General features: G+C 41.2%; 3 protein-coding genes across 9 annotated transcripts; 1 reads left to right on the forward strand and 2 right to left on the reverse strand.

The window, feature by feature from the left end:
* Nucleotides 1–2,416: 2,416 nt before the first annotated feature.
* Nucleotides 2,417–35,273, reverse strand: march5 (membrane-associated ring finger (C3HC4) 5). Of its 2 annotated transcripts, none has more exons than XM_042502455.1 (6): nt 34,857–35,273; nt 21,767–21,969; nt 8,767–8,897; nt 7,422–7,605; nt 6,734–6,885; nt 2,417–4,986 (listed from the first exon to the last, which is right to left on the reverse strand). In XM_042502455.1, the coding sequence occupies exons 1-6, from the start codon at nt 34,898–34,900 to the stop codon at nt 4,870–4,872; spliced, it is 831 nt and encodes a 276-aa protein (XP_042358389.1). In that variant the 5' UTR covers nt 34,901–35,273; the 3' UTR covers nt 2,417–4,869. The 2 variants fall into 2 exon arrangements, with proteins under 2 accessions (XP_042358389.1, XP_042358388.1); XM_042502454.1 differs by having other exon boundaries at nt 6,734–6,900.
* Nucleotides 35,274–35,937: 664 nt separating this feature from the next.
* cpeb3 (cytoplasmic polyadenylation element binding protein 3) lies at nt 35,938–84,565 on the forward strand. 6 transcript variants are annotated; one of them, XM_042501580.1, is made up of 11 exons: nt 35,938–36,052; nt 37,685–38,598; nt 47,324–47,477; nt 57,816–57,872; nt 62,682–62,705; nt 64,512–64,679; nt 66,224–66,313; nt 75,086–75,204; nt 76,516–76,630; nt 77,158–77,339; nt 80,179–84,565. In XM_042501580.1, the coding sequence occupies exons 2-11, from the start codon at nt 37,696–37,698 to the stop codon at nt 80,404–80,406; spliced, it is 2,040 nt and encodes a 679-aa protein (XP_042357514.1). In that variant the 5' UTR covers nt 35,938–36,052; nt 37,685–37,695; the 3' UTR covers nt 80,407–84,565. The 6 variants fall into 6 exon arrangements, with proteins under 6 accessions (XP_042357514.1, XP_042357508.1, XP_042357512.1 ...); XM_042501574.1 differs by lacking the exon at nt 35,938–36,052 and adding an exon at nt 37,280–37,441; XM_042501578.1 differs by lacking the exon at nt 35,938–36,052 and adding an exon at nt 37,280–37,441 and having other exon boundaries at nt 47,324–47,408.
* Nucleotides 84,566–88,009: 3,444 nt separating this feature from the next.
* btaf1 (BTAF1 RNA polymerase II, B-TFIID transcription factor-associated) lies at nt 88,010–112,172 on the reverse strand. Its single transcript, XM_042501939.1, has 38 exons — nt 111,773–112,172; nt 110,551–110,674; nt 110,090–110,204; nt 108,748–108,891; nt 107,731–107,930; nt 106,679–106,812; nt 106,238–106,367; nt 106,040–106,108; nt 105,807–105,896; nt 105,628–105,723; nt 104,140–104,316; nt 103,793–103,933; nt 102,997–103,121; nt 101,803–101,923; nt 101,516–101,620; nt 101,204–101,353; nt 99,938–100,080; nt 99,623–99,797; nt 99,296–99,499; nt 98,681–99,101; nt 98,271–98,455; nt 98,014–98,170; nt 97,512–97,621; nt 96,827–97,028; nt 96,476–96,624; nt 96,189–96,341; nt 95,560–95,681; nt 94,288–94,455; nt 94,041–94,118; nt 93,808–93,937; nt 93,585–93,726; nt 93,170–93,300; nt 92,714–92,836; nt 92,175–92,327; nt 91,625–91,836; nt 91,377–91,536; nt 90,884–91,054; nt 88,010–89,232 (listed from the first exon to the last, which is right to left on the reverse strand). Exons 1-38 carry the CDS (start codon nt 111,784–111,786, stop codon nt 89,083–89,085), a joined length of 5,574 nt encoding a protein of 1,857 aa, XP_042357873.1. The 5' UTR covers nt 111,787–112,172; the 3' UTR covers nt 88,010–89,082.
* Between the last annotated feature and the right edge of the window lie 7,639 nt (nt 112,173–119,811).

A 119,811-nucleotide genomic window follows, 5' to 3' on the forward strand; every position in this document is an offset into this window, starting at 1 on the left:
TCAGCAGAAACCTACACCAGGATCCCGTTTGTGGATTTCAGCTCTGCTTTTAATACAATAATTCCGGCTCTGCTACAGGACAAGCTCTCCAAGCTGCATGTGCCTGACTCCACCTGCAGGTGTATCAGACTTCCTGTCTGACAGGAAGCAGCAGGTGAAGCTGGGGAAGCATGTTTCTGACAGCAGAACCATCAGCACCGGCTCCCCTCAAGGCTGCGCTCTTTCTCCTCTCCTCCTCTCCCTGAACACAAACAGCTGCACCTCAAGTCATCAGTCCGCCAAGCCTCTCAAGTTCGCAGACAACACCACCCTCATTGGACTCATCTCTGGTGGGATGAGTCCGCCTACAAGTGGGAGGTTGACCATCTGGTGACCTGGTGCAGCGAGAACAACTTAGAGCTCAATGCTCTGAAGACAGTGGAGATGGTAGTGGATTTCACAAGGATCGCTGCTGCCCCCATCACCCACTGTGGAGTCTTTCTGCCTCCTGGGGACCATCATCACCCAGGACCTCAAGTGGGAGCTGAACATCAGCTCCCTCATCAAGAAAGCCCAGCAGAGGATGTACTTCCTGCGACAGCTGTAGAAATTCAACCCGCCAAAGACAATGATGGTGCACTTGTACACCGCCATCATTGAGTCCATCCTCACCTCCTCCATCACAGTCTGGCACGCTGCAGCCACGGCGAGGGACAAGAACAGGCTGCAGCGTATCATCCGCACTGCAGAGAGGGTGACTGGCTGCCACCTGGCATCTCTCCATGACCTGTGCACCTCCAGGGCCCTGAGGCGTGCAGGTAAAATTGTGGCCGACCCCTCTCACCCCGGAGTCGGACTTTTCGAGACCCTCCCCTCAGTTTTCATGCGTTACATTAACGCACACTGGACTGGGTCTGAGTGTCCTTTAGGTGCTTTAGGTGGGTTTTCATGTGTCTTGTAGTGAGGAGAAGCTTCTGTCTGGCCACTTGACCTCTCGAGGCCCTTCTCCCCTGATTGCTCGGTTTGGCCAGATGGCCAGCTCTAGGAAGAGTCCAGGTTTTTCCAAACTTCTTCCACTGAAGTATTATGGAGGCCGCAGTGCTCTTCGGGACCTTCAGTGCAGCAGAATGTTTTTTGTAGCCTTCCCCAGATCTGTGCTTCGACACAATCCCGTCTCTGAGCTCTGCAGACAGGTCCTTGGCTTGGCCTCCTGGCTTGCTTTGCTCTGATGTGCATCGTCAGCTGTGAGACCTCATATAAACATGTGGGACAATCAATCAGAGTTACCACAGGTGGACTCAAATCAAGGTGGGAAACATCTCAAAGATGATCAAGAGAAATGGGAGGCACCTGAGCTAAATTTCAGGTGTCATAGCAAAGGGTCTGAATACTTATGTCAATGTGATATTTCAGTTTTTTCCTCTTTAACCCTTTAAAAACCTGGAGTGACATAACTTTTCTACTGCTGCTTTCAGAGGTCTATTACAAGCATTTAAACCTTTGAATTCCGAGCCAAATAGAGTAATTTCTTTCCAAAATATTGGAAAAAAAGGCAATGAGCAACTTGGTAACAAATGTTTCATAAATTTCAAGGAATTAGTAGTATGAAAACTATTTTTTTTTAAAAGCTATGGAAAAATTTCTATGAAAAAAAAGGAAAAAGCTAGGGGGAACACTATATCATTTGAAATTAGGTAACAGAATTATTATATATTTTTTAAAAGTCTTTCCCCAGGTAATTTCCTTGTTTGTTTTTCGATTTTTTTTATTTGTTTTTTTGTTATTTTATTTTATTTAATTATTTATACATTTTCAGGTAATTTTCTTGTACTTTTTCCTAATTCATTGCAATTTTTTGGGTCACTTCCTCTGTCGTTGCACATTGCTTTATTCCCATGTTCCAAGCCAGTTTGCCCAAGTTTTAAAGGGTTAATAAATTTGCAAAAATTTCCAAAATTCAAATTCAGAGAATGGCATGTCATTGGATAAAATCATTGAAACGTTTCAGTATGTCATTCAAAAAACAATTACATGTGACAGTATAGTATGTTGTCCAAAAAATCATGAAAACGTCAGCGTATAGTTTGATGTCCAATAAAAATAATATAATGCATTGTCCAAAAAATCATAAAAATGCCATATCATCTTATGTTGTTTAAAAAGGCATTAATTAGACAACAAGCAGCAGGAGCATACTTCAATTATTCTCTAGAATAAAAAGATTCTCTACAGTTCAAGTCCCTGGTTTACATTTAGAAAACCATAAACTTATTTCAACTTCAGGATGTCTTGGGTAACTCTAGAGACGGATTGGCCGTTGACACTTTGTTCTTTTTATTGACTCCTGTGTGTTTGTCATTAATTAACTCCTTAATGGAAAAAATATCTGGCTTTTAGTATAATACTTCCCCTCGCAACAAGCTCAACAAATGCACTTCAACATTGGAAAAATACATTTATTCACAGAACTGATACCATAGAACTCTTAAACTCAACGTCCGTACAACACAGACTTGAATGTCTCTTTTGGCAGAGTGGAGACTGGACAGTGGATGTAGTGGGTGGGAAAGCTGTGGTTTGCAGGTTGTAGGAGGACACCTGTAACGCAGACACAGTTTATATGTGCAGGTTAAATATTGCGAGTGTTTGTCCTGTACGTCACGCCTTTTTACAGACATACTGATATTTCTTGGCGTCTTTGAAAAGCAGAAACTTAGTTCTTCTCTAACTGCCACAAAAAGTAAAATCACATCATACTCCCAATGATTCAAAACAAACCTGTTCACCTTCATGTAGTGCTATACTCACTGAATTTTAGAAAGCCACATTTTTACACATACAACTCATGCAGATAGTTTTATTTGTCCAGGTTTTTCAGATTTCCACTGATACCCTTAAATATTGATGCGTAGAACTGGCAAACAGGAAAAGACACGTATTAGTATCCGGTAATAACATGAAGAGTTTCTTGATATAAGATATTTTTCACATTATTATCAGATATTTTTATATTATAGTGAGACACTTTTATGTTATAGCAAGACACTTTTCTTGTAAAAGAGAAAGAAGCAAAACTTTTATTACAATAAGTTTTTTGTCATAACATGGAAGCATCTTATTACGTGAAAATATCTTTTAACAAGGAACTTAACATCTTGTTATAACATAAATTTTTTTTTGCAAAAAAATGTCTCATGGCAAGAAGCTTTTTTGTTTTAGTAAGAAAGCGTGAAAAAATCATGTTACATCACAAAAATAAGAACACGACAATCATTTTGTTATAACAAACATGTTATTACCTGATATTGATCAGTTTTTTTAGGACATTTCATGTTTTCTTGTTAAAACAAGAAAAGCTTCTTGCTTGTTTTTTTTTTTTTTGGCCTGACAGTTGATGTTTCTGTACTTATATGCTCTTATTTTGTAGGAGCAGCATTTAGATGATCTTAATGAACAATGGCTCTTTTGAGAAATGTTTCCCCTCATTTCCTTTTGATGTCCCAAAGACATTGCTGTGAAAGGGTTATCTTCCTACTCAGTAAATGGAAGCAAATTACACATAATAAAAAAAAAAAAATATATTTTTTGTAAAGGCAATTGAGTTGTAGGCAGGAATCAGAAAATCCTGGGAAAATACATCCAAAACCATCTGCATAGCTAGATACTGTTAGTGGTGAGTGAGAAAATGTGGCTTGTCATTCAGTTGAACTGCCCCTTTAATTTTCCTATGCTTTCTGCCAAAATGTCAACCACCCCGGTGACTCATTTTTAATTACCGGTGTCCAAGTTTCACTTGTTTCTGCGTGGTAATTACCTCCGAGCCACAGTCTGACCCCAGCTACAGTTCACACTCAGGAAACACAACGATCCCATCGTCACATGTGGGGGTGGGGGAGGTGGAATTGCAGCTTATATAAAAGTCCAAACAAATGTCAGTCAGCAAAGTTTCTCCAGCCCAACATCCCATCACTGCAAAAAGCTCTGCGAGAACCAGACGCTCATCCACTCACGGTCTCATAGCAACAGGCTCGACCAAACCCGGGGCACTGCGATGTGCGATGAAGCCTTGAAACACGTCACATACGAGTGTTCTGTAAAATGGAGCTACAGCGACAAACAATCAAGGTAAACACTGCGAAGGCATGTGAATAAAAAAAAAAAAAAAAAAAAACAGCCCTCAAAGAACGCAGGGTGTGAGTGTTCCTGTGTGGTCAGTGTGTGAGCTTCTCTTCAGAGTGCCTTTCATTCATCTCTCTTCATGTTTCCTGGTTCTTAATGTACTGCATATGGATTCACAACACATTTTATTGTTTTATAATTAATACATTCTACACAGTGATTTTTACTCCTCGCTCAAAATTAACCCCTAACATTGGCGGAGGGGGGGGGGGGGGGGGCCAAGTCTGCAAAATAAACATTATAAAACAATCATTTATTATTATTATTATTATAAAACTTTCTAATTACACATGCCCCGCATCTTTTAGCTTTAAAATACAGTTAAGTTTACAATAAGTATTAGTAATGTGATTGTTGAAGCACATCCTCCCGACAGTCACACCGTCCTGTGTGTTAATGTGTGTAACTGCAAACATGCTCCAGTCTGTGTCCACATCCGTCTTCACCTTAACAAAGCGTCAAAAGTTTAAAAACAAAGTGTGGTGGCGGCGGCGGCGGTGGGGGATCCTTGCGTGAATGTCAGCGACGGTGCGATAAATCACTCCAGACGGGGTGAGGAGTAGGGAGGAAAAGGTGGTTAGAGTGACACTGATCCTAAGTCTGTTTCACCGGCACTTCCTGCTCTCAGTCTGACAGTTCATATATCCTCACCCCCTCTGGCAGAGGTGTGCTGCTCGTCCGGCTGTCCACCCTCCGGACTGCGGGGCCTCCTCAGGCTTCCTCCTGCTCGGGGAAGTTGAGGATCTTACGGTGGGCTTGCCTCAGGTACTGCTGCTGTTTGAAGTACACCTTAAACGCCCCCTTGATGGCCACGAAGGCAATACCTCCCTGTAGGGGGGAAAACACGCAGCGTGTTTAAAGAGGGCTCAGAGGTTGATTCGGCTCTGTCTTCAGTTCAGAGCGGCTTCAGTGTGAATGTGAGGAAAATCCCTTCAAATCTTAAACCTGCTCGCCTGATGTGTGGCAGCAGACATGAGCGAAAAGCTCGCCTGTAAAAAAAAAAACTCTGAACATGCTTATGCTTTTTACTCCAAGAGTTACATGAGAAGATTGATAACAGCTGCTCTATCTGGACGGTAAATGTGAAGCTCAGGTAAGCAGCTGTTTAGCTTGGCTTAAAGACTAGAAACAGCTAGCCTGGCTCTGTCCAAAGTCAACACTCCACCTCAAGTACCAGCAACTCTTAAGATCACTAATTACCATGTTGTATCTCTCGATTCTACTCTATATTTACAAATGGTTCAATCGTAACATTTTTTGGAGGGAGGCTTATTTCTGTTTATATTCCCCTGTTATCAACACCAATAATTAAAATGAACTGAAAACAACTGAGATCCAAAACAGGGATTTTCTTCTTTGTTTGGAGCTTAACTTCTGTGGATCAGAACATATCGGGTGTGGAATTAATCTGCAGACGCTTAAAATGACACCAAACTTTTTTAGTTTTTGAGCCTGAGACAGACGGTAAGGCTTGTTGATTGTAACTGAGCCGAATTCCAGAAAACTTGTGCTGGCCAGTTAAGAAGATTGAGCCATCGATGATGGTATAAAACCGTTAATAGAACAGGTTTTTCAATAATTGCTAACCACACAATCTACAAGATACAGTCATAAATGTGCACACAAAAAATTAGGCTGACTGGACCATTACTTTACAAAATTAGCTCTGAGCAGACGCACGCACGCACGCACGCACGCACGCACGCACGCACGCACGCACGTCACATAATCCCTTTAAGGTTTATACCTGGCACAGATAATAATCCTGAATTTAAATATAAAGCCTAAATACCAAAGGAGGTCAAGAAAAAAGAAAATGTGATGCCAAAGTAACCAAATCATTAAATATTGACGCAATAGCACTTCTAAAAATGTGAAAACTTCTCCCATTAGTGTTTGGTGTTTTCAGGTACAAACCTTGTACGGTACAATCATTTTTGGTTATTCTACGTTAGAAAGTGTTTTGAGTTCTGTTTGAATGTGTTTGCTTAACTGGCTCTAAGCAAGCTTCTTCCTCCTTCCTGTGAATCAGCGTTGGAATACAGCTTTCAGCCATTCAGCAGCCTGTCTCTCTGTCTGTCTCTCTGTCTGTCTGTCTCTCTCTCTGTCTGTCTGTCTGTCTGTCTGTCTGTCTGTCTGTCTGTCTGTCTGTCTCTCTCTCTGTCTGTCAGTCACAGAGCTCAGCAGATGGGGACAGAGTGTCACCAGAGGTAACCAGAGTGGCATCACATGAGCCACTCTGGTTACCTCTCTGTCCTCAGCAGTAGGTGAGTGACGAGGCAGGGCGTTCTTACGTACAAATGGATCGTATTTTTTCAGCTGTGAACACCAGCTGAACTGGAGTCATTTAAAAACTAGCATTGCTGCTGTGTTCCCTCTGATTCAGAAGAGACAAAACAAGGGGAGAACGCAGAAAGTAGCATTTAACTAACATGAACTCCTACAGAGTTCATTATTATGATGAATTATAATGAATCTTCTAAACAGCACCAGGTAACACTGGATTCTTTAATGTAACACTGTGACTTATTTATTTCCTGTACTGGATGCATGAGGACGATCCTGTTGTACCCACCAGGATGGTCCTCTGCAGGTTGGAGTTGACGCTGCTGAACATGAGCTTCCCCACGATGGTGGCGATGGTGGGGAAGACCAGAGCGCCGCACAGGATCCGTGTGGCCGATACGTGGTCTGCCAGGGGGCTGGCCTCTGCCGGGATACGAGGAACTGGGCAGCCAATCCCTGCAGAGACGCACGGAGAGGCAGCAGGGAGCCAGTTGAAACATACATGATTGTATTCGTGTCTGAGAGTACAGCTGGTCTGACAGGCCGAGTCTTATTCACAGCTCTGACGAAATGAGCATAAACCAGTGGCAGTGAGGGGTCCTGTGACGGATGAACAGGCGGCAGCGTCCACAAACTCACTGTGTGACATCTCAAAATGAATAAAACACACCTAATAAACTGACACCAGCACTGCTTCGTAAATGTATTTATGATACTGTGAGTGTCTCCTGTACTGTGAGGACATATTTATTTGTGCATCTGAATTTCCAGCTTATGAATTTACCATTTTCTCCAGCAGCAGAAGCTGTGCTCTAGCTGCAGTAACACAATGCTGCTGAATATATTATAGCTCTTATCCACATCAACTCCCAATGAGAGCAGCATTTGATTAGGGTCAAAGCTCTAGATTTCTGACAGTAAAAGCAAAAAAAATGAATTTATACATTTCTGAGTGATTCACCAGTGTGTGTCCTGACCTGGGAAGATGCTGTTGAGGATCTGCAGTTTGTTAGAGTACTTCCTCCACAGGCGTAGGACATAGTCCTCCCAGCGGATCATCTTGCCGAGGATGAGCATGACAGGGATGGTGGGCAGGCCGATGAGCAGGAACAGAGGGTCGGCCCGCTCCATAACGTCCAGGCCCTCCTTATGGCCAACCACCTGGAGAGCAGAGGGGACGGTCAGAGTGGAAAACTACTGCAGAGGTGTCAAACTGGCTGACTTTTACTTATTAATGAGAAAGAAAGAATCACAGAACGGAGCAGTGGAGGCAAGGCTTTAACTTAAGGGTGTCCCTTTGTCTCAGGGACGGGAAAAAAAATCATTGGGGATGATAAAAAGTACATTTTTGGACAGTCAAGGGACAGAAGCATGAAAAAATACAACTGCAATTAAAAAATAAAATTATTTTTTTAAAATTGTCCATATGTACACACACACACACACACACACACACACACACACACACACACACACACACAAACAAAAACACACACAGCAACAAGATGAACAACCGCAGTCACAACTGAAAGCCGCAATTATAACTGCGTCACAAAGCAGTGTTGGGATTTTAAGCTTTCTGGTGTGACCAGCAGCCTAAACAGCAAAACATACCGCAGAGGAGACAAAAACACAGACCGGGACAAAGTCCAATCATGCTCTCTCTCTGTCTGTCACATTCTGTCTCTCTCAATGGAGCACAAGAGACAGGTGGTCTTCTCACGAGAGCACACATGCAGTTGAACGTTCACAGTGTTTACAAATGAAATAAAGACTGGTATCATAAAGTCTGCAGATTTAACTGAAAAACTGACTGACTGAAAAACTGTTGATTTATGAACGGAAAGCACGCAATACAAAGAAATCATGAATATGTGTACACAGCATTTTTTAAATAAAATGTAAGCTTATGTACAATTAAATCATTTCCAAAATTATGAAGCCACACATCACTTGTAATACAGAAATAATGTTATTGTAGAAAAATTCATTTTAGAATGGGAGAGCCAGCATTTTTGGGACAATTTAAATTGTATTCTAGGAAACTTTGGGACAAAAAAAAAAAAAAAGTCAAAGCCCTGACAGGAGAAGCACAAAAAGCTGTTGTGACTTGACAAGTACTATACCTATCCACATGCACATTATGAGCAGTTCTGTAAAATGGACAATGTCCACATATAAATACCTGCATACTTGCAAAACGGCTTCTGAGTAAACTATGATTGAACCTGTTTGTGGCAAATTAAATCAAAGTCAGGACCTGAACTTGACTGAGCAGACTCATTATAAACTAAACCTCACCGAAGGGATCATCGGTCTCACCTGCATGACAGTGACAGCTCCGTAGGTGACCGCGGTCCAGTAGATGGAGCCCACCATGATGCCAGCGGCAGCGAAGGGGCCGGCCTTAGAGATGAGCCGGTCAGCCAGGTCTAGCACGTACACCACAGGACCTGATGGGGACAAACAGCTGAGTCTGAGACCACATTAACACACAAAACTCTTATTCTGAAGTTCTTACTAATTCTTACCATGATCTGGAGTGTAGAATGGTTGATACTGTATGTTTTTTGTCTTATATTGATATTTGGGAATTTTTTAGAAATTCTGGTAATATATCAGCTGATAGTAATTTTGGAAACACATAACATAAACCGACAACGACATAAACCAACAATATTGATACACATACTTGTGCAATAGTATAACATTTCACAGCACAACTGTTTCACGAAGTCTTGTCGTGTTACAGTATGAAGGTATTACAGCATTGTTCTTTGAGTTTTTTGAGGGGGTTAACAAATGTTTTATAATTATAACTGAAACTTAAAACATTTTCTTTTAATGGAAGTATTTGTAAAAAAAAATAAAAAAATCTCCCTTTAAAAATAACTCAAATAAAGGCGAGATATTCCATTCAGTTGCAGTTTTCTTAATACCGCAGATGAGCAAATGTATATGGTGTGTATCACTGCAGCCCCATATGCCACCAGACACTTCTGTATTTCATTAGAAATATTATGAAAATATCTGATGGACTATTTTTATTCACTTTTTAGTATTTAATCCTAGTGAATCAGTGCAAAGAGTTATACACACATGCTCACTCTGTCACTGGTAAACATTCATACAACTTTGTGTTACAGTGCCAATGAACAAGTGTGTGAGTGTACAGCAGGGGTCATGAGACTCCAGCAGGTGAAACAAACATTGGAACCAGAAAAGCAAACTCCACACATATATATGTCTCATACATATACAAACAGAGGCACCAGCCATCAGCTTGCACATCCTGCTCTTGTGTTAGAGTTACTTTTCTGCCTGCAGGCTGAATTGGCTGCATTATAATAACAGAAAAAGCACTAAAGACACGAGGAAGCTCACACTGAATAAACATCATGTGCTCAGGCAGCCTCACAGTGAAACAACAAGAAAAAATGACAATAATGCAGGCGTGAAAGTAAGAGAAAGCTTAAGGCAGCTCAGGTATGGTGCACACTGACTACACTGTACTGACTGACAGACAAGGAGGAGCTTCTCAGCCAGCTTGATTAAAAATAACTAAGCGGAAACTCAAACATGTATTACGGATTAATCTGAAGTCCAAACTTGACTTTAGAGCACCCAAGTCCCTGTCTGACATCAGGAGCAAAACTTAGGGAAAAAAACTTAAAAATTCTCTTCTGCATCCTCCTCTCTGGCATTCCAGGCTGACTCGAGGGAAATCATGCAATATTTACAGGAAGGCAACCTGATTTCCTCACTCAGACAGACCCATCCACATCCTATTAATAACTAGCCCAGGAGTCAGTGGGAGGAGAGAGGGGTGGGGACGCTGCCAGAGAGACCAAGCACCAAACACGCTACCGGTTTATGTGTGATGCAGTGCAACTCTGTAAACAAACATCAAGAGCCACAGCACATCTGATGTAAAGACCCTGAAAAAACTATTTTATAAACCACCTTCTTACTATAATCAGTGTTGTCCTAAATAAAAACATTTTCTGCCAAAGTAGGAACAGTTTGGGGAACTTCATTTGACAGATTTCTGTTTAATAACTTACTGTTTATAGACATGCAAAGCTTGTGCAAATATGCAGTTTACAATGACAGTGGCTGCGCATTTACCCACTTAATGACTTGTTATTTTTGGAACAGTGAGTCCTTGATTTGAGACAGCGACAGATAAAAACAGTTGATTTATCATTGTTTTATTTTACTATGTTTTCTTACTTAGCCTACATACTTTTTTATTTTCAAACAGTATGTTTGACTTTTAACGTTACAGAAAAGCGGCTTTAAAGATGAGAACTGACTAGTGCGTTCGACAAACAAAAAGTTGTCTGGGATAACAAGTTCGGCTGGGGTTACTCGAGTGTATACTCAAATGTAAGGAAAAGGCCAGAAATGCTAACTTTAGCCTCTGATAGCATCCATGACCAGAAGCACACGGTGGGAAAACTACAGAGTAAATGCAATCAATTATCCCCTCTGTGACTCAAACTTCACAAACTACTGCTGAGGAAAAAAAACCTCACGAAGAGTTCCACCTGCACTGCGTTGAGGGCCCCGAAAAAAACTCTTAAAAAAAACTTTAGAGAGGGGGGACACAGAATGATAAAACAGGAAAAAAGAAAAGGGAAAGTCTGCTGCCCCTTTCTTCACAAGCCCCTTCCAGTAATAATTTTAAGAAAATACTGATTTATTTAACGCATTAAAAATAAAGATTCAAAAAATGAAATTTCTACAGCATTTCAGAGACATAATTGTTTCTTTTGGGGGTTTTTTTGTTAATAAATTATAAATGAATTAAAATCACATGACTATACAATAAAATGTCTACATTTTTGCTGTATTGAAAACATACCAAACGGTGACACTGCTGTCCCGTAGTGAATTGAATGGTGAATTTTACGAGCCATTAAACTCACATACAGTACATTAATACTGTGAGCGTTGATATAGTTTTTTTGGATACTGTAATATTGTTATTGTTTCCTGATTTTAAAGGCTGAATTACAGTAAATTGATTTATTCTCTGTACTTACCAGACTGTACTATTATCTGCCTTTACCTACTTAGTCAATATATTGACATTTTTTAGGATTATTTCCAAAAATTCTTACTGTGTAAATATTTTGTGAAAACACTAATAGTCAACCCTACAACACTGTCACCCACATCGCCCTGATGAAGGCCTCCGTGCTGAAAAGCATCTGCCTTTTTATCTGTTCTACTCTTCACTACTTATTTTTTCTCTCCAACACAAGAGTACCCGTGACTATTCCAAAAGACCACTCCTGCACGTGTAGGTAAGCTAGTTTTTAACCCACCACAGAGTACCTCGCTTTACTGCTATTAACTCGACACACTGAGCACACCTGTCTCCTTTTTTCCCCCCTACAACATTGTTGCAATATCAATATTGAGGTATCTGGTTAAAGATATGGTGAAATTAATTTTCTCCCCATCGTCCAGCCCAGAAACACATATAATCTGGTAGAATCAGTTTAGTTTTAGTTTAGCTGTTGAAACCTTTTCCACCCATTTGATGATGATTATTAGAAAACTAGAGATGTATCACCATTTTTCACATTTTCATAAGTGGTTGAAAGGTCACTTCTACAGGCGTTCGAAACATGCTTGTCTCTTGAGAAGGCTGACATTTATAACCTTATTTTTAAAACAGTGATCTTGGCACTTGTCTTGTCTAGTTGTGAAATAAAGCTGTGAAGTGGCATTAAAACAGTGCTGAGTCACTGCTCCTTGTGAAAGCAGGACTTGGTTCAAGAACACTTTCCCCTCTGGCCACGTCAGCAGCAGATTGATAAATATATCATCCTATTCGTTTGCGCTGCGAGGCTGATGTACAGCAAGTAAAATACAAATCGACCTTGTAGCACAAAGAGCTTCCGTCACATAAAGTTAAGGACGACTGTGCTGCAGCGGGTTACAGGCTTTTGGCAGGGGGATCACTGGCAGAGCTGCCCTCCTATCTCCGAGTCATCATTTAAAACGTGGACAGATTTAATGCAAACACCTGAGCGGATTTTCATGAGCCTGCAGAGGAAATCAAAGACCGAACTGGAACTACAACATTTACATTAGCCAATGAGTGTAAAAAGAGCAGCAGCTTTCTAAAATAACCCTCTCTGTGGTTATTTTGGGGTTATGGGTTTTTACAGTTGGGACATAAGACAGACTTTATTAAGCTGTTTGTACAGCCAGGCCACCGTGAGGCTGTTACCCATAAGTACTTGCCGCAAGTTGTCTACAATTCAGCCACTGTTAGTTGTACACCTATTTCTGCAGCTGAGTACATTCACTCTATTAAAGAGTCTGGAGCACAGGCTGGTGTAGCATTTTAAGCAGCCAAAGCTAAAGGTCTCTCTCTTTAGACAGCAGGGCTTCTGGCCACTTGTTGAGGAAAGATCCCAAAGCAAGCGAGCAGCATTTGGCACTTTTAAAGCTGCTTAACACGCGACAGAAATATCACACTTTTATTTCTAAAGTAGTTATAAACACAGAAGCTCTCTAGTCCACTGCCAGCCCTCTGATGCTTTCCAGAGCTCATTTTTACTGCACCTGTGTTTGCCGACCGGATTGATCTCACATCGCTCGAGTGCATTAATATGGCATATTTTGATGACAGTGTTGGAATCTCTTCCGTTTTCTCCCTGCCTAAGCATTACGCCATCGCGGCCGAAGGGAACTGGGTCGCCCTTAATGGCTGCTGGCAGGATGGAGAGCTTAGCAATTCATTTCAGCCACTGGCAGCAGATTCCATAATTAAGATAATTAAAAAGGAGGGGGTGGAGGGGGGTGAAGGAGAGAGGCAAAAAGTGCAACTGCAATTCCTCAGTAGTGGGCACGCATGCTGGCACACTGTTCCAGCTGGCTTGTTTACTCTCTCTAAAGGAGAAGAAGCAAGGACACGGCGTCCTCCGAGTTATATCGCTGGCCAAATTAGCATGATAGGCTGGCTTTGGCTCTGCGGCAGGTGCTGGTGGGAATGGGGCCAGAACAGCAGAAAGCTACTCTACTCTGTGTGGGCTGCAGTGTTGCTAGTTTCTGCATCTCCCTGTGCCACAAGTCAGAGAAAATAATCATAATCTAGGTTAATAGAAAAGGTGATCTATGGCTCCAAATCGACCCCCCCATCTGATCCGGCGGCAGGCAGGGGTCCCAACCTGGGAGCCGAGCTTGAGTAATGCCTGTCAAGCCTCTAGAAATGAGCTGGCCTCAGCAGCAACCCTGAGAAAATGACTACTGTGGCAACTTCCCAACAGTGCTCCCTGTCTCTACCTGTCCGCAGCTTTGCCTCATCACCCAAATTGAAAGCTGTCATCCCAGTGTTGTCACCAAGCTGTGAAATTGCTATTATTCTGAGGGCTAATTAAAGCTGCAGCAAATACCATGGCTTGTGAAGCCAAGCCACTAAAATGATATGCAAAAGGAAGAATATATGTCTGAGCTTTAAAGTTTTGACCTAAACAAGATACACAAGGAGCAACCGTTTGTCATAGATATAAGGTAGCAGTAAGTTTGTGAAACTATAATAAAGAATTTTAAAAAATGGGAGAGGAACACTGCAGCAATGATGCAGCAAAACAGACAACGCTGTACTCCTCCGGCTCACTTTGAAGTGCACTAATGCCCACAGTATCCTGCAGCTAGAGACAGGAACTCGGACGGTACAAAAAAAAATCGCAGCAGAGAGGTGGAGAGATTTACTCTGCTGCATTTAATAAAAACAGTCGTCTTATTTATTAAGCATGAAACAAGATGTAATAAAGCCCTTTAAGTTCCCATCTGCCTGCGTAACTACTGAAAGCAGAATACAGTGAATATGATGTAGACTGTTGTAGAATGTACATAAAAATCGCAAAGAATTACAGCAAAGTGATGTAAATTTAACTAAAAAAAGTCACACTGGCTTATTCATAATATAACAATATTCTGAATTTTATGTGGGTCATGTGAACAGCATATTCTGTATAAATATTCCACATTAAGCTGTTTTCTGAATTTAGCACTTTCTGATAAAGAAATGTGGGACATACCGGCATTATTTGGGTTTTAGGGGCATTGTTTGGACACATATACAGCCATTTCAGTATATGTGTCTCAATTGGGGTTTTAACTGCAGTTTGCGACACGCGGCCTCTTGTCTATTTATGGGCGGATCTATGTGTCTATGTGTCTATATGTTGTCAGCAAACTCACAGTTTGCAGATGCATGCAGGAAACCCCCCATTTCTTATCAAAAGAAGAAAAACACCTGCTTTTGAAGAATATGACAAACTTGGATGTCAAGGTTTTTGGATATCAGAATCAGAATCGGGTTTTATTGCCAAGTACATTTACATATAAAAGGAATTTGACTCTGTGTTTTGGTGCAAAATACTTAACATCTGTCCATTTAAAGCGAATAAGACACAAGATAATAAACATAAAAAAGCAATACAAAAATATAAAATAAAAAATAAATATATAGGATACAGAATGTATGCACAAAAGGTGCAACGGAGGGATTGAACAGCCAGAAGGATTTCCTTCTAGCTGTTCTCACACATGCATGCAAAAATATCGCAGCGCTGAACCTTCAAGAAGGTGGTTGAAAGAATGAAAGAATTAGGATGATCCAAAAAGTCCAACACCAGTAAGGGAGTAGAGCGCAGTGCAAAAAATCCATTTTGATGAAAAGAAAGAAAATGACAATTGGCTCTGGCAATTCTACTTTTCCATATTTTGGCGTAATGTTAGGGCACGTTAATCAGAGTGCATGCGGCTGCATGTAAAGGGGAGTGTAAATAGAATATTCATTTTCATTCATAAGCCATATAAACAGCTTATTAGGAATATTGTCCTTTTCAGGAAACAGGCAAAAACTGGACTATTTTGTGCATGTAAACATACTCAATGTGGTAAACCCACCAACTTGATCATCCAAGTAACGGACTTCAGTCCTGTGCAAATGCAGCTTGACCCAAAGCTGACATGCAAATCAGCATGCAACTTTTGCATGTGGTGCTCTGCTGGAAAGGATCCAGTCTGAGGCACATCCTGTACTTCACAATCTCCAAACATCACCATCACACACCTGAGTTCTAATGATGTGTGACATGATGTTTAAGTCACAGGGAAACACTGGAGGACAGCTGTGATTTTGAGGATTCATCAGCAGAGCGGCAGCGTTACTCCACTCATCTCCTCTCTGCTCCACCGGCCTTTGATGAGCTGCTCCGTCAGCTCCCCCCGTGACCCAATTTCACTCTCACTCCCCTCTCCCAGACACATCTAGTATCCCCACATGGCTCCCTCGCCGTCTGACACTAGCTAATGGGATTAGGAAAAAGACACTTTTCCCTGTGGATGAAGAGCCTCTCAGGTAAACTCAACAGGCGCTGTGCATAAAACCAACCGGTGCTCGACTTCCTGTCCTGACACTCAGTTAATAGATGGCAAAGTTGCCTTTTTAGTGTTCAGAACATAGTGGCTAGAAATCATGTGACTTCAATGGTTATGGTCTTAGCAGTTAAATAAAAATGAAACATCCATCCTTACAAAACACAGAAAAGAGGAAATATATTGCCCCAGGGAAGACATTTTTCTGTAGGCCAACCTGGAAGTTAGCGTGTCCCTGGTTTCCTCGTCAAAAAGCCTATGGGATTTTTCCATTGGATTTGGGGTCAATGCAGAAAATAAGCTGTGCTGTAAACAAATGTTACAGTGATACTTGCAATTTTTGTTTGACAAGACAATCTTTATATAGGAATGCCACTTTCAGGATTTTTAATGCATAAATGTAAAATCACCAGAAGTAAAGGCTAATGTTAGGCTATAAAAAACTACACAACTTGGCTGGCAAGACATGTTCGGTGCAGCTCAGCTTGATGATGAACTGTAGTCTCATTAAGCTACTTGTTAGCAAGCGCCTTTATTAAGACACAAACAAACTTCAGAGTTTATGAATCGGGTTTTTACTAACGTATTTTAGTTGTATTGTCGTAGAACAAAACATGAAAGTCTTGTGTTAACCATAAACATTATTTAAGGCATCTAACCAAAAATCATTCAAAAAATCTGCTGACTTTAAGACGAGGGAACCGAAGGTGCTCGAAATGCTAATTTATTTGCAGCTTCTAGAACTCATTAATGGGGTACTCTATGGATAGAAAACAAGGTCAGCTGTCTGTATCTGAGGCTTATTCACAAAACGTTCTGAGGCTAACACTCCGAAAAATAAATAGTCCTACATTTTTGGTCTAACAGTTATAGGCAAAGCATTTTTGTGCTAAAACTTCAAAGTCTGAGTAAAGTCAGAGGCCATCCACAGGATTCCGAAGTCGCTTAGACTGAGTCATAATCAGTCAGCTGCTGTAGGTAATGTGCCTTGTCACATCAGTGTTTTCAATAAGGTAATGAGCAAGTTAACAGGGATCCAATCAGCTCACTAACAAATCTATGCAATCCAATGGTTTGCAAAAATCTGAAAAACTGACACTGGAATCATGCAGTTTGCAGCAACTCTGCCATCCATCAGAATTATTCATCAAACCAAAACTGCGCTCCTCAGACCCCATTTTGGTTTTAGGGTTAATTATTACCTTGTAAAAATCAAGCTTGGGTGGTGCGCAAATGATGATTCTCTCTGACCAATCAGTGGTCTGCAGTGTTTTACTGCACCCTCTATAACTGTCTAACCTCACTTGGAACCTCAACTGAGGTGATGAAAAAATACTAGGTACTATCCACAACTTTTGACATTGGACAATAAAAAAGGGAGCAAGTTGAACTGAGTAGAGCCTTGCTGTATCATGCAGTAGAAATGCAGCATTTAGAGTTCTCTCTGTCCCTTTGTAGAAGTTGCTCATAGTAGCATCAAGTACTTTGAGCACAATTTACTTACAACTGCTCATGGTATGGTGATATAATGCACAGCTCTACTACCCTCACACATGAAGCCTTACAAAACAAAAGTTTATTTAGATGCAATGCATATGTCTTTTTTCCCCAGTGGAAGCGCCTCAATCTTACTAGACACCTTATATCACTTAAAAACTGAGTTTTCTCTTAGTCAGCCAGTTAAACATGACGCCTCCTCCCACGCATCCACACAATCTGTCATCTAAACTGAAGAGAAACCAAAGAAAGTTACCCACATGGCTAAATCAAAGGTAACACAAGCCTCTGGATGCTTACACAAAGTCCTCAATAAAAGAGCTATGAAATGATGTTAGCAAGCCTGCTGCATCATTTCTGAGGGCACCATCAGTCAGCAGATCAGCCACTGTATAGAGGAAGCTCCCTTTCAAAATAAACCACAGGCCTATCCATCGTGATGCTCTATTGCTGCTGGCCAAACCGCTTGAGCATTTGAAAACATGACAAGGGAACACAAACTTAGGAGTGGGCGTCGGGAGCTGATGAGCTTGAGGGTAAACATTTTACCTTCTGGGCCACAAATCCTCACTGGCTGTTATAAAAAAAAGAGCTGGCTAACAATAACAACATAATTACTGTATCTGGCACACTGTGAGAAAACACTGATGCATTGTGTCTAAATCATGAGTTTAAAAGCTGCTGTGTGAAACAGAGACTCATTTTTTGTCTCTTTGAACTAGAACATGTGAGTGAGACTCTAGCATTAGGTAGCACACACATGTTTGTGTAGTCAGAGGAGTTCTCTCAGATGGGACTAAAATAGATTTACATTAAATGTATCTTGAGTTTGAATATTAACCTAGAGAATATGTACAAAAATAGAAGCTAAATTTGTTCAGTCCTCTAGAATAGTTATTGTTGATTTCTTCACAGTAATCTATTTTTTTAAAACTAGAATTACTGCTTTGTGGTTGCATGCCTCTGCGAAGCCCTCAACTTGCAGTTATAGTTTACAGTCAGTGAGGCTGACTTTTGAACATTTGGATTTAACAGTCATCACTTTATCATTTTATCCTATTAGAAATCTGTGTTAATTTTTCTTAATTAGAGTATAAATTCTTTAGTTATGGACAGAAACATCTTTTGTAAAGTCACTGCGACCTTTGACCTTCAACCACCAGATTCTAATCAGTTAACTCCTGAGTCCAAGCAGATGTTTGTGTCAAACTTGAGGAAATTCCCTCAAGGCCTACTTAGTATATCATATTCATAAAATGAGACAGAAACAAGGTCACAATGTCCTTTGACTGTTGATCACCAAAGTCTGATCAGTTCATGTCTGCCATGTTACGTTCACAAGAATTAGACAAATGCATGGTCACAGTCACCTTGACTTGCCAAATTTGACAGAACTTCCTTCAAGGCGTTCTTGAGATATCACATTCACAAGGATGAGACAGATAAGGTCACACTGACCTTGACCTTTGGCCTATGACCCCCAAAATCTCATCAGTTCATGCTTGAGTGCAAGGGAAAATTTGTGGTGGATGGACGGACAGCCTGAAAACATAATGCCTCCGACCACAGCTATCTCCAGCGTGGAGGCATAAAACCACACAAAGAGTAGGAGGAAAAGGTACATGAATATCCAGTGTATGCCTGACTGTGAGAGATTTGTTTTCATACAGCCTTAAGTACAGACTTCATTTTACCATGTTGCCTGGCAACCAGTCAGGCATGGCTTCACTTCAATTTCACTGAATCAATAGCCATTCTTGTGTTTTCTCTCCCTGCTATACATTGATGAATGCGTAAGCAACAGAGTTATTCTTCACCCACAACAAAAACACTGGGTGTGCAAAATAATGATCACCCTGAGTTGTTTAAACCACCAACCTCCTTACATAGAACACTGTAAATCTTATTACTGAAATGTAAATTGAAGTTAAGAGTTAAAAAAAATCTCCATACCTTAAGTTAGTAGTTTTGCAACATCTCTTTCAGACATGCTTTGATTTCTATCAGATTTTACAGCCAACCTTATTTTATTACTTGTCAACTGCCCCATATTACTGCATACAAATACACACAATGTTATTTTTTGTAATGTAATATTAAGCCATTTTTGAATTTGTGAGCCATTAAATGCGATATTTCTTTTAATTATTATTATAACACATTTAACTCATTAAATGTGTTATTGGAATGCACGACTGGCTGTTATTTTATTTCTGCATGTAAGGGTTGATACAGCACTAATTAACAGTGCTATTGGGACCTGTGTGCCAATTAACACAACCTTAAATACAAAAAGGAAAGGCCCTGACAGACACATTCGCAAACATGCAGCAAGCAGCCAAGTGCCAATAATCAGCTCTCAGAGGGAGATACAGACGTTATTTACTGAGGAGGAGGAAGTGTTTAAAGAAGCTGAGCTGAACCTTCTGCTTAAAGCACCAAAGTGACTGACAGCACAGCCTTGGACACTATAAATATACATGAACCTGTTTACCAGCCAGGCTGGGCCTCCTGCAGACTAGCATTGTCTTGGGGCCAGCTACTGTCTCAAATTGCAACTTCTCTCTCTTTGAGGTTCATCTGGCAGTGGCCCAGTGGCTGGTGGGTAACCCAGTAACAACTGGGCACTATTAACCTTGTATGTGTCCAGGTTCTGACATTTGGCTGTAAAACTCCAACAAAATGATAAAGCTATCCTTTTTGGTGTGACTACAATAATTTACTGTCACTGCAAAATGCTGTGTAACAAACAGCATGGGCGGTATGAAAGGATCTGAGTCAGAGAAACTGAAAAGTGAGGAGGTTTGGGATAAATAAGCATGGTGGTGTGTGGTGTATGTTCACTAAGTGAGTCATAGCTGGTGTTTGGGAGCAATTGATGCCCTTGTCACTCGATGCCCTCGTCACTCTGACGTGTCAGGATAATTGAAGCAGCCACTTCTCTAAACTGCTGCTGGTCAATCAGACAGAAGCTGGGCCATTTAACAAGTGAGCACCCTTCTGTTCCTCATCAGGCTGAAAGGAAATATTTACCCAGATCTCCACAGAACCTATGCTGGCTCCGGAGTAAATAAACATGCACTCAGGCAAGACAAACTGAATAGCTCTCAGAGCTCTGGGTACAGTTACAGGAGGCAGCACCCTCACAGTCGAGCTTCAGCAGCCTGTTTACATGGAAATCTGCTCTATATTGCTGCTTCATTGTTGACAACTGGTGGAAAGTGAGAGTTGTCATGACATTTTGACAGTACAACAAATCAAATTCAGAATTACAAGCTGGAAACTTTTTGGCAGTTTTTCAATCCATCTTGGTGCTATGCTGCAAACCAGAAGACAGGCAATCTTTTTGCACCATGTTGATAGTTAAACTGTCCATCGCACACTTAAAGGTGCAGTATGTAATTCTGGAGAAAGACAACTGACTGCTGAGTCTCATTCCCAGATTGTCAAATATTGACGCTTGGGCTTTGTGGTTCAGTCCAACTATCAACCCAAGGTTGTCTGTTTTTGACAACCTGGGAGTGAGAGTCAAATTATCTTTCTTCAGAATTACATGTTGAAACTTTAAAAGAGTACTCCACAGATTTAACATTGCACTCCTATGACATTGTCAGTCGCAAAAACACCATTTAAATGAAAAAAATATTAACACTGATGCAGCATAACCAGAGATATTGCCTTTTTTCCCTGATGTATGCTTGTTCCTTGTCAAAACCGCTTGCCTACATTACCAAAAATACATCCTGGCTGCCAAAGGTTTGGCCTGAGATTTGAGCGTGATGTGTTTGTAGCAGCTTATGAAGCCTCAGGGCCTCTAGCTTAAGCAAAGATGAGTGGTGGGCTCCAGAGGTTTGTTAACCTCACTTTTTTCAAACTCCACACCCCCATATATTTTTCATTTTTACACTTGTAGTCTTTAAACCCACACATCGCCTCCGGAGTGGCAAAAAGGCTTTAAACATTTTTTTCACATATGCAGTAGTATTCCCTGAGACCTGTAAACAGACTTTGATGTATTTGGTGGAGTTCCCTGTTAAGCTGTTTAGTGTCAGTATCCAACACAAATTACTGTACTTTTTTTTTTTACCTAATCCCAATTTTGAAAACTGCCTCTTACATAAACAAGATGGAGCCAAGAACATTTGACTTTATCTCATGAAGCTAGTCTGAAGCTATATGCAGCTACACTTGACCTTGGAAAATACAGCTTAAGGAATATTTACTCCCTTAGCATTTCTTAATCATTTCTGCAAGCACAGAAAGCTTGCTCTGACCACCTGTGCTGATCAGTATTAAAGCAGCTTGGCCCGAAAAGAAAACAAACCTCATCTCGTGCCGCCTCATGGTTGTCATGTCATTTTTAAGGCTCTATCTTAACTCCTCAGTCTTAGTTTTATTATTTTGTGATACAACCCACCTAATTTGGGAAAGACGATGAGGTATTCTGCGTTGCATTGTGGGCAGGCCACGCGTGCCGTGCTGTTGCCCCGCTGCTTCTCGTCCACCCAGCGCTGCAGGCAGGCCTGGTGAACCCACTTGGTGGAGCCGCGGCAGCGACACGGACGCACCCACTCTGCTGTGCGGTCGTCCTCATCTGTGGCGAAGCACACCCAACAGCTCCTGAAAACAAACACACACAACCACAGATGGGATGAAGACCAGGAAACACATGAACCCTGATGACTGGAAAAAAAATTGATTTCCTAAATGAGTCTGACATTTTAACATCACAACAGTTTTACACATATTCCCCTCAAATGTTAACAAACAATAACAGAGCAGTTGTGTTGCAGCATACGACAACTGATAATGTGATTTCAGACAACACAAAAACATTGGCTTCTGCAATTCCAGAGCCAATTGGTGTGATAATACCTTTGGATCTAGTGAGAGAAAACCCAAGCAGAGCTCCTGCCCACTGGCAAGTCAACCAGCCAAACTGGGAAGCCAGCTAAAATATGACACACCACAACACACGATCCCAAATTCCGTGTTTGAAAAACAACAACATTTCTAGTTAGCAGGTCCTCCAAAAATTGCTTAATAACCATTAAAATTATTTTTTTTCTGTATTGCATTAAATGTAAATCATTTACAAAATATCCAAAATCAAATTAGAACGTTATATCCTGTTCATTTCAAATGTATGTGCTCAGCTCTGCCCTTGTCAGTGCATATGACTGTATCTTCTGTCAATTGTGTGTGTAACATGATTGACTGAGACAGTGCAGGGTGGTTCTTATAGATCATGGTTCATTGGTTCCTCTCATGAGGTGTTCTGTATGCATATGCACAATTATTGTGTGTGGATTTGGTGTCAGATCAGCTACTCTCAAAAACCAGCTAACAGAGTGCGCACCTGCTGCATTCGGTTCAGCAGCCTCTCACTCATCATTTCTGCCAGGCTGCAGGGTTATAGCTCCACCTTTTAGTTCCGGATCTGTGTGCCAGGCACCCCAAGCAGTGTGGTTACCAAAAGTGGGAACGGTTCCAGAGGTACTAAAGGTACCATCCACAACTTTTCACGATGCAAACACAAAAACATGCATTCCGAACTGGACTGTACCAACCTGCTGGTGGAAACGCTTGAGGCACGTGTTTGTTTGGAGAGTGTGAAAAAAAGCAAGCAAGGCTAATTCAATCTGTCATATCTCCTTTGAAAAGCAGACAGTTGGCAACAAACAGTCAGTTAGATCAGGCTTATTTGGAGTTCTTTCTGAGAAAGCTGTTGGCAAGGCAATTTTTCACAATTACGGGAACAATGATAGAGGTCGTGATCAAACTCTCTCAAATAACTCCAGATTAAATGGTCTAGATGAAATATACACACACACACACACACACAAACAGCATCCCTCCAGGGGCAGTAATTCTGCATGAAATCAACCAAGATCAATACATAACCCTATAGGCAAACAAGCTGTTGCACTGACAGCTTGTCAAGCCTTTCCAACAGCATGGCAGGAACTGTTCAATACACACTCACTCACACTCACACACACACACACACACACACACACACACACACACTCCAATAAAAGGGCCCTTCATCCTGCCATCTGGATACAAGGCAAAGAATTTCCAGGGTATTATATTTTGGATCACAATGACAGATACCATTTCTAAAATCAATACCTTTTTGGTTCAGTATAACAAGGACAACCACCTTACTTGTGTACCATTTTTCTTGCTTTTTACTTAATATTAGCGGTGTAACGGTGCACAGACGACATGATTCGACAAGTCATATCCAGGTATAGGAGCCACAGTTACATGTGAGTTTAGTACAGCAGTGTAACTGACTTGCACGCAAATCTGCTTTTTTTGCCAACTTCAGCAAGTTGCTAACTGCATTCAGCTATTTACATTGCTATCACTGTTTGTTGTTTTACAGGATTCTGTCTCTTTTAAACTGTTATTCGATTGCTTATTGAATGTTTTAAATGTCTTGTTTTATGCTCAGCATCACTGGAAAATGAGGGTCTCCCTCAATGATTTCCCGAGTCTTAAATAAAGGTTTGAAACTACCAAATCGTATATATTTTCCAACAGCACATCCAATGACAGTCTGGCTCCAAAATTTAAAAAAAAAATCAATACGTAGCAACAGATGTTCTAATTGTGGCATGCTGCCACAAATAAATGAATGTGGGGGGAAACCCCTGGCTGCTTGTTTTGCCTTTAAGTGATTTGAGGTATATTCTTCTGACACTGTCTTCAGGATTATTCACATTGCTGCTGAAACCTAAATTTCACCAGGGCATCCCTGTGCAAGTGCACACAATATTCTGATCAACCACAGTTAGAATATGCAGCGAAAGCACAAGGGGGCTTTTCTGCAGACAAACTGAGGACACAGTCTCCCTTGTGTGTGACATCCAGACAAATGCCTTGTTCTGGCCTCAAGCCAAACCATATTTTAACACCCCCCCTCCTGCCCACAAGCATCCCAACACATCCTCCTTCCTCTTCTCCCACACACAGCGAAAGTCTTTCTGAGTAAACTGTTGGTCTGTTTAAAAAGAGGTATGAGGCAGGATGAGTGTGCCTCCTCAAACTTAGGCCTCCTCACTAACAGGAAAGGAGCCATTAGTGTTTGGCCTGTCCGCAACACTATCTTCCAATTAAATGGACTCCTTTTGTGAACAATACACCCCACTAACCCTCCTCCGCTCTGTGTCTGTCAAACATCTGGGGGAGGTAATTTGATATCCAAGTTCCCTGACCTTACCAAAGTACATCTCTGACTGTGACATTGTATTGCTTTTCCATAATTAATCAGCAGCATGCAACCGGCTGAAAGGTTCACTACCCTTGTGTGTCACTGCATGATGCTCAGTCCAAGAATCTAGACCAGTGACACCTATTTAAGTCACTATATACTAATGAAAATAGTCATAGGTGAGAACACTTTACCACAGCCACAGTCCTAAACTATGACCAGGGGCTCCCATTGAATCTGATAAAAAGCAGCAACAGTGTGATAATTGCTGAAATGAAAATAAAAATAACCAGCTAAAATGCAAAATGTCAAGATTTTCCGAAAAGCCGCATTCGCATTCAACTAGGCCTGGAATGAGCTTGTTGCTAGGAGATCAATTGGTTCAGGGGCCGACTGCTGCCTTCGACCCATTTACAGCCTGACGGTCCGCGTGACATTTATGTTCTCATTTTCATAATTACACCGAACCTTGAACAGTTGGCATTTCACTGGATGAATGAAACAATGATTACTCCACACACCTCAAATAAACCCCTGGCATCAATTCAATGAGGAGGCAGACTGTAATAGAGAGCTTTGGTCTTTTCTCACAGGCTGTGATTATGTACATTTTGGGTGTCGTTCGCTTCAGGACATTTATGTTAATAAATCTGGAAAAAAGTCTTGCAGATTGAAATTTGGAACATCATGCATACAACATCATCTCCATGAAAATACTTTGCAGAGAAATATTTAAACCGTGTTAGTTTCTTCTGCATTAAGACAAATTTAAACTGAGGTCTAAGTCTATCTATTCCATGACAATCACACAAGGTGGATCTAAAACTTGGCCCTGTGCAGCTTGAGAGGTACCAGAGACAGGGCAGTATCACTCCTCTGACAGGGTTTAGACAACTAGCTGCCTGTGTCTGACCTGATAAGATGTATCTAGAGTTTACTGTTCCATTTCCTGTCTTTAACAACAGCAATGCCTAGAATGGAGGAAACCTGCCGACTTTTCATTCTCACTAGGAAGTAGGAAATGTGTCTTACCACATCAGGAACATCAGAAATAATGATTGCTAAACACATTCCCAGAACGCAGAAAGTCCCATTACCCTTAAATCCATTTCTAAGTAAGGAAAAGGTCTGATAGGTTTACTGATGAGCCCGAAACCATAAATATCCTGCCAGCTTTCCCACATTGTCCCAGTACATTGGTGCATCAAATACCCATCTATTGGGGTACTCTGTAAGATGTGGACATGTCTGCATGTCTGTGATATCACCCAAAGGTTTCTCAGCAGATGGTTTAAATCCAGGGATCATAGGTCTAGTGTGTAGGATTTAGTGGTATCTTGCAGTGAAGTTGCATATTGTAACAAACTGAAACCTCTCCCGTGTGACAAGCTGTAGGAGAACTATAGCTGCCGATGTGAAAACCTGAAAGGCCCAATCTAAAGCCAGTGTTTGGTTTGTCCCTCCTGGACTACTGTAGAAACAACATGGCAGAGGACATGCTCCAAATGTATGTATCAACAACTCATTCTGACTTAACAAAGACACAAGTCTTAGTTCCTAGTTATTGTTCACTGGCATTCAATCCACCAATTTCTGTTTATACATGCTCCTAAATACTACACAGCGAACCTTTAAACTTTACTGCTTGATGCCTCGTTGGAAGTAGGCTTGGGTGGTATTTTTTTCACACCTTCTGTCAACTATTTTCCTTATTAAACAGAAAGAGAGAAAACCATACCACTTCTGAATTCATGTTTCTCTTTTTTTAACCAAAACTGTTAAGTTATAGCAGCCACACTGATAATAAGAGCAGCGCTGCTCAGGCACAGCTAGGCTGTTGCTCAGCTACAGAATATCTAGAGAAACGGAGTCTCGACTATTTTTTTCTGAGTGACGCACGCAATTTTCAGAAGAAAAAAAAGAAGTGAGAATGCTCTTTTGATAATTATTTTGACTCTATGCCCCTTTTTAAAACAGTTGTATCTGTCAAAGACATGAGGAAATACAAATGTATTTGTTTTACTCAACCATTCCCCTTCTGTTTCAAAATAAAAGCCCTGTGATGACGTTCTGTCGACAGAATCCCTTTAGTTGTTGTCACAAAGCATTTTGCAGCTCCCAATGTAAACACCCTGCTCATATATGCGGTGTGGCCCAGGCGTAACCTCCAAGGCACATGCATACAAAACACCCTTAATACAGCCGCTCCAGTACTAATTTAAAAGAAAGACGAGGGTCAATATTTTTGACAGTATTTAAAATCCCAGTGTCAAGATTTAACACTCTGGTATACCATGATACCATGATACCATGATACCGCTCGTGCTTAGCTGGAAGTTAATTTGAGTTGTTAGTGAACTTTCTAGTCACTTTACAGCAAAGTTTTCATGGTGGCCACCTCAAGCAGCACTTCAACATTTAGTCAGTATTAACTTATTGAATCCCCATTATACACACCATGTATATTTTAACCTCCCTGCTCCCACAGTTGAATAATGGATGCCAAATCTGTGGCCTTCCGTCATCATCATACTGAGGTCTAGGCATGCTCTGTTACTGGAGCCAATGGGGAGTATAGTTGGCTCCTCTACAAAAGACTGTGGACGGCCAACTTGGGTTTTTTGCTCATGTTGCTGCCTGCCTGCAGTGGATGATTTTCCAATACTCCCCTGGTGCTGAATAAAATATGACGATGCAGGAGAGGAGCTTTAGGGTCGAGGCGCTCAGGTGACATGGCCAGCTGAAGGGCCAGGACGGACACGTGGTGAATCTGAGTCTGACAGAAACATTAACCCTCCATTCACACTTCTGCCGACTGTCCTTATAGAGCTCACCGTGTAACTGGCCACCTCCTCTTTGCTTCTAACAGGTGAGTCTACATCATATTCTAAGATGTGTGACACTACATTATGTAATTATCACATTCTGTTGCACTGCAAACATGGAAAATGCTGATAAGACAATATGCATCCGGTGGCTATTTCCTACACAGGGGGGCTAATATCTAAAAAAAAAAAAAAAGGCAGAGATTTATACCAAGGCAGCTATAAAACATGAGGATGAGAAGCTGAGTCGGACAGTGGACAGATGTCTCCACAGGAGCACGACAGTGGGGAACAAAACCCAGCGCTCCCTTGGATTCAGTGGCTCTTATTCCTGTAACCCAGCCCCGCAGCACGACAGGACCTAATACAACAGCACTGAAATGCTATCCTCTGTGTGTGCGAAACCTTAATCTCCAGCTCGTTGTTGCCTCAACCCTGTTAACCAGAACACTTGGGCAGGTACGTCAGTGCTGCGCAAGTACAAAATGGTCTCCTGCATACAGAGAATTTAGGTACAATTTAATGTGAAAATTGCCTCGTAAACCTATAAATGGAAAACAAAAATCTAAAAGAGCAAGCGTTCATAACAATCTAACTCAGACTTAAATGATGACTTATCAGGCAAACATGTTTGCTAGTGATTATACAAGGTCTTCACAATGCATTCATAGGATTTTAACACAAGAAAAACGTAGACACTAGAACTGCAAAGATACACTGATTTGTTGTCAACTATTGAATTAATCATCAACTAATTAGGTGGTTGATTAATCGGTTTGAGTCATTTTTTTTTAAAGATTTTTTTTGGCTTTAATGCCTTTAATGGACAGGACAGTTTCGGGGGGGGGGGGCACATCATGCAGGAAAGAGTCGAGGGTGGAATCAAACCCGCGGCCACTGTGGCGAGGATACAACCTCTGTACACGGGGCACCACTCTATCCACTGAGTCACCAGGCACCCCGGTTTGAGTCTTTTTTTTTTAAAAAAGTGTCGATATTCTAATTCCTGCTTCTTAAATGTGAATATTACTCTTTTCTTTAATACTCCTTGACAGTAAACTGAATATTTTTAGGTTGTCAACAAAACAATAAGTTTTAAGATATCATCTTGGCTTTTGGGAAACACTGATCAAAATTTTTCACCATTGTCTGGACCAAACAACTAATGGATCAATCAAGAAAATAATCTACAGACTAAACAACAATGAAAGTAGTTGTTAGTTGCAGCCCTATCAGACACATAATGTTGACAGATGCTAACACACCTGACACACACACCCTCGGCTGCCTAACAAGCTGTGGAAGGTTTCCATGAAAACGTCCTTCAAGAACACGAGCTCTAATGATGGCGATTTGCCTGGACTACGCTGAAGCAAGGTCACCTCTCGTCTCAAACACTTATTTACATGTTAAACAGGCAAACTCAAGTGAGGCTTTGCTGTTTCCACAATGAGCTTTAATCCACCTAATGCTAACCGACTGCTTTGAAACTTCAAGGGCAGGCAAACAGCAGTGTTTATTATCCTTTTTATTTCACCAGTTATTTTGACAAACCTTCAAGCTGCCGAGATCAAAAGAATGTGCAGCAATGAAGGACTGTAGATCCTTCCAGGCAAGCTAGGCCAACATCATCTGTTCCACCTCTGCTGAGGATGTAATACTGACAAACTAAGAAAGCGCAGAACTATGTATATCATAAAGTTACACAAACACAGGGGTGGGGGCTCTAAAGTAACACAAGATGACAGTGTGATTGACACTGTGTGTACAAAGATGAGTGTGACAACATAGCTACTTTCTCATCGTCTCACAAGTCAGGCTCCTGTTCTTTAAGAGGCGCATAAGCCACCCCACAAAGGCCTCTTTCACTCAGCGGCGGTCACGTGACTGTGGGAAAACTGGAGGTTCCTCAGCACAAAGGCAGGGCACAGGAGCACCGGATTCTGTCCCACAAAGATCTTAAAGGAAGGTTCAGGTCTGAGGGGGGCTTTTCCATGTCTGACTGCTTCTACTCAATCACAAACTAGTCTCGCCCGTGTCAGTTTAACAAAAATCCAGGCTGTTTGCCACCCTGGAACAGTATAGTATCCAGCTACTCAGAGTCTAAGATTAGTACCTTTCACGTCAGCTTCTAGTTAAATGAGTCTTTGGCATTTGGTAAATTGATGAGTGTCAGCTGCCAAAATGACTCTGAAAACATGTGTTCATTTTCTCTATTTTCCATGAGGTGGACAAAATAACAGGGTGTCCTTACATTATTGTGCAATCGAAAAACATTATAAACTCCTGCTACTGAGCATGAGTTTGACCCACAAGCTTAACACCTTGTTGACAGTGTCAACAAAACATTTTTACTGTGTAGTTACTGCATGTATATTGTGTAACTGTATGTATACTGTATAATAATGCACTTCTGCTGGCTGCACAAGAATTTGCCCCTTGGGGGACAATAACGATCTCTTGAGCTTGAATAATAGTGTCTCTTTAAAAACAGCAATAACAAATTATGCTGTGTATAAGTCACTGACAAGTAACTAATGTTTGTTTACTGAGTCAACTAACACAGGAGCCTCCCACCTCTAATACACACCTCAGGCTACCCCGAGCTACTTGTGTACATCTCCAACTGACAGCACTGGGCACTGTGACCTTTGTATTATGTTAACATGTGAACAAGAGTCCAGGAAAAGGCGTTTGTTGACGCTTTGATTGGCCCACGAGTGGCTGGCTTCCAAAGTTAAGAACAACATGACCAGTTAGTGGTAGATTACAATTCATTAATCCAAAACGTCTTTCTACGGAAGTCTGATGTTTACATGTTTGTCTTGAATATTCTGGGAATTGTATTGTACCGTCTGTTAATTCTGACAGTACAACAAGCTATGAAGCACTGAAAAAAGGTCTATAATACATTTCAGCGTTTGAGGTGAAAAGTGTAAAGAGGATGGTCTTCAGCTTGTGATTTTAATAGCTCAAGCCTGCTAGCTGAACCACCTAGCTTGATACATGTCACTTGTTGTGACCTTGATCTGCATTGTAATCTTACAAAAATTGGCTTGCCTCTTTGCTAGATTAAATTATGATGAGGAAAAACATCTTTGTGTATATAAATAGTTTGATTGACTCTTTGTATGTATATCAAAATAACTTTGAGCTCTGATTTTTTTATTTTGTTTTAATGAATACTCCTTCTGAGGACTTAAGAGAGCCTGTAGACACTAGCCTTTCTTTTTTTCCACAGTCCTGTGATCAGTATGAGACCATATCAGTAAATATCCGCATTGTCTTTTCTTGGCTGCTTACAAACATCTACCTCGGCTCCATCTCTTGCATTCGCAATCAGACCTTTTATATAGAACAGTAAGATGGCATAATGGCACGATATTCTCGCCTTCAACAGGCAGTGTTAAAGGAGCCACTGACACCACCCCATACCAAAACTGAATCAAATCATGGCTATGGGATCAGTCATTATTATCCTATTCATACATACACATACAACACATATTTGTATACCCATTCAAACAGAGAGCAACAGGGTCAGCAATCTTGACAACAAAAACCAACCAGAAAAGAGTAAAACAAGAAGGTTGTGTGAGAGCCAATAAAAAGGTCAGGCTGGATTGAAATGTGTCCCCCACATCTATTTGTGAAACACTGCATTGCAGGGGCAGCTGGCTGCTTGTGGCAGGCCCAGATAAGAGCATGTGGAGCCTTATGTTTGTCAGTGATAGAGGCTGGGTACACAACAGTCTAGAAGCAAGGGGACATGACATATATCTTCCTGCTATCAGCTCCTCAAACACCGTCGGGGTTATTGCGTCTGCCACACACCCGCAGCAGCACACTGCTAAAGAACATTTCACAAAGCACACATGCCCTTCCTTTCTTTCTGTTACTGTACCGAGTGCTTGGGAAATGGTTTCAACGTCCAAAGTTCAATATTGACAGAAAGTGCTGCGTCAAATGCCTACAAATGCCTTTTAGTATGCACCGCACAAGATATCAAATGCCAGTGCCTATTTTGAGGGAAACGGCACACCGATGTTGGACCTAATGTTGCAGCATCTGCTCACCAACACTCTCACAGAAGATGGAACATTTTGGTCACACATAGCATGATAACACTTGTAGAGCAGCCACGTTTGAAGATATGTTTGTGTGACTTTAAAAAGTGAATCCATGAACTCTTGTTTTATTATAAAATGAAGATGGGTGGACATTAACCCAGCAGCTGTGAAAAATGTATGAGATTTATCTATGTTCAAGTTCAAAACAACCTTCTCACTTGGTGGATGACACTTAGATCTTATCACATCTAATCTTATTCCACAGTGCTTGTGTGGCACCAAACTTCAATCTTGTGTTTTGCCAGGCATATGATTGAAAACAATGAGATTACTATGTCAAAGTACTAAGTTTATTATGCATATCCTGCCAATTCAATTACTATGATTGTTTTATTGAATTCATTACATGGGCATCAATTACCCATCCTCGCAATTTTGAAGTGAGGTTTTGAACAACCCATAATTTTCTGAACAACACACATGCCGATAAAATAGAAGCAAGATGGTAACACTTTGCATTAAATGACTTTCCCATTCTAAGATACCATTATATAAAAAAGTACTGAAAATATATTACGCAAATATATTACACTTACTGCACAAATAACTTCATTAATTTAAGCAACTACTCCCATCCTGGCAGACCTCTATTGATCTAGCAGATCCATTTATCTAGTTTTACAACTGCATTATGATCAATCACAACTGCACATGATGAGTAATAAAAAAACCAAAAGCTTGTAAGTTTAAAAACTAAGCCTGGTTAAATATGAATGCTTGTTTGATTAAACAAAAAGGCCTAATGCGAAGTTTTTACACCACATAAATCTGGGGTGTTTTCACATAGATAACTGAACATACTGAAAACAGCATTTTGTGCTTTTCATTTGATCTTAGTGATAGAAAAGCCTTACAGACATTATTGTTTTTTCCTCATAAATTAAAAATCTTTAAACTTAAGAGAGTGGTTTCAATTTAGTGTTTTGAATTTTGGTTGTGTGGTAACCCTTTTGTTTACATTTGATCACAGACTTTAATATATTCAAAAACACTTGCCTTTGCACAATCATGTTTGTCACAAGCCTGTCCAGTGATCTTCAGCTTGACCTTGGCAGGTAAGAACTTTCTGTTCCCACTGTATGCACGATATAGCTTATTTTTTATGTGGCATATCAGACAGTAAGCATTGTTGTTGACATGTCTGATTAGCTCAAGTGTCCAAAAATGCTAACTGCTCACTCAATTAGCCTTGGTTGGTTAGACACAAAAATGAACTGCCCACTTTTTACTAAGATGTGCTCTATCAATTCAGGCCTGTATGATTTATCCTGATATGATCTTTAAACTGGGTAAACTGTATCCTGCTCATAAAGGGTGGCTTTCACTGTTTCTACATCAAGGACGATTTGACAGAGAAAGGCTGACCACATCTGACTAACAATGCTTCTTAATTTATTCAGTTTCATCATTGCATGAATACAACCACCTGATTTGGCTCTACTGGCTAAAACTACAACACAAAAAAACTTGAAATTCAATTCAACCCAAGCTACCTTTAGGCACATGAAACAGAGCCAACTATTGATATGCATTGAACACAAAAAACATGTAATAAAAATATCTAACTCTAATGCTGCATGTACATCTGATCAGTGTAATGTGATACTGCATGACATCTACATGACATACTGAAGCCCTTTATGATAGCTAACCTTTTTCTTCTCTACTTCCACAACTACTTTGTAGATATATATAAAAAACTGTACTGTTAGTGTGATGCAGACATTGTTAGACTTTTGCATTGTATGTGTAAGAGTCGTAAATGACACTGTGAAATGCCCCTGCACCACCATCTCACTGCAGAGCAGCGTGAACAAAAACCTGCATCACAAACCAACACTTGGTAATGTTCACAGCAGAAACTGATGCTCTAGCCAGCACAACCCAGGAAGCCATACACGGGCAGAATAATAATGTGCTAAATGCGATTTAAACTTGTTGCCTAGAGAGGCTGACTGTTTTCTATCAGAAATAATTAAAAGGGCCAGCCTTTCAGACACAATTTTAAGGCTACAGTGTCTGAATTTCATGTCAGGTATGACCGCCAAAGTAACGAACTACAGCTTTGCGCAGGGTTCAGGACATCATACTGCTCCATGAGGCCTGAGTTGCTGACTGTGTGCCTTGACATCCCTGATGAAAGGGTAGGATTGTATGTATTTATAGCTCAACTAACACGCCACCTCTCACAATGGATCTCCCCTCCAAGTGACCATGAAACTGTTCAACCTGAGGTGCTGCATTCTGCCTCGCAAGGCCTCTGTCTGTCCTGAGGGTTGTCAGACATGTCAATGTCAGAAGACATGTTTGAACTTCTTGAGTCAGCTGTAAAACTTGCCACTGCAACACTTTCCAAGGGCTTCAAACAGAATCCAGTGACTTGTGTGTACAGGCAGTTAGACAGTGTGACAAAACTAAACATGTTTGATTAAGAGTCAAAATAAAATGATGAGGGTTTAGCTTTCCTGCTGTCTAGGCAAAGTTGCTTCACGATGCTTTATCCACTCAAAACACTCACATTGCAGGAATTCCATTCTCCATATTCCTAGCTGTTGACATATGACACATGCTCATACTTCTTCTTTCATAAAACTTTTAAACAGTCTTTGGTCTCAGAATGTGTTAAAATTATTTACTCTCCTTTCAAAACCTTATTTGTGCGATATAAACTTTGTTCATGCACACAAATCAGAAAGCTTATCAAGGCAATTAAAATTTACTTAACTTTTAGTTATTGTATGCACTTGTGTTTGTTTACATATTACGTATCCTGGGAAATTAAAGTAAACTTGGCATGGAAATAGTGTCTATGTTACTACAGATAAGCAAAAGCTTTACTCATTCAATGCCATGATGATTGTTAACTATTAACGTGACTTATTAAGAAATCGGACCGGATGCAGCTCTACATAGGGGTCAATAGTTAACAGGTCAAATGTTTTGGAGACGCGGCAGCTGACATTATGACCTTTAGTTCATTTACAGGTGACAAGGTTAACGTTAAAGAATATATTTTGTGTTATGTCGGATAAGGTCAAAGTGATATGCTGATTGTTTATACACTTAGGGCAGTGAGAGTTATTAATGATATGACAGAAGTAACGTACCCTACCTGTTTCAACATTGCAAAAACTACTCTAACCGTTAGCTAACGTTGATGATATTCAACAGTTTAAAGGCAGTTGTCGGTATAAAATGACAAAACACATATCAAATCAAAGACAGACGGAACATTATGACAACAACGAAGCTCACTTTCCCACAATTCTGTCAACAGTAGTGACTTTACGTAAAGCTACGTAGCTGCTATTATCATGTTAGCTTACTCACCTGTCCAGATTCTGCTGCATGACAACTGCACCCTGTTCCGCCATTGTCGTAGAAAAGCAGGAAAATACTCAATACTGTATTATCTGCAGAGCACGCTAACTGTGTCACAGTTAAAACATTAAAATAGCACGCCTGGTAATTTGCTGCAGCTGTGGTCGGCGTTGTATGCTAGCTAGCTGAAAAACCAACGCTAACTAGCTACATAGGCCTTTGTGTTGATAGGCGCGTCAACTGCAAACGAGCCAATTGTTTAAAATAACGCTACTCCTTCGCGGTCATGGTAGTCGAGATAGTGTCTATCTGCGACCGGTGCACTATTTCAGGTAAAAATCCTCCTTACATCGGCTACGGTCTCGTTTGTCACTAATATTATCGCATTGGCGTGACCGCTTGACTCCATTAACTGGCCGTCTCTGAGGTAACAGCACTGCGGTGCGTGATTGCGTCATCAAAACAAGGACGGCGTCGCAAAGGGCACATTCCACATACATGGGAAATGTAGTTTCATAATGCATCCCTCCGTCGTATGAGCAAAAATATCAAATTTATGTTCTGAGTCCACTCCCGACAGAAGAGAGACCACGGTTTCTTGAAGATACAATCATCATGAAGATGCACATATGGCTACAGAACACTTTTAATGGCGGTAAGATAATTTGGCGACACTGAGTTGACAAAATACATCAATTTCTGATCTGCTTGAGAATTTAAGTTACACTTTTTATTGTGTTAAATCAAGCTTTTCTGCAAAGGTAGGCTACTTCCGACTGCCTAGCATACAAACCACGCGAGAGAGAGACAAGAGAGAGTAACTGTAAATCCGTTTTTTATTTATTTTTTTTTAAATAGATTTATTTGTTTTGTTTTTATTTTTGTTGCTTTAACGGACTGTCTTATTTCAGAACATTTGCCATGGGTCAGTCAATTTTTGAAAAACGTATTCATTGTATTATTATTGTTTATTTTATCACAGCAGTCAAGAAGGAACTTGAGCTATTTGTTGATCAGCCACTGCAGAGTAATAAACTACAACTCCCAATGTCCCCCTCGGCATCATCCATGCGCCGCAGTCAATCAGCTGTTGAGGCAACTGCTGACTATCTCGGCACAAGGGTAGCTCGTTTGTCATATCTAAACCCAGACGAGGCAAACAGAAATATCTTTATTTACAGAATCCCCAAAGGTGAACGATAAAGGTAATTCAAACTTCACGTTATAGGCAGAGGGGCGAACACGTTGTGTGTGCATGCTGTTTTGTCGTTTGTATAGAGAAGGGGGACACATATGGATTAAAGGGGGGGATTTCAAGGCAAGACAGCTTCATGAAATGTATCGGATGCCTCGATCGGTGCGACAAATAGGCGTTTGAATGGTCAGGGTTTTGACAGTTTGTGTGGTGAAGGGGGGCCGGTGAGGTGAGCCACTGGCTGCTGATTATGCTGCTTTGATGACCTTGGAAGCGCAGCTCTTGGAGGAGAAAACACGGATTAACTGGTGGGGTGTGTACAATGCAGGCTATTGCGGTTACCTCTAAAGTCCAACTTGTGTCACTGCTGAAATCATCCGATATGTCATACGGGGGGTTATTTAGAAAGTCTGCAGACTATTGCATTGGTGTTATTGAGAGGCCTCGGTGTGAGCTGCATGTTAGCTCTTCTGCAGTTCAGACACTTAAAGGGGTCTTATTAATGTTATGGGTGATGTGACACTGTGTCATAGCCTTTGGATATGCCTTGCATGTGCTCCAGCTGACAAAATAGACTATGCTCTATTGCTTAGTTGCAAATGTCTAGCATATTTACATTTTAGATTGTCCTGCTCAGTTAAATAATGTGGCAGCTGTGTAGTTTTGTGAATGCAAAATTGCAGTCATGATGATATTCGAAAGTGCTTTTTTATTGGTCTTCTGCAAGGCGTTGTCTCTGAAATGCAAATTTAAGGATAAATGCATGAAAGGCGCAGTGTCTAACTTTGAATAAAGGGCACCGAGTGGCGCTTTCAGCATGGTTAAGTTATTAAATGCAAGTTACATGAGTACATTATGTATTATGTTAGTGCCAACCCGAGGCTGTGTCAATGCGGACCTCGGGCAGAGTCCCTCTTTGCGCTATAATAAAATGTCTTATAATAAATCATGCCATTCCTGTAAGGGCCTCTATACTCATTTGGCAATTTATCCTATTAATTACATTATCTTCGTCTTATACATGGCTCTAAAATATTATACCACTGACACATTTTTGTAAAATGAAAGAAAGGTTTAGCCGGTCCGAGGGAGATCTGGTGAAAGCGGTCCAGGTGCGTCACTTTCTACTGCGTAAAAAAAGGGCGAAGTGTGCCTTTTGGTTCAAGTCGGTTTTAAAAACCTCTGTTGTGTGCCAAGGATCCTGTGTCAAGGTAGACCTGTCTTTTCGCCCAGTTGAAGGACAGCTGTATTTACTGACGTATGTAAATGAACATAGGGGAGGTCCTTGGGCAAAAAACACACACTGAATCAGTTTCACATTGCAGCTCCGGAGTTCCTGCGTGGAAGGAAAAACGAGACGTGGCGAAATCTGGTGAATATCTGCAGCCGTGCGCTCCGGGTATAATTTGTGGGATTTATGAATCATTCTGGTATAGTCTTTGGAAGTGTGTTTTCCTCTTTTTCTTTTTCGGCTAAATGGGTGATCACGCATTCGCTTTCCAGCTGCCTGGTCCCTCTAACATCCTATCCTTGTCGGAGTTGTCCCACTTCATCAGATACTACAGCCCGGCGAGCCCGGCGCGTGATCTCCTAAATTATAACAATAATAATAACTCATCGTCTCTGTTTCCCCCCGTTGCAGCTCAGCAAACCATGCAGGATGATTTACTGATGGACAAAAACAAAGCCCAGCCTCACCATCAGCAAGATCAAGTAGACCCTCCTCCCTCCACCCCGACCCCGTCATCGGAGCCCACTTCTTCTTCATCGGAGTCGGAGAGCCCGTCGACCGGGAGCAACCAAGCGACTTCAGCGCTGAGCAGCAGCAGCAGCAGCGGCAGCAGCAAGGACAAAGTGCCGATGGAGTCGCCGATCCTGCCCGGGTTGAGCTTCCACCACCAGCCGCAGGAGACCGGCGGCCCCCTTTCCTCCCCGTCCTCCTCTTTTGGGAGCACTTGGTCCACGGGAACCACCGTGGACGACAGCTTTTTCCAAGGAATACCCTCGGTGAACGGGACGATGCTTTTCCAGAACTTCCCCCACCACGTCAACCCGGTGTTCGGGGGGAATTTCTCCCCGCAGATCGGTCTGGCTCCACAGTCCCAACAGCATCAACAGCCAGCCCCGCAGCAGCAGCAGCAGCAGCAGCAGCCCCAGCAGAGGAGGTCCCCTGTCAGCCCCAGCCAGGGTCCCTTCCCCCAGAGAAACGCTTATCAGACCATCATGAATAACAGCAAAGGCTCGTCTTCGTCTTCTTCTGCCTCGTCGTCCGCGTGGAATAATCACCAAAACGCCGCATGGAGCACAGCCTCCAACCCCTGGAGCGGGCTGCAGGCGGGCAGGGACCCGCGCAGAGCGGTGGGCGTCGGGGTAGGGGTCGGAGTCGGCGTCGGGGTGCCGTCACCGCTGAACCCCATCTCCCCTATGAAAAAGCCCTATACCAGCAATGTAATAGCACCCCCCAAGTTCCCGAGACCTGGACCCCTCACACCCAAGCCCTGGATGGAGGACAGCGCCTTCAGGACTGACAACAGCAACAACATACTGCCTTTCCAGGTAAATCAGAGCCGGCCTAGGCCTTTATTCTACTGTTTCAACCTGTGTTTAAAAATGTTGATCACTTGAGCATGTTGTCAGGTTTACTCTGGTGGTTTCAAACATAAATTAGTGTTTTTGGTGCATTTTATTCAAATATTCAAAGAACACCATCAGTGCTTGAGATAAAAACAGGCCTAACAAAGTAAGTTGGATAAGGTCTCCCTGAACTCATCAGTAGCACTGATTCATTATAATAGTGATTGATGGGCTATTGACAGAGGCGTAAATACAGACAGTGCAGGCAGTGCAGTTGCGTGGGGGCCCATGACTTGGTTGATGGGGTGGAGGGGGACGCCTGTGAGAGATTTAGATCCTCAGAAATACACCTGTTTAAAAAAGAATTTATATTAATTAAAAAATGTCGGCATTTGCCTTATGTCATCAAAAAGGCAAGCTCCACCACAATTTTCCTTTCTTAGATACATCTGTAGCAGTTGCTTAAAAAAAGATAGGCTTATTCTACATAAACTTAAAAAATAAATATTTTTTTCTTATTTTCTTTGGTATTTTTGTCATATACATATATATATAGACATGCAATAATGATTGCTGGGTAGTATGTATGTTGAAATTGTCCAGTGTCAAGTATTTATTTGATCATGAGACAATATGACAAATGGTAGGTGCCAAATCTGTCAGTAGGGCCTGCATAATATCGTGCATTCAGGCCCATCATAACTACCTTAAGCCACTGACTGACATTTTTTATAGCCTTTGTCATACAGTGTTTTTCACACAGTTATTATGGGTAACCATTAAAATGTAACCTCACAGGCAATTATTTATTTTTAATTCAGATCATTCAGCATTACAGACCTTTCTTTTAAATGTGCCGTACACCGGAGCTGTGATTAATGTGGCCCAGATGAATTGACAAATGACCATCGGGTTTTGTCAGCGGCATTTAACATTTTCATCCGGCTTGTGTGCTGTCAGATTGTGCGCTGGAGGTCAGAGAAATGACACAGTGAGTCCTTGAAGTATTCTCATCGATCACTGCTATTTTTATGCATTCAAAGACAAACACACTGAAGTCAGTCCCTAGAAATAGTCACCCTGCACCGATTATTGCATAAAATGGTTAAATTCCCTCTGCCAGCTCACTCTGTGGGGTTTAAAGGACACATGACACGTTCGGGTGCTGCTTGTATCTTTCTCAATTCAGGCTGACAGAACCAGTATGTACAGACTTGATTACCAACTCACCATAATGATGAGAAAGGATGTTTTCAATTATGTATTTTATAAAACACAGCACAGTAAGCTGCAGAGAGAATATGCTGCACAGTAAATAGGAGAAGTCATTTCACACGCTTCTTAATTTATGCCCTCGAATAAGAGACTGTTAGTTATTTATGAGATGGTGCTGCAAAATGGGGGAGGCACTTTAGATCATTTTTTAAGCACTGGGGAGGGAGTTCTATTTTTTGATTTGTCTTAGACATTCAACTTTAAACAATAGTGTTTTGTATTTATTTATTTAAAAAAAAAACCCACTTGGGCATGTTTTCTTTAAATCACCAAAATCACACCATTTATCAGAGCCAGAAGCTGTAAAATATGCTTATTTAACGTGAAAGGAGGGTCATGCATTTTCCCCCACTCAGGGAGGCTTGAGGAAAAATAGATCTTGGGAGGTTAATGACATATAAAAGGAAACAAAACAAAAACAACAACAACAAAGGCACACCCCAGCCACCACCTATTCCAATAAATAAAGTACAATCCATCAAAGTCCATAAAGGTTTTGTGCAAATCAATGAATACAAACATGCCATGACAAATACAGCAAGACTGGGCATTGAGAGTTACAATGCTCACTATTAAAAAATAAATAAAAGCACCAACATGTACTACTACTACTACTACTACTACTACTAATAATAATAATAATAATAATGATAATAATAGACTAATGATAATAACAATGACAGACAAATAATAAAAATGACAATATTTTGATAATAATATCAGTTTAACCGGCAGTATGTAAAGGCACCATCTGCACTGAAACGGGCGAAGTTTGAAAGTAGAGGAAGCAACTTAAAATAAGAAGAAGCCAATATGAAGCTCTTATTCTTTTTTTTAACAAAAAATTCAAAAGTGGCATTAAACAAGCAAAGGCGGATTAGTTAGAGAGTTCGAAAAAAAAGTTTGTTATTGTGTTTCTCTCAGCAGACCAAAAAAAAACAAAAAAAAGACTTCATCGGAGGGCTACCTGAAGGTCATATCACAGCATGTGGCCAGCATTTACTAGCTACAGTAGCATAATAAATGTTAAGAAAAGGCAAGGATGTTGTTTTTATTCTTTAAATACAGAATAAGTTATGTTCAGCAGGTCAAATTAATGTGCACATTAATAATAACTGGGAACCTTTCTATTACTGTACCTGTCCAATCCCAGTCTTCCCCTGCATTTCTGTTTTTATCACCAAACTGGTATGTGAGAGGATGATATACAATGCTACTTCTTGTCTTTTGGTCCATTCATCAGTTTCCACAGGACTCATCTATGTCCACAGCACTACAGAAGACACTAGAGAGACATTGTCATTACGGTTTGAATTTATCTCAGTCGGTCATCCTGCTAAATTATGTCTGATTCTAGAGCACACTAGCACGAACAGTCCAAATATTGTATGGCTTTTTCACATGGCTAGCCATGTGTTTTCCCTATGTTTAGTTACGCTGCCAGACAAACAAGCCAACATGAAAAATAAGCCAGCTGAAAACTCCCCTGTTAAGTCACCGGCTCACTTAAAAAGGAGTACTTGTTCACCCGATCAAAGCAAAGACCCGGGAGAACGGAGCACTGGCCAAAATGTTAACCTGTTACCTCAGAGAGGACTACATGTGCAGACGAAACTCCAACTGAAATTCCAACCGGCTTGAAACGTATAGCCTTTTGAGGAGATAATGATTGTGTGTGTCAGTCAGTCCTCCCCCGGCTTTATTACACGGTTTCCTCCGCCGAGTGCCTCGATCTGTTTTCTCTGGATTTGGCCAGCTCACAGCTCCAGTTATCACCAGGAGACAAGGTCAGGGGGCCACATGTCATGCTTTGTAGAGTTGTCTGTTTACTGAAGTGAAAATCAGGCAAATAGTAGAGAAGTACAGTCGTCTACACTTGTGTGGTCAAGTGCTGCAGGTGAAACAGGGTTACAGTGACATACTACAGTGCTTTACCCAAACAGTGGTGGTCATAGGTTTTGGTGGGGCTGGGCAAAGAAGCCTACTGAGGCCCCCCAACAACCCCAGTGTCATATTTTTTTCTCCTTGTCTTGTTTTTCTTTCATTTCTGGTGACCAGGAAATGCTCGTTTTATTGTGCTGAAAGTTACACCTCCCTGCAGTGACAGGTAAACATTTTGGCCGGCACTCCTTTTTAAGTGAGCCGGTGACTTAGCGGGGGAGTTTTTGGCTGGCTTATTTAACAGTTATATCTCATTTCGACCAAAATTAGCCCATATTTGCAGGTTTTTAAAATGTGAAAAATCATTTGAAAATAGGTGATTCTGGTGTGTCATGGACAGGCCAGAAAACAGGTTAGTAAGCAGTAGAAAGCAGCATGAAGGCCAGTGAAATTATTTATTCAGTCTCTGTCTCAAACTTGGTGCTGACTGGATTTTAAAAGTTTTTGAGTGCTACTTGGATGGAGACTGACAGTATTTTTTGACAGCCTGACACTGCACCACACCAGGAAAGGGGCTAAAATTAGCACGTCATCCTGGGTGTCATATCTCCATCACTGCTGACTGAAGCTGATCAGAGCTGGAACTGATGAATACACAGGACTACTGCAGAGTCATTTGTCCCAGGAGTGCATGACAAATGTAACCTTTCTCAATAAATACAAAAGCAATTATTATCGGGTGTTGGTGGGGATTTTGTGCATTAGGAAAGGGGCCAGCTAGGCAGCTAGCCGACTGTCCCACCTAATGGTATCCAAACTTTGCTAATATGAGGGTTTATCCGAGGCCCCTTTTCCAAATTCTTTTTTGGAGACCCCGAACATTAACCTCATTTTCCTCTCCATATGGTACACCCCTGCACTCACAATCACTTTTCACACAGAGACTGCATCATTTGGCTGCTACAAAGTCCCATCCTTATGCCTCCTTTGCTTTTTACACAGAACCAAACAATGGTGACATCGGCATGTGTGAATTTAGACAGCATGCCGGCATCGCTGAAGCAAAAGAGGCATGATGGACATGGAGTTTAACACAAGAGCAACCATGTCTAGTGTAACATATATTATATCATATCATTGGCAGCGCTTTATAAACAATAACAATAACATCACATGGCAATAACAGCTATTTACCGTCTCTGTTTTATGGCAGCTGATCTTGCCCCCTAATCTTTTTTTTCCAATTGCAGATATTTACTGTGGCTGATCTTCTTTTTTTGAGTTAGCCGTTAACTGCAAATAGCTGCTTTTTAAATGTCTCGTGGTGGGTCACACGCATAATAGGCCAACAAAATATCATGAGACATCACACGTGCAATGCCTATGGTCCCATCCTGCTGGCTGTCCCCTTTACATAAAGTTTGGTGCTGTTGCTACCTGTGTTGCGGGCTCAAAGGCGAGACAACTCTGTACCCTTATTCTGCAACTGTACCTTTTATACAGAATGTGAGGCAGCATAGTCGCAGTGTAAAAGGGCCATAAATATTTACTAATTAGAGCTGAAATTAAGAATAGTTTGACAGTAAATTAATCTGCAATCATTCCGATAATCTATAATTTCTTTAAAACAAGCAAAAGTTGACGTTAAGTTTTTAAGCAAAAGTCAACTATTTACTGCACTGGCTGTATTTTTTTGCCAAGTAAATGCACCATTTATGTGTTACTTTGAATTCTCTTATAAGATCATATAAAATAAAAGTTAATACCAGTAGTTTCAGTGCTTGTAATCACCCTTTGTATCTGCAAGTATTTTCTTCCATTGGATAAAAAGCAGTTCGACCATGACAGCATTTTAAAAGGCCCTCTGTGTACCTCAGTGATGCAATCCTGCCTGTAGCTCACACTTAGCTGTTTAGCAATTACACCCATAATTGCAGAAGACTTATCACCAGGATGCAAGGTCAGGGTGCCACATGTTTACTGAAGTGAAACTCAGACAAACTGCGGAGCAGAGAAACCTGCAGCGTACACAGACACGCACTAGTCCTGCACTGTCATGTGGACGGCTGGTGATAGGCGTTGTCATTCTGTAGATCTCAGTATTCTTCAGATGTCCCAGATAAAACACGGGGCGATACGTTGAGTCCCGTGCGCTCCGACATGTGCTCATACTCGCCTGCTGCTGGCAGCCGCTTAAAGGCAGAGGAATGTGCGGAATTCAACTTAACATGTCAGTGTGAGGCTTAAGACGCAAAGTCACATGAGCTTCTCGGGAGATACCGTGATTCGAAGTGATGTTAGTGGCGAGGACTGTGTGGTCCTCGGTGATCGTAATCACATCGTATCAGATCGAGATGTCTCAAGTTAGACGGCAGACTGACAGGTTGAGTCTCACAGTCAAACGCTGTGTGATGCTCATGTGAAAGAACAGGAGCTTGGACAAGTTTGTGGGTAAAACCACGTAGTCATATGTAAGCCAAACATCAGATGTATTTGTCATGACTCTTTGGGCCTCCACCCAGAGTGGTTTGGTTGTCCTTTGGGCCTGTTATTTACTGACTGATTGTAGAGCACATTAATGTTTAGCATAAAAATAATTAACTGCTGCCCACACTTTTCACATTTCATGAAGGGAAAACAAACAATAGACGATAAATCCACCAACTGCCTCTGAATCTGGCAGTCCTTAACCTCCCCGAACAGACTTTACTCATTAAAAACAGGTACTCAGCCATATTTTAAATGCTTTGTCTGTTCCTTATCAAGATCTTGCTCATAAACACTCCTATATCTTGTTTATGTGCCGTGAGGAAAGATAAGCTGCAGCGTAGTCGAGATAGGTCATCGTGAACCTGCACTCCTAACTAATAGGATTCTTATGTGATGTTTAAACACTGTCTGTTTGGGACTTTTGGATCTCTTTAGGTCGTTTGACTACACCGAGCCCTCCAACCCCCACCCATCGCAGAGCTCATCCACATGTGTCGGAGAGGAGGGGAGGGGAGGAAAACTCAAAGCTCAGCGTTTTAAGTGTTTACCGTTTGTACCAAGTGGGCAGATTTTTATCTGCGTGGCGCTGTCGGGTCCAGAGTGGAGGGAATAACGCTTTTGAATGCTCAGCCGAATGGGCAACAATAGCTGTGGCGTGCAAACAATGTGGCCCCGGCTTGGGCAGCGGACACAGGACACAGCTGCCAAGACTGTAGCCTCCAGCTCCGGTTAGACGCGCTCTCAGGCTTTACCTTTGGCACACATGACATTCTCATGAATTCATCCACTCACAGACGGGGTCTAAACATGTCACAGTGAGCGGTTTAACCCTGAGGTGTTAACATGCTTTTATAACATCTTTACTTTATATTTATTTTTTGATCAAATATTTCACAATTTTAAATCAGGATTTTACCTTTATTTATTCATTTATTTTTAACAAATTTAAGCTCTTGTATGGCTGATTTTTTCTTTCACACTAAGGACAGAAGAATGTATTTAGATCTGTTTATTTATATTTTATTTTTGCTACCGGAGAAAGTATCATTTTGATATCAGTACTTCAACTTCAGATGCCCACACACCACTGTGCCAACCACCCTGCCAACTGCCCCACCAACCGCCAAGCTGCCTGAGCAAGCCCCCAAAAAGCAAAGTGTTTTAACAGCAGCTGCTAAAGGGCTGGGTGATATGGAGAGAATCAAATATCACAATATTTTTGAATAATACCTTGATATTGTGACGACACTGTAGGATTGACTGTAAGTGCTTTTACAAGATATTCACACAATGAGATGAGATGTGAAAGCCCCTTTAGGTATCATATTTGCACCATTACCCCCCCCCAAAAAAAAAACAATGGCTAAGCCTGTCACTAGAACTCTGATATTAAACCTGTGAAACACATGGCAAACCTGAAAAGGATATGATCTATTAGTGAAAGTTTTCTCGATTAATCTGTCAAGTATTTTATTGATTAAGCACGAGCAAATATTCACATTTTAAAACAGAATTGTACTCAGTTAAGCGATTATCAAAATGCTGATCACGTTTCTTTTGATCGTCTTGTCTGACAACTGACAAATCATTTAAGTTCTGGTCCGATCTTCTACAGTCTCTATAGTCGCTACCATACAATTATGGTAGCGACTATACAATGTCAAAATGATTGATACCTTGGACCAAACCTCCAGAGGGTTAATGAGCAAAGTGAGGAGTACTTCATCAGTTATGAGAAAGCCAGGGGAGTAATCATTTCAGATTTTAATATGCCCTTCTGTTAAGAAATCCTACACTAAATCCTGACAGATGGAGCTCCTCAGGGCAGAATCTTCTATGTGCTTTCATTGTAGCTTTCTGACATGAAAAGCCTCCGACTAAGATTCATATCTCCCTTACAATATCTGCTGTATTCACCATCACCCCCAGGGCTGACACATACGCTCTATTTTCCTGTAACATCTAGTCTTAGATCCTTAATTTATATTAGTCTAGATTAGTGAAGAATGCAACCCACCCTGTCTTGCTTTATTTTAAAATCTAAAATGGGAGCTGTTGATACAGGCAAGTTGTTGCCAAATGATCTGCCCTTGAGCAAGGTAAGCAACCAACCACAATTTCAACAGTGAGGCTAAATGTGCAAGTTCAAGTGTGCTGGTATTTAAAGATCATGCCCTTTACGCAGAAATTATATTCAGCGTTGTACTAATCTTTTACTCTGTACTGTACATTATTACCACATGACAACATACAAGAGCATTTGTATTCATTGTGTTTAAGCTGTGATATCAGAGAATGTGTCATATACACAATTAAAGGGACAGTTCACCCCCAAAATCAAAAACACATATTTTACCTCTTACCTTTAGTGCCAGTTATCAATCTAGACTGTTTTGGTGTGAGTCACCGAGTGTTGTCCATTATAACTGAACTAGATGGCACTCGGTTTGTAGTGCTCAAAACGCTCAAAACGCCCAAAACACACATTTCAAAAACTCAAGTAATGTCTCGTTCCAGATTATTTTCTCTCCACTGAACTTCACCCACCAAGTATCACCATGCAGAAGGAAGAGTGCATCTACTCATGGACAAGAGGTTTGGGGTCCATGATAACGCAATAAATAAACATTAATGGTGTCCTCCTTGACTGAGCTGTAATGTTAGCTAGCTCAGTGGTGCTAGGAGAGCTAACAATAGATGTTTCCTTCTGTGCAGTGATACAGTTGGCAGGTGTAGTTTAGTAGAAAGAAAATAGTTCCTACATGAGTAATAAGGTCATCATTCTAGAAAGACACATTGCTATCGTGTTATACAAATTTATGTTTTGGTGCTTTGAGCACTTCAAACCGAGTGCCATCTAGTTCCATTATATTGTAGAGAAGGCAGACATCTCAATGATGAAAATCTCCAACATTCGGCAGCACACACCAAAAACAATCTAGATTGTAAAACAGAACCACAGGCAAGACAAAAAAAAAACATGTATTATTTTGGGGTGAACTCTCCCTTTAATATTAATGCTACTTAAGACTAACCCTCTTCCTGTTTTGCTGTGTTGCAGGACCGGAATCGGCCCTTTGATGCTTTTAGCTTGCACTCTTTGGAGAATTCCTTAATGGATATGATAAGGACTGACCATGACAAAGGTAAACCACACCCTGCCGGTGGCCCACCAATGACTATCGCTGATATTATATGGAGGAATCATTTTGCAGGTTAGGAATATTCATACGTCCATGCTTACACTATTTGGATTGTTTTTTGTTTTCTTTTGCTTCATGGGCATATATCATCTCTGGGTTTTTTCTTTTGCTCTATTTGCCAATCTCTTAACCAATCCAGTACGGATCACCATGTTGTGTTTGAAATTGAATAATTAACATTATGAGCCTTACCTGCAAAATCTCACATAATTTTTGTTTCTCTGTGTGTGTTTGTGTGTGTGTGTGTGTGTGGTGGCCCAGAGTGCAGCAATGTGCACTCAGGCGGTCTTATTTGCAAACTGCTTCTTCTTTTGCCCTTTTCTCTTCTTAATGTGTTGGCTCTCTGCTCGCTGGAGCCAGTGGATCAAGAGATAATGTCATATGTGAGCATAAATGTTGAGTGATAGAGTGTATTTGTATTATCCGTGGTACAAAGCAGAATTTAGAAACCCTACGTGGACTTTTATTTTGTGTTTGATTGTGGGCGTAGACATGACTGAGTCACAGCCTGAAGATCAAATCAGTGTTTCTAAGCAACACTGATACACAGGCGCAGTTTTTCATGGTGAACTTCGTACTAAATACTAATATTAATACTTAAATGAATAAACAGTTTCATCTCTTGGGAGTACAGATAATGAAATCATGAAAACCTTGTTAAGAGATCTCGCTTCACACCCTTTTAAGGCCATCCAATGTACATCAGGTCTTCTAAGCCAATATTTTCGTAGCGCAAGTCACGTGTCTATTGTAAAAACTTTGGGTCCAGTCTCCCAGATGGGGCCCTGTCAGGTTGGGTGTAGGGTTTTTACGCTCCCCCCATCCTCCCACCTTAACAATGGAAAGATTGGTGGGAGGGGTATATAATGAGCAGAGCATGTCGCTTTCTCATGCGTGGAGTCTGTTTTCCCAATCCCTTGCTGAGAGAGCATTGTTACAGCAAAGTGGTCATCCCGGCCCGACCTAACTTCACTGGAAAGGTGTCGTAACGTCCTGCAGGGCGTCCCTTGTGATTGATTATCAAAGCACAGCAAAGACAGAGGAGATACGGGAGGGTGCCGCATAGATGTGGGTGTGCATTCCTGCATGTCTCTTTGCTTGTTTACCCCTCTCGCCATCATGTAGACAGCGTGGGGCTGCAGTAAGCTGCAGTGCCAACCACAGAGCAGTTCCACCCTGCTGGCGTACCTACTCACTGTCTGAGAGCTCAGTCTGCTGTGTAATCTACTGCGAAAAGCAGAGCAGCTGGAGCTTCTTTGAACTGAGGAGGTCATTCTGATCGGAAATTGTAACAAACACTGTTCTTGGGAAGAGTTTTACAACCCTACCATAACAGGTCCTGGTCATTTTGTTGTGTATGGCTTCAGGGTCAGGTCGGGGTCAGTCATTTTCAGAAGTAATTTGTCTACAAAGTCCTTTATTTCTCTCTCTAACTGTATACGTCTATATCCATGTGTGTCATTTTTTGAAAGTAAGAGTCAGTGAAGTAAATGTGTTGACAATTTAAATGTCAGTACTTAAAGAATTGTGTCAAAAATGTTACTTTGGATCTCCATTGGCAGTAGCGATTGGGTTGGTCAGTTTGTAAAGTCATGGTCCAGGTTCAGGTAAACCTGCTAAGCCATTAATAATTTCATATGATTCATTTAGCCTGATACTGTGTTCATGGTGGCTGATTTCCTTTTGGGAAGTAGAGATGTTTTGTTTTGTTTTGTTTTGTTTTGTTTAGTTTTGCCCTAAACAGTCAATTGCAAGAGCTTCCCCCATGTCCCCCTGCCAGACCTGTCTGAATCACTAAACAAATCAGTAATGTGGGTGGTGATTCTGGATGTCAGGCCAGGTTAAGATGTTGGTTTTAGGCTAGTGTACTCTCACACTGCAGAAAAGATGACCAGCCATCTAGTGCGTTCGTTGTGAAGTTGTCAGTATGCAGTAAAAATGTCATGGACTGACCAGGGCTTTGTTTCCTAAAAGTCTACGGGCTAAGATGCATTTGGGAAACGGTGCACAGGTAACATGTGCACAAACATGTTATTTACAGAAGTGAAGAGTCAGCATCTGCATTGTTAACGAACAGGCGCAACCTAACAAACTTGATCAACATTTCTGAAAAGCAAATTGAGAAAACATCTATACAATATAAATAACTGACAAAAGATGGACATTTTAATTTGAGAAAAAAATCCTGCTTTAGACTTTAAGGTCTCATTTGTAATTCAGTGTTAACCTAAAAGACAGTTTGCCCCACAATTAAAAATATTTTTTCTCTTGCCTAGTGCCTTAACCAGTCTCGATTGTTTTGGCTTTAGTGTTGGAGATAGCGGCCGTAGAGATGTCTGCCTCCTCTACAGTATAATGGAACTAGATGGCACTCTGCTTGTGGTGTTGAAAGCACCAAAAAAAATACATTTGAAAAACTCAACAGAAATGTGTCTTTCCAAAAATCAAAAGCCGATTACTCAAGATAATCCAGGTCAGTGATTGAAACCTACTTCTACAAGACTAGACAATGAGAGGAGACAACATGTTTTTTGATGCTAATTTGCTTCCTAAGTGAGTGTGGTATCCCACTTTGAGGGTACTACCCACCAGCTGAGAGCCACCAGACAAAACTAATTAACCAGTAGGCCCAGTTTTACATTCCCAACTGAACGGGTCCCTCCCACGTCCATCCCATCACAGACATTTCTCGCATACTTCTCATTGTGCCTGGAATAGTTGTTTTTCCTTGAGTGTTTTATGAGTCCGTTTGTGTTTTTCTAAAGAAGGAGAAGCGCTTTTGGTGTGATGTAAATATGAATCTGTGGGGTGAGAGTGTGAGGTGACCCCACCCACACCCCTGTCTCTCTGTGACAAGACAGCGAGGCCATCTCGATTCAACTAGTTTTTTTTTCTACGTGCTTGTTTGGATAAGAGTCAGCTTCAAAGGGTGTGTGTGTGTGTGTCTGCTGTCTGTGAGTGAGACACTTTATTCTTGCGATCCTCTCAAACTTTGAAAAAGCTCTTTACTCCTGGGTGAGGGGCCGCGGGGACGTCTGAACAAACGGGCCCTTTCTGTAGCAAAACACACACACTGGTCTGCATCCTGAACTGGGTCAGCTGAGCTCACGTGTGGAGAGCCAGGCACCCCCACACAAACACACACACACACACACACACACCAGAGATTCCCCCCTTGGCCAGGAAAAACACCACCAGTTTGACAACAGCCACCAGTGCTGCTGCCAGCAATATCGTCACACACTCTCAGGATACACACATCCAAATTAGTTCTGACATGTAAATCAACTGTGGCATTCCATGTAAAGCAGTCTCACCTCACACACTCTTTCGCTCATCGATGCCTCAGCAGACATGATACTGTGACTGCAGCATGCAGCCACTCCCCACACACACACACACACAACCTCCATGGTGTCACTAACCATTTGAGATACTCAAAAGTGTTAATAAGTCCCTTGAGTCATCGTGGAGGTTGTGTGTGGATCCCACCCCACCCACATAGTCTCTCTCTCTGTGCGCACACACACACACACACACAAACACACACACTCACACACACATTGCCTTAGCAGGCCTGACTCACATGATCTTACTCATGCATCAGCTACGATGTGCATTTTGTTTTTGTGCGTAAGTGCAACTTATAGAAGGTTGGTGAATCAGCAGCTTTTAGAAAAATAAACTCCATCAACCATCGAATTTAAGGCCCAAAGCTGAGCTGCAGCTTGTGAATATTTGCTTTACCAGTTGTTGTTGTTTTTCTTTTTTCAATTAATTAATCCAATGAATAGTTAGACATTTTGGGGAATATGCTTATTGCCTTTCTTACCAACAGGAGATCAATACCTTTTTGATGCCTCTATGGTAAATATGAAGATGCTACCAGGCGCTTCTTAGCCCTGCATAAAAGGGGAAAACAGCTAGGTCAGCCTGGCTACGTCCACAAGTAAAAAGAAAATAAGCCTACCAGCACTTCCAACGCTCAAAATTTTTTAATTGCAAGTTTGATACGAATGAAAAGTGCAAAAATATATCTATAAAAGTTGTCCTTTTACCGTTTTTATGTATGATGGCTGTCAAAAGTCACCTTACTACAACAGCCAAACAGAGAGAGGATGTCAATTTTAAAACATGTGAAAATAAAAAAACGAATATCAGAAACATGCTGAAAATGAAAAAACAAAAAAAGCAGAAAACAAAGTATCAACAAAATGCTTTTTTTTTTTTTTATGTGTGTGTGTGTGTGTGTGTGTGTGTGTGTGTGTCTCTTTTTTATTATTCTGTGTCCCCTTTTTAAAATTCAAAAGTTTTTGCGGGTCAATGAACGCAGCACAGGCAGGCAGTCGCAGAGTTTGAGTTGCGGGGTAGATAACTGATCTGCAGATCTGGTCAGAGCTGATCAGACTGAATATGGAAACGGAATGGAAACAGACTGTAAGACCCAGCACAAGAGCTAAGTTTGACTTCCACTACGCCTGACGTTCTGCTGCTTCCTCTGTGCCCAGAGTACGCACTGCACTCCCAGTGCAATGAATAAATAGCATACATATTCCGATAGTGCCCTTCAAGAATGATCCACTTCCAAAAATCTAAAATCAACGTGTGTCTGCAAATATTTTATTGGGCATGCTGACACTGAGGTTTGAGAGGTCTTCACTTTGCATTATTTCTGTATTTGCAGTGTTTGCGGCTAATGTATTTGTTTTGGCTTTTTGCAGCACATTTTTTTCATTTGCAACACGTTTCTGCAGTATTTGTTTTGGATTTTCATATGCGTTTTTGAACTGACATTGTTTCTGAGACTGAACCGAGTTTCTTTAAATGGAAATGTTTTGGGCAGTTGTACGGCTTTTGCAGATATACACCTTTTGTTTGTATTAAACAAACAAGACATAACATGTTAATTTCTGAGCTAAACAGCCGAGTAGTGCTGGTAGGCTGATTTTTTTAAACCTTTGGACTAGCCAGGCTAGTTGTTTTCCCCTTCTTCTAGTCTTTATGCTGGGTTAAGCAGCTGCTGGTGGTTTGTTCTGAAAAAATGCTAACCAGTTACATTTTACACAAACAGTTTTGTGTTGATTTTACAAGCTTCGTTGTGTTTGGCTGACACCCATCATATGTTGGTCAACGGCCTGGATGAGGCATAATGTTGTTGTAACAAATAGAAGGTGCCAGGTATAATTGAAGTCAATAGCAAACACGGGGGAGAGCAAACGCTGGTGCTGTTTGACTGCATGCACTTGTTGACACACAGGAGCTTTTATCAGGAGGAACACGAGTATGACGAGTGCAGCACAGGTCAGATGAGTAACCGTGTGACTAAACACAGCACTGTGATGATAGGAAGCGGTGGGTGTCTCCATATAACTTTTCTAGAAATGTTTGCATAGATAGAGCCCTCACAGTGCACCTTCTGTCTCCATGTTAGATAAAGTTATGGTGAAAAGGTTTACAGTGAGGTTTAAGTTAACTATAAAGATAAAGATTCAGCTTTGACCAAGAAAACACTACCTTCCTCTGTCGTAAATAGGTCCTCAAATATTGTGTTTGTTTGGAAGAGGAGGTCTGTGTGATCTTTTGTCTTCAGGTTCAAAGAGGGGTCACTCCATCTTAACCTAAGGTGAAAGGTCAATAAAACGCTTGGTTGGGCTGAAGTTTGGCTGACAAGCTGGACTTGACCTCTCAACATTTCCGCCCTTGTAGTTAACAACACCTGCGATGATCTCAGCGTCAGAGGGATGCCCCTGTACTTTAAACAGCCCGTAATGACTGAACAGAGATAAGATGATGTGTTTTGTTGGCTGTGTTAAAGGTTAAATCGCACCTTGCCTCCAATAAACTACACCATCAGAGTGCTGTGTTTTGTTATGGTGGAAAATTCATGACTCCAGTGAGCATGACTGACCTAATCCTGTCCAGGCAACAAAACAAGTCTGGGCTTGTTTTGTCTATTTAAAACATGGTTTGTCCAGGTCTCACAAGCCATGAAATACTTTTGAAAGTGTTATTATCACTGCCAAGTTGTGCATCAGGCTTAACTGGATTCTGGAATTCCTCTATTATTATATGAGAGGCATTTAATAGTTTTACAATTATTACTTTTATGAAACATTAAATAGCAGTGGGTGGTTGGCGTATTTAGGGATTTGCTTCTAGAAATATTTCCCTAACCACATAATTTTATGCTATTGCTTGATAACTGAAGGAACTTTGGCTCTGTTGTAATCATCTTGTTGGGGGTTGTTGGGTTGAGATCAAGCTGGTATGAAAGCAGAGAAGTAGGCCATTCTGACAAACAGAATCAAAATAACTTTCTCCAGATTCTTACAGAAACATCCATCCGTATCATTTTTTTTTTCAGTCATCTGTCGACTGTGTGCAAAACATAAATATGCCCCTCAGAGGGTATTGTCATCTTTTTTTTTGTGCTAGTGTTATGTTGGTAATTGAAGGTTTCTTTAGCAGTAGTCAGCAAGTAGTGCAGCTTTGGGGCACCCTGCTGCTGAGGTGTTTTTTTTTCATCATTTCTAACATTTCCGCACCTTGCTGTCGGCACTCCCACTCTCCTCACATAACTTCTACCGGAGCTTTCTCCTAGAGGTGTTATTGCAGGGCTTAAATATGTGCTGTAATGTGGAAAAGAGGGAGCAAAAACGTGACCAAAGCAGTTGAGAAGAGCTCCAGGTGGGACACAGTCGGAGGTGATCAGCCACATGGAATCTAGTGAAAATTTAACCGCTTAGGAACTTGAGGCACAGCACTCATATGGCCCCTCAGTTGTTTCTCTTAGTCCATGTAGACCAAAGGTCCCATTCCTGTTTTCTTTCACAGATCATTCAAAAGCAGCGTCCAACATAGACATGTCGTGTTTAAGACAATGATAGATATGGCTGTTGATCAGTCCAAGTAGCTCAGTGTTTAATTCAATAGATTTTCAAAAAATCGAAGACGGTGCTATGGGGCAGTCTGCCTTCCAGCACAAAAGTAAGCCAGAAAGCAGTAAAGTTATTAATATTTGTAAACCCCCTTGCCAGCGGCAGCCATGGCCGGAGGCATAATGCATTGAATAATGCATTTTAGGGAATTTCTTAAAATTTGGCACAAATTTTTACTCGACAACAAACTGATCAAATTTTGGTGGTCAAGGTCACTGTGACTTTGTCTGTCTCATTTTCGTAAACCAAGAAAACCAAGAATGCCTTAAAGGAATCTCTTTCACTTTGGCGCAAACATCCACTTGCACCCAGGGATGAGAAGAATTCATATGCCAAATATGACAAAATTTCAATAGGATACAACTATGACACAATTAAATATTATATACAAAAGGTCAAAGGTCAATTTTACTGTGACATCATATCAACATTCTGAAAAAATACTTTTCTGGACATTATCATATGACATAACTTAGGAACAGAAGGGGAGACATTTAGTCAGTTTTAGAATATGCAGCTTCTTCGAAGTAACATCCATATTTGAAGCATTTTCAACTGTCATGGCTACACAAGTCTGGACAGACATGGGTGTAAATTGCAACTTGACTAGTTGGGAGAGGCATCCAACTGTGAGCTAGTGATTCTAGTTTTATCCACCTCTTCACTTTTTTAGCATCAACAGAAAAATGTCTCAGTCGTTACATACCTTTAGAACCCATAAAGTTATACATCTCATATTGCATTTTACTTAATTTTGACTGTTTTCTTGTGGTCTTTAATCTTAATGGTTTGCTTAAACATTTCAGAGACTTCATGCTCTCCCACAATGACAACATTGGAGTCTCCCCATTAGGGCATATGATCCTTCATTTATGGCCACTGGCTTTGTCCAGTTCTCTATTCCATTTCTACCCAAAGAGGTTCTGGTGAGGTCACTGTCCGACTGCAGATTGTTATGCACGTAAAAGGGTGGTACTGTTGGATCTATGCATAAGGAAGAGGATGGCGTGTCTCCCAAGGGGCCACACTGCTGTTCAACCATCATGGGGAGGTTGAGAATAGCTCTGGCTCTTGGTGAGGAAATGTCACCAGAAGAGCAGCAGCAGCAACTCGGGGCCCCCCTCACACCCTGCCACTCAACTCCTGGGGGAAGCAGATGGCACATGCCCAGAGCTATTTTAAGGCTTCAGGAGGGCAACTGTCTCCCAAAATGACTAATGTGGTCCGAAAGGCAAGCACAGGCCACAGTGTTTGTTGTGACTTTTGCCCTCCTATCAACGAAGGCAGGGCTTTGATTGTGAATGTCGGATATAGAGTACACTAGCAATGCAGTATTTTATTGATCATCTTATTCTTTTGTTTAATCAAATGCAGTACTACTACGTCAAGGTGCACGGTCCGCTCTGGAGCTATAGGAGATCTCTGTCAAAGTCCGAACACACCAGGAAGACTGTCATTGGTCACTGTCGGGCAGTCAGTGAGCATCTGTCACCCTAGTTTTTGTGGTGTCCCGCACCATTGGCACTAGTCAGCCATGGTTGGCCCTTGTTAAAAGCTTTTTGGCTGAGTCAGCATGTTGAATTGGCAGCAGAGCCCATCACTGACAATAAGCACTTGACAGATTGGCAGTTTAGCTCAGTTGACAAGAGAAACGTAAGTAAGGAAAGCAAGCAAATGACTTAAGTCTAGAGGATGTGAAATCAAAACAAACTTGTTAAATAAGTCAAGATTATTATTAGGTTTTTCCCAGAAATAGTTTGTAATTGTTATTTTATTATTTTTTAGGTTGTGTTGTTAATGTGCTAATTGGCTAACAGCTCTTGTATCCATCCTGTCAGTCTTTCCCTTTTGAATGACGATTACAGACTACTCCCACCCACTGGAGAGTTTTCTCCCATCATATAGATGCAGAATGTACTTGAAAGTTGGCTGTAGCCTTTGCAATGTGTTTAAGTGCAACTTTTTGGCCAATGTAACAGTCAGCCTTCATTGGCACTAGGTTTTCAATGTCAGTTTGGTGTTCTGACACAAAAACAAACAGACTACCCACATGTTTACCAATTTGTAATAGAAGACTAAAAAACCATCAATGTCAGGACACAACGCTGGATCTTTCTCCTTTGTGTACATCTAGTCTTTGCCAACAAAATGTTCCTTTTTCTCATGATAAATAAGTTGGAAAGAACAAAGATTATGTGACACTCGGCCATGTCACACATATCCACGTGTTCAAACAAATGTGTGTGAACGTATTGGCTTGCCGCACTCCATTTGCCCCCGAGCCCCACTGTTGCCTGGATTCTAACTGGCTGTGAGGAGTGTGGAAATCCACATCTGTGGAGCTGCAGGGTGGCCTCCCCATTGTCCTCCCCCTACCCTGCCTTTCTGGTTTTCAACCAGGTCTAACTGCTAGTTCCACTCTTGTTTGTGAGCCAGGAAGAGGCCCCTTTGCTGTCCCCACTATCTGTCTTGTGCATCCAAATTTGGATACGTTTGACATGTCATCTTGTTTGCGCTATAGCGGCTTGCAACATGCAGCCAGTTGGTTTCTCAAAGTCCATATTACATATGGGGAAACATGCACCAGCAGTAAAGCAAGATATGCATTGCAGTTGTCCCCCTCGACCTTAAAACCCCTCATCACCACCACAGTGTTAACACCGCAGGCTTGCAAAAGCTGATTTATTAAATCTAAAAGGTATTTGCAGAATATCAATGTGTAACAGTGAAAGTGTTTCTTTACATTCAGTCTAAACGACTCTTGGTTGCTGTGTGTTGAGTAAAAAGTTGGTGTCGGTGGATTTTGACACAGGGCCCTAATTTTAAGTGGTCAGAGATAAAGGGTCTGCCTCTGCAGCTGCCACTACAAATGATGTTGACAGTGAGACGGCAATGTTTTGTCCTGAACCAGGTTGGCTATTGAAGCCTTGGCATAAGCTGTCACCTGTTCGAATACGATGATGGAGACAGAGATAACCAGGAAGATTTCCAGTTAGACGTCCCACACCACCTCTGCCCACAAAAGCACTGACAGATGGGCCCATGTAACAAGCACACTTTGTCGCCATAGCAGAATGCACGCTCTGTTGAATTCCTAGTCTTATAGCTTCCTTTGTTTGTGTGTTTGTGTGTGTGTGTGTGTGCATATGAGATATGTGACAACAAAGGAACGTGCGTTTCCACCTCGTTTTTTACATCTGTTGTCCGTGGTCGTGCTTCGTGCCATTGTCTCACATTGAGTAAACTTGTTGTTGATTCATTTCTTGTTAAACATTTCATCCTGGCTGGCATTTCCCCATTGCCAACAGTAGAATGGAAGATTAAATATAATGTCTGTTAACAGGGTAGCTTTTATCAGTGATTTCCATGTTTCCCCTCTTTTGTAAAAATCTGTTCTTTTTTTCTCCGGCAGGACGTATGGGCCTCAACTTCCATCATCCCGGAGCAGACCACATAATGCCATTGAATAGTAAGTCGCATTTTATTGTAGCACTCGTCATCTTATTCTCCATCTGGCATTCGTCAGAATTGTCTTGATTTTGCTGATGAAAGTGTTGCAGCTGCTTTTTTGTCCTTTGAAGGAATTAAGAATGGGGAGTATTTTTGTGGTGTGTTCCCATGAAACACATACACCCCCCTACCCACAGTGGCCTACGTCAGTGTGCAGTAGGCACACCTGCCTACCCTTTGCTAAGGTCTGGATTCCCTGACACCATAAACCTAGGACAGACCTCTAAGCACAGTTGACCTGTGAATAGCACTTCCAAAAATACCCCAGCATGTAAGACTAGATTCTCCTCAGAGTGCCACCAGCCAGCAGATGACCAGCAGTGACAGGAGGCGAGCCAGGGAGAGAAATCAGGTCTTTTTCTCATATGCTCCAACATGGATGCCATAAAGTTCTTCAGGCCAGGCCCAGGCCTTCCGAGTGCTTTTTATTTGTGTTTGGATTGGGTCAGAGATATTTTTTTATGCCTGTGCTCCAGCAACAGTCATGGACCAAAGCATTATGTTTTCCGGTTGTCTGTCTGTCTGTCAAATATGGCACAAACGTTCACTTTGAGTCAACGATAAACTGGTTAGACTTTGGTGGTCAAAGAACAAAGCTCAAGGTCACAGTGACCGTACATCGGTCTCACTCTCTTTAACAAGATATCTCGGGATTACTGTGGGGAAATTTCCTCAAATTTGGCATAAATGTCCACATGAACTCAAGCATGCACTGATTAGATCTTGAAAGTCAAAGCTCAAGGTCACAGTAACCTTGCGCCTGTCTCACTCATGTGAATATGATTTTTTAGGTTACTGAGAGGAAATTTCTTCCAATTTGGCACAAATGTCCATATGATCTCATGGATGAATATTGATGGTCACAGGTCAAGGTCACTGTAACCTTGTGTCTGTCCCATTCATGTGAATGCCGTATCTTAGGAATGCTTTGAGGGGATTTTTTTAATTTGGAACAAATGCCCACTTTGAGTCAAGTTAAGGTCACACTGGCCTGCATCCCTCTCCCTCTTGTGAAAATGATATCTCAGGATTACTGTAAAAGGTTGAAGATGTGTGTGAATCATCCATGTTTAGAATTTGTAGCTCCTTTGCAGCAACATCCACATTTGAAGCAATGTCAACTGCAATGGCTCCGTATGAATCTGACAGACATGATTGTAAACTGCAACTTGACTGGTGGGCAAAGGCATAAAAGCACGAGGAGATCATTCTACTTTGGCCTTGCTCACTAGTTCTTTAAGGGGCGATCATGTTTTCTATCTTTTTGCTCAACTCTGCAAAATATTGAGAATGTCTGGACTGACTGGTGATCAAACCAAATCAGTGAAGCCCTAGTTTCCTTTCTGGACATGTTCAGTCAGCCTACAGGGCATAAAAACGAGTGAAGGCAAAAGATATGTAACATAAAATAAACTTTCTTGGCAAAGCAGTTTCTAGCGTCACATCTTGACAACAGTGGTGCTCCTTCCTCATTTTGTTCTTTTCATCACTCGTATCCTCGGAGAACGCGTCCTGGATTGATGTTAAACTGTTGTGTCATGGGATTACACTCAGGCAAGCACAGATCTGCCCAGATCTTCCAAGTCTGTCAGAACTGGCTCTCTCTGCTGTAGCCTGTGATGTGTGTAGACAGGGAGGCTTTGGTTTCAACTTTAAAGTGTTTTACTCTGTGTTTCTCCTTCATTTCGTCCCATTAGCTTTGAGGCTTCACGCTGTGAGAACCTGTAAGGGCTCTACTTTCTCCGGATGGTGTTAGCACTTGAAGTTAAGAAGAAAGGATAGAGAGTAGTAAGCTTAGGTCCGCTTTTCAGATTTATTGGTGTTGTTCACTTGACAGCTTAGTAGAAGTATCTGAGGCTTTGAAGCCAAGCAGAGCCGGAGACCTCAAACTCATTGTGCCCAGAGGAATCCCCCACTTTCCTTTTTAACATTTTCTCTCTCTTGAACGCCACACAGTTTAAAGTTATTCTTAACCCCCGCTTTTCCTTTTCCGTTCTCTTGCTTATGGGTCGCATTCTCCCTTGCTGAGGCATCTGACGGTTTCCCACATAACGTTTTCTTCATTTTGCGCTGGTTGCTAGGTGACTTTGTTTCTGCCAAGGCCAGACAGTGAGAGGGCAAAGCTGCAGAAAGGCTGCCCAGGTTTTCTTTGGATTGGAGAGCCAGATCTTTTTAATGAAAACATAGCAAGGGAGAAGAGGCTCAAAGACAATATATTTTCAGAGAGAAGCCAGAGGGGCAAGTCACACAAAGGGGCTCTCACAATGCAAACGCCGATATTGGTTTTTGAGGCGACCAGTGTGCTTTGTGACTGATGCGTTTAGAGGAGCAGGAGGATCTGTTTAGCACTTTGTTACTCTCCTGCTGTTTGTATAAATTTGCTCTATCTTAAGCCACATTTTGCCTCCTGTGTGGCTTATATTGGTGGCACAGCAGATTCAAATTAAGCTTGTTTGTGGGAAGATTTCAGAGATTAGGGAAACACAATGTGGTGTTTCTGCACATAAAACTTGAGCTTGAAAGGTCATTTTTGCTCCTGGAAAAAAAAGTGGTTTAACTCAAGTTGTATTCAGAGCTTTTGAATCCATCTCATGGTGTTTCTCAGCAGATGGAATTTGCTGATGAGTCAAAGAGATAGCTCAGCTGTCATCGTGTGACCTACCTATGGAAATTTTGCCATGTGATAACAGGTGGTTGCATATAGAGAGAAGACAATAAAATGTAATCGGAAAGGTTGATGAAGTGGGAAACAAATGCAAGTGAATATTCTGGTATTTTTCAATGGATGGAGTTGTCATGGAGATAGCTCAGGTGTCAACATGTACCCTAAGAGTGGAAATGTAGTCATGTGCTAACAGGTGGTTGCATAAGCTGGAAAGATGCCGAGAAAGCTGTGGAAAAGCTACTAAGGTAACGCTTACCAACTGGAAATATTGTAGCTTGTTTTGAAGAAAGAAAAAAAAAGAATCTTATATTAAAGTCCATTTACTTTTTACTTTTTTTTTTTAAGGTTATGGGCCTTATTTAAATATTCTATAGCTGATGGTCTAAAGTACAACTTTTCCTATTTTAACAATGCATTATCCCTGCACAAATTATGGTGCAAGGGGGAGAAGGGTGGTATTTAGTCCCTAAATTAATCATAGGTCTGTTTTGGGCTTAACATGAATTCAACCAATCAGGCTGTCATCACCCATTTCCTTTAAAAACCAGGTGAGCCTGCATTTAGCATCCTGCTTTTTAAATTAGGGATTTAGCAAATTGGAGAAGTGAGTGATTTTCTGCTGAGAGTAATGCAGTACAAACAGTAATGTCACTGCAGCAAGTACCATGAGAGATTTAAGCAGCAAAACTAAAAATTATATTGATAAACATGACAGAGGAAAGAGAACTAAAGTTTTAGCTTCTGAAATAATCAATAAAGTTACCCTGGTCCTCATGTGTAATCGTCTACAGCGTATCTCTTAGCGGGTAGTGGGACAGCTGCTCTGCTCACTGCTATGTTCACATTTTAAAGAACTTCATTAATATTTTCGTGATGAATTATGTTTTTTTTTTCAACCCACCCCTTCATCTTACTATGAACAATGCGTCCCTTTAAATAGCGGGATAACACTGCGTCATTCTGACTTTAGACCAGATATTTGTTGGTCAATGGCACGATTTCTTTCTGCTGCCTTAAAATATCAATACACGACAATGTGCCTAACCACACCAATGGAGCACACAGATGGGCACTACTTGCACAGCGTGGATGCTCGCCGTGAAAATGACAACAGCATCAGTCTGACACTAGCAATGACAGTTACGCTATTCTCTGCACTGCTTTGCTCCAGATGTAAGACAGATTCCATGGTCCTCCTCAGCAGATAGATATTGCTCAGTTTTTATGGCCTTCAGGCAACATAATAACAGTTGATTGCATGGGGAAGAGACCATAAAATGCAAATGAAAGCTCTGAAAAAAGCATGTTAGCTTTGGATAATAGTTATTTTTATTTCTCTAGATTTCATCCGAGTCAGTGCAGTAAAAGGCGCATTAAAAGATGAGACAGAGATAATGTTGAGCTGGCACATGTGACCAGCTGATATAAATGATCCCAATCCCTTCGCCTTGCCGTAGACTTTGATTCATTCAGCCCTGAGATCATAGCCTGCTTTCCGCTGCCCACCTCCCCTCTGCATGTCATCCTCCCTTCTCTGAGCCCCGAGGCTGCCAGCCACCTCCGTACCCTCTCCTTATCCTGTGGGAAGTTTCCACTCGCATCTGGCCTGCCGTACCTGACCTGAGAGGAACTTATAATATTTCACCAAGGCCATGATAATGACTAACCTGCTCTGCCTTCAGTCCCGCATGCGCTCTGCTTTATGGCCTCATTGGTGAATATTCACAGAAGATTATCACGAACGCGAGCCATTGTGGGTTCATTAAAGTGAGATTATGATCTCCAGTTATGGGGCGGTGCATTATGCGGCTGAATATCTCGGCCATTTCCGTGGCTAAACGTCACCTCCCTTTCCAGCATCTGCATGTGTTTGTTGCCAAGGCAGGTGCAGCAGGTTTACTGTGGGCTGGTGCCAGGCTGTGATAATCGCCCTCCTCACGTAGCCTAAGCTTAGGTGTGGCCATCTGTGGTTCCTCTGTTGCCTTAGAGATGTTCCTGGTTTTGGTTTATTTCCACAAAACCCATGTCTCTGTATCTCTTTCCTACCCCAACCCCTCTGTCTCTCCTTGTGTCCCCCCCCCCCCCCACCGTGCTGACAAGCAGCCCGGAGCTATGGCCGCAGAAGAGGTAACGTGTGGCATTTTCTCTGGGGTTCTGCTTGCCATGCCGACCGTGTCTCTCTCCGAGGCTGAGGGGGATCTTAGTGTGGTGTCACTATCTGCTTTTCATCTGTGCTGTGATTGAATGGAATCATATTAATTTCGACACACAGTTGTGCATTTTAATCAACATTGGGCGATCCACCGAATCTGTCTATATGAATCTTGTTTTGCTTGATGGTGAGAGGAAAAAAAATCAGTTCATTTTCTTTTCTCTCTACTCTGAGTCAGTGTTCTACCTCTAGTGCAAAGTAGGGATGCTGACTTGCAAACACGCTCAGCTGTGAGTGAAACATGACAGCAGTTCTAAGAACAAAAAAAAACAAAACATCATCATCTATTTGCAGTATTTGGTACGACAGGGATGAACGCATCTCATTCTCCAGTTAAGAGCAGTGTGATGCTGCCACCAAATCCAACACTAAACCTTTTCAAATGTTCAAGCATGTTTAGTTGGAGTGTTTCCAAAATATCTGAAGGTTTTCATGAAGGAGTGCGCTGACTCAGAAGTGATTCATCATCTGAATGGCAAAAATGGGTGCTTTTCCAATGTGGCTCATCTCTGATTTGATGTGCTTTTTTCTTTTTTTTTGACTAATTCTGTCTTTCTTCAGCAAGGAGAGAAGCTACCATGTGACATTTGTAAGGTCACTGCACTATCAGGCTGCAGTTACATGTTATACTTGTAGTGGGAGACAAAAAAATGCAGCATTCATCACTGTGTTAGACATGTTTGATTGCTTATCAAACAATCAAATATCAACCCTGCTCAAGAAAGAGAGTAAAACATACATTTTACATTTGAACTAGCGACACTACCATCAGAAAATAACACTAAAATATTGCTAATGCATCACTGCACCAGTGGAAACCTCCTATTGGGAAGCATAGTTAAAGACCTCCACAGGCATGATGTGTCCCACAAAGAGAGAATATAACCAGGCTCATTACTGATGATCAACAGTCCCTCCATTCTCATTAAGTGCTGCTGTTCAGCATGTTGCCTACAGGTCTGGAAGCCTGCTATTTTAATGAGGATTTGGAGCGGGAGTCACCAGGAGGTTCCCAAGACGCCATTATGATATCATGATTATAATTTGATTTACACCGTGGCCAAATGTATGTGGACACCCAGACATTACACCAATATGTGATTTTTGTGGACTGTATATAATATGTAATAGGCACTTTCACGTTGGCTTCATTTTTCTTGCTGCTTGAAGTTGCTGCTTGAGCGTCGCCAGCGCAAGATTGCAATGCACGTATCCAGGATATTTTGCCATCAATCTGTAAACAGCCATTGGGGTTCATGGGCGTCTACATACTTACGGCCATATGGTGTATTTCCTTTTTACAGGTTTCTTTAAATACATTAATAAGAATAATCAAAAATAAGTTTTACCTTTGGGGAAAGCCAAGAGATTTTCAACTGAATGTGTAGTCATGGCCTTGAAGCCACCCCACCAAAAGAAAAAAATGATCACTTCTGAATTATTATGTATTAAGTTTTACATAAAGAAGCACCAGAAATATGAGGATGTCTTACGAGGTAGAAGAAAAGTGTCATCTCACTTTGCTGACAGACCAAGTTTAGAATTGAGAGGGTAATCTCAGTATCCAAACTGCTACATTATTGGTCTCCAGATGTGATTAATTCATTAATTCATCTCTCACATCCTCCCTCCCTTTTTACTTCACACTCTCGTACCTCTCTGTCCTCCTCTGTTATCCCTGTCTGTCTTCCTGGTGTCCTTTTCTCTTCCTCTCCTCTCAGGTCGTTCCTGTCTTTTTCCCTTTGAAGATGGTTTCCTTGATGACGGTCACGGTGACCCCTCCTTGACCCCGGGTCTGAACTCGCCAACCCGCTGTCAGAATGGAGAGAGGATGGAGCGTTACTCCAGGAAGGTCTTTGTCGGAGGCCTCCCTCCTGACATAGATGAAGGTAAACAAAGGATCCTTTTTCATTTACACATCTAGAGAAATTCAAATAAATACAGCCTCTTCTTCAGCACCTCCCTGCTGCAGATTTATACTGATGCTTAATGTATCGTACATTCACACCTGGAAGCCTCTGAGTGCCGTCTTTGTCTTTGGCTGTTTGCCACACAGTTAACGCTGAAGTGTTTGAGTCTTGCTTTAGGGCACCTTCACACTCCTTGTTGAGGATATTAATTTAACATTTTATAAAGCCACTTACTATAAAAAAAAGCTTATGTTTGCTGTTCCATTTAAAGCTTTTACTCAATAACCAAAGAACAGACTTTGACAGGTTATCAAAAGTTAAAGGACTAGTTCAACATTTTAGGGTATACACTTATGTTAGTCATTGCTAAGAGTTAAAGTCAAGATGAAATTAAACACAATGCCTTTTTAACCAGTCATGTTGTGCACCTTTTTAAAATAAATGCCAAAAAAACTCCCAGTCCAGTTTATATTTATATAAATTGTATTCTTATATTTTTTTTCTAATCTTTTTTTCCAATCGTATTTTCTTCCTGTAAGATAAAATCAGTTTTCAGTGACAGTGTGGCATGTAACTACCTTAAAGTATCGACATTTTGTATTTAAAGTAGTATGGACTTAACAAACAAGATATTATTTCATTACCTTTGGACAGTTTACCTTTTAACCCCTGTTTCCTGTCTTTGTCCTATGCCAAGCTAACCAACTGCTGGTGGAAGACCTCCATGTACTGTTCACACTAGAGTGGTAGTCTATTGATTTTCTCATCTAACTCTCAGCAAGAAAGCAAAAAAACATTACATATTCTTTTAAGGAAACACTGATGGACCTTGTTGATGTTAATTCTTTCACCTGCAATTTAGCCACTGTGAACGTCTATCAAATAACTTGAATATACCATGGGTTTGCCATACAATTTTAAACTTTAGCACCATGAGTCGTAACCAAAAAAACAGGCTTTTGTTAGTTTATCAAAGTGAAAATTGAAAAATGAAAATTTTGTCCAGACAGTGGCAAATCTCAGTAACTTCTGCCATTATATGCCTCAGAGAAATGTCCATTTAGCTAGCAATTGTTTTAACCCTCAAAATCTAGATTTTTAAGACTATTTCAATGCTTTACATTAACCTCTGTTACCAGTTGCGTCATTGACCTGCAATTGTTTCCACAATCTCTGGAGCATGCCACAGAGTCTAACGTTAATATGAAATGTTTACTCTCTTATGTGTCCACACCGTTGAACAAGCACATGATGCACAATACTCAGCGGGCTGAAAAATGCATGAGTTTCCACAGCCCGTTGCAGACCGGATGTGCCAGGCCTGTGCTCCTGTTTAATGCAGTGGCTACTTTTGCAGCAGGAACACGGCAAAAAATAGAAACTGTGCCTGCCTCAGCATCGATCCTAGCCCTGCACAGAGTCCTGCGTATGCATTTTACATGAACAACCATAAATGGTGTCTTATCATGTCACGAAAATAACATTCATGATGTTTTTATCCTTTGTTTTCTACATTTTTACAGATGAAATCACCAACAGTTTCCGCCGCTATGGGCATCTGGTGGTAGACTGGCCCCACAAAGCAGAGAGCAAATCCTACTTCCCACCTAAAGGTAACAACTCAGAGCATAATCTGTAGTTTCCCATCAGAAATGAAAGTCTACACCAATAAATATCACCTCGGGTGCAACGCCATTTTAGAGTTTTGTGAAGAATCATGTTACCCAGAATTCGTGGTTCATGCTGGGCGTGCATGGAGGTGTCTGTTTATCTGTGTGACCCCCTGTAGTCATCTCGCAGAAACTAACACACAGTATATAATGACTCCATAACTGGCCACCAGGAGTTTTAACCCAAGAGCTGTTTGCTTGAATGAGCACCTGAGGAGTGTGAAAGTTTTTGTGCGCAGCCTCTCGGGTGTCATTTTCAGGCAGGTGATCAGAGGAGCTCCTCCAAGCCTCTGCATCACTCCCTCTGGCCCGGGAGCCGCTGTGTGTCATATTAGGAAAGCTATTAAAGACGCTCTGGAAATAACTGACATTCCGTAGGCAGATGGTAATACGCTGCATCTGGAGGACCTGCGAAAATCTCTGCCAGTTTTTCCCCCACTCTCATTTTTCAACATCCCTTTTTTTTTTTAGCTTGGGAGGATTATTTTGAATAGGCTTGACTCTACTAATATCCAAAGCCAGGAGGAAAAATGCAGCATCCTTTTAGGGGAATGAATGAGCTTACGGCAGCTGGAGGACGCCGCCATGTAAGGGGAGGAGACATGTGGGACTGGTGATCTGTGCTGAATTCAGCTCGCACTCTAATTTAAACCTCCCCGCTCCTGAACTCCGAGGGAAACTGTTAAAATATCCTGTTTATATCACACTCTCCATATTAACTGGCAGGGGAGTTTGGGCAGATGCCTGGTGACAGAGATGTTAGCACTAATAGCTTCAGGGTTGAGAGCAAGTGCACATCTGCATGTGTGTGTGTGTGTGTTCTGCTGTCATGTGGACTGTGTAATGGCTGATTTACAGATGTGGGATTCGCATCCAGAGGTCATTGGCCTCTCCTCGTGTTAAACGTCCTTCCAAGCTTGACTGAATGGAAGATGTGCTGTCACTTTCCGTCCTGCTTCACATTAAACCGCCGGCGATGTCTGTACAGTTCCGAAAGTGTTTGGGTTTAGGGATGACTCATCATGTGGCTCAGTCCAGCTTTAGGGGCAGGCCAGGACTCATTTGGTACTCAGAGAGAACTGGCGACTTAGAGAGGAAGTAGGAACAGGGATTAACTTTGCTCAATGCTCTTATTTTTTTTCCAAAACTCTAATATTATATCACAACTTTTCCCTCGGTTTTCAATTCTGATTATTTTGCTATGTATGTATATTGTCATGCACTGTCATTAATGTTGTTTTTTCACTTGACTGGCCAGGCAAGTCGGTCAGATATCTACTTGCCCAAAGTTAGTTTTTTTGCATTTTCCTGCAAATTCCTGATCGGTATTGTCCATGTGTCACTCTGAACAAAGATGAGACTGACGCAAGATAGCTCAGTCTCTAGCTACTTTCATTATCAGTGTCGGGAAAAGAAATAGTCTTTTTTATCACCTGTCAACTGGGCAGGTGAGTTGCTATATTAATTATCCCAACATGGCTTTTTACGTGCCTAACGCAGTCAGGCAGTCCTTAATGTTGAGCTCTATTTGTCCATCCACAACTTTTTTTTTTCAAACAATAGTTTATATCATGATATTTTTTTAGTTGAGATATGAGTATCATGTTGTGGTTGTTTTCCTTTTTGCTAAGGGGAGAGTAGTAATATTTTTGACAGAGCAGAGAAGGGTATTTTCTCTTTATCTTGCCTTCATTCAAGATAAATTGTTTTACATTCCTTTGCAAGAAAAAAAACGGCCCAAAACCTTTTTTGTTCACTCTCACCACTCTCAGCAAGCTGGTTTCCAGTCAAAGCAGGCAGCTGCTTTTACAGTGAAAAAGCTCTAATGAACTGCACACTACCTGCCCAGCTTTACAACAGCAGGTATTCTTCTTCAGAGTTTGTTGAGACCAAAAAGGTATTTAAGTGCTGTAAAGATAGTCTTTATAAAACTTGGCTTTCTATGCAGTAGAAAAATGCAAATACTTTTGAAATTCCTGCTTTATGACCAGAGAAAACAGGAAATAGGCTGTGGCATACAAGTTTGCTCATGAGGTAGAAAACCTACAGCGAAATGTACTTAACCAGACCATTTAACGTTCCCGGTGGTGGGTGACCTGACGCACACTTGGCCATTTTCCACATGAAACAATATGGCAGCTTACTGCTAACAACAAATGTTACATTTCAATCAAATAGTGGCCTAAAGTATGTTTCTGAAAAGATTTTAGGTGACAAATAGGCAATACAGTAACAGAATCATAACAGAATCTCCCTTACCGGAAGCTTACCACAGGTCATTAACTCATACTAGCCACATTGGTGATACAAGGTTGGTTGAAAATCAGCAAAGTATCCCTCTAAAGAAGATTAAACAGTATTATAAATCGTATTCATCAGGTGGCCAGAAACATGACTCTGAATGGATGTATCTGCTGGGTGCGTAAACAGGCAACTGATTGTTAACACATTGCCCATGAACATTTATGAGATGAAAATACGTCAATGCTGTAATTTCTTCCGATGTCCCCAATTGGCACTGTATGCTACTTTAAAACCAGTGAACAATATGATATGACGCATACCTATTCAATGCTGCCTTTGTGGTCATCTCACTCTTAAAAAAGTCTATTCAATAAGCTCTGGTCACTATGGTGCTGTCACTCACACACTTCTGTCGCCCACGCTGTCATCACTGTTGTTGCAAATAAGCTTGAAATTTTAGGAAGCTATTTCTGTCTGTGATTGGGGATAGAGGCAGGAGGAGGAGGAGGTGATGCTGTCAGCATGCTGGAGCCTGAGTGCTGGAAGCTATAAACTGCTGCAAATGCTAATGTTCACGTCATGCTGCAATAACAGTGCGTCAGACTTTTTTAGGGCTTCAGAAGGTTGCAAATGAAGTTTGCTTTTGACCACAGCCAAGTCATCGTCAGCTTATTTATGATGTCGTAACAAAGCAAAACGTAGAAAACAGAAGTCCCTATTTTCTTTTTTCCATATAACACGAAGGCAGTGAGGTTCAAATAATGCCGACAGAGAAGTGCTGCAGTGGCAGCGATCGCACTATCACATCTTGCTGCATTACCGAGGCCTCGATTTATCTTTTCACCCTTGCGCTGGGATTATATCCAGTGAGTGACTTCTTCAAATTGAGATGATTAGCGACGCTTGATTTCACCACTCCTCTACTCTATCACTGACTACCCGCCAATTGCTCCACAGCCTCAAGGCCTGTGTTTGTTTTTAGGAGAGCAGATGTTTGTGTCTCCCTCCATCCATCCTGCCAAGCCTTCCTCCTCTTCTTCTGCTGTCAGCAGTCGGTCTGTTTACATTTTGTGGCAGAGTTACAGTCCCCCGCAGATTTGGTCCTCTCTTTCTACCCTCATGGGATAGATATTATAGATGGAGGGTTGGCTTCATCTATGCTCCAAACTGCCTCCAGACTTTGAGAGTAGGCTGACAAGTGTTTGCAGCTAGTAAGGCTTTTTCTAAAGCCTTCGCACCAGCTGGAGGCATTACTTTTTAGTAATGCTTACATTACTTTTTGTCTGTCCAGTGCCCCTTCTGGTGAATGCGACATCTAAATGCTGTCTGGGTATTCTTCTCTCATTTGGCACAAATGTTCACCATGAAGATGAACTGATTAGATTTTGGAAGCCACTGTCACTGTGACCTCACATCCGTCCCATTTGTGAATGCGATATCTCAGGAATGCCTTGACAGAATTTCTTCAAATTTGGCACAAACGTCTACTTGGACTTTTGGTGGTCTAATGTCATTGTCACCATGACTTTTCGTCCTTCCCATTCATGAACGCAATATTTCAAGGCATTCATCTTGGGAAATTTCCTGATATTTGGCACAAACGTCAACCTTGACTTAAGGATGAACTGATTGGATTTTGATGGTCCGATGTCAAGGTCATTATGACCTCATGTCTGCCTCATTGGTAAACCCAATGTCTCAGAAAAACCCTGACAGAATTCTTCAAATTTACCACTTGAACTAAAGAATGACCTTACAAAACACAGTTTTGGCCATAACTCAAGAATTCACATGATAAGCTTGATAAGCATGATAAGCATCACAAGCTTTTTTTGTTGCTGTTTTTTGTTTTCTTTCTCTCTCGTTTACTCTCATGTTTCTTTGATAACGACTGATTTATTCCTTAGTCATTCTGGTCACCAGAACCAAACATGTCCGTGCCCTCGCCTGCGTGAACTAAATCTGCAGACACATGTCTGAGTATAAAAAGATAAGCCTGGATTTAAATGTCACTGTTAAAGCCAGAGGGATGCACATTGTGACTCAGTTTATCTAGTCATCATGGATTGGATTTCAACAAAGTCAACACAACTCTCAGCTGATGAGGTATGGAGAGTAGAGGATAGCAATGTGGGACATCTACACTACTGTGGTATGTGGATAAAGTAAAGTGTCAGCTTGCGCCTGATACCAGTGCATTACTCTTACCCAGCAGTGTATTTTTAGGCCATTAAGGCCATTTTACCAAAAAGTTACTGAGAGCATTTTCTAAAAGTTGTTTGGCACTGAGCCCTAACACACTGTTTTTGAGGAAGAGTCAAAGTTAATTCTTGGCAAGGAGGTGAATATGTGTATTTCCATAAAGTCAGACTATTCAATTAATACCTGTCTCCCATCTAGTCAGAATCGATACCACTCTCATGCCTGTTAGCTTAGTGCATAGACTGAAAACCGGGGAACAGCAAGCTATCTATACAGTAATGTGTACATTAGTGAAAGAGAACTGCTAGCCATATTTTTCAACCCCTAGGGTCAGCCAGGCTACCTGTGTCTCCCTGTTTCTGTGCTAAGCTAACCAGCTACATGTAGATAACATACAGGATGAAAGAGTCAAAGCTAACTATTGGTAAGAAGGGGATCAAGTGTATTTCCCAAAATGTCATACTTTCCTTCGGCAGCAAGTTAGCTTAGGGAAAAAAAAAACAGGGAAACAGCTAGCAAAGCCTAGCCTAATGTCTTTTAAAGGTAGCAGTTAGCTGGTTAAGTAAGAGAAACAGCAGCAGTTTAGTGTCTTTATGTTTTATGGAAATTTGAAAAAGTCTTTAGGTTGCTGTTGAGGTAACTTGTTTGTCTCCATATGAGTCAAACTGCTGGCCTCCGTTACAGGAAAGACTCTGTCCTTCATGAGGTCATTGGGTTGTCTGCACAGCCACCGAGGCACTCTGCCTATCGTTTGTCTGTAAACAGCGCTGTTTAGGTTGGAAAATGCTGCGGGTGTACGTATTCCCTTCCTCCCTAAACAGTTCGGGGAGCTCGGCAACAAAAAGCCCTATAAATCTCAGGCACGAGCCACTGCAGATCTGCGCTTTCCTCCCGTGGTGTAAGCCTCTGCAGTGCGCAGGGCTGATGGAAAAAGACAGATCCTCAGCACCATTCAGATTAAATATCAGAGCACTGAAGTAGCAAAGAGCTACTTTTAGAATTCTTAAACTCTGAACCCTGATAACACAGATTTCTATTTGACATGAAGTTTGCCAGGAGGTTAGATGTTTTCGCTTGTAAATTTCATTTTGCCCCGACAGGTTTGAGAGATGTCACGGAAGTTAACACGGGGCTTTTACTGTCAAATTGAGTGTCACATATGGAAAAGGTGTCTGACTTTCCAGGCCTCTTGCATCAGTTTTGTAACTTCCTATCAAGCTCCATTACTATATTTTAAAGTACTCTCTGCTTTGCTTCTGTCCCCATGATCCTCCCGTGTATTTTTAAACTCTCTGTTTGTATGGCACTCATTCATGCTGCTTTGCTCCTTCTCTCCCTACCTTTTCTCACTTTTTTTCCCACTCTCTTTCCATCTGTCTCACTCCTCCTTCTCCCCCTCCTTCGTTTCTCTCTCTCTCCTGCCCTGGGTCATGGAACACGTTGTTCCCTCCTTCAGACTGTACGAGCTGCTGGCTTGCTCTGCCTTTTCATGCTGTTTTTTTGTGCAAGACTGCAGTTGTTTTTTTCTCTGAGGGGGGATGTCAGTGCTAAACCACATGATTTCTCCCGATGACAAACCCTCTTTATGTAACCCGGCAACACAGAGACAGGGGTCTTATGTCGGGTGATGACGAGGCGCTTGGAGAAAGATGACGGTGCACAAAATCCTCTTTATGTCGAGTCTAATTGTGTGTTTTCTGAGGCTGGTCCAGAGGGGAGTCGGCTCGGTGTCGACCAATTACAAAGAGACAGAGATTAAGCGGGTCACTTAAAGCAGCTGATTGCAATTAGTTTTGCATTGTGAATATTATTGTTTTGCCCACAGCGGTACAGCTTGTTATTCGAAAAAACATTTATAGCCCCCCCGAGGTTATTAGCCTGTTACTTGACTCTACAAGGCTCCTGATAACAACCGCTAAAAACTTTTAATTAGTAAGAGCCTCTGTGGTTACTCTGCAACACAAGAAGCAAGCAATAATTCAACAGTGTGTATGCTAATGTGTTAGCATGGGGAAGAATCTGATATTGACCCAAAAGGGACACATAATACATGATGCTGCTATCACTGTGTGATCATGTTTTTGTCCTCCAGAGGACACACAAACCTGCGTCTCCGTACTCACTGCCTTTCTTTTTCTTACTGTCGTTGTTGCCATTATTATAATATATTAAATATCTTTTTATGTACCTTAAGAAGTACTTAACAGGCTATAATTGATGTAATTACGGTGATTATTTTTTTATTTTAGGCTGTGAATAGAGTGCTCCAGGAATGACGTTTTAATGTAGGTTGAGACGAAAGTTAACGTCGCCATGGTTCCCTCGTTAAAAAGCCTATGGGATTTTTCCATTGGATTTAAATGAACATTTTTGATACAAACACATTTGGTTCAACAAGATCATCTTCACAAATGAACACAACTTTTATGATTTTTGAAGGCTGAATACAATTGCCAGGAAAAAAAAGAAAAAAAAAACAAGTACAAAAGTAGTTGCTGTTATATTCTAAATTTAAGCTCTATTTCGATTAGGTTTAGGTTTTTTTTCATTAGAAATGCTGATTTAGATCCTATTTTACATTTGTCCAATAAACTGTGTTCACACAAACCATGAGATTTGCTGACCTACAAAACTGTCTACTGTGAGGCGACCTCTAGCTCACAGGGTAGAGTGTGCGCCCCCATATGCCTCAGGCTCCAGTCCAGCCTGTGGCCCTTTGCTGCGTGTCGTCCCCCCTTCTCTGTCTCAACCTTCCTGTCGCTCTCAAACTATCCTATATATTAAAGGGAAAAGGCCCCATAAAATAATTATCTTTTTTAAAACTGTCGGAAAGACATAGTTACCATCACTCTGACATCATTGTGACAGGACACACGTCACATGCGTCATGAGGATACACGACACACACGTACACAGTCACACAGAGACAAAAGGCTGCCTTCAGAGCAGGGGCTGTTTTGAGGACACGTGCCTGCTTACGCACCTGCTTTTTTTCCATTCCACCTTAGATGCTCCTTTTCTTTTTTTCCACTCACCCTTTCTACAGAAGTACACGCTCACACCCTTCCTGTCCTGATACGCACTCTCACTCAGACCTATGCACATGCCACAGTTGACTGGGTCTGCCGAGTCAGGCTCCTCTTTTCCTTTCCCGTCATCTCATATCTGCAGCAGTTCCTCTCAGGAATGTTAGAAGTGAAACATGACAGTTGCACATTCCTCTGTGCCGTTTTCACTTTTGCATTTGTCCACATAAATGCATATGTGTGAGTGTATGTGTGTGGGTGTGTGTGTGTGTGAGTGAAGGGGATACTAAGAGACAGTTTTATGAAAGCAGGCTTTTCCAGAGATAACGGACCACATGGTGGCTTTTGGTGTAGTCTTGAGAGACACTATTGTGTGCGCTTGTGCAGATCTGCCAATCCCCACTTGCTCCACTCAGACAGCAGCTCATATTCCCCTGACTCATGGGTGCCACAGGTGGTGCTGGGCCTCTGCTAACATAAGTAGAGCAATAATTTACAACCCAATTCAGAGAAGACCGTGTGCACCAATATCTTCTGCTTTTTGATTGCGTTGTGAATATACTCCGCTTTGTCTATTTTGGCTTAGTGGGTTTCTATTATTTGGCTGTCAAAAAGTGGTTCTGGGCTCTTGTTTCTCAGCATCAATCAGATTCCTATTGCTCGTCGAACCCTGTAGCATTGTGTGATGGATGTGCCCGAATGAGCTGGGGGGTTTTTGTCCCACCCGAAACAGCTTAATAGCTCTGACCTTGGATAAGGTCTCTGCTCTCAATGCTAAATAATTCAATAGTACAGACCGACTGTGAATTGCTTTCTGCCTCTCTCTACCTGAACCCACTCTCAAAGAGGGCTGCGGTGTGTCAGGCTGGTCGATTTTAGAAGTGGAGCACTCTCAGCCATTTAATCTGAAGCAGCACAGACAGCGAGCTGCCGACTGCAGAGCGTCTTATTGAGGCAGGCGAGGCAAATGAGGACAGAAGAACAGGCCACAAGGTCATACGCCTGTGCGAAGACGAAGTTGTCTGAAACTATGAATAACTACAGGGAGAAAAGTACGGGGCTTAGTCCTGGGATTTTGACTTGTACAATGTAGAAGCTGTAGAAAATGCGCAAATGTCTCTACCCAGAGGACAGTTCAAAGCATCATGGTCACAACAGTATGACTGTTACATGTAACAGATTTATTATTTTTTAGAAAATATATTTTGGAGTTCCTTAAACCCCTTTTTGGTCCATTTTCCAGGCTACGCCTTCCTGCTCTTCCAGGAAGAGACTTCTGTCCAGGCCTTGATCGATGCTTGCATCGAGGAAGACGGAAAGCTCTACCTGTGTGTGTCCAGTCCCACCATCAAAGACAAACCGGTAAGCAGCAGACATCGATGTGAAGATTTATGTCTGAACATTGTCACCATGTTCCCCCACCTGTTCTACTGCGCATTTCTTTTTTTTAGGAGACACAATTTTTGATTCAGGTAGTTAAAATCCAATAATAAATTGTACACTAAAAAAGGAAAACATTTGAAATATATAACCAAAGGACTAAGAGTCTGTGAGTCTGTACCTTTGCAGATTGGTGCTATGAGTTCAATGCTAACATCAACATGAAAACACACTAGCAATAATTATGCATACCTTGTTATGTGTAGCAGGCATAGACTGTATAAAAATAATGAATAACGTTGCCACTGTGATGTTCCCTTTGGCTTGTGGACTCTTGTTTTGAAGTTTCAAGTTAAAGCTAAGCTAAATTAGCTAAAGTGACGCCTAGCAGGGAGCCTATCACTCAAAGCAGACATGCTCTTAATTATGGGCATAAGGCTAAAAGCCTTAATAAAAAGCAAAAAAGTGTTTTATATTAAAAAATAAATAAGATCACCTCCTGTGTAGTTGTTATGAATGAGGAGATAAGCTATGGAGACTAAAACACTTTTTGTACCAGGCTGCTAACATGTTTACTTCTGCTGTAAAGTTGAGAATTTCAGGAATAGTATTTTTAGCAACAGATATTATGTTTACCATCTTATTTTAGCATGTTAACATGCTAATATTTGTTATTTAGTGCTAAAAAAAAGTACAGCTAAGGCTGATGGGAATGTCAGTAGACAAATTGAAATTTTGATCTGATGATGTTACAAGATAAAAGGTCAGGGGATCACTGAAGTCATTGGGATTCATCCTCTGGGGACCTTGAATGACTATAGAATTTCAGGACGATCCATGCAAAAGTTGTTGAGATTTTTCAGTTTGAACCCAAGCGCTGGACTAAGTAAGGGATAGTGCTTGTGTCTGACAATGTGTACATCAGCAGTTTTTAATGGCTGATGTGGAAACGGTTGCCTCTGTGATGGCCATTAAAACTTGATAATGGACACCTTTGAAGGGCATTATCCTACTTATACCATGGCCAAAGAAATAAGAAGTAAGAACATTCATTTATATTTTTATGCCTATTGCAAAATTTAAAATCTAAAGTTATCAGCACTTTAATTTTGAATGGTAAACAGAGTTTCACTGGAACTACTTGTTTATAACAGTGACGCTGCAGCCAATTGGAAAAGAGCATTTACCCAGACCATGGTATAACCAAAAGAATGGTGCTGCTAGCACGGCAAAAAAATTACAGGAAGTACGCCTTTAAATTATCAAAATGTTTCTTCCTCTTTTCTTATCCAGGTCCAGATCCGTCCCTGGAACCTGAGCGACAGTGACTTTGTCATGGACGGCTCCCAGCCTCTGGACCCCCGCAAGACCATCTTTGTAGGGGGGGTACCACGGCCCCTGCGTGCAGGTAACTAACTAATATGAATGGAATATCTTTTTTTTTTTTTTTTGCAATCCCCCAAAAGCCTCTAAATTGGCTTCATAACATTGGCTGGCACAGAGCGCGGAGGCTGGAAGCTATAATGAAAGTTCTCCCTATGAGAAAGCAATCCTCTACTTGGGTTTCCAGGAAGCGAGCCAAGTGGTCGTCATGTTAAGAATTCATGGTGTAATGGAAGGCTCAGTCTTTCTGTTCTTGGGATGAACATCGCTGGCTGCTCTGCAATGTGACCCCTACTAATTATACCAGCAGTCTGAGACTGCTGCTCTGATGAATAGTGCAGTAGGGTAGATTTTTACGTCACTTAATAGCAGCGTCAGTCACAGAAGATCCAGGTTAAACCTTTTTCTTAGTTTTCAAGAGTGGCTGAAGGCTTTCAGTATGAGGACAAAAGAAATGCCAAAATAGTCTTTAACCCACAAAAACTCGTAAGAGGACTGGCTGCAGCAGTAATCATCTCTCTCCCTCATCTTTTCTTTCCTTCTTCTCTCCAGTGGAGCTCGCTATGATCATGGACCGGCTGTACGGAGGTGTTTGCTACGCTGGCATCGACACAGACCCAGAGCTCAAATACCCGAAGGGAGCCGGCCGCGTGGCGTTCTCCAATCAGCAGAGCTACATCGCTGCCATCAGCGCTCGCTTCGTTCAGCTGCAGCACAATGACATAGACAAAAGGGTGAGGGAGTTCATGCACTTCATTCACAACAATCCTTCCTCTGAAAGGAAGCAGAGTCTCCACCACAGCTGAGGTTTTCAGTCATTCCTATGGCACGCTGCAGAGCTGAACTCTGCCCGAGCCCTCTCCCATGTATCTGAGCATTCATTACAGCCGGCTTTTCAGACTCAGCGCAGCCTACAATAACGGAGGGCCAGGCCCGGCTGTGCAATCACTACAGCCTTTGGCTGCCGGAGTCCCGACAGATGTTTCAAGTTGCAGACACACTGGGTTGGTTTAATTATAGTAGTTCCCTATACATGTATATCCACTTAGGCTGTGCTTCAGCCTGGTTATTTTAAGCACGCCGACCAATTGCAGCGGGACAGATCGTGACCAAGAGAGACTGGTTGTCAGCCAGGAGGTCGAGCCTCTGTAGGGCGGGGCAGTCCGCCCCACCTCAGCTATCACCATCGATCTGCAGTGGGGGTTTAGGGTGTCTTTATTATGACTGGAGCTGTACGGAATACAAACAGTGCTCAAACAAAGTTAAAGAAAGTAACTTTTATAAATGCAATAAAGGCTGTGAACAAAAATTTCAAATAGACACAAAAGAACACCCTTTAAGCTTTTTAAAAAGATTTTTTTCTCAAAGAATCAAGTTGCTGTCATAATGATCAGCAAAAAGAGAAAAAAATATATAAATAATCGTTATCTAGGCCTGTCATGATAACCAACAAGTTTTATTGGTCAATATAATGTCCCAGAAATAATTGCTATGAACGATACACTAATATAATGACTGTATAATAGCATAGATCCTTAAGTTTGAATTCATAATAATATTCATATATTAGCATAAGAAAATTAGTATTTAACATATTTTTAAAAAAGTAATTAACAACTGTACATACATACAAGAAAGTAAGTTCTTGCGACCAACAGACTAGTTTAATGTGAAGTAAGAGCTAAATTTCAGGAACACTGCAGTTACCTCCGTAACCTGGAGGAGGGCCTGGGAGTCGGGTGATTTTCTGGTGCATTTATGGAGTGGAAGATGAAGTTATTAGAGGGGAAAACTACAAACGAAGGACTTTTTGGTTCAGTGCTGCAAGTTGGCGAGCTTAAGGCTATCAGGACTGTGCTTCTTTCACTCCAAGCGTACGCAGCATTGTTTTGTTTTTCTTCAAATTCACCAAGTAGGTGTGCGCAGAGAAAAAAAAAGGAAGAATTGCTGCTCCTAGGTTTTATAATGGTCAGGTAAACCCTGCTGTTTAAACTGGCATTAGTTTTGCTAAAATGTTTGTGACATTCTCATGTCAACAAGGAGGGCAGCACATGCTTGAGAGTCTCTCTTAGTTTTAGTTTAGACCAAGGATGTCTGTTTTTTCTTCCTCATTTTCTCTTTTCTTGCCTTCAACATCCACAATTCCATTAACTGTAAATGGCTCCTGATGATAGGACCTAGAAGCTCATTACCTCCGGTCAGCTCCATGTCCACTGAGGTGATATTGGTACTTAATAGCATGGCAGCATTGTCCTCTCTGCCTGTCCTCCTCCTCCTTATTTGTCTTGTGTTAGGTTGTTGCTCACAGGTTGCACTGTGGCCGTTGCAGAGTTTAGCTGAGAGGGACATTCTCCTACTGTTGAAGGATTTAATAACCTTTCATTTTGTGGCCACGCTATAACAAGGTTAGCATCCACCCCTGCCTTCTCATGCACTGAGGCGTCTCCATGGCGACCAAGCTCCCATTTCTTGTCTCTGGGCTTAGTGGTCAAACTCATTTCACTGGTGGATGGAGGGATACCTGCCTCAATGTAGCGTGGTTTTATTTTAGAAAAATTGCACAAGTTTGTCATGGGGCTGGTGAATAATGGCTTGAGGAGCCAACACACGTGGAAAATCTCAGCTGCTTTTTCAGCACATTTACATACAATTTGCTTTGGTTCTACAGTGACTTAGTCCGGCATAAAATAGAAGATAACAGTTAAATAATCCACTTTTTTCCAAATATAATTTTCCTGTAATAATGTAAATAAGGGAATTAGGGGTGTCAACCCACACAGATGGCGTTACCGGCAGTGATCATTGAATGAAAGGTGCCACTACATAGCTCCTACCCTACCGCGGTGGTGCAGAGCATCGAAGGCTTATGTTAGTTAACCAGTGGAAACTGGACTATGGGCAGTGGACATTAGTTTCTACATGTTAATGCAGTTACCCAGCAAGCAAAGCCAACACAAAATAAGATAACATAAAATAAAATTAGACATTACACATCACATCACATCTTGTATTTCACGTCATTTTGCGTTTTTATGCCTCCGAGCCAGGGATAGTTGTAGCTAGAGGCATTATGTTTTCAGGTTGTCCGTCCGTCCGTCCATCCCTCTCTCAAAAACACAAGATTTAAAGAGCCCTTTGAGGGAATTTCTTCAAATCTGGCATAAGCCTTCATCTGGACTTAACAAACGGAACACGATATTTAAAAAATGTGTTGAGGAAATTTTGTTAACTTTAACACAAACGTCCAATGATTTGACTTTTGTGGTCAAAGGTCAAGGTCACTGTGACCTTGCATCCTTCTCATTTTCTGTGCTGCTGGGAGGAAGATGTGTGCGAAGCATCCATGTTTTCACAGACATGCAATTTGACTGATTTGCAGAGGCATATAACTACAAGGCGGTTATTCTAGTTCTTACAAATGAACCAGTTAGTTAATGGGTGTTGGGCTAAACTGACACCCCTAATGGGTGAAAATCCACATTTGTCAAATTCGGGGACTAATTGTACTGCAGTTGAACACATTTTGATCGGTGAATGAGGATAAACTAAACCTCTCGTTCTCCTTTTTCCTAGGTGGAGGTGAAGCCGTACGTCCTGGACGACCAGATGTGTGATGAGTGCCAGGGGGCACGCTGTGGGGGGAAGTTCGCCCCCTTCTTCTGTGCCAACGTCACATGTCTGCAGTACTACTGCGAGTACTGCTGGGCCAGCATCCACTCGCGGGCCGGCCGAGAGTTTCACAAGCCACTGGTGAAGGAGGGGGGCGACCGCCCTCGACACGTGTCCTTCCGCTGGAGCTGAGGGGGGTACACGAGTCAGCCCTGCCCCGGTAAACCCACACCCGACCCCCTAAAAAAACCTCCTGCGCCCCTCCTACACTACAGGCCGGGACAGCGCTGCAACCCCTCCCATAGCCCCACCTACTCCACCCTGCTCCCCACAAACACCTCATAAAAAAAGCAAAAAGGATACCGTCAAATACATGGGACTGTCTTCATGCCACACGGCTCTGAACTCATTGTCTATGGTTCCCCTCTGATGAAGCATTGTGGGGAAATGAAATGCGAAAGTCTATCAGCCTAGAATTTGCACTTTGGCACAAAATCTTGCTAAACACACACACACACAGGATGGTATGTTAGACACCAGGCTAATTTTCAGTTCCCCGTTGTGTTGACTGGGCAGTGTGGTACGTCCTGTGGGACCCCTCCTCACTGACACAGAGGTGGGACCATACAAATATTTTAAAAAAGTATATATTTTTTGTTTTGTACCTATCTATACATATATAGATAATTTAAATTTTATGTAAAAGGAGCATGCACTTATTTTCAAGAGCTGTAGTTATATATTGCCCCTACTAAAAAAAAGAATTACCAAAGGCAAATGAAATTAATGCATACAGAAATAGGTGGCATAAGATGTAGCAAGATTTAACAGCTTTCCAGTAGTGTGGGCCCGTATCGCCCGGAGTAAAAAATAACACGGCTTTATTCGCTCTCAATTTTGACTCTGAAAATATTAATACCTCATATGCGCAATCAGATTAGTTTGCTTTTTTGATTTCTAGGTCTTTATTTTTATAATAACATTATTTTTTAGTGTTATGTAAATGTAATGCTGCAATAGCTTTGCTGCTAAATCCATGGTATAAACAGATACCATAAGTACTTTATTCAGGCTAGGGTGTAAAATAATAACAGATCACAAGAAGCACCTGGTGTTGGAGAACGACGAGCTATCACAGGGGGAGGGGGCGCCCCTAAACAACGATGGCTACCTTTTGTGGGGGTCGGGGTGGGTCGCCCCTAACTGCATGTTTATTTCAATCAGGTTGCTGCATGCAATAGACTTTTCAGTATCATGTCTACTATTCGATTCTGCCCATGTTTGCACAACACACTATAGACGTACCTTCGACTCGCACGAAACTGGACAGAAACAGGGATGACTTGTCAGAGGAATCATGGCGGCTCGATGTCGCTGGTCGGGCGGCCAGAGCAGACGCTTCCTGCACACAAACAGGCAGCAACACATCCAGATGACAGTGGGGAAAAAAAATAATAGTCACCAATCAAATTAAATGTAGGATTACCATTCAAAACTGTCTATGATAGGTGAAGTACTTTTTTGCAGTGATTGTTGATATAATTGTGCAATTTTTTATACCGTATGTAGTTAGGTCTGAGTATGCCTAGAACTGTGATTCGCTTTAACTGTCGTTAATGTCCGACATAGAAGTCCTGTGAAACTTCATAACTAGTGTATGCACACGTATATATGTTCTCTTGTACACACACTTGCACCAGTAAACACAGAAGCCTCTCGACACACACATAAACACACACACACACACACACACACGGACGGCTGTCTTTCTTACGCACACAAACAGGCCTACACACAGTCTGATCTGAAGAGAAGACGCAACAATGTGAGCTTAAACTGAGAACTGAGGTCTTTTTTTCCTTTTTGATTTGTTCCACCGTCGGCAAAAAGCGCACGTTTACGTCTCGGAATGCAACCAAAGAGCTCGCGTGTTGACAGACCACCTAACACGCGGAGCGAATATCAGGCCTCCTGCAGAGGGGCTGAAGGTGCAGTCGATTAGATGAGGAAAAAAAGCTGGGAGGAAGAATTCGGGGTGGGATAAAATGAAGCTACTGGAGACTTGAGGTTGATAAACTGAGCTCTGCACATGCTCTCACTACATGGCTGGGGTGGGTGGGACGGGTGGGAACAGGGGAATGGCATTGCCAGAACATGCAGATGTGCAAGCTGGGGTTACCATATTTATCCAGATTTTTTTTCCTGCAAAGCTTGAAGTAATGGACCTGCTAAAAAAAAAAAGAAAAAAAGGTGGACATATATCTTTTAGTTTTTATCAAAAGGTTATGGCAGTTCAAACAGGATTGGGCGGGCAGGATTTGGGGGGTGCATAGAAACTTAAGTATTGGCTGCTGAAAACAGGGCGGCTCCAGTTTGGGGGTCAAGGGTGCTGGGGCCAAGTTACACTGGTTTTAGCAGTTTTGTGGACAATCCGAACGGGATCCTACATCATTGCAAATTAATGTGTTTCGTCCCCCCACCACCAACCCCTAGTTTTTTTTTTTTTGTTTGTTTTTTTTGTCCGTAAGTTGTGATTGTCCCGTGCTGGCGCCCTGCAGTCCTTTTCCTCTTTCTCGTTTTAGTCGCAAACTGTTTTTTTTTTTTTTTTGCTTTAGGATAGTTGTTTTTGTTGTCCAAGAATAATGAATTGAAACTAAGCAGAAGATACTTTTTTTACTGATAGAAAAAAAAAGACGAGGCTAACCATGAGTAATAATAAGTATCCCTATGAAAGTGAATTCTGGGTGTTTTTGTGACATTTCTTTCCCCACCCAGACAGGTTTTCTATGTTTGTTCCTTCTCTATGATAGATATTTGTTATGCACTACTCTTTGTATCTGAACAGTTTTCGACGGTCAGCAGTTGTTTTTGTTAAAAGACAAAAAAAAGCGATGATAAAGCATGCTTTCTGACTGACAAGATCTTTTGCAATACCTCAATTTTGAAATATATTAGGAGAGAAACTGATATTTTCTAAGTAAGTTTATTCAGATGAAAAAAATATATATTAATTTAATTCTTCAAGAGAAATGATTTAACAGATGGTTGATTTTTTTATTTTTTTCATGCTTATTTGCTTTTATTTTAAGAATTTATTTTTTGAAAAAAGACAACAACTGAAGGAGCTAGAGCTTTATAATTAATATAATGACATAGTTAATGAGAGTCTACTTTATTGCAGTGGAAGTTAGCGTGAGTGTCCCACTGGTTAAATTGGTCAAGAAGAGCTCTTAAGGAAAAAACTATCAGGTGCTCAGAGAGAAAACTGAACATATTTCCCACATTTTTGTATATTTATAATCAATCATTTACTATGCTGACCAGAGTTGTGAAAGAGATCTTCTGTTCATTATTTTTTTAAGAGAAGTTTTTTATGTTTCCTAAAAGTATGTGCTCCCTTTTGTTTTGTAAAAAAAAAAAAAAAAAAAGCAACGCAACCCTGGTTTGTTAGCCTGACGTGGTCGGGGAGGAAAAAATTTAAAAAGAGACTTGTGAGAGTCGCTTAACAGCTGGAGGTAGAGAGACAAGAATGTTATTTTTAACACAAAACAGACACACGTGTTTTCACCTGTAACTTGATCGAAAGCCCCCAAGGTGCATCAATTGACTGGTGGCCTTCTATTCACGCAAGACTTGAATTAGTCCCATTTTTTAAGGCTAAGAACCTTGATTCTTTGTTGTAATGTGCAATACTGTTTGTACTGTTTGTAGAAAAGAAGAAAACAAGAAAAAGAGGCATAAATCTTTATTGCAGAATTATTTTCATTGCAAGCATTGTGATTCACTAAAATCATTTTCTACTGTGTATTTACCTACTCTACCTGCTAGTACCTTCCAGTAGTAATGTAGCCTTTGTACTGAGAAATTTTCATTATTTTTAGAAAGTTTTGCTAAAAAAGAAAAGAATTTAAACATATTTACATATTTTCATTTTTATTTCGTATTTTTTCTTTACAGACTTATTTCTCAACCATTAATAGTTATTTCTGGGGGAGACTTTCATATCTGGTCAATGTTCATTAATATTATTTTGTATTTTTACTTGGAATAAATTAATTTTGTGATGCTAATTCTTTAAAAGTTTATTTTTTTCGTTTGTTCACTTTTTTTCATTTTTTGAAGCTGAAAAAAAAACAACCTTTGTAATATTGTTACTAAAGTGTCTCGATTCTTGAAATGCTAAGCTTTATGTGTTAACTCGCTGATGTTGCTTACATTAGTGTGAAAATGATCTACAGAGAAAAAAAACAAACTATTCACAAACAGCAGATTAATGGTTGGTGATGTTTAAGTGATTCGCAATGTAAACAAATGAATGGGCAATAAAATAAAACTGGCAGAATGGAGCATACATGCAGTACGTTGTGATGTAATTGTAGAAGATGGACAACACCACTGACCATTTACATTGCTTCTGCTATTCCAACACTACTACTACTGCTACTGTTACCACTAACTCTACAATAACTGGTCCTCACTTTGTGCAGTGAAGAACATTGTTTCCTCACGTGAAATATTCAACAATTTCAAAGAAACAGCCATGTCACATCCTCCTCTTTGTAGTAGGTTCAGTCCCTGCAGAGTGCACCAGTGTGATTGTATTTAAGTATGAATGTAAATGTTGAGATTCACTGTGTAATATACAAAGTTTGGGAAGAGCATGTATAACTATAGAATCGTTATTATTCATAAGCGCTAATGGTCTAAAGTGTGTTTTATTCTTCCCCTATTTTTTTATTTTGTTTCTGTACTATTTTATTTTTCAAAATACCACATTTCCCCTTTCTGATCTTCTGCCTAAGAGGAATACTTCTGGGAAATGTGCTTTTTTGCTTTCTTGCAAAGAGTTAGATGAGAAGATTTACACTACTCTCATATCTGTACAGACACATACAGAGTTGGAAATTAGCACCAGCTACAAGCTAAATTATGGTAAAATGTGCCAGTGGCTGACAGATTTGCGTCACTCACAAGCCATAAACACAATGGTTATCTATTGAGTAGCTGGTTTGGACAAAAAACGTTAATTTCCGACCCTGCAAAGCTACAGCAAGCGGACTTTTAGCTTAGCCTAGCATCAGCACCTGGTTAATGCTTGGCGTTCCAGTTACTTTTTAGTTGGACGTTGCTGTCGGCATCTAAAAGTCACTGAGGCTAACAATTTAGTGAGCCAGCAAGCGGGTTACGTAACGCTACTGGCAAAGAAAAACAAATGAGACAGTTAACTTAGCCTAGCATCAGTGTACATGACATACATGGCGTTTAAGCGTCGTGAACGCTGGAACATGTGTATATGTTAATTTTGGCATCTAGAAGCCACCAAGGCTAACGGTTTAATTAGCTAGCAACCTGGTAATATAACGCTATTGCAGGGAACGCAAAGGCATACTGACAGAAAAAAAAGAGGAAGCTGGCGGAAATGTCAACTTTTTCCTCAGACAAAAAAAAATGTCTAAGGAAAACGACTAAAATTCAAATAAATGATCTTACCTTCCACTGAAAAACTAACTCCCGTGGTCTCCGCCAATGCTCAAAAACATCAACAAACGGCTGCCGGTATGCTAATTCCTGGACAGCATCGTTTCCCACCGCTGTCTCCTCTGTTTATGCTAAGCTAACATAAACAGTTAGCCTAGCATCAAGACCGGAAATGAAGAAATTCCTGTCATGTCAATTTCCTAAAGTTTAAATGCAACAAGTAGTGTTAGGGGGTTATAGGCCAGAGTATTTCTTGGTCGAGAGCAGTATACATTTTGTCCAAGATTAAGTCCTTGGCATAACCCAGTGCTTTGTTTAATACACTAGCCTTTTTCCGGTCTTTCTCCTAAACTAAGCTTCTGTTGTCAAAGACCTTTGTAAATGTAACCAAATGTGTCGTTTCACACACCAGCCTTTTCCGATATTAAATGCTAAGCTAACTGGCTTCAGGCTCAAGCTTCATATTTACTGCACAGACATGAGAGTAGTGTTTGCTATTTTCACCTATGTCAGTAAGACAGAAATAAGCATATTTCCCAATATGTCAAACTTTCTTTAAGCTGAAGTGTTTTTGACGTCCTGTCTTTGTCCAAAAAAGAGACTTCATTGCTCATGTGAGAATGTTATTTCAGGCTGGCCTTTTCTACCAGTTTATACAGCTGATGCTACTACCAACTCCTGACTCTTCTCTCTCTCCTAGGGCTCTGTATTATTCACCACCATACCATCGAGTATTTTCTCCTGGCCTTTTCTTTCTTTTTTTTATGTTTCTCTTTCACTTAACAAAACAATTTATACCTGAACTATAACACAAAGTGTATGTGCAAATGAAAAAGATGATGATCTGGATGATGGCAACCATTTTATATATTCCTCTCTATAGATATACGTATGTATTTCATGTAACTAGACTTGGGTAGTATACTGTATATTCACTTCTGCTTCATGGGCGTTCTCTGGGTAGGTAAACACTGTCGGTCTCGTCATGTTGTGATCTCAAAATAGATGAAAAAAAAATAGTAATGTGCTTTTTTCCACAAACATCCCACTACTTTTGAAATGTACTTTCTTTTTTTAAACTAAGGCATCTGTGTTTTTTTTTATTTTCTAGGTTTTTTATTTCCTGACTTGAACACTGGTTCTATCTTGGCGAGGCTTTTGAGATTGTTGACTTGGTCTGAACTTTTTGCAGTACAACTGTGATTTGAAAACATGGAGCTCAATGCTGCTAATGCTTACTACTGCTTCAGAGTTTGTAGTTTCCACCTTAATTTTTCCTTTTTCTGTACTAATAAGCAAATCTTATTAAACGTAGTTGTATGACGCTGTGAAACCTTGTGGTCTTTGGCATGGCATCCTCTCCCTCTCCGTCATCTCTGTCCCCTGTCATGCACCAGACCGTAGAGAAGAGCCGACCAGTACTAACTTGCATTACGACCTCCAGCAACTTGCTTTTATATCTCTATATTCATACATCTGTCCTTTCAGTATTATGGATTAATTCTTAAGATTCACACAGTGAGGCAGCTAAAGCATACATAATGAGTAGTTTCTGTCTTTGGCAAAACAACCTCTCCACAAATTACTTTGAAAATCCAATGTTGATATAATTCTCTCTTTAAAATGTACATGTCCTTTTTAAGTTTTTTGATTTCACAAATTCAGATAGAAATCGTAAGTGTCAAATGTTAAAAAAAAAAAAAAAAAAAAACCCAACTAGATTTATGTTGCTAAAATTCAGATCTAAAAAATAATTCCAGTTAAACATTTGCTTGAATTGGATAATAAAAAAAATCAGATGCCAAAATTTAAGATGAAAATGTTATAACTTTAGCATTAGGACTACAGAGGATAATCAAAGCAGAGGTCGGACGAGGTCAGTTAAGTGACCCTACAGTCCACAGTTTCCTATTTCCTAATTATTTTATTATTTATTTTCTAGTCTATTTTAAGTTATTTTAGCTTTGCTTCTATAAAATTTCAGATTTGCCAAGCATTTTCACGGACTTGTTGTCCACGTTGGCTTTAAAGTTGAGACTGAGAGTTTATCCTTAATTGGAAACATAAGTCCATTTGATAGCTTTAACTGATCAAGAATGAAGTCAGAATCTTAACTTCAACGCTCCTCAGTGTTAAGCAGAATTCAAAACTCTATTTTTTAAAAAAAAGTTTCTCCTTGGGGGGGGGGGGTCATGGCTATGATAAAGCAGTGACCATATTTTAGGTTCATTTATGTCTTATCAATATCATTCTTCATGGATGTACAACACCATCTACTGGACATCAGCGTTCACATGCAAAGAAAACAGTTACTGTATGTAGTTCAAAGGTCTGTAGAATTTATTACAATTCCACAATCATAAACAAAAAGCAGCAATTACAGAAATATGTACAAGTCTATTATTTTTTTTTTTAAAATACTGGTGACAAGTTTCAGGAAGTTTGAGCTTGGCCCCGTGTTCGCTCTGTAATGCTGCTTCGAGTGCAGTGCTTTCACAGCTCATTGTTACACCATATTTGGAGGAGCTGGACACAACACGGATCATCTCTGCCATCAGAGCCTCCTGACGGGACACGGGTCATGTTAATAGACTCCTGGGGCGAGAGAAAAGTAGCGCCACCTTGAGGATGGGAGTCATCTTGTCATAGCACAAACAGCTGGTGAACTCAGCAGTCACCAGTGTGCTATAAAAAGCCAGTGCGCTGTGATGACGTCCTGCGGTTTCTCCAGCGAGCCCGTCACTCTCGCCCCGTTTCCCTTTGTCCTACAAAAACATGTTTGTATCCATCAGTCAGAAGGGTGTTGACTGTGTATCGCAGTGCTTTTAAGACCTTGTGATAGGGTGGGTGGCAGTGGGGCAGATAGGGGGGAGAACTGGGTGTCTGAAGCAGTTAACACTGTATACTCTGCATCGTGGGAGGAGGGCGGCAGGTTGTAAAAGTAGCACCTGGTGCTGTCACTATAAAACATAATTATGACACACTATGCTTGAGAGACTGCAGCTACATCACTGTGCACAGCAGTGACGCTGCTGTTCACTAATGTAGATGATGTAAACTAACACTGGAGGTGTTTGCTGGAAGATGGTACATCGTCATACCATTATATTCTCAACAAGGAATGAAGGGGTGTCTGACATAAAACATCGATGGATGTTTTACCACTGTAGCAGCATAGCTAAGCACTAAAATATCATTACAGTTCTTGTTTTGGCTGTGTTTTAGTTATTGCTTTCTGACTGTAACTGTTAGCCATCAGTGACTCCTTTTGGTGATCTTGTTTAAGGTGTGGGCTTGGGAGTGGGGCAGATAGCAGCAGCAGTCGGGGGCTCCTCGGCTCTGACCAGGTCCTGCTGGGCCGGCAGCTGGAGGCTGCATGGGCTCACAGTGCTACTGCAGGGAGTGCATGAAGCTGTCCAGGTTGTACTCTGTGTCGTACTGCTGCTGGTCCCATAACTCGCCCAGGCCGTCCAGCACCGACTTCATTGAGGCCTTCCCTGAGGTTGATGGCGACTGCTCGCCCTTCTCGCTCTTCTCACCCTGAAACACATTTGTAGAGTTCAGCCACACGTGATTTCAGTTCTACAGGTATAGCAGCACATTATGCATGAGGTAACACAGGATGCGAGCTAACAGAAAAAACAAAACAACATCTAAGCAGATCACTTTTATCCAAGATAAAACCTGTACCAGAGTGGAGTTCATGCTCTGGGTTTGTACTCCCGACGCCTCTCAGCTCCTGACAAATGTCGTTACGAGATGGTTGAAACACCAGCTTCGCTCATTAAACATGTTCTTAACTGTGTGAATTAGCACCTCTGCTCTATTGCTCTGAATTCTAATGATATATCCCTTAAAAAGTGTTATAATTTCCTCTGACATCAGCTGGGGCCAGCGAAGCAGGGCACCTCTGCTATAATAAGCTGCAGATATTAAGATGTGATCTGAATCTGAATACTGCCATCTGATCCTCAGGCTTTGCATTCACACCTAATATTATTAAGCACTCTTTTCATCTTGTTTAAGGCCTCATTACGGTTGGATATCAATATGACGATTAGTGAGGCTGGGCTGGCAGTCTTATTCCCTGTTAAGGAAAACAATGCAATGACATCCATCATTTCCAAATTGCTTTTTTGGCAAGTGTAGACATGCAAGCTACTGCTGATGCTTATAGCTTTTCCCAGGCTTGTTTAAGCTAGCAGGACGTAGCAGTTAGTTGACCATTTTACTTTCTGGGTGGATTTGTTTTTTTATTACTTTCAGGTATTGGGAATAACATTTATATCTGACAGAGATCCCATCACAGTGTCAGAAATCTGCAGATGTGGTGTGGATCAATCCAATCACACTGAGGTCACAATGCATTCTGTATGCATTTACACCATGCATTAATAAGAGATTTACGTTTTTATAGATACTATATTTGAATCCCTTTGAATGGGCTCCCCTCCCTAATATCTACCAGGCACATGATTGCCAAAAGACGAAAAAGCAGGGGAAATAGCCGTCTTACCAGGGTTTGCAGGCCCAGTGAGTGGACTGCCCACCGTTTAAAGAATGATTAGTTCTGCATCAAGTAGCGTTAAAGCTAGCGTCTAGCTAACCAGGGTTCATCCCACTTTATGGCGCTGACTGGCAACCGTTTACCAACTGTGCCAGCAACGCATAACCCTCAGCTACACTTTACACACCTCACAAAATAAAACCCCTCCTTACCTCCCCCCTCCCGCCCAGAACTGTCCCTACCACCTCCAGCCCGTCACAGCGAGAATGTTGTTGTGAGCGTCTCAGAGCAAGCGTTGGTTGTGTCTGGTTTTGTAAAGCGTAACCACACTTGCAACCGCTTCCTGCTCGCAATTGCCCCGACATACTTGGACTTGAACAAGTTGTGCAGGTGACATATTCTCACTCTGAGTTACTCTCTCACTCAAATGCGGTTCAGAAATTTGCCACAGATCGACTTCATGTGAATCTGAGCTCAGAATTTTCAACGTAATTTGGTCAGCACCATTACAAATACAGAGTTTGGTACCCTTTCCCTACCAGCCACGGTGTCCACGAGGTCTACATGATTGACATCATGACAAATAAGCACCTAAATTAAGCCCACTGACATTTTAAAAATATCATTTATTTTACCATGTGGGGGATTCTCTGTGTCTCTATAACAAACACCTGGAGGTCTCACCTTGTCCAGACTGAAGAGGTTGAGGAGCTGGTCGGTGCCCATGCTCTGCAGGCTGGCGTTGTCTTGGCTGATGACAGTGTTGGCGATGCTCATCTTAAATTTCTGCAGACCCATGATCTTCTCTTCCAGTGTGCCTCGTGTAATCAGCCTGTACACGTTCACGACCCGTTTCTGCACACACAATGATCAACGTTAACTAAATGTATTCGATGTGCAGGATGGTGCCTCGCTGCCAATTTAATTTCACTCGGGTCATTTTGCATCACTGGTTTCACACAAGAGCAGCGGTGTCACACAATCCAAGGCTGTTCAAAGGCAATATTTAATAATTCAACAAGGAAACTAATGAACAAGCGACATCCTACTTTGGGAGACAAAGTATCTTGGATTCAGTATCATCCTAATGCAGCTGGAATTGATCAAAGTAGATGATCTAAATGTTATTGGAATATGGAAAACACAGGTCCACTGCACAGAATATGTCACTGTGTACCTGTCCTATCCTATGGGCACGATCCATAGCCTGCAGGTCCCTCATCGGGTTCCAGTCATGTTCCACAAACACCACGGTGTCTGCACCCGTCAGGTTCAGACCAAGACCCCCAACATGGGTGGTCAGCAGCAGCACATCGATGGATGGGTCATTGTTAAACCTGTAATCCAGGAAAAAAGGTCATATTTACACTAAGAGGCAGCACTAGATGGAGTTCTGAACCAAAGAAACTGCATTAATCTACCGACCTGGAAACAATGGAGTGGCGCAGGCCGGCCTGCACGCTGCCATCCAGCCTCAGGTAGGTGACAGATGGCAGTTTTGGTTTCAGCAGGTCATGCTCCACGATATCGAGCATACTCTTGAGCTGACAGAAAATGAGCACACGATGCTGCGCCACCACTGCCTCAGTGCCCCCCTCTGATCCTGCACCGCCTCCTAAACCGCAGTCCAACAGCAGCTGGAGAACAGAAAACACAGAGTCACAGTGTGAGACAGTGGAGAGGTTTATAGTACAGTTCAATTCTGCGAAAAGGCTCAAAATAATATTGATGCCATGGCTAAACAACCGGATTGGTCATGAATGTGATTTTATGGGTCACATCCAAAAACCACTTGCTATATCAATTCTTTCACCAGGAAATGTGTGTAATCCTTGTAATTTTGGTTTTATCTCCACTTTCATGGAAGTTTTATGAAAACTTAGGAACAAACTCACATTATTCTGGATTATATAAAGCAGATTAAACAAATCGGGCCACACAAGCGGAGGTGATTTGGTGCAGTTGAGGACATTACCTGTTTGAGAGCAGAGAGTTTGGGCGCATGCTGGATGTCCCGCAGACTTGAGTTTTGACCTGCAAGCTGCTCAGTGATGCGTTTGTACTCTGGATGCTGCGGAGTCAACACCAAACTCGGGTGGTTGCACAACTTCCTCAGGTACTGCAGCGCCTGAAGAATGTAGGAATGGAGGTTAATATTACTGAATAAATATTACTGCATGGTCATAATGAGATGCATCTGCAAAAGATAAAAGCATTCAATAAGTATTAACAGTTTATACTTTGATTTCAAAGCACTACACAAAAAACTAAAAAGCATTCTGTGCAAAGTTCACCACACATCATGCAGTACACTGACGGACAGGTTGTGGTAATGTAACAATATATGAAACACACACGCACACACACGCACACACCGCATTTTGGTAAAGTGTAAAGTGTAAAGTGTAAAGTGTAAAGTGTAAACAAAACTTATCCACACTGCACCTGTTGTTCCAGAGAAGGTTTACATTGGCTGCTAGCACAAGATAAATGACCACTAAAAAAAATCTGTACCTGGAAGACATGGCCTGTGGCCTTCAGTTTTGGCTTCTCCTCGTCATCTGTGGAGGTATTCGAGATGCTGTCCTCAACACTGGCCTTGGCTCGAGACTTTGCAAAGTCTTCATATAACTGAACCTGCAGGTAGTAAGAAAACATACCACGATGTTACACCAAGGCTGAGCCATTATCCAGTTGGAGTTCCTGTGGAAACCAGTCATATTGCTAACCAATTGCGATGCATTAAACTTATATTGAAGGCCTTTACCTGGCTAATATTACTAGTTTCTTTTAGTCAACAGAAAAAGACTGTAGACCAACTATTATATCCTAGATCACTATAATATACCAATGACAAAACACATGCAAAGCTGAGGCACTAACAGTGTCTTTTCAATGTAATTAGTGACAGAGTGATGCCTGTGGGTGCAGGGATAGTCTGATAGACAGTTATTTAGGGACAACAAGTACCTGTAGAGGACTCAGGTTGCAGTAATAGTCCTGAATTATTTTCGGAGGAAGGTCCTGCAAGACATCCTCCTTCATCCTCCTCAGAAGGAACGGTAGCACCTGTCGATGAAGGGCCTCCATCGCCAGGACACCTGAGAGGGTGAGCCCATATTAACCACAGTCAGTGTCATAGTCCAAAAACACCTTCAAAGCTATAGCAACACTAAAAAAAAAACTTCATCTTGTTTGCTGAAAGTATGACTTTATTCTGACAATAGCACATGAGACAGATAATCTGTCCGGCTGCTTATGGCATTTGCAAGAACCCACCACGCCTGAACAAAAACAACCCAGCAGAGCCGTGAGAAGTCTCTGACACATACCAAGCACAATATTTTAAAAATGACAAGTTCGGACCATTCAAATATTTACATACCTGCCTCCTGTTCCCGCGAGGAACTTTTGGCATCACGGCTGGCCAAGATTGGTTTACCATAACGAGCAGCAAACTGGCGCTCTGTTCCAAGGAAGCCCGGCATGAGGAAGTCAAACAGTGACCAGAGCTCCAGGACATTGTTCTGCAAAAAGACATAATAGAAAATGATTCATGCTCCGGCTGGTAAACAAAGGAAAAAGGCCAAATCTATTTGATGACTCACCTGAATGGGCGTTCCAGACAAGATGAGTCGAAAGTTGGCAGCCAACTGCTTAATGGCTTTAGAAAGTTTTGTTTTTCCATTCTTGATGACATGACCCTCATCAAGGATACAGTAGTTAAATTTTATATTTCTAAAAAAAAAAAAAAAAAAAAAAAGAAGAAAAATGCACGTTAAAACCTGAGCATGCACCTCCAAAACACAAAGACTTATATTATAATTTAAAAGATACGAACCTAAAAAAGTCGATGTCATTCCGTACAACATCATAAGAGGCTACTATTAGATTGTGTTTTTTCACTTGGTGCTGCAACCTGGAAAAGTAAATGAAAAGGTTTGTTGTTAGAGGGTGTAAATGAGGCATACTTGTTCAACATTCTTTGTTTATTATCAGCATCTCATATTCAATTCAAACTAACATCAAAAATGCTTAGTTCTCCTGAACAGGTTTATTCAACTTATTTTTGCCGCACTAAGCTTTACCGCATTCGTTCTGTTGGAGGCCCAGTGTAGTGCAGGGGGTTGAGGTACTCTTTGGTGCAGAATTTGCCCACTTCGTCCACCCAGTGGCCCGTCAGTGTGGGAGGACACACCACCAGAGAGGGCAGGGGGCTGCTGTCTGCGGCCTTAGTCTTGGCATATTCCTGTACCCTGAATAGACATCAAATATACAGAAGGCTGAGTCATGTTTACGGCCACATCAAACACACAGAAGGCTGAGTCATGTTTACTGACACATCAAACATACAGGAGAAGAGAGTGTTTTAAAGAACAAGAGTTCAAACAAGCGCATCAAAACAGGGACTAATAACTGAGCACTGGTGATATTCAAACTGTCAAACCCTACTTTGTCTTTGTTGGCAGCAAAGCATGCTGCAATTTTTTTGTGGTCATGAATAGCATATTATACAAAACCTTTTCATATTCACAATGTTTTACATAATTAGTTTTACATTTTGTAGGACATTCCCTACTATTTTTAATCGGGCCAAAATAACCTAACTTTACTTTCCATTTAGGGTTTCTCTTTAATGAGGCATTTCATGCCATCTCATTATTCCTTTTTTTGTTTAGAAAACTGTTATGTTAAATCTTAAAATGATGTACAAAATCTGTTTTGTTGGAGAATTGCTATTTTGAGGCAGCAGAAAGAAATCTCCATTGACCAATTGACCAAAATCAAAAAACTGGTCTAAAGTCAGAATGGTGCAGTATTTTATTACACATACACTCTCTTTGTTATACACGCACACACACACAGATAATTCACCTAACAAGCAAAGTGGGGTTGGGCATGCCTTAATGCATTTGTGTCATGCACTTTAAACGATGCACTAAAGATTGTATTAATAGGGCCCCATGGAGTCTTTCTGCATTGCCAATTGTTAACATTAACTTAAGAAAAAGAAGAAAGAGAGAGCCTTAATTATATTTTACTATAGTGATGTTGTTCAATCCTTTGCCATTTTGTAGTAACAGAGCTAATAGTAGTAAAAAAATAATATAATGACTACATACACCTGCATAACCAACTGCTTAGAAGGATTACATATTTGGACTCATGTTTTAACTATTCAATTATAAATGTTTTTACAAGTCTTGAAGCTGTGAAGTTACTACAGAGGGAACAATCATATTAGTGATGTTGAAAGGGGCAGTATAATGTGTTAAGTGACAGATGAGGTGAGTCAGTGTGTTGACACTGTTGAGCTGAAAGTCAAACAACAGTAACAGTAATAGTGCTGTTTGGACTACCTGAGGTAGTGATCTCCTGCCAGAATGCAGATTGACTGCAGCGTCTTGCCGAGGCCCATGTCGTCACACAGGATCCCGTGCAGCTTGTATTTGTTCAGGAAGGACAGCCAGTTCACTCCATCCTACAGGATGACACAAAAACCCACAATTAAATCCTGTTTGCTGTTACTACAGAGGGTCATTGTCTCCAGTCAGTTGTGGTTCAGGACATGGCAGCAGTGTGTTGACAAATAGAAGTAGCAATGGAAGTAACATTTAAACTGGCTTTCTGCACTGTTCCATTAAACAGATGGATGGCTGGTCTCAGTGGAGCTGCCAGTAGCAAAAATTTCTAGAAAGAGCCAGCTCACACATCCCATCTCTTTTCGACCGCTTTAAATTTACGCTGTCAAGAAAACCATGTGTTGTCAGGGTCTCTTATATATTGCCAGCCCGCAGCATTTCAGGCAAAACCTCATCCCTGAAACTGGCAGAAAAATGATCAGACTCAAGGTGAAGAGGCAGCTCAGGCACAAAACACTGGAGTGTTTCAGGAGTTTGTTTATAGGTGTAAAAACACAGGCAAGGCATCATTTATCTGCTGTAAAAGGAGGCAGAGATGCAGTGGACCCTGAAAACTGACAACACACCTGCTGGTACTTCCTGAGCTCAGCCTTAATGGGCACAGGGATCTTGTAGTTTTCCAATTTTCTTCCATCCAGTAGTTGCTCCAAGAAGTGGCGTTCTCTGGCCTTCTGGCGTATTAAATCAGCGGACATGGCTGGAGGGTCAGGTATACCTGCCTGGTGGACAAAAGTAAAATTACTGGATGGTGACACTGTGCTATTAGTGTGAGTGAGTGATTTACTAACTTTGCAGAGACTCTTAACATTGCATAAAAACTGAATTTTTTCACTGTCTGTTTGCATGCTCCTACCTCAAGGGGCAACAAGCGAATGAGTGTAGCAAAGCACTGAGTGGCCATGAAACGAATGCTATCACTAGGGTCACTCATTCGGCCCAGCACTGGTACTACGAGCAGCACGATGTACGGAACAATGTCCACATCAAGCTGCTCCATCACACCTGGACAGATGTTAGTCAAGGACAGAACGGGAGAGAAATTACACAGCAACAACTACAAGGTCAATGCTTTAAACCTAAACAATGTAAACACTGTTTTTTCCCTTACAATTACTAAGGTTACCAGTCATTTTGCGATATCATAGAATTTATATAGTCCTAGCTAAGAAAACAATAAAAATTTGAGTCACTGTGTGAAGGATACAGGCTAAAGCCTCGATGGCACCTTCCTGTTTGGTGCAGTCATCAATGGCAGCTAACCAGGGGAGTACAAACTCAAGGAAACTGTTCATGGTCTCCAGCATGGCTATCTTACTGAGCACGCCAACACAGCGGGATGCCATGTGACGCACCGCCGTGTACGGGTGCTGCAGGCAGGTGAACAGATGGGGTAAGTGCTCCAGTAGCTAGAGGGGGAAACAAAGAGACATATTCAATAATTTAATAATAATAATAATTAATAATAATAATAATAATAATAATTTCCTTTAGGAACTTCTGATTAGTAGAGTTGTTTTAACACCAATACCAGTATCTATTGGGTAACGGTGAGTACTAGAGTGTATGCATCGATTAGACACCACTTAGTTCATCAATAAACTTCACAGTAGTTTCATTGTGAGATAAAACAATAGTTTTCCTGAAAATCAGAGCAGCGAAGAAGAAATGGTTTCTACTAAACAGTGTATAGTTAGCTGTTAGCAAAATGTCAGCAATTTGGATCATCTCGACTGAATACTGTTGCATTACTTTAAAAACAATATTTTGTGTCAGACCCTTTAATGATCCTAGGGAGCAATTCAACATATATACACCTGTTAAATCTTTGAGTGATCAGAGTTAGATAAGACTTCAAGTGCTATAAAATCATAGAAGATCATCAGTCTTACCAAAGGTTTGAGCTCAGCAGCCATGGCCCCTGCCATGACTTCCAGCACTTGTAGAGAGTTGACCAGTTCCTGAGCTGCAGCATCTCCCCTCTCCAGCTGGATCTGCCTATCTGGATCACACAAGAGACACAAAGTGATTCACAGCACTGACTACATACATCCTGCACTTTCTGAAATGTGGAGCCCTGGATGATAATGAATGGGTATCTCAGTGAAATAAACTTAGAACTGAGATTCTTATAACTGATCATAAATACTTGAGACTTTGATTCAAATTAGAAGCAAAAAACAGGGTTGAGTGCCATGAATCATATTGAGAAATCTGATTCAAGTTTTGAATCTAAAATACTAGTTACCTAGTTCCCCAATTGAGGTAAAAGTCTAACAATGTACTACAACAGTGCAGACAGACATTTTTGTCTCAACAGCAACCACTAAATTAACAAATGGCTGTTACCAGTGTCAATCCAAAATTAGAGTCTTATCAACCCAGTCAACATACCAATGCACTGATTTTCAGTCACCACTGTTCTCAGAGGTCCCACCGTGTTCTCCCACAGGTATGGCAAAGACTTGGTGAAGTCTGCACCAAAATGCCTAGCAATAGTTGTTAGGGAGAACTCTGCCCCTCGTCTCTGAATCAGGAACGGCTTCTTGCTCTAAAAAGGAACAAACAATATGAAAAAAAAAACTTCAACCACAACCTGTTGTTGATGTAAGCTAAACGTAAAGTCATTGTCCTTCAGCAGCGTTCTGTACCTCGTCATTATCAGTGCTGATGGTGCTGCCGGGAGGAAGCTCTGTGGTGGGGGTCTTTGGGGCTTTAGGGGCTGGCCCCCTCTTGCTGGTGATGGCAAACGCTGCCCTTTGGTGGCGATACAAGGTGATGATGCCTCTGGTTTTGTTGACCATGTGATGCATGCAATCTTTCTCCAACCCACTGCCTAATGGCATGAAAACACAAAGAGAGAAGTATGATCAGTATCAAGCACTTCCAGCTGATAAGAGAAGTGGAGGGCTTACACTTATACTTTTAATTTTATAAATAAACTAAAAACTGTTGCGTATTTTTAAGCCTGTGGAATTATTAAAATATCATTGAAAACCCAGTTTTGAAGTCCATCTAGTTGATAACACATTGAGTAAAACAAGCCTTCGACAAGCCGTACCTTTAGCATTTTCCTGCGTGGGGGGTACGGGGCAGGCAGCTGAGGGTGTGACCGCAGAGTCGACGCAGGCTGAGGCACAGAGGTTTTTAATGATCTTGGGGTTGGGGCACGGCAAGCGGCCAGCACACTGTTGCAGGAGCTTTGCTATAAAAGATGCAGCATATCCCTGGATCAGGGCGTTCTCCTCCCGCTTGATGGTTTCCATCAGAGGCCTGACCAGCGGGTTGAGCTTTTCGGGAAGCACCTGCAGGTTAATCACTGCACAGGCTGTGAACATGTGGACGCGCAGGTGCAGCTGCTGCCATTCTGTGCTGGTCTCCGCCACTGTTGCTTGAGCCTGCTGTCGTTTACTGTCAAGTGCGTGCCACTGATTGGACTTCATGTTCAGACCCGCTGTTGACTCTGTAAAGATGGTGGTTACCTAGGGAACAAGTGGTGGGAGAATGGGAGTAATCTGTTAGAGAGCAACATCCACTGACCTCTGAAGCCAAGAATCAGCTGGGTACAAAACCATTACCCAAAGCTGTCAGTTCAGGAGATAAAGACCTGGACAGAACATCCATTACAGCTGGATGATGTGGACAAAACAAAACAAAAAAGGGAGGGTGAACCTACCAGGTCATTGGCTTGATCAATGGTGAAAACACTACAGTTGACGCGGTCTTGCAGGTCTATATGAGCATCAGCTAGCAGTGCAATGAGCTGCTTGCACTCGTTCTGCATGCGTGTGAAGGGGATGGCGATCTCATCATAATACAAGTGCTCCGACAGAATGGCCAGAAGACGAGGCTGCACCATGCTCGACACCAGCTGACAATCCTGAAAGAAGTTGGAGGTGTAAATTAATGTATTCCGCCCTAAATGCCTGATTCTGTTTTGCATTTACGACATCCAAAAAAATTGTATTACACGATGAGCAATCATGGAATCTGAGCTCTTCACCTTCTGCAGTGCAGCCCACTCACAAAGCACCAGAGCCACAGCTATGCGCTGCAGGGCAGACTTAGAGTTGAGGTGGAAGAGCAGCAGATGGCCTAAAGACTCAGCTGGTCGGATCTCCTGAGATGCAGCATTGAGCTGAGGGTCACAGATACACCTACACAGAGCCCCAAGCAATCTGGATTTAAGAGACACAAAGAGAGCAGTGAAACACTTTTAAGTCTTTAAAAACAATTTATCCGGTAATTCAGAGAGAAAGTCACAAGTTCATCTCAAGATTCAGGACTAATAACTTCCAATGCAACAATCAAAACTTACCTGGCAGCCATGAGGCGAGAACGAACAACAACATAGTCCCTCGTCACTGGATCGTCTGTCACCGTCTCTGCACCCGCTATATACTCCTGGACCGTCTCCTTCACCTGATTGGTCCCTTGACGTGCCTTTGCACCAGCCTTATCCTGTTGCATTAACATTATTTTTAGTTATTAGCTCAAACAATAGCACTCCTAATATATGTCATGTGGAAAAAGAGAGGCAGCAGGAGAGCTTCTGGTGTCCCTCAAACTACCGCAGATCAGTTTACGCCTTCTTCTAAAATATTTTTTTTAATGGTGTACTTTTAAATGTTTTTAGCCCTATGATTTTAAGGCCTTTTATGTTTTTCAAACCAACCTGAGTGCCCAGACCTGGATCTTTTATACAACTATTTTTTTTGTTTGTTTTACGTTCCTCATATTTTCCTCATCACCTCCACATATTTTACATGTGGCTTTATAAATGTTGCTTGGAACGTACAAAGTAAGAAGCACCTTATTGCCATCACTTTATTAAAACTTTTTATCTCCTCTGCAGATCATGTTATTATGTGTAAGTTGATTTTGTGACTACAAATTTAAGTGGTTCTCATTTCTTCATTCTCCTTCAGTGTTCGGCTCCATTTCACTAAATAAACTGACGATCCAGTTACTTGTTTGGTTAAAGGCAGCTTCTCCAATATATTTTTATTTCCTCCCCCAGACTGTTCATGTTGCTGAAGCTCTAACTGACACACACACACACACACACACACACACACACACACACACAAGAACTGTTCTTCCATTACATTACGCTGTCTGCTAGTCTGTTGCTTAGCAACCTCAGCAAGCTTTATTGGTTTTGTCTTGTGTCTTGAAGACAATATGTATTAACTTGTTCATTTCAATCGCAGCAGCAAAAACGTCCTACAATCTTAAGCTATGTCAAACCGGAATTTTAAGTCTTTTTTTTTTAGTTATTTGAATTTTTTTCTTTGACATGAAATGTGTTGCATGGTATAAAACATCATCATCATCATCATCATCATGAAACTGAGCTTAGGAAGATTAATTTTCCTTCATCTTAAGATGTAAAATATTCTTCATTTCACTGTCTGAAATTGCTACCAACTAACTAGCAGCTATTGTCCTTTGATTGGAGCACCAGTTTGCATTTGAGGACACTACCATGACCAATCAGCATATACTAAATATGCAAAACATCAGCTAAGAATACAACAAAGCCAACAATTCTTATTTAGCTGTGAAGATAAAAGTGTGCAACCTTTGAGCGGGACTTCACTTCCAGCAGCATGTTCAGGTCGATGGGAATGTGTGAGGCCTGCATCATGAGACAGAGCCAGGCGCCCATCCACGGACAGCTGGCTGCTACCACGTACTGCTGAGGAGCCTGAGACAGCAGCTCCATCCACACCTGCCCAGTGACACACATTAACAAATTAAGGCAATAACCAAAAGGTCATCCATATAGAAGGAAAGAAAGATGAGATTTAATAGTGCACAAAGAATAAACAAATCTCATGATGGGAACTAGATAAAAATGTCTGTATTTTTAGGCATGAAACGAGTAACAAACCTTTTGAATGAGTTCAAGGATTTCCTCATTGCTCTCCAGTATGCAGGACTGGAAGATGTGCCGGAGCATATCTTGTAGGATCGGGTTAATCCACATTGCACAGCTCTGAAGGACAAAAAACATAAACACTCCATTATTGGGCACAACACATAACCAAGCATTCAACCTGAACTACAAAAACAAAACTTTGACGCAAACACTGGCTGTTATGAATCCAAACGTCGCAAAGACTGACAAGTGCTTTGCCAGATATCAATAAATATCCACCTGTTTTTCTTCAGCTTTACCTGGTCAGCTTTAGACAGCAGCGTGTAAAGGGTTTCCAGTGCTGCCCGTCTTACTGACGATATTGTGTGTCTCAAGAACGGCCAAACCCGAGGGACCAGGACTGTTAATGACTGCTGCATGCTAGAGTGGACAAGAAAATGTCGATATAAATACAGTCAAGAAAGATCATCATATTAGAGTACAAAAAACCCTTTAAAAAATTATGTCATGTTACAACTTTATTCCTGTCTAGATTTAAAAAGTGGGTGTGCCTGTCTGATTATGTGTTTTTAGAAAGTTTGCAGAAAGCAGTGGGCATGCATTGTGGAATTTTAGGTAAAAATGAGGCTCAGCCAACCTCTTAGCACAGTGCTGATACTGACCTAAACACACGACCACAGAACACAGACGAGACCGTTTGCCTACTTTCAGCTTAATGACAACATACAAGGTAAGTCACAATTGTGAACTTCTTGCAAGTGTTTGCTAAAGCAGGGTTGGAACATTAACTTTTTTTCCAGACTGTCACTGTGGCTGGTGGATTTAAATTCTACCAGCCCTTCAATAGATTAACACTGTTTTTTTGGCAGGGGAGTGACACAAATCAGGCAGCCAGTTGCATATTACACTAACATTTGGTAAAACTGTGAAGCCTCATGTGTAAAATTGCATTTCATGTGTAACACAAGCTAATGCCTTCTTCTGATCAGTAACCAAATCTGTACCCCAACAGCAGGCTTCATGCTGTAAAGTGATACACTTTCACAAAGTACTTTTTGAAGAGGGTGGCTTTGCACACCAATACGATCCTGTTATTAACAAAATAGCCTCTGAATTCCTATTTAAATCTGTAGACAAAAGCCTCTTATTCTTTTTTTTTTTTTTACCATTGGAGCATTAAATCATGCACTTCCCGTTTTACAAAAAAAAAAACTTGTATTTTAAACTCAAAGAATGAATGTCCCATTGTTTTGAGATGATTGTTAGAACCGCCTTCCATGCTTGTACTTGTCATTGTTTTTTCTTGCCTTTTGTACATATGCTGCAGCTTGGAGCCTGTTAAGTTTGACATTGTCTGTCCCATTTGATAATGGTTCTGGACAATCTGTAAATTACAACATAGTGTCTCTTTAGAGTCTGCCATAATTTAAAAAAACCCCACGCAATTATGATTCTGAGGTGGTATTTATTGTGTGAACTTCCATGACACTGACCTGCACTCGCGGACCTGAGGGTAGGTGAGCAGCGAGGACAGCAATGTCATGATGCTGTTGGTGGAAGCAGTGAGGTCGTCCAAGTCCAAAAGTGCATCCCAGAGTGTGTTCACGATGAAGGGTACCTGAGAGACACACGCAGAATTGCACCGCTATATTAGGACCTCCAAAATGAGGAAAATGCAAAAAGATAACTGCCTGCAGGAGAAAGACTTCCAACACAAAGTGAAACTTGATGAGGATTTATTGTAGGGCTGCCCCTTTAAAGTCCGACATTATTCCAGTCTCCGACTTTAAACGGGCAGCCCTACAATAAATCCAGTCGGAGACCCATCAGTTGACTGAGATTGCTTCAAGTCAAGCAGTCGTTTTATTTTTTGTTTTGCTAGTCAGTGTGCTTTGTGCTGATGTTTTGGTCTCCACATTTTGCTGCAAAGTGAGCGCTGTTGACTTTCACACTTCTCTTTGACTCAAGCAGCTAATACAGAGGAGATACTTGGCTCTTCTGCTTAGAAGCGGTGAGATTACAGTTCACAACGGGTTAATATGCTCCATCTCTGGCTTTTGTTTGCACATTTGCGACCTGTCGTTAGTGCCGTTAGCTTGTTTACTATATAAAATGAATGCTGCTGTCACACTGAATGTCCCACTGAGCCCATTCAAACTTCATATAGAAAACAAAAATCAGTCATCGAATGTTTGTGTTGAACTGCCAAATCCGATTCAGCTGACATAATTCTGAGTCTGGTACAGCGTTAATATATTTTTAAAAAGGCGCTTTTATGACATCTCAGACCTTATTGGGCAGTAGCTGTACCAAGCCTTCCACCACAGGGATGAGGGCCGCAGCTGCCACGGCCCTGACGTCATCATCTAGGTCCTGTAGGCCCACAGTGATGGCAGGGAGCACCCGGGGCAGTAACACAGAGATCAGGTCCTGACACAAGGAAAAGACACATGATATCATCATAGATGTATGGCTATGAGATCAGACAGAATGACCTTTACAGTGACATCTCCCACGAGGAAAACATGCTTAAAAAAAGCACGACCTATAAGTGTGACCATACTGAGCTCAAATTGAATTCATTCCTGCTATGCTTCTTTAACAGCTCATCATATAACACACAGAGCAGGTGGTACCTGTCGGACAGCCAGGGCGTACTTGATCCCGAGCAGGCCTCCATGACGGACTTCCCACTGGTCTTCTTGTAGCAGCTTGAGCAGGACATCTACTGTCATGGAAACACCCGTTTCGTTCATGTGGCGAAGGGCCACGCCGAGTGTCTGCGCACACGTCTCCCTGACAGGAGCCACCACCTGGCAAAGGGAGAGAAACAGTCATTATTTAAGTCGAGCGAGCTTTGTGCTAGCCTATATTACTAACCAGTGCAACCCTCAAGATCCTCAAGATCTGCACACAGTATTAAAAGCTAACAGTAATTTGTAACTGTGCACTGTTTGGATCTGAAAGACATATGGTATTTTAGGTTTAGGTATTTTAGTAGAATGGGTATTGAGAATGCCTGATGAAGACCTCTGTTAGGTCAAAACGTTGCATAATTAAAAATTACTTTCAATACAGTGTGCAGATCTTGGGTTTGATTTTTTGATTCAGCACCCGTAAAGGTTTTTTGGATGTGTGAGCCCTCCATCTTACTTGTTCATGTTTACTGGTGAGTGCCTCCTCTCTGGTTGAACGTAAGTCCCCCCCTTCACCATTTTTCTCTCTGTTTATGTCCCCTAAAATGTCTGAACTTGATTACACTGATTGTATCTGTGCAAAGTTTGTCACTGGAGAGGTGTTTTCACATTCCACTACTGGAGGGGGGTTATATCTGTGCACTTTCCTAAAATCTGACATTCAAATGTCTGGGCAAGCTAGGTTAGGCATGTGACTAACACGGAAGCCAACCGCTGTCTAATATGAGAAACGCGAAGGGGGAATTTACTTTGTCACAACTCTAACAAAGAAACCTGAAACCTCCAACGCAGAGAGCTGAGTTTCCATCTTTTAGGTTGTGTTGTTGTATAATATTAAACTGCTAGATGTCTGTTATTTTGACGTGCCTTAAATGTGACAAGTAGTAGAAGAAATGTTTCACAAGGAAATGTTACACAAACATTTTAAGCTGGGAGAGGTAAAAGTCCCTCTGTCTTATCTTTTTAAAATGCACTACTTCCTTTTTCTGCCAGCTTACTGCTGCTCTGCAGAGTTACCACAGTGATAAGGGGGAAAAAAACAAAACACTTCATCACAACATTATATTTGCAGTAGGTAGCTGTCATGCATCAAAGAGGGTTGGCACACAATTGTCATATTTAAGACAGACAATTGTGAACCGCTGTCTTATGCAAATATTAAGCAGACAACGTATGAAGATGCAAAATATGACTAAATAACAGAGCACAAGTTAAAAGGAGCTGCTGGGAGATGTATCTTGTGTAATTCCATCTGACATAAAAATAAATGATTGACAGATTGCATATTTCCTTAATAAATAATCACAAACACAGTAAATCGGGATGATTGGTTACACGTCCTCACCTTTACTACACTGCGTGTCTTATTTTGCACGTCTCAAAAATAAGTAGTAGACATTGTTGCACTGTCCAGCAAAAAAGACTTGCCTCATCAGACACAAAATCTCCAAAGCGGTCCAGAGCGAAGACGCAGAGCAGCCGGATGACCAGGTCCTCGATCCACTCCTGATGCTGCCGCAGCATCTACATCAAAATGTCAGACAGTTTGCGTCGTTTTTAATTCTCACAGAAATGTTAAAAAACCTGAAAATGAGGCTAAGACAAACCTGTTCTGCAGTGCTTCCCACCAGCTTCCCGCCCCCAGCACCATGGCACTTAAGGATTTCTCTGAGACCTGTGCCTGCACCATGACGAACCTGGAAAAACCATAAACATGACAATTTCACTGTTTTATTTTGCACAGTCATATAGAAAGGTGTTAGAATGGAGTTCACAGATTGTGCCTTTAACTCAGTTAAAATTAATTATCACATCATTTAAAAAATGTTTTGTTTTTTACCTCCCATGAGGGATTGAAGAGGTCATTGCAGAGCTCATCACAGAAGCTCTCCAGAGGCCACTCATGTATCTAAAGACACAGCAATGAGACATTTGCATCAGAAACAAATGTTAACTGATTTATTTTACACCATATATAGCAATTAAGTGGTTCAGAACTTGACATATTTGAATTATTGAATTGCTTTCAATTTCTCACCTCCTCTAAAAGATTGGAGTTATCTGGAACGTTGTCGATTAAGACTTTATGCTCTGTTGCCGGTTGGTCAATAACTACGTTGGTGGTTTTCCTTCGTTTCTCTTCAGGTTCACCCTCAAAACTGTCATTACTAATGAGAAAAGAGATCAAAGGGAATCATGTTATTATTACATTAAACTTTACATATATAAAAAGGTCCACATTTGTCAAGTAGAAATGGGTCAAATCCTTCAAAACTTGAAGTATGTTCGTGCTAAGAATTACACATTCTGTTGTACATGACAGGAAGACCCTTCAATATGTATACTCTTGTTTAGCAGCCAAGTAAATGATTTCTACTTGGGTTTTAAGAGATGAATAGAAAATGTTTGTATGATGATCAAAGTTTCCAGTCATTATAAAACAGGACATGTTGCAAGTACACAGAATGCATCATTTTACCTCTTTTCATTTGGATCCATGTCTCTGGATCTTTGTTTGGCCACTAGCTTGGCCATCCTCTTCGCCTTATTCTTCTGACGACTGCTCATGCCAGGCCGAAACTCTGCGTCGATCAGCTCGGCTGCTTGAATGGGCTGACAATAAAACAGTGGAGTTGATTTCTCATTTTAAGGCTTAACTGGACACATACATACAGTGCAATGTCAGAAGCTCCATAATGTTGAAAAGATTACTAAAGGAATCATTTAACAAAGTACGCCTGGCTCAGAGCATCACAAATCTCCATGTGGTGCAAACTGCTTTAAGTAAATCTAACTTCCTCCAAATCACAGCAATTCTTGTAGCCTAACTGCATTCTCCCTCCCTATTCATCCACAAGACATAATCATTATTTTACATTGTGCAGACCAGGCTAGCAGTGAATAAAGCCCGATCATGTCCATACTGCCTGTTAAACTGCAGCTGCTGATGCCATACAAGCTTTTATACACTTATTATTAATGGCATGTTTGACATCTTACATATGGATCAGAGTAAATTATAAACAGACACACCCTGTCTGCTTCTGACTTAAAATGCGAGCAGCACCTCACAGTAGATACGGCACACAGTACTACAAGATATAAAGAGCAGACAGCATGATCCAAGACAAAAACTGGATACACAAAAACCACCAAGGTTTGATTCAAGAGAGGCAAAGAAAAGGATGATTCACGAAATGTCTGTCAGGCTAAAGAGAAGACGACAGCTGAATCAGTATGAATTTAATAAAATTTGGCACTGCACAGCAACAGCCTCTGTCATTGTGAGCCAAGTTATAGTCCATCTTCTTTTGGCTATGTTAGGGAAGGCCATGATGTAGCGCCGCAGGTCAACATTCAACTGCTGACATAAGCCGTGACAACAAGTGCCAACTTTCTGACTATTTACTACCCAATTTTCAACTTTTCAGTCAATCAAAGGCTACAATTTGCGATAAGAACCTGAGTGAATCACAGCACACAAGAAGCATGCTCAAACATCTGCTGAATCAAAGCTAAAATTAGACTCACCACGTGGTTGCGGGAGCTGCATCCAGCTGTGGATTTGCTTCCATGCGCTCTAAGCCCACTGGATTGGCAGGTATAGTCTAGATCCTCATCGTTGAACAGCTCATCCGTGTCCATGCCAATAGCAGCACCCATGTCCAGACCCAGCTTCTTCTGAAGGAGCTTTCTCTGGCGGGCCAGACGTTCCTTAGGGTCCATCTCACCTGACAAGAAATGACAGGATTTTGGGGGAAACTTCAGACACACTGAGGAACGAGTACATTGTGAGGAATACTGAGTATGTGTAGAACAACAAAGTGTCATTCAGGAACTAAATGCAGGTAGCAAGCAAACATGATTAATGCCAAGGCCACAAATAAATACAGAACAGTATAATTTATAGATCTGAAAATCACCGAATACAAGCTAAATTTAGCGCGATTAAAAGTACAGGGGATCTCAAATGAGAAGTGAAATCAGATCACAGAGAGAAAAACAGAACTCAGAACTTCAAATGACCTTCAAAAGATGAGGATGTGTGGTTTTCTCTTAAAATTAAATTCAAATTCACTGCTTAATAGTTTAGTTTATTGTGACGCATTTGTATCAGAAACAACTTCTGATTAACTGATTTGATGTTGTCGTCCAGTCTCATTTTTCACAATAAGTGTGTGATTTAAGGGAAAGGGATTAAATTTAGTTCATGAAGACTGCTTAGAAAACAAAAGCCATAGCAGAATCCCTTTCTTCAAGTCAAAACCAACTGGTTGGAAAGTACAGACTCAAATTATCTCAAATGCTTCAACGTCAGACGCAATCAAAGACAAAACTATCCAGTCATCTGTGTCCCAAAAAGACCACACAATAACCAAAACCACCCTACTCTTGTATTTGTGGTTTAAATGAGTCATGCCTTTTCTTTCCATGGGTTACAATCTACATTAAGAATAAAGACAATGTAACAATTTATCTTTCTTGCTGTATGTGGGTGAGAGTGTAACGGTGTGGAGATAATTGTTATAAAAAAGATCTTCCACAAACCAGTTTTGTCATCCTGCAGCTCAAACTCAGCCCCGGCAGATCCCAGCAGAGAGGCCCCGTGTTTGAGCAGGCGGGAGATGTCAAAGTGGTAGAAACTCAACCGGTCACAGGAGGAGTCCTCTGGAGACAGGTCTTCACAAGACTCTACAATTAAAAAAAACATAAAAGAGTGTAATAACAGCACATTTATCCCCCTAACTATTTTATGCATCTGAGGTCAAGTCCGCACTAATGCCCTTCATCAACACATTAAAAAACTTTCTCTCTGATGCTCTCTTTATGTGAGAACTCCTTTAGATCAACACAGCAGCTGATCACGCGATATAGGTGCCGTTTTAAAACCCATATTTATAAAAATGTTTGGTGTCAGTTTGTGATGAAAGAATACTGGTTTATCAGTGTTGAAGCTCAAGAAATGCTGAGGTAAGGGTTGGTCAACATGTAGCATTTATGAGCCATGATGACGTCCCCATTTTAGAATCGCACAGTCAAGTGTAAACATGTCACATCTTAATTATGTGTTTGGCTACACTGAAATACAATCAGAGACAATAGGAGAGAACAAAGCTGGGTTTAACCTACTCAGTAGTAGTAGGAGTAACTGGGCTACTTCTTGCCAAAAGGTGCAACCTTTCATCATTAATTATCATGTGCAAATAATTTACACATAATGTGCACAATTTTACTGGGTTTTTTTTTTTTCAAACAGATGGGAAAGCACTAACAATTTCCCTGCTGTTTTAGTGATCTGAAATGTTAGTTTGGGATGTGTTTGATAAAAATGCAGTAGAATCTACATGTTATCAGCTATTGCTGAATCAAAATTGTGGCTGTATTTTTTTTTTTTTTTTTTTACATTTTTTGCCACTAAGTTACCTGTAACATCTGTTAACTGCCAGGTAAAAGTAGGACTGATGATGACTGCATCGCCTCAATACCACGGTCATGTGCTGCTTCTGCGAAAATCTTTTTTTTTCTGATGCAGCCTCACTCTGTAGTCTCGCTCAATGTCCTGCCCTCAGCATTATCTGATTGGTTACACATCACAAGTGACAACCTATCAACAATGAAGGCTGCCGTGCCAGAAATGGCAAAGACGAAAACGGGAGCTGCTCTGGTAAGCAAGCGACCCAGAACTGTGTGATGAACGTAGACAAAGGATATTACTGAAACTGTAATGAACAACAAATCATTGTTTTCCATCGTAGTAAGAAAAAATCCATATCCATATCGCCATAGGAAAAAGAGCACAGACACATAACAGACTGAGTATATGTGTTGCAACTAAACCCAAGGTAAACGTTAGCGCTCGGAGCCTTTTAATAACAATGCAAAAGCTCACCTTCTTTAGGTTTGGGTGCTGGATCCCATTCAGGAATATTCTTCACAATGGCTTCTACAGCTTGGCCTGCTGCTATTCGAGTGTCCCAATTGGGACTCCTTAGGTAGGTCAAGACCTGGTAATTGACAGAAAGTAGATTTGATTTACAACAAATGCAGCTTAAATGAAAACCATCTGACCTATGAAGAGAGGAAAAGAGAAGTAAAATACAATCTATGTCCTTGCTTTTTGCCTCTTTGTCAAGATGTTCGGATGGTTCAGATACAAGGTCAGAATAACATTAAAGAAAATCAATGCTATTATGGTGCTAATATGGCATAGCCAGCTCATTAAGCCTACAAACAAGAGTTACACATTATTGATATTCCACAAATTTGACTGCAGGAGCAGCAAATTATGCCTCAGTTGACATTATCCTGGGAAGGCTCATGAAATAATTTGGACAAAGCTATGAAACCAACCTTTGACAGAAGGTTATTGAGTTCATGGGGGTGGAGTTTGACCACTTCTCCAAGCTGCTGGGCTGCTGCTTTCCTGGTTACTGGTGTTGTCCCGGTGTCAAGCAGGATAAACAAGCGGTCAAGTCTAAAGACAGGTGACAATTGAAACAGAACCATTAAACAACAGAAACATTAAAGACCATGCACAATGCAAGCCACTAAGCAAAGAACATGCTGGTTCCTCTTCTCAAATTTTATTTTTAGTGCTGTCATGCACAAAGACTAAATTTTGGATAAACTGAGAAGGCCAGAATATATTGTCTGTATCTTTGTTTGGTTACATTAATACAGTTTTTTTCATTTTTTTTCATTAAATTAAAAAAAGTATAGCAAAAGCTCCAAAGACAACCCACTCATATTTATTTGTACAGATAAAACCATTAGTTATCATCAAGTAGTTTTGCACCAGCATAACCTGTCTATGAACCTGGTCTTTCACTGAGGACATTAGAGGACTATTAATAAAGTGAAGTGGATTAGAGATATACAGGGCGTGACCCCAGGTACCACTAATACTTAAGCTGAACTACAAATGAGCCTGCTTTGCTATGCAAAAGAAGACAGCTGACACCACGTGGAATTATCAACGAAACAATCACAACAACAATCACAAGGGATATTACTGGCCAAGTTAACAAAACAATATTAGCCAAAGATAAGCATTATCCAGCATGCTGAGATTTAAGATTGCCCAACTTTAGCATCGAGGACAGACTGCAAACACATACAACTTGACATGTTAGGGTGTTTAACTTTGCACGTTGTGACTAAGCATTAAGGTTACCACCAAAATTATAACTCAACACATGTAGTATATGGTGATATCTAGTGTTTGCAAACTGGCTTTCCGTACGCAACTTCACAATAACGTTAGTTAATCTGTATTAAAGAGCAAAGCATCAACAGAGGGCTTTATAACACTGGAACGTGCTATTAATTTTAACAGAAATTTCGCTCACGCAATCAACATGAGCACCAACTGAGTTATATGCCCACTGTGCAAACCAGTGCCACAAATAGTGACTAAGTTACACTCTAACGTTACACTGTGTTAGCTTGTTGGCTAACGTGAGTCGGCCGTCGCCATGCCATTCTTTGCCAAACTGAAAGCTAGCACACATTAGCAGGTTAGCCTGCTAATTGGCATGGAAAGCCAGGCGGATAAAGGGTAAGCCAGTCTTACCTTGATACAGCCATGGTCAATTATCTTACGGCTTCTCACGCCCCACATTCAACAGGCAGCCAGTAATTTGAGACGTTTTCCTTTCTGCTGTTATACGTTTCCAACGCGGTGGATAACAGTAGCTAGCTGAAGTCATTAGCTAGTTAGCAGCTAACGCTAGCTAGCCGAGGCCCAGGCTGTGCGCTTCTGACCAGCCCGACTGTGTCTACCGAGCCGAGAGTTCACCACCAATTCATGGCTTCAAAGTTATCCCTCTTGTCTCTTCGGTATCTTCTCCCACAAAATATCGCCGAGTACCGTACGCACATCAATCTATAGCTGAAGCTACCCTTCAGAACTCTTCGCGGATAAATATTTCAACCTAATAAGGTGTAAAGAGTTATTTTGTAGCACGCTGAGGGCGACCCAGAAGACTGTTTTTATATGAGGAGCCATCTTGCATTTATTCCTTCCTCCATAGCAGGCGGAGGCTGATTGGCTAGAAGCTCCGGGAAGAGCCAATCAAAACGCACGTTAAAAGAGGAAACGAATGGAAAGAAAAAAAAGCGCAAAAGAATAGTTTCCATTTTTTTCTCTGCAATGTTTGATACATCGTTGCATCCTACGTGGCTCTACTTTATCAGACATACAAATTAACTGTTTTGTGTATGTGTTTGTGAATGTTTGCGTTCATGTTTACGTGCGCCAGATATCACTGAATTGCCTTTAACTGAATTTGTCTCTCAAGTCTATCAATATAGTTTACTTCAACAGGTTTTTACACTGGTTCTGGTCATTTCTTGCTTTGCACTGGGCCTATAATTGTTAGTATTTGATGAAATTGCTGTAAGATTAATTGCAGTTGAGCCCTGAGCTGACCATGGTCCTGAAAATCCAATGGTTAACCCTCTGAGCTTCAAAGAGAATTATTTGAGAACTGCAAAGAATGATGTGCTTTTGTTTTTTTTCTTTTAAATGACATTCAACAAGGGTTTATCTTGCTTAATGTGTCAGATTGCTATTGTTTCGGCCATATAAAAAACACAGTGTAGTACTGACACTTCCAGCATGTGGTAGGAGAACTATGGTGGCCAACACAAAAATGCAAATGGCCCTATCTGGAGCCAATGTTGGGTTTTTCTTAAAGCAATTTTCTTGTAAGTAAAATAACTGCTTAATTATAAATCCAATTTTGAATCTGAAATAACATGCCAGTCTTCGTGGAGGGGGACCCACTCCATATGTAGATATTAACCGCTCATTTTAAGGTAAAGAAAGCACAAGGATTCTTATTTTCAGGTAGTTATAAACTACTGAAATCATTGCCATGAACATTATTTCTCCTACAGGTTATTTTCAGCTAAGAGATTCCCTAAAAATCCAACTTAAAGCAACTTTAAGTAGGATTAGCCAAACAACCAACAAAATATGCAGCTAATGCAGTGGAGAACAGATGTATTGCTGTCATCTTTTTGCAATGTGCAATGTGTGAAATATTTATTTAATTGTATTAGCACTATGACAACATAACTGTTAGTACAGCTGTCAGGTGCAATCAAACACACCTCCAACACACACAAACAAACACACACATTACAGTATCTAAATAATTTATTAGATCATGTACTTCCCCGGGTACTTCTGCATTTTTCCTTTTAGCATGGATAAGCCATACAAGCTGATCATATGACGTCTCTGTGCAGATAAGCATTATATACCTATTATTTAAAAAAGGCATTTGAATGTATTTGACTAACAAAACACATCCAAAAAAAAAACGGAGACTGAAAGTGGGGTTTTAACACTTACTGAGTGGATGCATATTCACATTTTACTGATCGTTATCATAGTTTTACAGAATGTTGCTTGTGCTGCTTGTCTCTTGCCAAAATCATCGGAGCCTATCCCTTTCATCATCACAGCAGTGTAATGCAAAGCAATATTTTTCTCCGATTATACAGGAGCAAAAAGAAATGCTAGTTAAACGCTGGTTTTTGGAGCACAAACACCATGTTTCCAGAGCCATGTGGGCGATATGAAACCCCCTCCCCAAAAAAAATGGAAATGAATGCAAGACAGACAAGATAAGAAAGCTTGACTTTATGGGTGACCTTTCCTCTGTCCTTATAATATTTCACGGCCTTTTAAATTGGAAGACATTTATGTCATGGCCTTCATTTCTTTCTCATAAGTTTAAGCATCCTGAAGCAGGAGTCCTTTTTTTCTACATTAAATGTGATGCTTGAATAGTACAAGTACAGCGTGACCTGCATTATCTAAAGGTTTATTTCTTTTTCTTCTTGCAGTGCAACTTTTGTTTAATTCACAGGTTGAAAGTGCCTGTAACTGCAGTTTTACCCCAAATAATATTTTTGATATGAATTAATGAAAGCACAGACGATCTGAAGCTGTCATGTGGAGGGGAAGGCAGCACACACATGTGATCAGCACCACAGTGACTGAGCAGCAGAAGATAAAGCTGAAGGCATGTTTTGAGATAACAGGGTTGCATGTTGGATCTTGTATATCGCGTTGTGGAAGCATTACTGCAGAGAGTGGCTTCTTGGAATTTGAATTAGAAATCATTTGATCGCATAATGAGCATCCTGTCTGTTTTCAGCATTTAGGTTATGAAACATTGTTATGCAATGTCTAAAATAAGCACAGGGCAGCGCAGTTTGGAGTGTTATGTGTGTTCACATTATCTCTTATAGGGGCTATGCAAAGTATAGATCGTAGATATGTTAAGATGCAGTGAGGAAATCATTTAAATGTATTAAGTGATCATTGTGCTTTTCTGAACAGTAAACCGATTAGATTAGCCTGTTGTTGGTTTTATGAATTCTGTTTGTGTGTTTAAAACTAACGAAATAAGTGAAAGTAAAATATGCCCATTATCCATATGTGACTCAAATGCTCATTTTCCGATTTCAAGTCACTCTGGCTATATATATTGAGTAGAAAGGGTTGTTGTTTGGTCTGTGTCTGCGAGGCATCAGTACAGTCTGTGAGTAAGATCCACCCCTCACAGCTCCAACCTCTCCTGCAACTATGCTCACTTCTGTCTCCAAAAAACCAAGTTGGTCACAAACCAATGCAAAAAAGGAAAACATGAATTGGTGTATAATTATTCACCAGGATGGAGAAAATTAAGTTTTTGATGCTAACATTTTCTGTTAGAGGAACCCCAACCCCTCCGTTCATGTGTCCCCCACAATGTTGAAACCAAACCTATACCCTTATAAAATATACATATGTACTGTAAAAAGATATTCCCTTTAACTTAAAAATGAAATGAGAAAACAAGTTGAATCATTACAAAATTACCTTCACTTGTTTTCTCAAATACAGTCAACTTAAAATTTTAAGCAACACTAACTTTTTAAAGTAAAAAATATAGTCTCTTTTTACAGTGTATTTAATGTAGGCTGCAGTGATGAGATGTGGCAGCTTGACCTGAACATATAGCTTGGCTTATTGCCACCGACCGCCCTGCAGCACAGAGCATATGTTGCTCAGCGTCAGATTATTGGAGAAAATGAGCAAAGCTGTCAGATATCAGGTACAGACTACATCACATTTATACTGAGCACATTTATTTTAGAACTGTGATGCAGTTGTATTTGGAAGCTGAACTGTGTGCTGATGTTAGTAAACTGGGCTGCAGAATATGGAAACAGCTGGAAAAACATGCAAAAATAGCCCAAACTTCACAATCAAAAAATGTGGAAATGAAACATGATATTAAGCAACTGCATACAATTGAAATTAAGTTTTTTTTTTAACTGAAGCACATTTCCAACAGGAATACTGACAGTGAACTGGAAAAATAGAGAAACAGACAGGTCTTATGAGAAATATCACTGGAGGCTGAACATAAAACATAGCAGCACCTATCAAATGAAATCTGCAAAAGTTTCTGTCACCACAGATTCAAACAGCATGTTGCTATGTGCTGTGTGACCTATCAGGCCTCTTCATCTCTGAAGAGACTGAGTTCTCAATGATAAATTCATGCTGGCATTCTGTCTTCTGATCATATCTCATTCAAACTGAATAGGAAAGAGACAGGCACTTATCATAACGCAATGACAGGAAATAGATTTTCAAAACTTCAAATGCAATCTATCATTTGAATGTATGTGGCTTATTCATTCCCCTTCAGAAGGTGGACGATGTGCTTTCTATGAGGCATTTTGTGTGCAATGAGCTCATGAATCTGGAGGAGGACGATGCATCAGCCAACAAAAAAAAGTGACTTTTTATTTATTTGTACAGACTAATCTATGTTTAATCACATGGCCCAGACCCACGAACGTTTTGGTTGCAGATCACTGTATCACGACTGGAGTGATCCAATTGAAAAATGTTTTCTAGTTTAACTAGTTTGCTTGTGATTTTGACAAATAAAGAACAACGTTGCTATCTAGGATAGAAGGTAGAAGAAGGCAGAAGGTACATGTATCAGTCATTTTTTAAACAAAGTTTAAAAAACAAAATTTCATTTGCCCATGATCCTGCTACATGTTTGGAGTTGTTTGGCTCCCGACTAGGTCCGTCTATCCAGTGCAACAGCTTGATCTGGGATGTTAGGGGCTAACCATGTCTGTGTGAAGATGTGAGCAGGGCAGTCTGATTTCCCATTGCTAAATGAGTCTCTGTATTCTCTTCCAACATTAGCCAGAAGAAGACTTGGTAGAGGAACAGCTCACGGTCCAAGTGGGGTCAGCCTCGCCCTGATGCTGGCTCTCCTCCCTCTCTTTGTCCCCTCTGGTCTGACTGGCTGCTTGGCGTATGCCATTGATGGGGATCCTCTGGCAGTCTGCTGCATTCAGTCCAAACTTCACACAACTTTTCCAGATGTTGATAGGTGCTTCTCTATCATAGAAAAGTTGTGCTTCAGCGAAAGGGGCCATGGAGTCAAAAAAAAAACAAACAAACACTCAGACAGCATGTAGAACAATAATCTAAGATCACCATTTCTATAATGTTAACTTTAGAGGGCAAAATACCACAGTCTTTAAGAGGGAAAGTCATGGAGTCGGACAAAATACAAGCTCCTTTCAAAGGGATCAATTAAATTTTATATACTATTTTTCTTTTCATTTCATGGGTGGACTGGATGTTTAATTGCTAAAGTGACAGGTTTACTGGAAGTTCATGCTGTGCTATACTTGCTGATCAATGGCACCAAGACAACCCACACAAGTTTTTTCCGATGTATGCCTTAATTTTACAGAGGATTACATCACACTGTTTATTGCGTGCATAAATGTAGATTCCTAATGTGGAAAACACAATTTTCTAAATCTAGTTAGTGCTTTTAGCGCACATGGAGTAACAGATGGCGAGGTGGGCGGTTGAGTTTTTCAGATACACGATTTTAGCATTCACGGAAAAAGTATGTGAGACTCTTCTGACATTTTTTTCAAATGTTTTTTTTCTCCTGAACTTTTTCTGGAAATGTAAAAATGTTCATATGGTATTGAGATTTCAGGCGTATACGTATACTCTGTCGAGAAGACCCATGAGATTACTTTCGACTTTTTCATCCACCCTTGCTTATTGTGGCTCTCTAGCATCACACACTAAATGCCTTTGTGAAGTCAGAAGACAAAAAGATTAACACCAATATTTGGAAAGGTGTGTCAGCTGCTGTGCTGCCAGCCTGTACCCGGACGCAGGAGGACACTGTGAATAAACAGGCGGTTTGAATAAACAGGCGGTTAAGATGAAGCTTCCTAGATGACATCAGAAATCATGGTCCACCTACTGGTTTGGCTACTGTATCCACAGTGAGTGAAGAGCAGTGTGAGCCGCAGTGGAGGCGCAGCTGAGCCTAAAGAAGATTTGGTCCTCACCACCAGGTTCATCAGTCTGCTTCCTCCTCCACAGGAAGCTCTGCAGTGTCTAACCCCAGAGCGGAAATGCTATTTTAGTAGATCTACCACATCATGACGTGGAGGAATCAGGAGTGCATTAGAGGTTTACATGGAAGTGCTGTTCTCATCAGACCGGACCGCATTGTTTTATAGCAGGAACTGACTTTGACTGGAATCTATCAAGACCCCTAGGGGTTTCTTTAAAAGTCCAGACTCAGAGTTGGAGGGGAGGAGAAAGAAATTGATTTGGATGTTGTGTAACTAATGAGATGCTGACTGTGTGTCTGATGCTAAACTTGTCCTTTTCATCTGAAGTCCAGGAGAGCGGAGGCAGGTGGTTCACCTCAAAGGTAAACAATGTTAATATACAAGAATAAATATTTAGCTCGTTCCTTTCCAAGCTTTGACCGACCACTTCCCAGCCAACCTTTGCATGTGGGGCCCATGTGGGTGTTAAATGGGCTGAAAAAATGGGCACTATATGGGATAGTCCATGGGTTTCATGATGGCCTCATACACATGTTGACTGGTTCAACTCTTTGAAACCTGGATCGACATCACATTTCTTGTGCTGCCTTCAGATACCTCTCACAAGTATTTAAATCTTTGAACACTGAGCAAATTGATGCAATTTCTTTCAAAAACATAAGAGAAATGGCAACCAGCAACTTGGCAGAAAGGTTTCACAGACTGCAAGAAATAAGTAGATTTAGAAAATTATTTTTAAATAAGCTAGGGAAACATTAAAAGGGAATAAGAAAAAAAAATCTATTTTTTAAAGCACTTTTCCAGGTTATTTCCTTGTTTGCTTGTTTTTTTTAAACTTTCTTTTTTTTCTTTTTTTGTTTTGAAATGATCTTTCTGGTAATTGTTGCTCATTGCTGTCCTCCCATGATTTTGGAAGAAATCAAGCCAATTTGCTCAGGAAACAGGCTCGAGATGGGGTGGAATGGTGGTTAAATCTGGGGTTAAATAGCAGTAAATATAAAACCATGACCATTGGTGGACAGTAACAAAGTACATTTACTTAATTACTGTACTAAGTACAGTTTTTGAGCATCTGTACTTAACTTGAGTGTAATTATTTTTGGAAATTTATGACTCAGATCAGTACATTTATTGGGTTGTTTAGGTTCTGTAGGCTGAGATTAAAAACAAAACAAAATATAAAAAAAAACCTTTGACCAAGAGTATTTATACTTTGATTGAAGTAATAGAGTTGTGCACAGACAAATGTTAAAATAAACAAACTGCAGGCATGTTTTTGTGATGTTATTCAGTCCAGACTATGAGGTAACTTCAATAAAGCTTTTATTCTTCTTCCAGAAGAAACATCCCTCATATAAGAATATCATAGAGCTTTGAAGCCGGAGAGCATCAACAGAAATGTGGCACATGCTGCCCTCTGCAGACTGTGGATCGCCATGTCACCTCACATAAACTATTAATGGCAGTATGAACTGTTCTTTCCTCTCAGTTGTCATTCATGGTGTATTGCTCTGACTGTTTCTGGGTGTTTTATTGCCTTTGTGTCTTTATTACATAGCCAACAGCAGAAAGATAACAGGGAATTCAGTTTGAGAGAGACGAGGGATAACATGCAATAAATGTCCCCTGCCAGTCATGCAGCAGGGACATTGCATTTCATAGTCAGCCAGTATACGGGGTCAGCCCCAGGGCACTCTTACTTTCACTATTTTTAGCGGCATACAGCTGGTCTGGATATTACATTTTTTATTAACTGGCTGCTGTTACTAAAAGTATTCAAAAAAAAAAAAAACCACTTGACTGGCATTTTCCAGTCCTCTGACAAGCACCTGGAAACTGCCAATCACATATACATTTAAGGGCCCCTTTATTAGGTACACCTGTACAACCTTATTAGGTCCAAAACAACAGCCTCACCAGAACATTTGTCCTCACAACTCTGATCATGTTCTGTGTAGATTCAATTGTTTATTATTGAGGTCATAATTAAAGCTGGTTTTGCACTGGACCACATTATATTAAGAGGTGTTTCTATTACCCCCCTTTCCATTAATACGCACGAGGGGGCAGATTATTAGAAACATCTTTTAATATAATGCAGTGGATGTTTGAGACAACAACTAGATCAAGTAAGTTCTTTTGACACAATATCAAAGACATAGACAGGACAAAAATCTCACTTCAACTAAC

This window comes from Plectropomus leopardus, chromosome 15, assembly GCF_008729295.1.
Source record: "Plectropomus leopardus isolate mb chromosome 15, YSFRI_Pleo_2.0, whole genome shotgun sequence".
In the NCBI taxonomy this organism is placed as follows: Eukaryota; Metazoa; Chordata; class Actinopteri; order Perciformes; family Serranidae; genus Plectropomus; species Plectropomus leopardus.

Coding starts and splice junctions, on each gene's coding strand:
- btaf1 (XM_042501939.1), bottom strand. Junction 91,537..91,624: donor CGCCACTCCATTGTTTCCAG/GTCGGTAGATTA, acceptor CCTGGATTACAG/GTTTAACAATGACCCATCCA. Junction 91,055..91,376: donor GTGCCCATAGGATAGGACAG/GTACACAGTGAC, acceptor TTGTGTGTGCAG/AAACGGGTCGTGAACGTGTA.
- cpeb3 (XM_042501574.1), top strand. CDS start 37,309: ATGAACATAGGGGAGGTCCTTGGGCAAAAAACACACACTGAATCAGTT. Junction 38,599..47,323: donor ACAACATACTGCCTTTCCAG/GTAAATCAGAGC, acceptor GCTGTGTTGCAG/GACCGGAATCGGCCCTTTGA. Junction 57,873..62,681: donor CCACATAATGCCATTGAATA/GTAAGTCGCATT, acceptor GCTGACAAGCAG/CCCGGAGCTATGGCCGCAGA.
- march5 (XM_042502454.1), bottom strand. CDS start 34,900: ATGGCGGAACAGGGTGCAGTTGTCATGCAGCAGAATCTGGACAG. Junction 21,970..34,856: donor ATGCAGCAGAATCTGGACAG/GTGAGTAAGCTA, acceptor GTTTGTTTTCAG/GAGCTGTTGGGTGTGCTTCG. Junction 4,987..6,733: donor ACCTGCAGAGGACCATCCTG/GTGGGTACAACA, acceptor TCCCCCCTACAG/GGAGGTATTGCCTTCGTGGC.